Source organism: Artibeus jamaicensis, unplaced genomic scaffold (genome assembly GCF_021234435.1).
Source record: "Artibeus jamaicensis isolate MK-2021 breed Jamaican fruit bat unplaced genomic scaffold, CSHL_Jam_final contig_332, whole genome shotgun sequence".
NCBI lineage: Eukaryota > Metazoa > Chordata > Mammalia > Chiroptera > Phyllostomidae > Artibeus > Artibeus jamaicensis.
The window spans coordinates 20,834,960-20,978,487 of NW_026521788.1; the positions used below are offsets into that span (position 1 = coordinate 20,834,960).

At 41.0% G+C, this 143,528-nt stretch overlaps 3 protein-coding genes, 1 non-coding gene and 3 pseudogenes across 10 annotated transcripts; 6 read left to right on the plus strand and 1 right to left on the minus strand.

The window, feature by feature from the left end:
• The first annotated feature begins 4,025 nt into the window (after window positions 1-4,025).
• On the plus strand, window positions 4,026-68,558 carry STOX1 (storkhead box 1). 2 transcript variants are annotated; one of them, XM_037130474.2, is made up of 4 exons: window positions 4,026-4,418; window positions 60,084-60,236; window positions 61,945-64,306; window positions 68,320-68,558. In XM_037130474.2, the coding sequence occupies exons 1-4, from the start codon at window positions 4,109-4,111 to the stop codon at window positions 68,465-68,467; spliced, it is 2,973 nt and encodes a 990-aa protein (XP_036986369.2). In that variant the 5' UTR covers window positions 4,026-4,108; the 3' UTR covers window positions 68,468-68,558. The 2 variants fall into 2 exon arrangements, with proteins under 2 accessions (XP_036986369.2, XP_036986371.2); XM_037130476.2 differs by having other exon boundaries at window positions 61,945-62,141; window positions 68,320-68,424.
• Window positions 55,049-58,858, minus strand: LOC119038174 (interferon-inducible double-stranded RNA-dependent protein kinase activator A-like; annotated as a pseudogene).
• A 2,856-nt stretch (window positions 68,559-71,414) lies between the features above and the next one.
• Window positions 71,415-73,763, plus strand: LOC128627202 (endogenous Bornavirus-like nucleoprotein 1; annotated as a pseudogene).
• Window positions 73,764-77,246: 3,483 nt separating this feature from the next.
• On the plus strand, window positions 77,247-107,300 carry DDX50 (DExD-box helicase 50). 6 transcript variants are annotated; one of them, XM_037130615.2, is made up of 16 exons: window positions 77,247-77,434; window positions 81,410-81,463; window positions 81,810-82,109; window positions 84,377-84,452; window positions 84,808-84,986; window positions 86,912-87,029; window positions 87,146-87,331; window positions 87,821-87,966; window positions 91,036-91,185; window positions 96,436-96,597; window positions 97,053-97,172; window positions 98,169-98,242; window positions 98,460-98,619; window positions 100,604-100,738; window positions 104,838-104,882; window positions 106,794-107,300. In XM_037130615.2, exons 1-16 carry the CDS (start codon window positions 77,348-77,350, stop codon window positions 107,079-107,081), a joined length of 2,280 nt encoding a protein of 759 aa, XP_036986510.1. In that variant the 5' UTR covers window positions 77,247-77,347; the 3' UTR covers window positions 107,082-107,300. The 6 variants fall into 6 exon arrangements, with proteins under 6 accessions (XP_036986510.1, XP_036986511.1, XP_036986512.1 ...); XM_037130617.2 differs by having other exon boundaries at window positions 77,344-77,434; window positions 81,352-81,463; XM_037130613.2 differs by lacking the exon at window positions 77,247-77,434 and adding an exon at window positions 77,441-77,670.
• Window positions 107,301-108,068: 768 nt separating this feature from the next.
• Window positions 108,069-108,204, plus strand: LOC119038219 (U8 small nucleolar RNA). The gene has a single exon (XR_005080380.2). It is a non-coding gene; the product is annotated as a U8 small nucleolar RNA (small nucleolar RNA).
• Window positions 108,205-116,931: 8,727 nt separating this feature from the next.
• Window positions 116,932-140,081, plus strand: DDX21 (DExD-box helicase 21). Its single transcript, XM_037130569.2, has 15 exons — window positions 116,932-117,105; window positions 119,318-119,767; window positions 121,518-121,593; window positions 122,629-122,807; window positions 124,157-124,274; window positions 125,709-125,894; window positions 126,824-126,969; window positions 127,851-128,000; window positions 129,008-129,169; window positions 130,361-130,480; window positions 131,573-131,646; window positions 133,525-133,684; window positions 134,495-134,629; window positions 136,799-136,843; window positions 137,459-140,081. Exons 1-15 carry the CDS (start codon window positions 117,016-117,018, stop codon window positions 137,747-137,749), a joined length of 2,382 nt encoding a protein of 793 aa, XP_036986464.2. The 5' UTR covers window positions 116,932-117,015; the 3' UTR covers window positions 137,750-140,081.
• On the plus strand, window positions 136,551-136,670 carry LOC119038220 (uncharacterized; annotated as a pseudogene).
• Window positions 140,082-143,528: the final 3,447 nt, after the last annotated feature.

Genomic DNA, 143,528 nt, shown 5'->3' on the forward strand with positions numbered 1-143,528 from the left:
GACCCAGTTTACCTTCTCTAGCAATTATAATGTAGCAAGTGTGAATTTCTTCTTTGTTAGACCCAGTTTTCTAAGCCAAATAAAATCAAACTCCAGGTTCCATTTGCCTCAGTTTGACTCAGTTGACATACTCAAAGATTGACTCCTAAGTATGTTTTGGGGATTCTACTCCTTGGAGTTGTCAAATAACAAAATAAACAAACAAACAAAACACACTGGGACTTACATGCATGCAGAAAATGAGGAAGGGGGCCTTGTCTTTCCCAAGGATGCTCATTATAGTAGCCTTGGTACCTACTGCCACACTATACTGGTGTGAAGGGCTGCTCCTTCCCCTCCACTGTCCACCAAGCTCCGAAGCTCTGTGTTGGCTCAGAGAGCCCCCCATGGTGGTCTTTATGATATTGCCTCAGAGACCCTTTCACTGTTTCCATCCCTTGGTCCAGTCTCCAAAAGTATTAGCAAGTTTTCCTCCATATGGGCCACTGTTGGGAAAGGTACTTCCCAGTGGTATCACTCCTTCAGTTCAATTAAAGGCCCCAGCTTCCCGCTCCCTCCTCTAGGACAGCCATGTTAATCTTGTCAGTGGTGCTGAAGCCCAAAAGTGCTTTACAGATCCTGCGTCCTGTCCCATGAAAGGCTGCTGTACTTTTGAAATAACAGCAAATTGGATGAACTAAAAGAATCTTCACAAAAATGTGATAACGTGTATGTGCCTTAACAGTGACTTTGGAGACACTGTCTTCCTAAGGTGGAATTATATGGGCAGGAATTTCAGGCAGGATAAAGGGAATAAAAGAAGGATCATCTGGGAATAGGAGCGAAGTGAAGTAAATTGTGGGCAATTATTTACTCCTGCGGGAACAAAGTTGACAGTTGTTAAAATTCCCATTTGTCAAAATGACCAGAGATAATCTCTTAATATCCCGACATGTATTTCTGGAAGTATTTGTTGAACAAGTGTCTACACATGGTAATTAACGCACAGTGAAAAAAGGCTTCCTTTCATCCTGTTCCCTGTTCCTTTCTCTAGAGGTAACCATTGTTCTCATCAGCTTCCAATGTACCCTTACCCTTCTATAGATTTTCCAGCTACAGTATGCAAGTATATGTGCCCATTTTTTCTTAAAAAAAAAAGCCCTGGAGACTTCTCTTTTAATTTTTTTTATTGATTGATTTATTCATGATTAGAGAGAGAGAGGAATGGAGGGTGAGGTGCAGTGGAGAGAGGGAGACAGAGAAACATTGATTTGTTGTTCCACTTACTAATGCATTCATTGGTTGATTTTTTATGTGCCCTGACTAGGGATCAAACCCATAACCTTGGTGTATTAGGATGATGCCCTAACCAACTGAGCTACCTGGCCAGGTAACCAATTTTTGCTTTTTTTAAACACAGTAGTTGGTCTAGCATACTAGACCTAGTATTCTATTTGCTTTTTTTTTTTTTTTGCTAAAAATATATTTGAGATATTGTCTTATATAAGTATATAAAGTTCTATCCATTTTCTAAATGACTGTCTAGCATAGTTTGGATTTGTATATTGTGTTAAAATTACTTTGTCCTTTCTCAGGCATAGAGTCCACTGAAAATATCAAAAATTAAAAATCCCTCTATCCTGAGAATTTTTAGTTTAGTTGACTATTCTGTGCTTCTTAAAGTGGAGAATGAATGTTTCTGCATTTGGTCTACAAACTACAAGATGGAATGCCCTTGAGAAGTTCCATTTCTCTACTTCTACTACGTAGTACAGGCTATTCAGAATGGAGGCCTATAGTTTTCCTTTTAACATTTAAAACATGTTCCATTTTGTGGGAGTTTGAGAATTTGGGGGTGGATGGGTAGCTGGTCCTTGGGGAAAATGAGTGGATACATATTTGGCTGTACAGTTTAAATTTTTCTCCTTTCCCCCCCTTCTTTGCTAATTGAACTGGCTTAAATAAAACAAGGGAAATTTCGCAAATCTAAACAAAAGTTTCCACAGTTTAAGACAGTTCTATCTCATAATCTCAGGCCATGAAACTTTATAGCTGGGTCTACCTTGCGGCATCCCTGCAGCGACAGGTTCTGCTAACAAAGGCCTGGTTGTCTCTGTGTATTTCCAATGAAAATTATTGGGCGACAGAATCAAGTTCAGGACAATTTTCACACCAGGGGGGTCCCATGAGCCATGATGATGGTCTTCCAGCCTCCCCCTCTAGCCACGTGAGTGGGCAAGGGGATACTGGGACCTGTGCTTCAACTTTCTAAACTTTTTTTCTTGTGAAAGATGGGGCTTAATAATATTACCCCTTTTAGAGGGTTAATTTTGAGAATAAAATTAGATCACACCTGTAAAACCCTAGGCAGAGAGTAAGCTAGGAGTAAATGGGAATCATCATTGTCATAGTTATTACGGAAAAGACACTGTACTGAATGCTTCTCTATGGAGTTCAAAGTCATAGTTACTAATGATGAGACAGAATTCTGAGGAGGAGCTTTTCGTTCTCCCTGTGGATTTTACAGACATAGGAGTTCAGTTCATCTGGGCTCTGTTCTGTATTCGTCCACCCACCCATCTTAGAGACAGATTCAGATGTGTGTTCTTGCAGGCTTGCACACTTCTTTGAACTGAAATTTTTGTCATACTTTTTTTTTGTCAGAGGGAACCTCGACTTGGTAGCTATCTGACTCCGTTTCTTACTATCTCCATCACTGGGAATGCATCTTAATCTAACCTAGCTGCAGTTTCTTATCTGTAAATCATAGATGCTAATAGAAGTTAATACAGAGTTGTGACATCAATTCCCCAATAGACAATGTTCAGTAAATGTTAGTGATTGTTATTTAACATCATCTATCACGTATTGTGATCATGGGGCCAGGTACAGTTATCTCAGGTTACTGCAGCTGTCAGTGATAATTAGGGAGGGAGCAGTGGGTCTGGAATGAGGCCCGGGTCTTGCCGAGCACCTCTATTTCCTCTTACGCTGCCTGTTTCCGTATTCGTAATGCCCTTCCTCACCTTTTCCTATTCCTCCTGGAGGAGCCCTCACTCGGCTCATCTCAATCGTCCCTCATTGCTCTGAGGCACTGGCTACAGTGCTCTGACAGATTGCAAGTATCCGCAGGTCCAACCCAGGGCACCTCTGGAACACATTATTTCCCTTACCACAAATGTCCCAGGGACGGGATCAGATCCTAGAATCTTAGAAAGCTGGATGAAAAGGTCCCAACTCTAGATTACTTTTTTTTTTAACTTTTTTTACAGATTTTATATTTAGAGAAGGGAAGGGAGGGAGAAAGAGTGGGAGAGAAATATCAATTGATTGGTTGCCTCTCACATGCCCCCAACTGGGGATCTGGACCCCGCAACCCAGGCATGTGCCCTGAGAAGTGAACCAGTTACCTTTCCATTCCCAGGCCGGCACTCAATCCACTGAGCCAACTATGGCCCAACTCCAGATTTTACAGGACAATAAACTGAAGCTCAGAGAGAGAGGGGGCAAGTAAAATACCTAAACAGGTTAGGAGCCGAGGGAAACTCAAACCTGGGTTTCTGACTCCCGGCCTGAGCGAGGTTCATGGCACCTCTAGGCTGTCTGTCCATCGAGACCTCTCTCACTGGGAGCGACTACAAAGCCAGGGAGACAGCGACCACGCTGATCCTTGAGCCTTTGGGGGCCCCTGGCCGTGCAGCTAGCACCGCGGTCGGCTGTCTAGGGGCTGTGGGGCTCCCCTGGGACTTGAAACAGCTCCTAGTGCGGGCCCATGGGAGCAGGGGAGCTCCGGGGCGCCGGGAAGTAAAAGGAGTCGCCCATGGTTCGGCGGGTAGAGCCGTGGCTAGGGTGTGGAGAGTGACCTGGAGACTGGGCACTTGGAAACCGTCACTGGGCTCCTGGCGGATGAGAGAGGCGGCCACCCCTGGGCCGCTCGTCCCGCCCCACCTCCGGCCCAGCGGAGCACAGCTGACCCCGCCCCCTCGAGTCCAGTTTCTCGACCGCCGGCGCCGCGCTCAGTAAGCCGATCCCTCCCGCCCGGCGGGCTGCGAGTCAGCCACCAGTGTTGTGCGCCCGCCGCGCCCGCCCGTGGATGCGGTAGGCTGCCGGCTGCGACGGCCCGCACAGCATGGCCCGGCCCGTGCAGCTGGCGCCGGGCTCGCTGGCTCTGGTGCTCTGCCGGTTGGAGGCGCCGAAGGTGGCGGGGGTCGCGGAGGAGCCGGGCGGGCGCGCGGTGTTCTGCGCCTTTCGCCGCGCCAACGCGCGCTGCTTCTGGAACTCGCGGCTGGCGCGCGCCGCCTCGCGGCTGACCTTCCAGGGCTGGCTGCGCCCGGGGGTGCTGCTGGTGCACGCGCCGCCCGCCTGCCTGCAGGTGCTGCGCGACGCCTGGTGCCGCCGCGCGCTGCGCCCGCCCCGAGGCTTCCGCATCAAGGCGGTGGGTAAGTGCCGGGCCCGGCGGGGAGGGGCGCTCCGCGTAGGGTGCGGAGACCGAGCCCTGGTTACCGGGGCGGGTGTACCTCGCGGCTTAACTCTGGGGTGAGGGGATGAAAAAATCCCCTGGTGGCCGGAGAAGGGGACTGGAGAAGGTGGCTGGAGAAGGGCTGCCCTCCCAGCTTCAGCTGGGACTCTGTTGCTCTGGCCGACGCCCTGGGCCAACTCCAGGAGGCCTCCATTCCCTAAATCTTTCAACCAGTGGAGCTCACAGGTTCCCGGTCGAAGAACTTCTACTTAGGAAAGTGATGCTTTGGGGAGAAAGACTTTGTGCTCGTGGAGCCAGAGGTTCTGTCAGGAGGTAGGGACCTCTGCCAGAATCTACGGGTTGACCAGAATCTACAGATTCTGAACTGGTTGCCGGGTGTTATTTATTTGTTTGTCTCAGACGCGGAGCAAAGTCTTTGGTTTTCATATACTGCTGTTTTGGGTGGTGTGCTGGTCTTGGACCAGGGCCTAGCAGAAGGTTTGCGGTCGTTAACTACTTGGGTGAAATAAATGACAAATGGCTGTCTGGACACATCCCGTCGACTAAATAGAATTCCTCCTTTCTAGTCTTTTCAGAGAGCCCATTTGTTCAAAGACAGACAGCAGCTTTTTACCTGTGTAAAATAGCTTCTCATTTGAGAAACTGAACCACAGCACCTCTGAATGAGTGTTCTCTGGCACCGGCCACTAAACTCGGGCAGGCTGTCGGCTCCCTGTAACAGCCCGGTTCTGTCTGTCTGCGTTTATGTGGGCTTGTGACAACGATTTGATGGTGTGCTGTTGACAAGTCACCAGTTGTTCCAGCCCTGAATTTTGACTCCTACCAAGGAATCCTGCTCTCAGTCCATAAATCCTCCTCCTCAGAGGAGCAGCAGCAAATAAAAAACATTTGTTTTAGCCCCCTGGGGGTCAGAGGCACTTGATGTTGTGCCTCATCTGCTCAGAGATGGTGTCTCTACATCCCAGGTCGGTGAGGTTAAACGTTGGCTTGTCACCTCCTCCATGCATTACCATTCTATCTGATATCTCCTCCCCACCCCACCCCAACACACACACCCTTTTTCTTTCCTTAAGAGCAAAAAAGAGCTCATTTCCAAAGCCACATAACATTTCATCTCCTTTTACTTGCAGGAGTGAGTGAAGAAAATAGGTTTTTGGCTCTGAAAGCCCACATTCTCACAGGGAAAGGGGTCTTTCAGACAGTCTGGATGAAAAACTCTTTTCAGTTCTGTATCCTCGGTTTTTCTGGTTTGAATTAGCAGTTGCATTCTCTAGTTCCCCCACCCCCTTTCAAAGGATAAGCATAGAGTGTATTGCAGAAAGGGGGTAGGTGGAGTTGGGGCCTAGACCTGAGGGTGAAATAGAGAGGGCTTGTGCTAAGTCAGAGTCAGCCGTGATGCCACTACCTGGAGTCCAATGAGCAGTGGCGAATGCTGGTTCCTGGGTTGGCCCTGTTTGCTGCCATCTGAAAGAGGCAGTGGACAGAGTGAACACACTGCCAGATGCTCCCACCCTCCACCCACTAGGTAATGAACCCTCATTGCATAACTAGGGATGCACGGGGCACTGTATTCTGTGGAGTGTGCAGTACAGTGGTCTTTATGCTGGGTCGTTATCCCTGACTTGGGTGTCTTGGCAGAAATGATTTTGAGGATTTTAACAGAGTCCTGATAAGAATTAAAACATGTAGCTGGAATTTTTCAGAACCACCTATTGGGACATGTTGAAGAGCAAAATGGGGAAGAGCTTATTTGGTGCAGGTCAGTTCCTGTGTGGGGGGGTTGTTTCTAATAGAATGGCTAATTACTAATCTAACTTGGGATCCTTGGGTCAGATCAGCGGAGAGAAAGCATCAAGGCAGCTCTTGGGTCCTCTCAGAGCCCCAGAAGGTGGAGAAGGCAGGAGGAGCTGCCTCGCCTGCAAGAATGTGGGAGTTTCGGTCTGCTTGCTTTCCTGAATCTGGCAGCATTGGCTTCCAGAAGCTAAAGTGGGCTTCCAGGGAGGGAAGGGCAGGGCAGCTGTGCAATATTGCAGGTTTTGCACCATTCTTGTCATTTCATGGGAGCCAGCAGAATCCTAGAAAAAGAAACAAAAGATCGGTTGGTTACATCAATTTGGTCTCTTTGCTGTATTTTTTTTAAGGTTTACTTACTCCTTCATAAAAGTACTTGGGCATAGGGAATATTGCCAGTCAATTGAGACAAAATGCTGGCAGGGAAAGAGGTATGGCCATGAGCTTTATAAACCCTGTGCTCCCGTGGGTCCTTCTTGACCTGATGCTCATGGAACTTCATACGATATGGTGCTTGAGTGCCTTGGCCAAACAGACAGAAGTGACCCGAGCCCCCGATGCAGCAGACCTGATTGTGAGGTCTGTAGGAGTTTGGTTCACTCCATGTTTTGTGCCTTTTCTTTCCCTTCTCACTTTCTCTACTTCATCTTTCCTCTGGTGAGACAGTATTTCTCAGGCTGAGAGCATTTCCCCAAACCAAAGGGCATAGGATCTTTTTATTATTATTGTTTTATTTTTCAATTACAGTTGACATTCAATACTACTTTATATTAGTTTCAGGTGTACAGCATAGAATTTTTAGCATGATAACCTGGAGCTAACTGTTTTTCTGTGCTCTAGTCAAGTGTTTTCTTTTTTATTCCTTTCCTCTTTCTTTCTTTTAAATTGGCAAATGACATTAGCAGATGAAAGGGGTGAACTCTGGGAGCTGGAGGGAGACACATCTGTTCACCTAGCTGAGCCCCTGCAGGTGGTAGGGGTGCAGGACACCTGTATTTGTTTGGGTGAATCAGTTGTTACTCTGGGTCCAAACCTACTATGGAAGTGAAAGATTGATGACGGCTTCCTGGGGTAAGGGAGGGACTGCCACTTGGCCAAACAAGTTCGTTCCCTTCTCCTAAAATTTATAGCTGAGGTGGCTACCCTTTCATTCCCATCATGGCCTTCCATCTTTTCTCATTGAATAAGAATGCCTATGGCTCTTTTAAAATATTTGCTTTCTCGATTCTGTGTTTCATTAATTCATTGTTTCTGTGTTTTTACATCTCTTTCATTCAGAGTTGCATGTTCTCAAAGAGAAAATGAAGTCAATTTGTTTCTTCCACATTCATTTCAAGAGGGGATAGCTGGCCCTGGCCTGTGTGGCTCAGTTGGTTGGATTCCCAGTCAGGGCACTTACCTGGGTTGTGGGTCTGGTCCCTGGTTGGGGAGCATGCAAGAGGTAGCCAATTGATATTTCTCTCTCACATTGATGTTTCTCCTCTCTCTCTCTCCCCACCCATCCCTCCCTCCCTCCTTCCCTTTTTCCCTCTTTTCCTCTCTCTCTTAAGGCAATGAAAAAAATGTCCTTGGGTAAGGATCAAAAAAGAAAAAATGGAGGGGATAGCTGAGTAGGAAGCTATGTTCTGGAAGCCGGCTGGTTCACAGTCCTTTCCAGCCCACAGTGACCTTTGTGGGCACTGCAGGCTCTGCCTCTGATTGAGTTAGGCCAGAGTTCCCTGGTGTGTGCCTTTGGGGAGGAGGGGTGGAGTCTACAGATGAGTCAGGTACACCTGGGGAAGAACTAGTGTGAGAATCTTCCCACCTCTCCTCATGAGCCTCCTACTTGCTTCCTGAAAGCAAGTGAGCACAGATATACCAAGGCAAAATTGCGAGTGCCCTTGAAAAGTAGAGACCAGCCACTAATGTATGCTACTTATAAATGACTGATTTCAGAATCTATTTTGGGATCTGGTGTGGGAGAGGATCAGCTCAGGGGTATGGGTGCCTGATGGTACCAAACATCTGAAATGTTCTGTGATTTATGGAAGGGCATAGGGGAGTGCATAGAGATGGTGAGGAGAGTGAGTGGTCCAGCTCCTATTCTGTTTTGTTTCCGAGGTGCTGCCTAGAATGACAAAGGGGCATCTTATAGGTTTTAGTAGCCAATGGAATTTTTAAGGTGCAATTTACATCGAGTGAAATGCACAAATCTTAAGGGGAGCATTTGATGCATTTTTCAAATATATAAATAAATGAGTGTAACACAAACTTCTAAGAGGATTTAGAACACTGTCATTACCCCAGAAAGTTCCCTTTCACCCCTCCCCAATCACCTCTGTTCCAACCCTCATAAGTAAGCACTCTTCTGATTTTCTTTTAACCATAAATTTTGCCTGATCAATAACTTCATGTAAATGGAATCATTAGTATGTGCTCTTTTATGTGAAGGTTCTTTTACTCAGCTTCATGTTCCTGAAAGTCATCTTTCTTGTAATACTAGTTTGTTCCTTTTTATTGATGAGTAGAATTCCATTTCATGAATATACCACAGTTTATCCATTTTTCCTTGGATGAACATCTGGGGTATTTTTCCAGTTTATGACTATTATGAATAAAACTTCTGTTAATACACGTTTTTATGCTTCTGCTTTTCTTTTTTTAAATTTATTTAATCTTTAAAATATTTAATTTATTTATTTTTAGAGAGGTGAAGGGAGGGAGAAAGGAAGGGAGAGAAACATCCATGTGTGGTTGATTCCCACAAACCCACCACAGGGGACCTGGCCTGCGACCCAGGCCTGTGCCCTAGACTAGCAATTCAACCTGCGACCCTTTGGTTCACAGGCCAGCACTCAATCCACTGAGCCAACCAGCCAGGGCAATATGCTTCTATTTTTCTTGGGTTCTTACCTAGCAGAACTCACTGAGTAGGTTATGTTTAATTTTTTAAAATTGAATTTGGAGAGAGAGAGAGAGGGAAACATTGATTTGTTGTTCCATTTATTTATGCATTCATTGGTTGGTTCTTGTATGTGCCCTGACACAGTATTGAACCTGCAACCTTGGCGTATCAGGATGACGCTCTAACCAACTGAGCTATCTGGCCAGGCCTGAACACTTTTTCATGTGCTCATCAATTTCCATTGTGAAATGTCTGTCCAAATCTTTTGCTTTTTTTATTGCATTGTCTTTTTACTAATATTTATTATTATTTGTTATTTTATTATTGTCAAATTGTAGGAGTTCTTTCTATGTCCTAAATACCAGTCCTTTGTTAGAGATATGCTTTGTGACTATACCTTCTAGCCTGTGGCTTGTTTATTTAGTTTCACAATGGTCTCTTTGGGAGACAAGTTCTAAATATTAATTGTCTACTTTATGTATTTTCTCCTTTTTGGATTGTACTTTTTACTTCCCCTATAAAGAAAGTTTGCTTAATCCAATAATTTTCTTCTGTGTTTTATTCTAGAAGTTTTATGGTTTTACATTTGGTCCTGTGATCCATTTTGTGATAATGTTTGTGAAGGATACGTGGTGTAGGTAGAGGTTTATTTGTTTTGTGTATACGTGTCTAATTTATTCAAGGACAATTTGTTGAAAAGACTAGCCTTTCTTACTAACTTGCCTTTGCAAGTCTGTGGAAAATCAGTTGGCTGTGTCAGGGTCTGTCTCCGTCCATCCTGAGTCTGTCCTTTCACCAGTGCCATGCTGCCTTGTTGCACTTCACAGAACGACTTGAAATCAGATATTGTGAGGCTCCTACCTTTGTTCTTCCTAAAAATTGTTTTGGTTACTCTAGCTTCTTTGTTTTTCCATTTATATTTTTTAATCAGTTTGTCAGTTTCTTTAAAAAAAATCTAGCTGGGATTTTTATTTGGATTGTATTGAATAGTAGATCGATAGGAAATTAGATGAGAAATTCATCCTGGTTTGCCTGAGACTGCTCTGGTTTTAGAAATGATGATCTTGCCATCTTGGGACCCCCATAGTCCCAGGCAAACTGGGAGAATTGGTCACCCTAATTTGGGGAGAGTTGACATCTTAACATTTCATGAACATATCTCTCTGTTTGACTGTCCTTAATGTATTTTTTAGTGTACAGGTCTTGAATATCTTTTGTCAAGTTTATATTCCTAAAAACTTTATGTTTTAGATGCTATTATAAATAGTATGATTTTATTTTTCTTAAAGATTTTATTTATTTATTTTTAGACAGAGGGGAAGGGAGGGAGAAAGAGAGGGAGAGAAACATCAGTGCGTGGTTGCCTCTCCTGCACCTTCTTCTACGAACCTGGCCTGCAACCCAGGCATGTGCCCTGGCTGGGAATTGAACCAGCGGCCCTTTGGTCCACTGAGCCACACCACCCAAGGTGTAAATAGTATTATTTTAAAATAAATTGTATTTTGGAAAAAATTTTAAATTTATAGAAAAATTGCAAAGATATTACAGAGTTCTATGTTCATCACCCAGTTTTCCATAATTTTTGTACCTTACCTTTAAAAATTAACATATTATTTACATAGCATAACAGTTATCATTTTAAAGTGCATAATTCAGTGAGTTTTAGGATGTCTGCAGTGTTGTGCAACCATCACCAATATCTTATTCCAGAACTAGGAGCCTCTTTCTCTCCACAACTGCTGTCCACCACTAACCTACCTTCTGTTTTGTCTCTGCCACACATTGAATTGGCCTGTTCCAGGTATTTCATTTACATGGAATCACACTGTGTAGGTTTTTGTGCTTGGTTTCTTTCACTTAGCATAATGTTTTCAATGTTTATCCGTGTTGTGTCATGAATTAGAACTTCATTCATTTTTATGGTTGAATAATAATCCATTGTGTGGGTTACTTTTGCATATCCATTTATCAGTAGATGCTTATATGGGTTGCTTCCACTTTTTGGCCACTATGAATAATGCTGCTGTGAGCATCTCTGTGTCAGTCTTTGTATGGACCTATGTTTTTATTTTTGGGTAGATCCCCTTGGGTTATCTTAAAATAAATATCTTAAAGTCTCTGACGATATTTGTAATTTGTTCATTACCAGCACGCATTTTATCTTATCTTTCAGCATAGTTATATAGTTTCTTTAAAATACTTATCATTCTAGCCCTGGCTGGTGTGGCTCAGTGGATTGAGCGCCAGCCTGTGGATTGAGTGCTGGACTGCAAACCAAAGGGTCACTGGTTCAATTCTCAGTCAGGGCTCATGCCTGGGTTGCAGGCCAGTTCCCCAGTAGGGACATGTGAAAGGCTACCACACATTGATACTTCTTTCCCTCTCTTTCTCCCTCCCCTCCCTTTTCTAAAAAAATGAAAATAAAATCGTTAAAATACTTATAATTCTAACATTTTATTCACCTCAGGGTTAGTCAGTTATTCTTATTGGTTGCCTTTTCTTTGAATAAGTCCCATTTTCCTGTTTCAATATTGTCTGGTACTGTGGATTGTGTCTCTACTGTTATGAGTGATAAATTGTAGAGCTTCTGGATTGTATGTTCCTCTGGTTGACAGTGTTGACATTTTTTGTTTATTTTATGAGGTTCTTCATGTGGCCGGACTCCAAGTTTGAACACTGTCTCCCCTGCAGTAAATGGCAGCTACAATGTCGTATGGTAGGTGGGCTGCTTGTGCCCTTTGCATGTGGAGTTCATATTTCAGCCCTAAAGTCAGGCTGAGTTTTTATGCAAAATTGGGGGTTTCATATCTGTGACTCAGTCTTTTCCAACATCACTTTCCTGCTGTTGTAGCCACCCCAAACCGTGTCCTTAGATTCTTTAAGTTAGTAAGACTGTGGGTTTCTACCAAAGTTTTAGCCTCCTGGCCTGGCTCCTAATTTAGCCTTTAGATGAAAAGCTGTAAGAAATGGGAAACCTCCCCAGTGCCACATCTTTCCAGAAGGACCAACCCCCTAGTTTCTAGCTGGTTTTGGTTGCTTTTTAGTACCTTCGGGTAAAGGTTTTTATATTTTGTCTAGAGTTATAGTTGTTATTGGCAAAAAGGTTGCTCTCATAGGACCTCATTCCTCTAATAGGACCACATTCAGGAATGTTTTTAATTCCTGTCTTTTCTTCTAAAATGTCATTCTTTTGATGAGCAGTGTCTAGGTCATAGAGAAACTCCTGGTCATGACGAGATCATTTAAACAGTCATCAAGAACAAATGCCTATGCTCCATCTCTTCCTTTTCCCAGACATCGTGGTTTCTCCCCCATCTTGTCTAGTTTGATTATTCCTTTTCTTCTATTAGGTGGTAATCTGCAAAACTTCTCCCCATTTTGCAGACAGGGCACAGAATGAAGGCTGTGATTTGACTGGTGTTACTTGGGTTTCTTGCCGTCCCCTCTATTTGCCACCAGTCCTCCCACAGTTCCTGCAAAGGCCCTGGTATTTTTCACCCGCACACACACTCCCGGAGAGGGTATCAGATTCCCAACAGGCCTTCAGTCTACTCCAAGGCCCAGAAAATGGCAGAAACAGCTGCTCTGACCATGCCCCTGCTCTCACCTCCCTCCGTCCTACCCACGATCTTTCCAGCCATATTTTTCTGGCTTTGTTCTGTCAGATGTTGCCTTTTACCTTATTCTGTGCAGGGGCAGTTGAAGGGTTTGATTTTAAAGAGCCGAAGGGCTCACAACAGGGTGTCCGGTAGGCATATTGCCGTTACCAAGCTGGATGATCTGTATGCAGCATCTGGGTAGTCAACGAGAATCTCTAGCTCCATGTTTTGATTAAGCAACCAGTGGGTGAGAAAAGACACCTCTAGTTGCTGCCATGTGCACTTCAGTCCAGTCGGATGAAAAGAGCCATTAACGCGAAAATCAGCTTGGATTACTCCAACCTGTTTCTCCTGCCCCAAGCCTGTAGGTCACCAAGTTCCACCAGGCTCAGTCCTCAGGATCCCTCAGATCCATCCCTTTTCTCCATTGCCGCCGCTGGGCTTTTGTCCACCCAAGATCTCACCATTTATTTCCTTTGCGAATCATGGCTCAAGCTTCCTCCCTTTTTGTGGTGCCATCTTCTGTGTGACACAGAAGTGTACACATCTTCTGTGTGTACACTCCAGTTTACTCTCCATCCCACACGTAGACAGACTCATGGACACTCTAAGAGACAGCTTTAATTCTGCTTTTTATTTGCTCAGATGCCATCTGCTGCTCCCCTTCGTCTTTCAGTTAAAGTCCAGTCTTCAACATGCACTGCAAGGCTCTCTAATCCATTTCCACACAAAGCCTCCTCTTTTTCTCCACCTTCTAAAAGGTGCCTGCCTGCCTGTATCAGGCAAGGTTCGGTAAGAGAAACAGAATGAGTAGGAGACCGATGACCAGGAATGGACTCCGTGTGATTGTGGGGACTGGCGAGGAAAGTCCAAAATCTGTAAGTCTAGCCATCATGAAGGTCTGGTTGGAAATCTCAGGCACAAGCCAAAACTGCTACTCATAGGGGGAATTTCTTCAGTTCTGCTGTTAAGGCCTTTCAATTGATTGAAACATAGATTATGTAGAATAAGGCCCTTTACTAATCCCATCTATAAAATAGTTTCACAGCAATGCCCGGGTTAGCGTTTGACAAACAAGGCTGTAGTTTATCCAGGCTGACGTGTGAGACTGACCATCGCATCTTCCCTTCTGCCAACCTGGGTGCTGTCCTCTCGACAAGCTGTGCACGCTCACAGGTTGTTTCGGCGGGCCATCCCCTCTGCTGGGGGCCTGAGTTGGGTGCTCTTTGGTTTCCCCCATGCCTGCCATGAGTAGAGTCTCTCGTCACTGGGGTACTTACATGTCTGTTGCTCCTCAAGGAAAAACAAATTAATGGGTCATTCTTGAGTTTTATTTAGCAAGATTTTTTTTCAGGGAGAGAAGGAGGAAGGGGGAAAGAGGAACATCAACTTGTTGTTCCACTTATTCATGCATTCTTTGGTTGTTCCCTGCATGTGCCAGGGCTGGGGGTTGAACCTGCAACCATGGCACATTGAGATGATGTTCCAACCAACTTAGATGCTCAGCCAGGGCTCATTCTTGAATTTTAGACATTTTCATCCTTTACTCTGCTGATGACTGAGAGGTGAATGTCCTGGAATGTTTGTTTGTCAGCTCCATGCTTTTGTTTGTCTTTAAACACGGTCATCTTCCCTTTCTTGTTGTACCATGCATTGAACCTTTGAAATATCCTTGTGAATCTCATGTGCATTACTACTGAACACCAATGCAAAATTATTTTTATATATATTTTATTGATTATGCTATTACAGTTGTTCCATATCCCCCCTTTTAAAAAATATATTTTATTAATTATGCCATTATAGTTGTTCTATTTCCCCCCTTCATTCCCCTCCACCCTGCATACCCCTCCCCCACCATTCCCCCCTTTAGTTTATGACCACGTGTCTCAAGTTCTTTAGATTCTGTATTTCCCATACTATTCTTGCCCTCCCCCCTATTTTCTTTTTTCCCCCCTATTTTCTACCTACCATCTATGCTACTTATTTTCTGTACCTTCTCCCCCCTTCTCCTTCTCCCATTCCCCTGTTGCTAACCCTCCATGTGATCTTCATTTCTATGGTTCTGCTACTGATCTAGCCGTCCTCTTAGTTTGCTTTTGTTTTAGGTGTGGTTCTTAATAACTGTGAGTTTGCTGTCCTTTCACTGTTCATATTTTTTTATCTTCTTTTTCTTAGGTAAGTCCCTTTAACCTTTCATATAATAAGGGCTTGGTGATGATGAACTTCTTGAATTTGATTTTTATCTGAGAAGCACTTTATCTGCCCTTCCATTCTAAATGAAAGTTTTGCTGGATAGAGTAATCTTGGATGTAGGTCTTTGGATTTCATGACTTGGAATACCTCTTTCCAGCCCCTTATTGCCTGTAGGGTCTCTTTTGAGAAATCAGCTGACAGTCTGATGGGAACTCCTTTGTAGGTGACTGTCCCCTTATCTCTTGCTGCTTCTAGGATTCTCTCCTTCATTTTAATCTTGGCTAATATAATTATGATGTGCCTTGGTGTGTTTCTTCTTGGGTCCAACTTCTTTGGGACTCTGAGCTTCCTGGATTTCCTGGAAGTCTATTTCCTTTGCCAGATTGGGGAAATTCTCCTTTATTATTTGTTCAAATAAGTTTTCCGCTGGTGGCTGTTCCTTTCCCCCTTCTCGTACCCCTATAATTCGGATGTTGCAGCATTTTAAAGATGTCCTGGAGGTTCCTAAGATTCTCCTCATTTTTTTGAATTCTCGCTTCTTCACTCTTTTCTGTTTGGCCATTATTTGCTTTCTTCTGGTCCACTCCCTTGATTTGAGTCCCAGTTTCCTTTTCATCACTATTGGTTTCCTGTGTAATTCCCTTCATTTCAATTAGTTTAGCCTTCATATGTTCCTCTAATTAGTGACTGTAATCAACCAGTTCTGTTAGCATCCTGATCACCAGTGTTTTGAACTGTGCATCTGAAAGTTTTGCTATTTCTTCATCGATTAGATTTATGGGCTCTGGGGCTAAGAGATCTTCTTGAGCCATTTTTGGTCTGTTTGTGCCTGTTAATTATGAGGAGCGGAGCCTTAGGTGTTCACCAGGGCAGGGCCGCTGAGGTCGCTGAGTTGTGACGCTGTATGTGGGGGTGGGGTCAGAGCGGGGAAATGGCGGCCCCTCTGCTGCCTCCTCGCCGCTGGGGCCTGCTAGGTCCTGTCGTCTTATCACCCACTCCCTCGCTGGTCTATCTGCACACGAATGCAGGACCACAGTCAACCCGACGCCCTGTACCCTCGCTGGGTACCTTGGTCATTCACTGGGTCGCTCACTGGGTCACTCACTGGGTCCGCCCGTTGCAACCCCACGCCTGGGATCTGCATGCCTGAGTCCATCTGACCGAGTTTTCCTGTGCAACGCTGCTTCACCAGCTGCTGGCTTCGCTCCTCTTACCGGTCAGGCTGAAGAATTTGTTTTTTTGTTTGTTTTTTTTTTAAAGATTTTATTTATTTACCTTTAGAGGGGAAGGAAAGGAGAGAGGGACAGAAACATCAATGTATGGTTGCCTTTCATGCATCCCCTGCTGGGAATTGGTCTGCAAGGAACTGGTCTGCAACCCAGGCATGTGCCCTGACTGGGTATCGAACCGCGATTGTCTGGTTCGCAGGCCCGTGCTCAATCCACTGAGCTACACCAGCTGGGGAGAATTTGTTGTTATCAGACTTCTGAAAAGTTCAATTTTCTGTGTTCTGGCTGTGTTTTCTGTTGCTAACATTTTGTTGTCTCTCAACTTGGTTGTGGGAGAAAGCACGGCGTCTCCACCTATGCCTCCATCTTGGCGGAAGTCCTTCCATATCCCCCCTTTATTCCTCTTTGCCATGCACACCTGCTTCTACCTGTATTCCCCCACTTTAGTTCATGTCCATATGTCATACTTATAAGTTCTTTGGCTTCTACATTTCCTATACTATTCTTACCCTCTCCCTGTCTATTTTCTACCTACCATCTATGTTACTTATTCTCTGTACGTTTTCCCCCTCTCTCCCCACCCACTGCCCTGCTGATAACCCTCCATGTGATCCCCATTTCTGTGATTCTGTTCTTGTTGTTCGTTTAGTTTGTTTTTGTTTTAGGTTCAGTTGTTAATAGCCATAAGTTTGCTGTCCTTTCACTATTCATATTTTTATCTTCTGTTTCTTAGATAAGTCCCTTTAACATTTCATATAATAAGGGCTTAGTGATGATGAACTCCTTGAATTTGATCTTATCTGAGAAGCACTTTATCTGCTCTTCCATTCTAAATGAAAGCTTTGCTGGATAGAACAATCTTGGATATAGGTCTTTGGATTTCATGACTTGGAATACTTCTTTCCAGCCCCTTCTTGCCTGCAAGGTTTCTTTTGAGAAATCAGCTGACAGTCTTAGGAGCATTCCTTTGTAGGTAACTGTCTCCTTTTCTCTTGCTATTTTTAAAATTCTCTCCTTCATTTTAATCTTGGGTAATGTAATTATGATGTGCTGTGGTGTGTTCCTCCTTGGATCCAATTTCATTGGGACTCTGAGCTTCCTGGACTTCCTGGAAGTCTATTTCCTTTGCCAGATTGGGGAAGTTCTCCATTATTTGTTCAAATAAGTTTTTGATTTCTTGATCTTCCTCTTTTCCTTCTGGCACCCCTATGATTTGGATGCTGGGACGTTTAAAGATGTCCTGGAGGTTCCTAAGCCTCACTTTATTTTTTTGAATTCTTCTTTCTTTATTCTGTTCTCATTGGATGTTTCTTTCTTCCTTCTGGTCCACACCGTTGATTTGAGTCCCAGTTTCCTTCCCATCACTGTTGGTTCTCTGTACATTTTCCTTTATTTCACTTAGCATAGCCTTCATTTTTTTTCTAATTTGCGACCATATTCAGCTGATTCTGTGAGCATCCTTATTACCAGTGTTTTGAACTGTGCATCTAAACTGTGCATCTTATCTTTTCATCACTTAGTTTTATTTTTTCTGGAGTTTTGATATGTTCTTTCATTTGGGCCTTTTTTTTTTGGTCTTGGTGTGCCTGTTATGTAGTAAGGGGCAGAGCCTTAGGTGTTCACCAGGGTGGGGTAACCCACTTTGCTGCTGTGTTGTGACATCGTATGTGGAGAAGGGTCTGAGAGGGAACAATGCTGCTTGCTCCACTCTCTGCTGGTGTTCAGTCACTTCCCCCACTGCCCACAAGCAAATTGGGTCCTTCTGGTGCTGATTCCCAGTAGTTGGGTTTGTGTACATTCTAGGACCCTTTGGGTCTCTCTAATGAACTCTCCTGTGAGGCTAGGAGTTTCTCCTGCTGCTGCCTCAACCCCCACAGGTGTTTTCAACCAGAGTTTTGAGGCTTTATTTCCCCACATGGGAACTCTGGGTTGCATAGTTTGTCTCTCTCCCTAGTGGTTTCTTCTGGTTTATCTGCACATGAATTTGGGACCCCTGGTCCACAATCCATCACCTAGCTGGGTCCACCAGCTGCTGCCTTGCTGTGAGTCCTGTCCACCCTGCTGCCCGGCTCCGCCCCTCCTACAAGTCTGAATGAATGTGTCTTCTTTAACTCCTTGGTTGTTGGACTTCCATACAGTTCTATTTTCTAGTTCTGGATGTTTTTTGTTTTGAAATTGTTGTTGTCCTTCTTTTGGTTGTGTGAGGAAGCACAGTGTGTCTGCCTCTACCTCCATCTTGTTTGGAAGTACAAAATTATTTTCAATTGCAGAGGGCAAACTGGGACTTGAAGAGTCACTAAAAGCTATAGTTTAAAGTTTTCACATCACCCAGAACCACTTGTGAGGAAACTTGTGTTCAGATGTCTGCCCTGCCACTTATCAGCTGTGTGACTTTGAGGTAGTTACTTAACATTTCTCAGCTCTATTGTCTTCATGGTACAAATGAGGATGTAATAGCACTCTGCAGGTTGTTTTAAAAATGAGCTATCTGAGAATTCTCAGCCTGTGCCTTGTTCAGAGCCAAAGTCAGGAAAGTAAACACGTGGTATCTCCAGCATGGAGGAAGTAGAAAATATGTCTCAGAGTTCTGGTTCTCTAGATAGCCCATCTCCTCTGCAGTCTGTGCTAATTATTGCTAGCCTGGCACATGTTCATGTTCAAGATTTCTGTCCTTTTGTCCTCTCCTTCCTGTTATATCCTAGACTGCTTGGTGCTGGTCAGGCACACAGCCCTCTTTTGTCCTATGTCTTACTTAGCTCAGATCCCAAAAGGTGCCTGGTGCTATGGAATGAGCCCTGAGCACTGGGATTCCAATGCTCAGGTGTGGAAATAACCCTGTTGTTAAGTTGCTGGGAGCCTTCAGGTCAGTTAGCTCCCCTCTCTGGACCTCCGGGTCTTTAGCTGTGAACAGCTTACTGCTCACTTTGGCTCTGTTGACTGGCTGATGCTTCCCTACTCCTGGCCTAGTGGTAACCTGCAGCTGGATCAGCCTCCTAGTTACTGTTTCATGAGGTCGAGGGAAGAATAGACAAAAAGCTCACACTGAAGTTGCTTGAGGTATTTTCCACAAACAGGGAAGGTGTACCTTCCCCTTAGTCCTGCCCAGACACTTTGATTCTCTAGTGCTGTTGCCCCTTTTGAAGCATCCAAAACATTGCATCCTTTGGAGCAATGACACCATCCTGGGCCTCCCTTGCTCTCAATTTGTTGGGTAAGCATTGAGCATTTCCCGTGCGCCTGGTCCTGCACTAGTCAGTACAGAGGGGGAAAGGGCTCATGTCCTGACCTCAGGGAGCTCATAGTCTAGGGGTCAGATGGACACATAAGTGATACAGAGTTACAGGAAGCAGTAGAAGCACAGCTGACCAAGAGTTGTGTGTGTGCATGTGCACACGCACATCTGTTTCCAGGAAAGACTTCCTGGAGGAAGCGATGCCTGAACTAAGGATGAGTAGATGTTCATTTGAAGAGAAGGGCATTTAAATTTTTTGAATTATTTATTTATTTATTAATTTTTAGAAAGAGAAGAAGGGAGAGAGAAAGAAAAACACTGCTCCGTTGTCCCTCTTATCTGTGCATTCATTGGTTGGCTTCTTGTTGTGCCCTGACTGGGGATCCGAAGGGGGATCAAACCCGCATCCTTGATGTGTCAGGACGGTGCTCTAACCAACTGAGCTGCCTAACTAGGGCCAGAAGTACATATTAAACACAGTGGAGATATATGTGTCCCGGGTCATGGTCCCTATGAGGAACCATAGCAGTTGAGCACGGCCGGTGCGTGGGGTGGGAGGTGGACAGTGGCATGTGGGCCTGGAGAGGGACTGGCCTGTGACAGGCCTTGCCTGCTCTTCCGAAGGGTGCAGGTTTGAACCGGAGGCCACTGAAGAATGTTAAGTAGTAGAGTGCACATCTCTGTGTGTGTGATAACATTTATAATAATGTTTAACATGATACGTGGTAAACACAGGGTAGGGCAGAAGTAGGTTTACAGTGGTGAGTGCATGACAGAGTTTATTTTTGCATTATTATTTTTTAATTATGTTTCTCCATGTAAACAACTGTAAACCTACTTTTGCCCCACCCTCTAATTCCCAGCCTTTTGTGTGCATTATCTTCCATCGAGATTGTTGCCGGCAGTGGAGGTGCCTTTGAGGGGGTATATGACCCCTATGGACCTACTGCACTTTATACCATTGGTGCTTATTAAGTGGTGATCTGTCATCTGAGTAAGACCATAGACAGAAACCAAGGGCTGTGCAGATGGAATCCTCTGTCACTGATCAGCTGAGTGATCAGCTTCTCATGCAGACCTGTTGGGGCCTTGGTTTCCTTGTCTTTGGTGAGCATTTATCTATCTTTTCTATTTCACAGAGTTGGCATCAGGCTGGAAGGGATACTGTCTGTGAAAACACTTTGAAAAGTACAAAGTACAAGCACCACTGTCTGTCCATTTCTTTGTTGTCTGTTTTATCTCTCATCAGTGTTCCATAGTTTTCAGTGTACAGTCTTTCATTTCCTTAACTTATTCCAAAGGATTTTATCCTTTTTGATGCTATTGTAAATGGGTTTTTTTTTTCTTAATTTCCCTTTTGGGTAGTTTTTGTTAGTATATAGAAAGAGCCGAAGAAAAATGTCCCTCCCTTCTCCTCCCCCTTCCCCTCTAAAGATAAATAAATTTAAAAATCTTAAAAAAAAAAAAATGCAACTGATTTGGATATGTTGATTTTGTATCCTGCAACTTTACTGAATTTGTTGATTAGTTGTAATAGTTTTTTGTGGGGTTTTTAGTGTTTTCTATATATATGATCATGTCACGTGCAAATAGATAATTTTACTTCTTTTAAAATTTGGATGCCTTTTACTTCTTTTTCTTGCCTAGTTGTTCTGGCCAGGACTTTCAGGTCTGTGTTGAATAGAAGCGGTGAGAGTGGGCATCCTTGTTTTATTCCTGATCTTAGACAAAAAGCTTTCACCATTTCTCCATTGATTACTATGCTAGCTATGGGCTTTTCATATATAGCCTTTTTATGTTAATTTAATTAAGGTTAATTTAAGGTGATTTTATCTTATGTTTATAAATTAAAGGAGTTGATGTTTTTAAAACGCCTATGCTACCCAAAGTGATTTATAAATTTAACGCAATCCCTATCAAAATCTCAAAGGCATTTTTCACAGAAACAGAAAAAAGAACAACATTATCTAGATGGGATCACAAAAGAACCTGAATATCCAAAATAGTCTTGAGCAAGAAGAACAAAGCTGGAGGCATTGTCCTTTCTGATTTTATTTTATTTATTTTTTAATCTTTAATTAATTAATTAATTTCTAAAGATTTTATTTATTTTTAGACAGGGGAAGGGAGGGAGAGTTAGAGAAACATCAATGTGTGGTTGCCTCTCACATGGTCCCCACTGGGGACCTGGCCTGCAACCCAGACATGTGCCCTGACTGGGAATGGAAATGGTGACCCTTTGGTTCGCAGCCCGTGCTCAATCCACTGAGCTACACCAGCCAGGGCGCCCTTTCTGATTTTAATATGGTGCAACACTACAGCGATTAAAGCAGAGTGATACTGGCATGAAGACAAACATACACGGCAGTGCAACAGGGTAGAACGTCCAGAAATAGACCCATACATGTACAGTCAACTGATTTTTGGTAAGGGCGTCAAGAATGCACTATGGGGAAAAGATAATTTCAACAAATGGCGCTAGGAAAATTGGATATATCCATGTGCAAAAGAATGAAATTGAAAAAAAAAAGAATGAAATTGGACCTTTGCCTTTCACCATACACAGAAACAACTCAAAAAGGATTAATGGCTTAATGTAAAACTTGAAACTGCGATGGGATCTCCTAAAAAAAAATAGAAGAAAAACTAATAGCATAGGTCTTGGCAATGATTTCTTGAATATGACACCAAAATCACAGGCAACTGAGGTAAAAATAAACCAGTGCAACTGAAGCACAGCAGCAGATATTAACGGTGGTTATGTTACCTCCGGTGTTGACTGTGGCTGGTGTGTGCACTGTGTGCACATGCACCTGTCAGTGTTTTTATATATATACATATATTTTAAATGCATCTTTTAAAAAAGATTTTATTTATTTAGAGAGAGGGGAAGGGATGGAGAAAGAGAGGGAGAGAAACATCAATGTGCGGTTGCCCCTCACGTGGCCTTCACTGGGGAGCTGGCCTGCGGACCAGGCATGTGCCCTGACTGGGAATCGAACTGTGACCCTTTGCTTCACAGGCCCATGTTCAACCCACTGAGCCACACCAACCAGGGCTGTTTTCATATTTTTTAAAGTATCGCTTTTTTTCGTACCTGTTTTATTTTATTTACTTAATGTTTTTTATTGATTTGAGATAGAGTGGAAGGGAGAAGAGAGACACATCAGGTTGTTGTTCTACTTGTTTATGTATGCACTCATTGGTTGCTTCATGTCCGTGCCCCTGACCTGGGGTCAAACCCCCAACCTTGGTGTATCGGATTGATGCTCTAGCCACACCCACACATGCATAAGGCAGTCTTACTATTTTAATTTAATCTTAATTTAACGGATTGCCAGATAACATAGTCACATGATACAAAAGGGTACCCAATAAGAAGCCCCCCTTTCCTCAGCCCCCGCCACTCATTTCTCTTTTCTAGAAACAGCTACAGTGACCAGTTAGTTCCCCTAGATCACGCCGGAGATAGTTTATACAATCAATATGTATAAAAATATCCTTCCCATTTTTACGTAAGTGCTAGCATATTACATGAATCTTTTTTCTTAGAAACAAAAGGTGTCCAAAAATGTTATTTTAAAAAAGGAAAAATAGCCCTGGTTGGTACAGCTCAGTGGATTGAGTGTGGGCCTGCGAATCAGAGTATCACGGTTCAATTCCCAGTCAGGGCACATGCCTGGGTTGCAGGCCAGTTCCCAGCAGGGGACCCATGAGATGCAACCACACATTGATATTCTCTCCCTTTCTCCTTCCCTTCCCCTCTAAAGATAAATAAATAAAATCTTTTAAAAAAGAAAGGAAAAATATAAATGCAGGGAAGTTAATAGCACTGATTAAGTGTGTGTAGAAACACTAGCTCCATGACATGGAGTTAGGTGTTAACATGAAAGAAAGTTTCCCAGCTAAGGGAGTTTGGAAACCCTTTTTAAACAGGTTTCCTTACTGCAAAGATTTCTGGGAGACCTTGGTGTGCTGATGTGCTTGGTGTGCTATATCCAGGAGGCAGGAAAGAAATCTAGTGCTTCATTTTAATTCTACCATGGAAACCTGTCTTGCCTAACCCCTTCTGGGGCAGATGTTGGAGGCATTCTTGGGAAACTCTGGGTTCCTGTGGAGCATCTTCCTGTGGAAGGAGTTGGCCAGCCCATAGAGTGGACCAAAGGCCTGCCCTAGAGAGGGCCTCAGTCTGAGAGCATCTGTGACGGTGGGATGGAGGGAGGCAAAGTAAAGACTGCCCAAGTGCCTCTCCCCCAGGGTGGTAAGTGTGTTGGAGGATGGAGGGTGGGGCTGGGCTGCAGGGAGCAGTGGACAGAGTCTGGGTTGTTTGAAGAGTGTTAGTCACGTGCCCTGGGCAGAGTTTTCCCAGCACTCTGACCCTGCAGCCCTCCCCATCTAAATGACAGTTGCCATGCTTGTGCTGCGCGCACGCACACACACACACACACACACACACACACACACACACAATGGAGGTGACAGGAAGGGATAGAGTTCGACTTCCTTTGAATTCACAGGTTTCATAGATCAGAGGGTTTTCAGAGGCCCCCTGGAGGCTCAGCTAAATTGTGCTGGGAGGCAAATTAGACTTTAAGCTTTTACAATACAGAGAACTCTTTAGATCAGGTAATTTTTTCAGAAAATGGAAACTGCTTGCCCCTGATCATTTGCAATATTGATAGTTGACTTCAAAAATGTATCTGTTGAGGAAAAATGTGTACAAAAGATCCCCCCTGGTTGATGCAAAATTCTGCACCATTTCTTTAGCAGTTAATTAAAAACCAGGAAGTTCTTTGTAAAATTATTTTTAATCAAAATAGCATTTGTCCCTCCCAAGTCTTAAACCATCAGCTGTAACCATGTTCATTTGGTATAAGGGTTTCCCAACACAAAATTTTCCATGGCTGATTAGTCTCACATAAGTGCAATTACTTATAAATTATATATACATGGCATATATGCTGAAGGCATATATTTATTTTTAGAGAGAGGGGAAGGGAGATTGAAAGAGAGGGAGAGAAACATCAATCGGTCGCTTCTGGTATGTACCACGGATGGACCAGACCAGGAACCAACATGTGCAACCCAAGCATGTGCCCTGGACAGGATCTAATTAGATCGAACTGATGACCTTTTACCTTCAGGATGATGCCCAACCAACTGAGCCACACCAGACAGGGCTATAAATTATATTTTGAAATGAAATATTTAGCTTCTTTTTGGAGGATTCAGTAAAATATAATTTTCTTTTCTTTTTAAAAAAAGATTTTATTTACTTTTTAGAGAGAGGAGAAGGGAAGGAGAAAGAGAGGGAGAGAAATACCAGTGTGTGGTGGCCTCCCACATGCCCCCCACTGGGGACCTGGCCTGCAACCCAGGCATGTGCCCTGACTGGGAATTGAACTGGCAACTCTGTGGTTCACAGGCCAGCACTCAGTCCACTGAGCCACATCAACCAAAGCAGATACAATTTTCATACAGAAAATTTTATCCTTTTTAGTTACATGGGTCTGAGTTTTGACAATTGTGAACAGTAGTGTCAGTACCACCACAGTTAAGATACAGAATATTTTCACCACCCTAAAAACTTCCTAGTGACTCTTCGTAATACATGCCAGCCTTCTACCCCTGACCCCTGCTATTACTGATTTCCATCTCTATAGTTTTGCCTTTTCTGCAATGTCACAAATGACATAGTATGTCATTTTTTATGTCTGGTGTCTTTCACTTCAGATAATACTTTTGAGATTCATCAAGGTATGTATCAGTAATCCCTCCTTTTTGTTGCTGAGTGGTATCCAGTTATGGAGGTAGCCCACATTCACCATGTTCATCCACTCACCTAGTGATGGACGTTAAGGTTGCTCACTGACTTCGGAGATTATGAATAAAGCTGCAATGAACATTTACTAACAGATCTTAGTTTGATATATGTGTTTATTTCTCTTGGGTAAATAGTTAGGTGTGGGGTGAAAGGATTGTTTTCCAAAGGACCGCACCATTCCGCATTCCCACCAGCAATGTATGAGTATTCCAGTTAAGGTTTTGATATTTTATTTTATTTTTTAGCTGTTCTGATAGGTGGATAATAGTATTTCTTTTTTTCTTAAATATTTTATTTATTTATTTTTAGAGAGAGGGGAGGGAGAGAGAAAGAGAGGGTAAGAAACATCATCCATGTGAGAGAGAAACTTCAGAAGGTTGCCTCTTACGTGCAGCCTGACTGGGGAGCAGACCCACAACCCAGGCTTGTGCCCTAACTAGGATTGGAACCTGTGTCCCCTCCCTTTGCAGGGACAGTACCCAGTCAACTGAGCCACACCCATCAGGGCATTGTTGTGGTTTTCATTCCTGTTGCCCTAATGCCTAGGAAATGGAGTCTCTTTTCATGTGCTTATTTACCATTTGTATCTTCTTTGAAGTATATATTAAAATCTTCCTTCCTTCCTTCCTTCCTTCCTTCCTTCCTTCCTTCCTTCCTTCCTTCCTTCCTTCCTTCCTTCCTTCCTTCCTTCCTTCCTTCCTTCCATTGTTAATCCTCACCACAGGATATACTTACTGATTTTAGAGAGAGGGGGAGGGAGGGATGATGGGGAGGGAGAGAAAACACATCGATTGGTTGCCTCCCATAAGCCCCCTGACTGGGGATTGAACCTACAGCCTGGGCATGTGCTCTGAACAGGAGTTGAACCCATGATCTTTCAGTTTGTGGGACACTGCCCAATCAACTGAGCCACACTGGCCAGGGCTTCTTTCTCCATTTTTAAAAGTTGTTTTTCCCTCCTTATTGAATTGTAAGACTTCATATATTTTAGACAGAAGTCCTTTATCAGATATGTGTGTTACAAATGTTTTCTACCAGTGGCTTCTCTTTTCGTTATTATCATTAGTTTTACCAGTGGCTTGCAAATAATAGTCTTTAACTTTTAGTAAAGTCTAATCTATCAGGTTTTTCTTTATCATTTGTGTGTTTATTGTGTACCAAGAATTCTTTGCCTAATTAAGATCACAAAGATTTTTTTCCTATGCTGTCGTTAAATTTTTTTTATGCTTTTAAGTTTATATTTAGATCTATGATGCATTTCGTGTAAATATTTTTATATGGGGTGAGTTTGGGCCTGTATTCATTTTTTTTGAAGGTGTATGTCCAATTTTATAAGAACCATTTGTTAAAGAGACCATCCTTTTCTTCACTGAGTAACCCTGGCCTTGTGTTGAATATCACTTCTGTGTGTGCTGGTCTATTTCTGGACCCCGTTCTGTTCCTTTGATCCTCACACCTGTCTCTTCACTGTCACTGCACTGTCTTGATCACTGTAGCTGTTCAGGAAATCTTCAAATCAGGTATTGTAAGACCTCTAGCTTTGTTTCTTTTTGTTTTGGCAACTGTAGGTCCTTTGCTTTTCCTTATAAACTCTTGAGTCAATTTGTTCATTTACAAAGGGAAATAATTAGGATTTTTATTAGGATTGTGTTAAGCCTATAGATCAGTTTCAGGAGACCCCACATCTTCATATTGAGTCTTCTGATGTAGGGACACAATAGATCCATTAAATCTTTGTTTTTGACTGCATGTTACAAATGTAAATTTTGGCCTTTGACTTCCACAGTCCTTGAAAGCCTTCTGTGAAACCAAATGCCTTCCAGACACCCAGGAGTAAGCTGTGCAGGTGCCTGAGGAAGCAGACAAAAGGGGACCCTCAGAAGACCCGTTCCAATTTCCAGGAGGCAGAGGGACGCAGAGGATCAAAAAGGAGGAATTCCTTTGGGAAGAATTAGAAAATCCATACCAACTGAGGGGGAAAATATTTTGAAAGGCAACAAAAGATGACCCCAGGCTTAAGTTTTAAGAGCATCAGCAGGTACATGTTTGTAGTGGTGTCTTGGGTTGTTGGGGAGTATGTTTTGTCAGGTTGTCAGTGGGCTTGCAGTTTGGAAGTAGAGGTCTTTTCAAGGTTTATCTTCCCCTGCCGGCACCCTGCCTGGAATCCATTACAGCCTTTTTTTGGTTGATCGAGAACCACATTAGGCCAGCTCTGACCTGGATACCAGGCAGGACGCAGCAAGGGATGCTGGGTCTCCTTGCCCCGGGGGCATAGGCCGAGGGGCATTTCCACCACACTGGAAAGCATATCTGAAATAATTCTTTTCATCTCCATCAGGTCGGAGGCAAGGAGCCTGCCTCTAGTCCATGCTATTGACTGTAACTGAAGGCGATAATTCTGGCCAGACCTCAGGCAGGTCTGGCTCAACCCAGTTTCTCTGGGTGCCTTCCATCCAAGCTGCAGTGGTCCACGAGGCCTTTCTCCCAGCCTTCAGTGGGCTGCTGAGGGGACAGTGGCGTTCAGGGCTGACATTTGAGAAGAGGGCAGAGGGATTTTAGAGTGTGGTGCTCACTAAATGTCAGCAGTGAAGAGTGCCAGCGCTGGATCTAGACTGCCTGACTTCACGTCCTGTTAGGGCCACTGACTGAGACAGTAGCCAGTTGACTGAACGCTTTCTGTCCCTGCTTTACAGAGGGGTCTGTAAAACTGAGACAATGAAACTGCATTGGGTTTTTGGAGGATCACATGAAACTTATAGGTAAAGTACTTAAAATAGTACCCAGCAACAGTGAACTCTTAATAAATGTTAACAGTTCATTGTTATTGTTGTTATTTTTTAAAGATTTTATTTACCTATCTTTAGGGAGAGGAGAAGGGAGGGCAATAGGGAGGGAGAGAAACATCTGTGTGTAGTTGTCTCTTTTATGCCCCCCACTGGGGACTTGGCCCACAACCAAAGCATGTGCCCTAACTGGGAATCAAACCGGTGGCCCTTTGGTTTGCAGGCTGGCGCTCAATCCACTGAGCTGCAGCAGTCAGGGCAGCAGTTCATTATTACTGTGGACCTCGTGGGGTGCCAGCCCGGCACAGTGCCCGGTCTGACACCTCAGACTGTCCTGCAGGCCTCATTGTGTCACTCAGAGTGTGTGCTTTGGCTATCTTGATTCCACGTGCTGAGAAATCACTATAGTGTGAAACAGACATGGTCACAACTTTTACCTTTATTAGGACTGTATTAGTGTGGCCCAGGCTTTGCTTTTTCGTATGCAGCCAGGCATCGTTGGCCCGTGAGGCTGTGAGACTTGAATTCCAGTCCTAACTCCTCCCCTACGTGGCCAGTCCCTGCCCGTCTGGGCTTTACCTGCAGTCAGTGGGTATGTTCCGTACAGTAATGTACTATTCTCATCCCATGGAATCATCGGGTGATTCTCATAGGCCAGTAATTCCTGCCTCTTCCTGTTGTTTAATTTATAAATCAGTACTTTCTAAAAATGTGGAATGGTCCAGTCCATATTATTTGTAACTTAGTAAATAAAAATCATATTTTGAAAAATTGAAAATTGTGTCAGCAAGACATGGTATGTGCATTTGACTCTCATATTCTTTTCATGAGTGTTCTTTCATTCCTGTTCCAAATTTTGATTGTTATTGGAATACAGGTAAAAACAATGACATGCAAGGAGCAGTTTTGGCGTTTACTTTGTGTTTTGTTTTTATTCCGGCCTTTGCCAGAATCTGTTTCTCTCCACAACCCTAAGAGAGGAATAAAGGAGTGGTGTGCCCTTTAAATGGTAATTGTGGGTCATAGAAAATGGGCCACCTCTGGAGAGCAATAGCATTAGGGGATGGTGCTTTGCCGAAAGCCCAGGGCTATGTGTGTTTTTAAACTGAGCTTAGTTGTCCAGCCCTGCAGTTGCCCGCAGTTACATTTGCTGGTTGAAAGCCTTGGTAATAAAAATAACTGCTTTTTAGTGTTCTGAATGAATCAAAGCACTGTGGAGGTTAGTGGTTACTTAATGTGCCTTCAAAAAGAAAGAAGTTGAAGACAGTTTTCTCTGAAGGAAGCCTGGTTCTCCAACACAGGGCACTTCCAAGGACAATGCCCTCTATTGCTGTTCTTACCCTTTCATCCCGCACAGCAGAGGAGGGCATTATTTCCCAACGTGTTCTATGCATAGCGTTGGTCATGGTACACAAGTTAATTCAGGAATACATTTAAACATTAAATTAAAAAATTTTTTTATGTATTCATTTTTAGAGAGAGGGGAAGAGAAGGAGAAATATCAATGTGTGGTTGCCTCTCCTGCACCCCGTACTAGGGACCTGGCCCCGCAACCCAGGCATGTGCCCTGACTGGGAACCGAACTGGCCACCCTTTGGTTCGCAGCTCACATTCAGTCCACTGAGCCACACCAACCAGGGCTAAACATTAATTTATAAAAAACAAACTAAGGCCCTGGCTGGTGTGGCTCTGTGGATTGGGTGCCGGCCTATGAACCAAAGGGTTGCTGGCTTGAATCACAGACAGGGCACATGCCTGGGTTGCAGGCCAGGTCCCCAGTGGGGGGCACTCAAGAGGCAACTACACATTGATGTTTCTCTCTCTTTCTCCTTCCCTTCTCCTCTCTCTAAAAGTAAATAAATCAAATATTAAAAAAAAACAAAGGTATACCTTCTGTTATAGCACATAGTACTGATTTTCCACTTAAAGTAGGGACGTAAAGTTGCCTCAGTAATACTTTTTAAACCATTGATTTGAAGATAAAGGTGTATGTGGATAGGCTTTAAATCCCAAAGATGATCCAAATGGTTGATGTTTAGTAAACAGTGGACTAGGGTTTCTAAGACACTTAACTTTTCAACTTCCCTCAACTATAAGGTAACCCCTGGGGGGAGTTTGTGTTGCAAGCTTCCTTGGAATTGAATACTGTTACGCACTAATTTTAAAGTTGACACTTTGTCAGTAACTGAGATTCCATGACATCTTGTTTATTTATACTTAGACTTTTTTTGTGTGGGTTTGCCAGGCTTCATGGAGTATGGGGGTTGTAGCAACAGAAACATTACTGACCTGGACCACCAGCCTTAGCTACACAGGGTGGAGGCATAGAGAATGAAGGGGAAGCAGGAAGGGTGAATTCTCTAGTTTACTAATTCTCTCCTTCTCTGCAGGCGCCAACGAGGTGTCCTACAATTCAGGTCTAACACTAACTACCTGGAGTTAGCATGAGACTCACAGGTCTCAGGTGCAGTCCCACAAGACTGTTCTTACTTCAGAGGCCAGTGGAAAGTATTGGGTCCTCCCTGTACTGAGGGACCCATGCTCTTTCAGGGGGGACTTCTTCCTCTCGACTTCCCCTGCTTTGCTAGGACTCGCCCTGAATACAGCTCCTACCCCTCCATTCTCCTGCCCTTCTGGGGACATCTGGTCCCAGTGAATACACTGCGCTGCTCCCCCCTAGGTCTCTTTCTTCATTTTCCTCTGTGGGATGAAACGCTGCCCTGGCTCTTGATTTCGCTTCCCGCACAGGCGTCTGGGCCCTGGGCAGGGCCGCGAGGCTGCAGCTGCCAACGCGCCTGCCTGCTGGTGGTCCCGGAAGGCTTTCCGGCAACACGCCACTCTTTTTGTGCCGCTTCTCTCACGAAACACGTTTCTGTCACAGATTTTGTAATAAGAATTTCTCTCGTTCTATGGGTCCATAAACCTATTTAGTTTGGAACCAAAGTGATGCTCTGTCTGAAGGAAAGGGGCATGAAGTCCTATCAAAATAATCTTCCCCAGTGGTTTTCTTCGCTTTTAAGGAGGCTGGCTTGGAGCTGTGATTGATACCCTGGAACTGGGAGGGAGAGACTGGGTCTCTTATCTCTTGGTACTCCTCATTTCCTACCACTTGGATTTGAAATTCACTCCTGTGCTTTTTTCCAAAGCTTATCTTCCTTGAAAAACAGGGAGAGACTTTGAGTTTGTTATTAATGTCTTAAACTTAACATTGGCTGGATGTGCCCTGTGACTGGGGAGTGGAGTTACTCTCTGTCCTTCCCAGCTTCCTCCCTGGCCCCAAGGATCAGAAACTCCCCCTTTGGCGGACTCGTCCCACAACTGGGGAGAGAAGCTCCATTCATGGCAGCCATAGGGCAGCAGGGAAGTTTAAACTTTTCTTTTAAATTAAAAATGCTAAGGATAAAGCTGGCTGCTGTGGGGAGGTGCTAGGGAAGTGGAGAACAGGAGTGGACTTTTCCTGATGAATGGACCATGGATATATTACTGGCTTTTTGCCTGTAGCTCTTGTTATTCTGACCTTCTGTGCCCCTGATTTAAAGAGAACTGTGTATTGTACCCACTTCTCAGCTGTCCTTGTATCTTCTACTCTCTCTGGAATTGTATTTTCTAATAAATGACATTTGAGAAAAAAGTACTGGGTCCTCAGGTTACTGACACTTCTGCCCAACTTGTCTGTAAAGTCAGGAGTTCCCACAGCCATTCTCCTCAGGTTCAGTAATTTGCTAAACAGCTTACAGAACTCAGGAAAGCGCTTTGCCTACTGTTACCAGTGTATGATTAAGGATACAACTCAGGAACAGACAAATGGAAGGGATGTGTAGGGCAGGGTAAAGGGGAGAAGGATCTAGAGCTTCCGTGCCCTTTCTAGCACCTTGGTGTATTCACCAACCCAGAAGCTCTCCGAACTTCACTGTAGAGTTTTTTTTTTTAAAGATTCATTTATTTATTTATCTTTAGAGGGGAAGGGAAGGAGGGAGAGAAATCAATGTGTGGTTGCCATTCGCGTGTCCCCTGCTGGGAACTGGCCTGCAACCCAGGCATGTGCCATGACTGGGAATCAAACCATGATCCTTTGGTTCACAGGCCCGAGCTCAATCCACTGAGCTACAACAGCCAGGTCCATTGTACAGTTTTTATGGAGGTTTCACGACAAAGACATGACTTATTAAATTATTGGCCATGGGTGATCGGTGCAATGTCCTGCCCCTCCCCCATGCCTAGAAGTTATGAAGTGGGGCTGAAGGTTCCAAGCTTCTAGTCAAGGCTTGATCTTTCTGGCAATCAACACCCATGGTGAGTCTATCCAGGGGACCACCAATCACCTTGTCACTCAGGAAATTCCAAGGGTTTTAGGAGCTCTGTGCCAGGAACTGGGACGAAGACCAAATATCTTTCCAGGTTTGATAAAGGGAAACAGGTCTCCACACAAAGTCACACACAACTCTATCTTGCAAAAAGAATGGGAGAAAGAAAAGCCTCAACACTGTCTGAATGCTCCATGATTAAAGAACCATGGGGCCCTGGCTGGTGTAGCTCAGTGGATTGAGCACGGGCCTGCGAACCAGAGGATCGCAGTTCAATTCCCAGTCAGGGCACGTGCCTGGGTTGCAGGCCAGTCCCCAGCAGGGGACCCGTGAGAGGCAACCATACATTGATATTTCTCTCCCTCTCTCCTTTCCTTCCCTTCTAAAGATTAAAAAAAAAGATATTTGTGTCTGTGTGTGTCTTTGGCTTTCAGTGTTTTCATTCTCCGATGTGTGTGTAACATTTTTATACTTGGAAGTTCTTTGAGCTTTTTGGATATATAGTCTTTCAGCAACTTTTGAAAGATTTTACTAAGATTTCTTGAAAGATTTGTTTCTGCTCCTTTCCCTGTCCCCTGCCCTTCCGTTATTCCTCCCTACACGTAGACGGGTGCACTTGAAGGAGTCCTGCATTTCTCCGAGGCTCCGTTTTCTTCGTTGTGTTCACCCTTTGTCCTTCGGATTGCTTCTGTGTTCTCTGTCGACCTATCTTCTGGTTCACTGATTCTTCTGACAGTTCAAATCTAATGTTGAACCGCTCTAATGAATTTTTAATTTTTGTTATTATACTTTTTAACTCTAGAATTTTCATTTTGTTTTTATGATCTATCTTTATTGATATTCTGTATTTGGTAAGACACTGTCTTCATACTTTTCTGTGCTTTTTAAAGCATGGTTTTCCTTAGTTCTTAGAACACATAATGGCTACTTTAAGTCTGATATCTAGCCCCCCTCACAGGCAATCTCTGTTTCCTACTTTCCCCCTGCATGTGAGTCCCAGGTTCCTGGTCCTTGGCCTGTCCTGTGATGTTGAAAACTGGACATGTTAGGTAATGGACATGATACCAACTCTGGGTACAGATTCCTCTGTCCCCTCTCCAGGACTTGTATTTGTTTCCTTTCGTAACTTGATGAGGCTACTTTAGTGAAGTCTGTCTGCCCAGCAGCATGAAGCCTATGCTGTTTTTCTTCAGAGAATGCAGCCTAGGTCTTGCACATAGTCACCCTAGGATGAGAGTAGCTTTTAGCAGGGCTGTTCTGACTCTTTGTTAAAATGTGTGCTTCGTTTGGTACTGTGCCACTCCTATGAGGCTCTAATAATTACTTGCTGATTGCGCTCTTGTTTTCAACAGCGCTCTCTCTGGGTCAGACTTGCTCAGCAGTCTGACTGAATTAAATTCTGGCAGGCGTGATTTTTTTAGGTCAGTCTTTGAGGTTTGATCTGACCCCAGCAGTGTTCTTCGTAGCCGTGTCTTCTTCTGGTTCCCTCTGGTGCACGAACTGGCCTGTAGATCAGCTCGTTGTCCTTCAGAGGAGCCATTTTTTCAGGAGCACCCTTAGCCTTGAACTTTCCTGCACAATTTTTAAAACAAAGTCAGCTTCTTTGGAGAGTGTTTTATTTATTTTTAAGATTTTATTTATTTATGTATAAAATATTTATTTATTTACTTTCAGAGAGAGTGGAAGGGAGGGAGAAAGAGAGGGAAACATCAGTTGATTGATTAGTTGTCTCTTGCACACCCCCAAATTGGGATCTGGCCCACAACCCAGTCATGTGCCCTGACTGGGAATTGAACCAGCGACCTTTCAGTGTGCAGGCCAGCATTCACTCCACTGAGCCACACCAATCAGGGCTGAGGAGTGTTTTAGAACTCTTTCTTATGGGTTGCCTCTCCCGCTGGGCAAACTCAGCCACTGCTGTGGTCTTCTCAGCCTGCTGTACCAGGATGGAACCTGTGCTCCATGAGTAAACTGAGGTGAAGGTTGTTGAGATCCAATATTCTTGGCCTGCTGCTCCTGGGGCAGAGCCAGGACTGGGCGGGTAGGTGCTGGGTAGAGGAAGAGGACCCTCAGTTTCTTGGGCACACTCCTGAGGAATTTAAATGTAGCCTCTTCAGCTTGCAGTTGGAAGAGATGGAAAATGCAGCAGCCTGCCTCTCCTGGTGAGACCTGGTCAACCTGGTTCGGGAACCGAGGGAGGCGGGGCCCTGGATTCTCGGCCATATTCACCGGAAGTGGAGACTTCACCAAACTGAGCTGGATTTGGGGGGAAGGGTAGGGATGGAGCGTGTGGTGGCTCAGTTGGCATAGAATCATTGTTCTTGCCAAGTTTTATTAGATTTTCTTTTTCGGGGGGGGGTTCAGTTTTTTGGTCATATTTTAAATTTTTTATTGTTTTTTTCCATTACCATTTGTCCCCCTTCTACCCCCCTCCCCACCACAGTCACCACACTGCTGTCCATGTGTCCTTTTTCCTCAGTCCCCCCGCCACCCCCGTCCCCCATGCCCCAGAGCTGCCAGCCTGCTCACTGTCTGTGAGTCTCTCTATTCTGCTCGTTGGTTCACTTTGTTCATTAGATTCCATACATGAGTGTAACCTTACAGTATTTGTCTTTCTCTGACTGGCTTATTTTACTAGATTTTCTTGAATAAATGTTTCCTCATTTGGTGTGTACCTTTAGAACAATTCCCAGACTTTGAGTGGTGGTTTTTATAGTATCCCCCAGCTTTGTTTTGCCAAGCGGTGGTCCACGGGGTCCCCGCGCACCGACCGGATTAGTTGTTACCTGCGTAAGAGCTGCGCGGGTCCTGAGGCCACGCCACGAGGGGCAGTTGGAAGAGCCTCCCACACAAAATGGCGGAATATGCATAGGCATGTGATTGAGAAAAATTGATTTTCTCTGCTTACATGAGGCAATTACCTCTCCTTCTCCAGAAAGGAGAAAAGCCTCTGCTACTAGGAGTCAAGACAGAAAGCATTCTGGCTTCTGTAGTGTAAACTCATCTCTCCAGAGGTCAGATAACCTTCAGCTTTTGGACCTAGAGATGTACCCAGGGTCCTGGGCCCCCTTTTCCCTTCAAGTACAAACACATACCTCCACAGTTGGATGAATCTATCTGGGGTACTCTATTGATACAGTGGCAAATTAATTTTCCAAGACTTGCTTAGCCCAGGATCCCAAGTTTTCAACAAATTTATTTAGAAAACTCCAATTGTGCTGAAACACAAAACTCTTTTCTCTCTACCCTACAATTCCAGTTCTTATGTTTCTCCTTAGCTGTCTACTGGTAAAATTTTCCGTAATATGCCACTCCATTGGCCATTAAAAAAAATCTGACCAGCAGCAGCTAGAACCAAATCCCTGGTTTTTTTAAGCAGCATTCAGTCCCCCACTATTGCCAGCGGTTCCCGAGGGCAGGACGAGGTCAGTCCTGCTGTGTGGGTCTCAGTCAGCCCACAGGTCTCCTGCTGGTTTTAGTCCATTGAACAAATTTCATTTACCATAAATATCTACCTTAGAATGCCTGGTGGCTCACTCAGGTTTCCGTATTAACCTTGCCTACCTGGCCCAAAGCATATATCCAGGCCCAGCTGGTTATATTAATACTTTGTGCAGACTTTGCCATGGCCTGCAAGAAAGAAGCCTGTGGCAAATACTGTTATGTGCCTCCTCCTAGTTAAGTTGAAGCTAACCCGAACGCCTCTGAGCCTGAGACAGGGTCATGGATCACATCAGCAAAAGTGAGGAATAAACTTATCCTGCCTTTCTCATGGAATAACTGACATTGTAGATAAGCTGCTCACAGAGGTCACGTCTGAGGGCCACTTGGCCTATGTGGGCTGTTTCCTTAAACACCTGAATGTTCCTGCTAACACCTCTAGGTGTAAGTCAGCATTTTCACCATCGTTAAGTTAGTGCCTGCCTTTCATAAATAAACACAGCCCCAAAAGCCACATGTGGACCCTGAAGAACAAAGTTTACAATTGTTGGGGCTCCCAAGTGGGACTATCCATCATTTAGGGAGTACAGGTGGGCAGAATCCCAAGTGTGGCCTCCAGCCTCCCACCAATTAGTAAGTTTTGGGGCTTCCTACTTCAGCGTGAGTAACTCAGGTCAGTTCAGTTTTTGTTTGCAGAGGGACTGCCTGCAGGCACTTTCAGGCTGTCCTGCCTACTTAGGACACCAGTTAATCTGTTCCCGAGGTGTGGATGACACTTGGAGGTGGTCTGCATGGAAAATGCAGGAGCTGGAACTGTCCCTTCCTGTCTGTGGTCAGCTGTCAGGCAGCAAGAGCATGCTCAGAGGTCAGTTTGAATTTGGAGTGCTCACAGCAGCAAGGAAGGCAGTTAGGAACCTGGCACAGGGCAGCAGATGGGGAGAGCAGCAGGGAGCACTCCAGGAGCAGACTCCAATAAGCAGAGGTCATGAACTCCTCCCCCTACCTTCCCCTACATCTCCCCAGTCTAAAGCTTTCCCTTCCCTGGGGCCTCGATTTTTGGTTTCCTTCCATTGTTATACAATCAGTGTGTGTCATTACTATGACTTCTCATGTGTTTTCCATCTTCCTCTCCTCTCACCCAGATCTTTCTTCCAGAAGGGTTGGGTGCAAGGGAGACAAAAAACCTCTTCTCGGAACATTTTTCACACAATTCAAACGGACTGAAATCTAAATCTCCTAATACCCTGTCCAGGCAAGGCAATTATTGTTGGTGGAGAGAGGAAGACACATCATCATGGTTGGAATGGTCAGGGCAGAATTCTGAGGTTCTGCTGACAGAGCAGGGTGTCCACAGCTGTTTTCAGCTTAACAAAGCTGAAAACCCCTAGGGATATGGGGGAGCCTGGCCCCCAGGCAACTGAGGGAAACTTTGTGAAGCTAGGACTCCCTCTGATTTCTCCCAAACTCTAGCAACTTTTCCCTGCTTGGGGCGCCTCAAGGGGATAGCTACCCATTTCTCAGGTAAACCTAACTGTTGCCTGGCTAGCACAGCCTTTCTTGCAAGGATTTTTTTTTTAAAGCTCCTTTCCAAATCAATTTCTATTTGTGAGTCATGGAGTTGAGTTGACCCATTCCACAAATGGGCACATCTGATTTCCACAAGAGCTCATGAAAAAGCTTAAATGGTTGCTTTTCCAAAAGGCACATACTTAGTAACCATGCCTGGAAACTGCCTCCCTTCTGTTCTCGAGGCATACTGCTTTCCAAAGGCAGACAGCACAGCAAGAATTCTGCACTTGTTCTGTCTCCCACACCTTGAGGCCAAGAAGATTTGGGGCTTCCAATTTGCTTCCGAGAAGTCAACAGTTTCTCCTCTTTGCCAGAACCTCAGGGTTAAAGATGTATCTGTTTTGCCCACAGATGGCAAAAAGAAAGGGAGTCCCGTGAACACTTTTTTTGTAGCTTTTCCTGACCAAGACAGTCATATCTAGCACTTGTGATAAGTGTGTAACATTCAAATCAGTTTCTGTCATACATTCTGATGTAGTAACACAGAAAACAGTGCAAAGACATTTAAAAACTTTTTTCCCCACTGCAAAGTTTTGCACAAACTCCTAGTAGTTCAAGTTAGCATTTGTAGGAATAAAAATCACAGCCCCAAGGAGAAGCTGTTTCCTTGCATAAGTGAGCCAAAATGCAGGCTTCAGGGTGACATTTGTGAACCACCCTCTTTTCCCTCCTCCACCCTTGGCCTCTGGGAGAAGGCTCCAGAATTCTCTGCTCGCTCACAGAGGTTTCACTTTATCTTTCTCAGCATTTCTACCTATACCATGTCCCCTCTCTAGTATCCAACAGGGTGATCAACATTCAAAATCTCCCACCTAGTCCCTTCTTTCCACCTATGTGAAGAGACTAGTGGAGTGTCTCCTGAAACAGGAAGACCAGCTGGGGTACAAAGGGAACTAAGGGTCAGAGGGGAGCAGAGAAGTGTCCCCAGCCTAGCAATCTAGACACTGCCCTGTGGCAGTGAGCAGTTTAGTTCTGCAGTCCTCATGGACTTGCTCTGGCTGTGGGGACTTGTTAACGCTCTCTCTTCCTACCTGTAGGAGAGAGCAGCATGAGCTTCTCTTGCCCCACCTACATCCCAACTATGAGAATTCCTAGGCCACCTGGAGGAGAAAACAAAGTCCAAAAGTGCCATATGGGTTGTATTTTCCAAGCTTCTCTGCTGATATCTAGCTAACAAACTTCCCAACCCTTTCAACGTATCTGCTGCTCATTCCCTTGGATGTGCTTCAAATCCTGCTACCAGCCTCAGGGCTGTCGTCTGGCCCTCCCAGTAAAGGATGTGACAATCAGGATCCCATCATCCTTGCTGCCATAACTGTTGGGCTCCATTATATTATTTTTTAAAATATTTTATTTATTTATTTTCAGAGGGGAAAGGGAAGGAGAAAGAGTGGGAGAGAAACATCAATGTGTGGTTGCCTCTCATGTGTCCCCCACTGGGGACCTGGCCTGCAACCCAGGCATGTGTCCTGACTGGGAATTGAACCAGCGACCCTTTGCTTCACAGGCCCGTGCTCAATCCATTGAGCTATACCAGCCAGGGCTCCATTATATTATTTTTCATGTAGTACAGTTGTAAATTAACTTAGCTGAGGATCCCAAGATTTCATCCTCATCCAAGGATAGGTTCATTGATTTTTAGAGAGAAAGAAAGAGAAAGAGAGAGAAAGACATTGATTGGTTGTCTCCTGTATGCACCCTGACTGAACTCAAACCCGCAACCTGTCGGTATATGGATGCTCCAACCAGCTGAGCCACACTGGCCGGGCTAAGATTTCAGCAACATTTATCAGAAAGCCCCAACTCTTCAAAGTCAAGCATTCTGTTTCTCTTGCTAACAGTTTGCTCCATTGGGCCACATTGGAAGCAGAGCGGATGTGTGATTTCCTTGACCCCCGCAGTCTGTGTTGCTCCAGGCAATTCCGCTGTTTAGCTTTGCTCTCCTGTCTCTGAATATAGGCATCATGGCTGGGCTGCCAGGCATAAAGCTGAGGTGGCAGTGGGAAGGGGGGCGGCTTGGGCAGGAGGGTCGGCGAGGTCAGCGGGAGTACTGGCTGTGCAACACTTGGGAGAGGGGGTATTTCATGGGAAGTGGAGAATGTCAGTCTTAGACGACAAAAAGAGGGTGTTAGAGAAGCAATAAGCCAGGAAGCAAGTGTACTTAGAAGGTATGTTGGAGCCCCTTCTCTGGGTTGAAACCCGAGAGAGTGAGGACCGGAGCATGTGCATTGGTTTTGGGTGGGGTTGGGGAGCCATGTCTGTGTGGAAGCCGAACGGAGAGGTCAGATGACCTCTGCAGGTGGACCCTTGCAGTTTCTGCCTGGGCTCGCAACGTGGTGTGCACAGACCCACACCCTTTCTACCACGATGTAATCCGAGAAGCCGTCGGCTGCCTTGGGTCAAGGTTACAGTAATGAATGGCTCAGTGTGAAGTAAGTAGGTGGTCACCTCTTAGAAGCAGTGATCAGATGATCCTCACATGTAAAACCAGAGCCATTGATATTAAGCAAGACCTGCAGCTTCTTTTAAGGTTTCTCGGGTGGAGAAGTTTTCATTTCATTTCTAAGGCAGTGACCTTGTGAAAATATGCTGAGGTTCTGCCGAGGCACAGTCATGTCTCCTCAGATTTTACCTGAAGCCTTCCGTGCTGAAGAAAAGGAAATTCACCATCTTAAAATTGAAAACTTTGTCTTTTAAGTGTGTAACAGGCTAGAAGTGCTTCTCAGTAAAACTATACTTATGTGAATTGTATCCCCAGAGTGGCTTTTATCTTTTAAAAGTTAATATTTCAGGAGGCCCATACAGTCTGTAATCAACTTGAAAGCAGCTGGAGCATAGCAGACCGTCTGGGAGACGTGAAAGGGACCATTGACACAGAAACCCAGTGATGCTTTCCAGATTGGTGCAGGAGTGGTTCGGGCGGGAGACAAGGGCGGCTGACTGGGCCCTGCAGCGCTGCTGAGGGGGCGCCTCTGGGTTTGGATTCTGGGGAAGACCCTGTTCGTTGCTCTGAGTTACCAGCCGCCACCTTCATCAGTAGGAGAGGAGCAGGCAAGGCTGCAGTTTTGGTGATGCTTTTGCTCAAGCATGTGTGTGTGTGTGTGTGTGTGTGTGTGTGTGTGTGTAGTCTGGGGTAAAGGGCAGCATTAAGTATGTTGATCTCATGATGTAATAAAGCAGAGCTTTCTCCCAGCTTCTGTTGCCATGGAGCCCTGCTGTTGTTGGTGCAGGAGGCCCCTGCTGCCCACCACACTGACCCAGGCCCGGAGGGACCCAGGCTCTTTCAGGACCAAATGCCCCTTTCTTCAGCAAATGGCAGGAGGGATTCCCTACCCCTGAAATATAAGTGGGGTTATTCATTATTTGTCTGTTTAAATCCCGAGTTAATCTTACATTGATGTTAACGGAGATACTGACTTTTGGCTCCATTTCACAAGACTTCCTTTCTGGAGAGATTGAAAGGCACCCCGTTCCCAGGGCTGTAACTGTAGATCCCCATTTGGAGATTTGGAGAGCGGGCTGTACAGCTGTGACACCTCTTGTCTTCCCCTCTGATTTCTGCATGCAGTGAGGAGAGCCTTCCTCGTCAGATGCCTGCTGGAACCTTTTCAGTGCAAATTTCCCTGAGCAGTTAAAAATTGGCAATACTGGCTAAAGCTTCTGCAGCTTATTCTTCTCAAGGCATGTCTCAGACTTGACGTGAAAAGCAGCAGGAGCTCCGACATCTTTTCTGTAAATACTCGTCAGGATGTCATTCTAGCTTCTCAGCAGTTAAGGGGCTGAACTAAAAGCATTGGCTGGTATAAAATCCAGAAGTAATCAGGGCTTTATTAAGACAAAGATTTTGCCCACAGCAGGAAATATGAGGAGGAAGTAAATGTCAGATATCTATCTTTACCTAAGAATTTTGGTTAGAGATTTGTTTTATTGTGGCATGAACAAACGAGGGATAGATTTGTCTCATAACAAGAAGTTGGAGTCAGGTAGCCTGGGGCCAGCTCAGTGGCTCAGCAAGGCTTTCAGACACCTGTGCCCTTTCTTTCCAAGTTGCCTGCCTTACTGGGTGGTTTTTTGACGTCATGCTTGACAACTCACAGTCACAAGGCGGTTGCATCCTCTTCAAGGTCTGGGCTGGAAGGAAGACTCCAGAGCGTAAGGGTGAAAGATGAAGGAAGGGCCTTTTCTTTGAGAGACCTGTCCTGGCAGTGCCAGCCAGCTGCTTTTACCTCATTGGCCATGGTGATTCACTGGTTTAAAGTGAGGCTGCGTCCTGGCTGGGGTGGCTCAGTGGTTTGAGCGCCAGCCTGCAAACCAAAAGGTTGCCAGTTCAATGATCCTGGTCGAGGGCTTTTGAGAGGCAACCAATTGATTTTTCTTTCTCTCTCTTTCTCCCTCCCTTCCTTTCTCTAAAAATAAATAAAATCTTAAAAAAAAATGTTTAGAAAAAGAAAGTTGTAGGGTTTGTTTTTTTTTTAAGTGAGTCTGGGAAGCCGGTTACATGCTCTCCTGCCTCCACACTAGAAGAAGGCAAAGAAAAAGGTGATTGGGAACGTGTGTTGAATGTGCCAGTCCTACACCATCTGCCACAAGGGTCACAACAAAACATTGCTGATAGAACGAAGCAGGACAAGCAGAGGCTTGACCAACATAAATTGCCCTTTTCCAGGTTTTCTCCAGGTCGTGGTCAGGACTGGTGTCTGGTCGGTCAGGTGGCAGGAGTTGGGAAAAGTCAGAATTGGCTAAGACCTGTCCACGTGCAGAGCCATGGCCTTACAAGAGAAACCTGAAGTACTAATAAGGACATGGAACAAGGGGTGGTCAAGTGTAATATCCCAATTTTGAGAAGAAAAGCTACAGAGTGCCAATATTGATAGAAAAACTGTGTGTCAAATCTTATTCCAGTTACTTCTAGATGTTTTCCCACGATAACCTTTGAGCCAGATACTGTTGTTCATATTGGACAGTTATGGCCACTAATGACTGCTCGAAGGGCACCAGTCTGGAAGGACAAGTGGAGGATTTGGGTCCAGGTCTGCTGACCAGTTCCAGGGCTCCCTCTATTCTATGCTTAGGTACCCCAAGACCCCGCAGGGACAAATCTGATGCTTATCCCTTATGACAGGCCTCCCCAGACATCTGCACTCTTCTGAAAATGGCATTCAGGAGGGGGACCGAGGAGTACTGAGTCCCAGTCTTCCCGATTATAAGCCTCATGTTGCGTTATGATCGCCCCAAACCACTGCTCTTCTGCTAGAATTGGAGCCTCTCAAAGGCAAGGGCTGTGTCCTGTTTGCTGTTGCAGCCCCAGTAGGTGGTGTGAGGTTGGAGCTCAATAAATATTTGCTGGGTGAGGAATGAAGGATTGTGCTCTATCAGTATTTTTTAAATTAATTTTTAAAAATATTTTATTTATTTTTAGAGAGGGGGGAAGGGAAGGAGAAAGAGTGGGAGAGAAACACCAATGTGTGGTTGCCTCTCATGTGTCCCCTACTGGGGACCTGGTCTGCAACCCATGCATGCGCCCCAACTGGGAATCGAACCTGTGGCCCTTTGCTTCAGAGGCCCATGCTCAATCCACTCCCCCCCCCCACTCAATCTACACCAGCCAGGACATAAATTTTTTACTTACTGATTTTAAAGAGAGGTGGGGGTGGGGAGAGAGAGAGAGCAAGAGAAACAGATTTGTTGTTCCATTTATTTATGTATTCATTTTGATCTTTGTACCCTAACTGGGAATCAAACCCACAACTTCACAACCTTGAAGTATCAGGATGATGCTCGAATCAATTTATCAGTGTTTTTTGAGTACTTAATGCTACACTATAGTAGCCACTTATTTACTATTTCTTAATTGATTCATGTAGGAAGGAGAATATATCTATATTTGGGGGGATCAGAGAATAATTCATACAAGAGCCAATTAGCATTTAAGCAAGTCTTCATGAGAGAATTTCTAAACACTTTGGTGTGGGGAAGAGTGCTTTAGGTGGAGGAAATAAGGACAAGGCTGCCGAGATGAGAAAGTACAGATTGTTCAGGGGGAGGCCAGTTGAAATGGAGAGAAGTCACAGCAGTAATAGGTATTGCAGAAAAGGGGTTGTTGCCACATATGCCTGGGGAACGGTGGGTTAAACTAGGTTGTCCATTACGGTTCTCAGAGCCTTTAGCAGTGACTCCAAGCAGTATTTCTCAAACACTCAACCTTGGGACCCTTTTCTCGCAGAGCATTTCATAAACAAATTTCCACAGAACACACTTTGGGAAATGCTGATCTAGCTCAGCCCCACGTTTGTAGATGGGGAAAGTGGGACCCAGAGAGGTGACACTCAGAGCCACATAGCTCTGGATCAGAACCCCAATCAGATTACTTGACCTAATACATTACCTTAGATAGCAAAGGGGACTTTGCAGATGTAATTAGGTTATAGATTCTAGGGAGATTATTTTAGATTACCTGGGTAGCCCCAATCTCATCACATGAGCCCTTAAAAGCAGAGAACTTTCTCTGGCTGAAAGCAGAAATGAGGCAACTGAAGAATGGGAAGAGTTAATCTGAGCATGAGGAAGATGCTGTCTTTGAAGAGTAAGGGGACATGACAAGAAATGCAGGTGGCTTTAAGTTTCTGAGAAGAGGCTCCCCTCAGACAGCCCTCAAGTGGATAGGGACCCCAGTCCTCTGTCCTTTGACCACCAGGAACTGAATTCTGCCAGAAATCTGAGTGAGTGTGGGAGCAGAGTCTTCCCCAGAGCCCCCAGTTAGAGCCCAGGCCCCGAGACCCAGATTTCTCACCTAGGGACAGTGAGATAATACATTTGTGTTCTTTTAAGCCACTAGCTGTGTTTATGTTAATTTGTTTTGACATCCTTAGAAAACTAACACACTTGGGTAAGTCATTAACATATCCAAAGTCGAAGACATGAAGGGAAGAGAGGTTAGGAAAGGGCACCCTGGGCGGGAAGGGCTTTGGGGATGAATGTGAATGAGTTTTAGTGTTTTTTAAAAAACCAAAGGGGTTGAGTTATTCACATCCTTCCCTCCCAGTCTGTAGTCCCTGTATCTCCACCCAAAGTGAGGGTGGTGGTCGTGGGGGAAGGCTGTGAGAGGCTCAAAGGGCTCCCTGAAGTGGGGCTACCTCTTTGTCTCTCCTGACAACCAAATCGTGGTGTGTCCGAGTCACAAGTGGTCCAGGGCCTCTGCAGTTCAACTGATAGTGGATATTAATGGATGTATCACTTGATGGCCATTGAAGAAGATAGCACTGGGGACTCCTGCTGTCGAACAGCCCAGCTTCTGGGGGAAGCCTTCAGCTTTTCAATAGAGGGTATTTCCCAGAAGGGGAACCATTTGTCTAGGAGTCCAAAATAAACATCGTCGTGCTTGAGAAAGGATTTCAGCTGCCATGGTAGATAAACCTGCTACCCTCAGACCACAGCCAGTTTCTGAGTCTTGGAACTCTTTTGTTCTAAATGCGGAGGAAAGTGTTTGCATTCTTTATTTTACTAAAATAAAAGGGCGACACGGAGAGGGGCTTGGATTTGCTGGCCTGAAACCTTTCCTTTTGTTCCCGTTTTGTTTGCTTTTCTGAACCTATTTAAAGTTATAACACAATAGATCTAATTATTTAAAGCTGTAGAAATTTTGGCACAGCATCTTATCTCTGATGAGATGCATGTTGTTACAAAATAGTTCCATTTTTTTTGAAGGTTAGGATTAACTTTAATGTTAAAGAAATTTGGAAATTCTGTACTGGATAAAAGTACAGTTTAAAATCAGGGAAGCTTCTTGGATTACTTAGAACAAAACATCCCTTTTTATTAAACTTGAGTGTGTCTGCAGGCTGTTTTATTCATGCTCTATTGTCATCTCTAATGCACGCAGAAGATACCTTTCCCACAGCGTGATTCAATACAGGCGCCCAAAACAGATGGTCTCAGGTTTCACGTGTCCGGGTAATTAGCAGAGTTGAGTAGCTCAGTTTAACCGTTTGAAGGTCAATATTGCATGAATTTTTGGCAGACTGCCTAGCCCAGAGTTCACAAACACATTTGTATAGGGACCGAATATTTTTGTACTAGAGAAAAGTTTGTGTTTTGAATATGAAACAAGTAAAGGATTAGTTTTGCCTAAAATTTAATTTTATGGCAAATTCACATTACAGCATGACATAAAAAAAAGTTCTGATGTGACTGGTTTCCACGTTTCCAAAGAACCCTCCTTTGTTTTGCATATTTGGTAGCACAGTCTCTTATGGATCTTAAAATCAAATGCAAACACCCCAAATTAAAATGTCAGAATTTAGCTTCTATGAGGAGGCCCTTTTGGAATTTGTTTAGGTGCTTTAAAATATAAGATAAATGTAAATAAGATAAAATGGAAACACTGCCTTTCCACTAAAGGTAAAGTTTTTGTGTGAAACTAATTTTGTCCCTGAAATTTAACTGTAGGATCAGGTATCAAAAGAAACACACTCAAAGAAAGATGGCGGCTGCAGCGTGGCAAGAACTCCGCTCAGGGATCCTGGCAGTGGTCCCTCAGCTCTCTTCCCAGAGCCACAAACCCCAGTCTCTCCTCCCTTTTCGACAGCCCAGTAGCCAGAATGTGGTGTGGCTCCCAGGACAAATAGCAGTCCAAGAAGGCCTTGCCCTTCTAAGGTAGTGGATGAGGGCGAGAAATTCTAAAGTGCCAAAGGAACTAAATGATAAAAGGAGAATCTTTCAACAAATGATGCTACAATGAATGGGCACTATTTGCAAAACAAAAACAAAAACAAATAAAAAACTTCACCTTTTACCATTCAGTTGTTACAAAATTTAAATAAAGTTTAATCACAGACTGAAATGTAAAATATAAACCTGACTTCTTTACTGGTCATATAAAAATTATTTGTGATAAGCCCTGGCTGGTATAGCCCAGTGGATTGAGTGCCAGCCTGAGAACCAAAAGGTCACTGGTTCGATTCCCACTCAGGGCACATGCCTGGGTTTTGGGCCAGATCCCTGGTAGGGGCATGCAAGAGGCAACCTTTCCCTCACACATCAATGTTTCTCTCCCTCTCTTTCTTCCTCCCTTGCCCTCTCTCTAAAAATAAATAAATAGGATCTAAAAAAATAAAAAATATATTGTCATTATTTGGGAGTACTAGAGGGTGACCAACATTGGCCAGATATTGGATATCATACACAGATCTTTCTCATTATTTTTTAAAAGATTTTATTTATTTATTTTTAGACAGGGGAAGGGAGGGGAAAGAGAGGGAAGCATCCACGTGAGAGAGAAACCGATCGGCCACCTGTCATATGTGCCCAACTGGGGACCAGACCCTCACCCAGGCGTGTACCCTGACTGGGAATCGAACCACTGGCCTTTCACTTTGGGGAACAATGCCCAGCCCACTGAGCCACACCAGTCAGGGCTCTCGTTATTTTTTTTACGCCTCCACAACGCACCACGGTGTTTGCCATTGCTCATTTCACCAGTGTCCTCTTTATAAACAAATATTTCATTTTTCCTTTAGTCTTTTGCTATAATGACAACAACCATATAGCAGTAAATAGCTTTGTGTATGACGTTTGAAAAAAAAAGAAACACAATTGTGATAAAAATATTTCAAGGGTTTTCTCAGTGGACAAAGCAAACACAGGATGGGCCAGGCTGACTGTAAATTGATGTGGGTTCTGCCTTTCTCACTTGGAGACCTGAGGTCACATGTCTGTTTTGCATCTGGCTGTTGCCTCTAAAATGGTCACGATACAAAACCTTGCCATAAACTAATTGATAATCAATCACCTCTAAGGCGTGGAGAGAAAGCGTTTGAACCCTGGCATTGCCTTACTCTTCTGTTGGCGTGTACTGCTCCGTCCCCACCCCAACCCTGAGGAAAATAACCCTGCCAGACAAGCCCTCTGCTGACACCAGTGCTTCCCATTTATGAGCGTGAAGAGCTTAGGCTTGCTTTAGTTATACTAACGCTTCCAACCGATGCTCTGTAACTGGCAGATGCAGGAGTCCAGTATCCCTGGTTGAAGCTTCCCCCAGTACCACAGCTCGGGGAGGGTTTGCTTGGTACACTTCAGCTCTTTTCTCTGGGTCTGGTGAACGGCCTTGCTGTGTCTGTATTTGTCCTGAATGTACCTCTTGCTGTTTCACCTTGGGGCATGAGTATTCACACCTCATGAACCAGCCAGGAAATGACTCTTTCAGCCACTTTTCTTTGCTGCTAGAAAACAGCCAGGAACGGGCATTCATTGTGCTCTAACATAAAGAAACCACCCCCTTTCCTCAGAATTCTCATGAGATCTTTGACTGCACCAGATTATTATGGAATTATTGTCACCAACTCCAAGATCAAGCTACACTTTTCTAGGGTTCTGCTCCTATTGGCCAAAGGCTGTTTAGGCCACTGTCATTAGGCTCCAGGGGGCAGAGATTAATTGCCTAGGGTTACGTGAATTTATGTCCCTCATGCAAGAGGCTGACTCTACTCACTGTTTTAGAATCCCAAGCTAAAAGGGCCTGCCCTGGACTTTACTTTCTCAGTTTTGATAGTTAAGAATTCTATATTTTCATTTGCTGGTTGGGCATCTACATGTTGCATACATTTAATTTACACTATTTTTTTCTCCCGAAAAGTAGACTTATAAAAATTAACTGTTTTAAAACTCATAACTTGCCTTATCACAATTTAGAAATTTAAACAAATTTTATATACCAACTAAATCCTTTGGAAATGCAGCAAGATATCAGTAAGTTAATAAAAATCTTCTTTGCAGAAAAGGTGTCATTAAATGCAGCAAGCACAAATCTGTGTGGTTCTGCTTTGTTGATATTTTTCGTGAAACCAGTCTTTCAGCCTAAACACTTTTCCAATTTCCGCAGAACCCAAGAGTACCAGGCTGTGTAAACAGAGAGCATTGCTGTGAACTGTTTACTCTGCCCGCCAGCCTCTCCTAGCCTTCTGATCCCTGCTCCTTCTCAAGGGTCAGAGGTCCGTAGCAGGCCTGAACATAAGGGTGCTCTTCACTTACATTAGTAGTTGAGGCTAAAACCACAGGGCCGGCCTTCTCTGATTGTGAAATCTGTAAGTGGGCTTTTGGACACAAAATGTTAATTTTTATATTTTAGTTGTTGTATTCCAAAACCCCAAGAAAAGCAGAAGTAACCAAAACAAACTGTGGCTGTAGCTTGAAAATAATTCCTGCATCTGTCACAGATGCTCCCATGTCCGGATTCACTCTGCTTTCCTGCATAAGAAACTCTTGATTTATGCACCTGCAGACATAACTTAGCAAAGGCTGTGAAGGAAATGTACTGAGAAACTACTAAGCTTTGTCTAGAAGGGAGCTCCAAAGCAGAGGTTAAATGCGATTTGGCATGTTCTCTAAAATGCAGCTGACTTACCGTTGTATTAATTTTAAGGAGAAGAAAAAAATAAGTTGTCTTCCTAGTTTGTAGTCAATGTGTTTACTCTTACGGTGATCACTTCCTAAGGTATATAAATGTTCAATCCCTATTATGACACCTGAAACTAATAATGAATGTTACCTATAATTTAAAATACATTTAAAAATAAAAAATACATAAAATAAAAAAAATGAAATACGCATTCCCCGCACTAGTAGGAATTATGAACACAATTTCTAAGAGTGTCTTTGGATTTGGCAAGCAGCGTTAGGATTCTTTTTAAGAAGTTGTCTGGGATTTTTTAAATGGAAGAAAAAAGTTCTATTTCTCGTGCATTTCTTCTTGCCAACCAAACAGAGTGCATTCTGAAAAATCTATTTTTTTAACTTTTAGTTTGAAATAATTATGGATATTACAAGAGGTTGCAAAGAAACATATAGGAACATCCCATGCACCCCTACCCCTGGCCCCATGGAAAATCTATTTTGATTGTAAGTTTTCCTACAAAAAGAGGACCGGGTTTAAGGATTGAACTAGAAAATGGGCTGCTTCAGGTCTAGCCCAAAGGCATAGTAGAGCCCCAAATAATGGACCTCAGTAACAACTCCTGTGTTTGGTTTGCAGAGAAAAGAGCTGCCACTGGTATGTCCTGCCCCTCCCCCTCCCCCCATTTCAAAGTTCAAAGTGACTAGGGTTAGAGTAGTGGCGAGGTGAGGCTTGAACGTGTATTGTGTGATTCAGCAAGGCCTTCTTAGGTTTTGCCCTCTACTCCAGTACTTTTTAGGCCATATCTTTCTAAGAGAGGGGAGCTTCCCCCCCTCCTGTTTGAATTATGGACTTCTAGTCTACATGAAGTGGGGAAAAGCAACCAACTTAAGATAACATACAAGAAAAAAGTCACAGTTTTGGGAGATGAAGAAGAAAGATATATAAAAGTTTAGAGTCACTTATTTTAAGTAGGCACATAGAGTTATGTTAAAGAAGTATACAAATATCTGAAAGTGCACTTTAATTTTATGTTTTGTCTGGTTGAGGAGGGAGCTGAAAGAGAAGAAAGTAAATCTCATGTGGAGGAGAAGAAGAAAAGCAAAGAGGAGATGAGGTTAAGGAGAGAGCCTTGTTACCGTTAGCTTAGAGGTAGTGTTCTAGGAGGATTTTGAGTTTAAGGCAGTTACCATCCCACTTGGACAGCTTCAGGGCACCATCTCTCATCACTGCCCTTCGAAATGTTAATTAATTGATTAGCCATTCATCCCGGCCTCTCAGAATCCAATAGGATGGCCACAAGCACACCAAGAGATCCTTCCCTGGGACGTCACAGCACAGTTCTGCCCTGTGTTCTGCCCTTCCAAGGCTAAGACTGAGAAGCTTAAGTAAACAAGAAAACAGACCAGTGAGGTATAACAGCACACTGCTTATCCGTTTCCTGAGGGAAGTCTTTTATCTTTGTGCAGATACAATGGGTATTATGGGCTGCTCACCAGCGTGGGCTGCAACCCTTCTCACCCACCAGTCCTCACCACCTTCCTTCCCCCTCAGCTACCAGTGCAGTGTACCAGCTTCTGAACTGTCTCTGCAGTATATGTATGGCCAAAGTTTTCTCAGTTCTTTGGCTTCCCTCTGGCTACACTTCACTCCCCCTGTAGTCCCAGGGCCATGTTTATTTGTTGAATGGTCAGCTACTTTAACATTGCAGTCATTAACACCCTCACTCCTGCCGCTCCAAAGAATGGACATCACCCGGGAGCTTGTTAGAAAGGCAGAATCACAGGTTCCGCTTCAGACCTTCTGAATCAAAATCTGTGCATTATTAGCACAATCCCACAATGATTCTCGTATGCGCGTTAAACTTACAGAAGCACTGTGGCCCTCACCACACTTAAACCACCTTGAAACTCAGGGCTTCTTCATAATCTTCATGTTTTTTTTTTTTAATTTCCTAATATACTCCAAGAACAGCTCCTCAAACTTTCTTTCCATCCTTCATGTTGTCATTCCTATTTTTCCTCTTCCTGTCTAACTTTATAGAGATCAAATAACCTTGCTGTGCAATTTTTCTCATCTATGCCTCAATATATTTCCAGTCTTCTTCCACCTTCATTTTTCCCCCTCAAGTCTCAGATGAAGTAATATTTTGCCCAATGCTAAGCTAGTCCTTCTACCTGCACCTTTAATCCCCTGGACATTTGCCAATACAGACATTTTAGGTTGCTGCAAATGTGGGAGATACTACTGGTACCTAGCAGGTAGAGTCCAAGGGCAATACTAAACACTACAATGCACAAGACCGAACAACAAAATAATTATCCAGCTAGGGTGACTAGGGCGTTTTGGGATAGTTGGTCACCCTATATCTGGCCCAAAACATTGAGAAACCCTGGCCTGGAAGGAAATTCATTGACTTCACTTTTTCCTCACCAACTCCCTTCCCTTCAACCTGAATTTAATTTGTGTTCATTTCTATGGAAATGGATCTTTTGAAAGTCCCCATTGTCATCTTTTGATCGAGAAATCCCATAGCCCCTTTTCCCCCTCAACCACTTTGATTTCTTTTCAACATTTGACACTGTTGTTTTGCTATTCATTGTGATGTATTTTTTCCCCTCATATTTTTGGTTTGCTCTCTTCTTCCCTTATTACCGTGGTTTCCTTAGTTTGTTTTTTATTAATTAAAAAAATTTTTTTAAACATTCAAGCTTAAGCAAGCAAACTCTTTTTTAAAGAATTTTATTTATCTTTAGAAGGGAAGGGAAGGAAAGAGGGAGAGAAATATCAATGTATGGTTACCTCTCATGCATCCCTTGCTGGGAACTGGCCCCTGTTGGGCACTGGCCTGCAACCCAGGCATATGCCCTGACTGGGAATTGAACCACGATCTTTGGTTCACATGCCCGTGCTCAATCCACTGAGCTACACCTGCCAGGGCTTTTTAAAAAATATATATATTATTGATTATGCCATTACAGTGGTTCTATTTCCTCCCTTCATTCCCCTTCACCCTGCACACCCCCTCCCCCACCATTCCTCCCCTTTAGTTTATGTCCACATGTCTCAAGTTCTTTAGATTCTATATTTCCCCTATTATTCTTGCCCTCCCCAGTATCTATTTTCTACCTACCGTCTATGCTGATTTTCTGTACCTTCTTTCCCCTTCTCCTTCTCCCACTCCCCTGTTGCTAACCCTCCATGTGATCTTCATTTCTATGGTTCTCCTGATCTAGCTGTCCTTTTAGTTTGCTTTTGTTTTAGGTGTGGTTCTTAATAACTATGAGTTTGCTTTCCTTTCACTGTTCATATTGTTCATACTTTTTATCTTCTTTTTCTTAGGTAAGTTTCTTTAACATTTCATATAATAAGGGCTTGGTGATGATGAACTCCTTGAATTTGATCCTATCTGAGAAGCACTTTATCTGTCCTCCCATTCTAAATGAAAGTTTTGCTGGATAGAGCAATCTTGGTTGTAGGTCTTTGGATTTCATGACTTGGAATACTTCTTTCCAGCCCCTTCTTGCCTGGAAGGTCTCTTTTGAGAAATCAGCTGACAGTCTGATGGGGACTCCTTTGTAGGTGACTGTCCCCTTATCTCTTGCTGCTTCTAGAATTCTCTCCTTCATTTTAATCTTGGATCAGGTAATTATGATGTGTCTTGGTGTGTTCCTTCTTGGGTCCAACTTCTTTGGGACTCTCTGAGCTTCCTGGATTTCCTGGAAGTCTATTTCCTTTGCCAGATTGGGGAAATTCTCCTTTATTATTTGTTCAAATAAGTTTTCTACTGGTGGCTGTTCCTCTTCCCCTTCTGGCACCCCTATAATTCGAATGTTGGAACGTTTAAAGATGTCCTGGAGGTTCCTGAACCTCTCCTCATTTTTTTGAATTCTTGTTTCTTCATCCTTTTCTGTTTGGTAATTTTTTTTCCTCCTTCTGGTCCACTCCTTTGATTTGAGTCCCAGTTTCCTTTCCATTACTATTGGTTTCCTGCACGTTTCCCTTCATTTCAATTAGTTTAGCCTTCATTTGTTCCTCTAATTTGTGACTAAAACCAACCAGTTCTGTGAGCATCCTGATCACTAGTGTTTTGAACTGTGCATCTGAGAGTTTGGCTATTTCTTCATCGTTTAGAATTATCGGCTCTGGGGCTTTGAGTTGTTCTTGAGCCATGTTTTGGTCTGTTGGCGCCTGTTAAGTATGAGGAGCGGAGCCCTAGGTGTTCACGAGGGTGTGGCAACTCAGTTGCTAGGTTGTGACGCTGTATGTGGGGGTGGGGTCAAAGAGGGAAAATAGCGGTCCCTCTGCCTCTTCCCGCTGCTGGGGGCTGCGCTGTTTGTCTCACTGCTCGATCCTTCGCCTGGTTTATCTGCGCGTGAATGTGTGACCACAGTCAGCCTGCCGCCTTGCGCCCTCACTGGGTCTGCCTGTTGCTACCCCAAACCTGGGACTCGCCAATGGCTGTCTGAGTGCCTGGGTCGGTCCAGGGGATCCTTCAGGCCCGACCCCACTCCACTGCTGGCTCCACCCCTCTTACCGGACTGGCTGAACAGTTTGTTGTTGTTGAACTTCTGTATAGTTCAATTTTCTATGTTTTGGCTGCATTTCTGTTACTAAAACTTTGTTGTCTTTAAACTTGGTTGTGCAAAAAGGCACAATGTTTCCACCTACTCCTCCATCTTGGTGGAAGTCCACCTGGTTTCCCTCTTTTGTGGGTTACTATTTTTACTCTCTCTTAAATGTAGATTAGTTCCTTATTAAGTGCTCCTCGGTACTTACTCTTTACTCTTCTATTAAAGAACTGATTCTACTCCTTAGCTTCAAATCTCATCTCTATTAGTTGACCCCCAAATTTCTTTCCTGAGTCCAGTCTTTTATTTCCAATTAATTGAGGGGTTCCCTTAGATGTCCAATAGAATCTAAAACTCAACCCAAGTAATGGCAAGTTAAGAAGAACATAAATAAGTTGGTAAGGAGGAAAGGCAATTTGGTCCAGCTTACATTCCCAGCCTTATCTTCCATTTTGTTCAGACATAAGGCTAAACTGTGTCTAACCGAGGGTAACTCTACCCATGCTCTTACATACCTTTTATTTTCCTTCTTTCATGGTTTTACTCCATGTCTTCTTGCTAATTGGAAAACACTTCTGTCCTTTTCTTTTTAAAGTCTTCTTTTTTCCTTTACCCCAACACATAGCTTTTATTGCATTTTAAGAATATCACAGATATTTCTGAGGAGTCACCTGGTGTGTTGCTGTTTCAATAGCTGGACGGACAACTTAGATGTTATTTGTCAGCCTGCTGAACTGTTCCTTTTTCAGAAACATACCATCCAAAAATTTCCTGATATCCTTGTTTTCAACTGTTGTAGCTTGCTGAATTTGGTACAAATTCAATGTCATGTCCTTGAACAATCAACTCATCTTTCTGGGCTTCAGATACCTACCAAGCAGTGCTTGACTGCACCCAAACCCTGCACATGTATCTTCTGCCCAAGAAATTTCTTATTTCAACACAAGAACCATTGTCCTGAATAGTGACTCTGTGAGAATACACAGACCTCATCTTGTAACTGAAGCCCAGGGTAACTGACACCCTTGGTCTTATTCTGTACGTGACTGCAGATGGTGTGAACATTGGCCAGCAACTTTCTATCTCCCCACCATCTGTCAACATGCAGCCTCTTCCTTTTCTTTCCAGGGAGTCTGAGTTCTACACACTGATGTGTTTGAAGTCCCTTCACAGGGTGCCTCTGGGGCCCTTCATAGTAACTCTGTGTCCCTTCACAGTGATCGCGACATTTTCTAGAATGTCAATAGTCTGACTGCTGAGAATGGTCTTCATCCTCACAGTAGATATGGCAAAGAGAGTTCAAGTCTTCATCGTTCCAATCAGGAAAAGTGTGGAATGATGAAATACTGGGATTAGGTGTCAGAAGACCTATTTCTGTTATTTTACCTGCTTTTAGACCTTGGGACAATTATTTGAGCTTTCTATGGTTTTATATATTTTATTTTTTGACTGCTGTTAGCAGTTTTATTTCATCATTGCCATCATCATCATCATTAATAAACATGCAGTTTCTTTCTTCCTTGCACATGGCATTTTCAAATGGGTACTACACTCTATGGTACAAAATTTTTAAGTACAATATACCAGTACAAAGTTGAAGCCATTTAAAAAGAGTTAAATAACTAAGACATAATTAAATGTGTAGTATCGATGGAATCTATGAAAGAGATTTATAAACAACACACAACCTCAAATATTACAGTAAATGTTTTACTTGGGAAGGGGTGAAAGAGGAACTGTGTATGTGCTGCTGAAGGGTGTTTTCTAAGTTGCTCCAAGTTTACTTTCTTTCGGTTATTATCTTTTTTAAGTGCTGCAAAGCATTGTGAATGGCATCACTCTGAGCGTCACTCTGGAGATCCCAGAGCCCTGATAGCGATGGGACTGCTGGACAGTTCAGCAAGACACTGATACTGTCATTGGCACCCAGTTCTTCTATAGCCAAATATGTTGTATTTTCTAAACTTTTTTTTAATCGATTATGCCATTACATTTGTTTTGTTTCTCCTCCTCCATTCCCCTCCACCCTGCACACCCCTCCCCCACCATCCTCCCCCCTTTAGTTCATGAACAAGTGTCTCAAGTTCTTTAGATTCTATGTTTTCCCTACTATTCTTACCCTCCCCCTATCTATTTTCTATCTACTGCCTATGCTACTTATTTTCTGTACCTTCTCCCCCCTTCTCCTTCTCCCACTCCCCTGTTGCTAACCCTCCATGTGATCTTCATTTCTATGGTTCACTCCTGATCTAGCTTCATCCTCTTAATTTGCTTTCGTTTTAGGTGTGGTTCTTAATAACTGTGAGTGTGCTGTCCTTTCACTGTTCATGTTATACTTTTTATCTTCTTTTTCTTAGGTAAGTTTCTTTAACATTTCATATAATAAGGGATTGGTGATGATGAACTCCTTGAATTTGATCCTATCTGAGAAGCACTTTATCTGCCCTTCCATTCTAAATGAAAGCTTTGCTGGATAGAGCAATCTTGGTTGTAGGTCCTTGGCTTTCATGACTTGGAATACTTCTTTCCAGCCCCTTCTTGCCTGTAAGGTCTCTTTTGAGAAATCAGCTGACAGTCTGATGGGGACTCCTTTGTAGGTGACTGTCCCCTTATCTCTTGCTGCTTCTAGAATTCTCTCCTTCATTTTAATCTTGGCTAATGTAATTATGATATGCCTTGGTGTGTTCCTTCTTGGGTCCAACTTCTTTGGGACTCTCTGAGCTTCCTGGATTTCCTGGAAGTCTATTTCCTTTGCCAGATTGGGGAAATTCTCCTTTATTATTTGTTCAAATAAGTTTTCCACTGGTGGCTGTTCCTCTTCCCCTTCTGGCACCCCTATAATTCGAATGTTGGAACGTTTAAAGATGTCCTGGAGGTTCCTAAGCTTCTCCTCATTTTTTTGAATTCTTGTTTCTTCATCCTTTTCTGTTTGGTAATTTTTTTCCTCTTTCTGGTCCACTCCCTTGATTTGAGTCCCAGTTTCCTTTCCATTACTATTGGTTTCCTGTTCATTTCCATTCATTTCGATTAGTTTAGCCTTCATATATTCCTCTAATTTGTGACTAAAACCAACCAGTTCTGTGAGCATCCTGATCACCAGCGTTTTGAACTGTACATCTGAAAGTTTGGCTATTTCTTCATCTCTTAGATGTATTGGCTCTGGGGCTCTGAGTTGTTCTTGAGCCATGTTTTGATCTGTTCATGCCTGTAACCTACGAGGAGATGCGCCTTGGTGTTTACTGGGGCGGGGCCACCCAGGTCACAGGTTTGTGACCCTGTATGTGGGGGCGGGGTCAGAGAGGGAGCAATGGTGGTCCCCTCCGCTCGCCTAGTCTGCCTACGCTCCTCCCCGCCCTTTGCCTGCTTATCCAAGCGCAAATGTGCGAGTCTGCTGACCTGCACCAGTCGCTGGGGCCTGCGAGATCTGTCTCAACACTCGCCTCTTCACTGGTTTATCTGCCTGCAAATGCGCGACCGCCTGCAGACAGCCAGCAGTGCCTCTTCCCTGGGTTCTGCCCCTAGCTAGCCCGCACCTAGGATCCGCGCCCCCAGCTGCCTGTGCACAGACTGGCTCCACTGCTGGTTTCACCCCTCTCACCGGTTTAGCTGAGTGGTCCGTTATTTCCGGACTCCGTATTCAATTTTCTGTGTGGTTTGGTTGTTTATTGTTGTTAAAACTTTGTTGTTTTTAGATTTGGTTGTGCGAGGATGAAAAGTGTTCTCACCTACGCCTCCATCTTGGAGGAAGTCCCAAATATGTTGTATTAAAACCTTGTTCCTTGGTGATTTCCCGAAGCAGATGGATGTAGTCTCTATTTTGAATACTGAGGAGGCTTCTTTTGAGTAGGCTGGTCTTTTCACTAGGAGAATTTCTCAACAAGCGCCAAGTGCATCCTAAAGGATATTGTACTGCCCTTATTGATGTGGCTCCATTGGTTGGATATTATTCTGAGAAACGAAGTGTTGCCAGTTTATTCCCAGTTGAGGCACATGTCTCAGTTGCAGGTTCAGTCCCCAGTCAGGGTACCTGCTGGGGTCACTGATCGATGTTTTTCTCTCACATCAGTGTTGCTCTCCCTCCCTTCCTTTCTCTCTCTCTAAAGATAAAATAAATAAATTCTTTTTTTTAGATTTTATTTATTTATCTTTAAAGGGGAAGGGAAGAAGAGGCGAGAAATATCAATGTATGGTTGCCTCTCACGTGTCCCCTGCTGGGAACTGGCCTGCGACCCAGGCATGTGCCCTGACTGGGAATCGAACCACGATAGTCTGGTTCGCAGGTCCATGCTCAATCCACTGAGCTACACCAGCCAGGGCAGTAAATTCTTAAAAAAATAATATTCTACTACATTTATTAAAGAAATGTGGTTTTCACTTCTGTCTAGTGTGGCTCAGTGGATTGACTGCAAGCCTGCAAACCAAAAGGTGGCCAGTTTTATTCCCAGTCAGGGTGCTTGCCTGGGCTTCGGGCCAGGTCCCCAGTAGGGGGGACAAGGGAGATAACCACACATTGATGTTTCTCTCTCTCTCTTTCTCTCTCTCTTGCTCTCTTCCCTTCTCTTTAAAAATAAATAAATAAATAAATAAAATCTATTTAAAAAAAAACAAATGTGTTTCTCTAGAGAAATATTACCGACTTTGGGAAAAAACTTCTCAGCAGCATTTCTCCTGGCTTGTTTTTTTTTGATGTCGCCTTTCCAGTTTCCATAAAGGACTGTATCCTGCACCTTGTGGTATATTCTCTCTGATGAGCAGGGCCTCCCTCCTGGGAAGAGGCATATTCAGGAAGTCTCCAACTTTGATGAACAGTCAGGTCCTGTAAGGAATGAGAGAGCCAGGTTCTCTGATTGCTTGGAAAGATAAGGCATTAAAGGGTCATGCAAATACCTTCATTAACTTTCAAAATGCTTATGGCAGCCTCTGCAGCTCTGTGTTTTCCCAGCTTCTTTCTTGTACCTTCACCTGTGCAGGTTATGTCACCAACAGTTACTCTGAAAGTGAAGGTGGGCACGTGTATTTGTACATAAGATCTTTCACATTCATAATCCAGGGTGTTCTTGGTCTTCCTTTGGTGTTCGTTGGTATTTGTGTAATACCTGAATTGGTGTTTTTCCTGCTTTAGCTGTAATGATTTTTCCCAGACAAAGTCTCACAGCCCTTGCCACTGCCCCAGAGATGTGGGCTCTGGGACTTGGAGGGAAGGGAGGGCTCAGTCCCCTGAACTGAGGTCCCTGGAGGAGTGCTCCAGCGCTGCTGCCACCCCTCCTGCCCTTTTCCTACTGCCCCCTGCCTCTGCCTGTATATATTTTAAAGAAATAATGCCATCCCTGCTTGTCTCAGAGAGCTAATAAAAATGCTTTTTAAATAATTTTTTATCCTCACCTGAGGACTTTTTTTTTCATTGCTTTTAGAGAGAGGGGAGTGGTGTGGGAGAGAGGGGGGAGGGAAAGAGAAACATCGAATGGTTGCCTTCTCCTACTCTCCCCTACAGGGGATTGAACCTGCAACTTAGGTATGTGCCCTGACCCATAGGATAATCACACCCGTGACCCTTCGGTCTACCAGATGCTGCTGCAAGCAACTGAGCCATACCAACCAGGGCTGAAGAATGCTCTTTTTCCATTTTCCTCTCACCCAAGGACCTGCTTATTGATTTTAGAGACAGGGGAAGGGAGGGAGAGAAAGAAGGAAAGAAACATAGACGGGAGAGGGAAATATTGAGCAGCTGTGTCTTGTACTTGCTCCAGCCAGGGATAAGACCCACAACCCAGGCATATGTCCTGATGGGGAATCGAATCTGTGATTTTTCAGTTTACAGGATGACACTCCAAATAAGTGAGCCACACCAGCTGGGACTGAAAAATGATTAAAAAACATTATTGCCCTGGCTGGTGTGGGTCAGTGGATTCAGCGATGGCCTGTGAAGCAGATGCTGGTTCAGTTCCCAATCAGGGTACATGCCTGGGTTGGGGGCCAGGTCCCCAGTTGGGGGTGTGGGAGAGGCAACCAATCAATGTATCTCTAGCACATTGATATATTCCCTCCCTCTGTTTCTCTTTCCCTTCTGCACTCTCAAAAAAAATAAATAACTAAAACCTATTTTAAAATGCTAGCTGAATTCTAGAGATAGAATAGAAAGGAGAGAGAAACATCAACTTGTTGTTCCACTTATTTATGCATTATCAGTTGGTTCTTGTATGTTCCCTGACTTGGCTCAAACCCACAACTGTGGTGTATCAGGATAGTGCTCTAACGAACTGAGCTACCTGGCCAGGGCAAAAAGTGCTTCGAAATATGTGAATTGTCATATAGGTATTGTCTGACCTGAACTATGATAGCACTTTGTGCCTTTCAAACTTAAAAATTTTTAAAATAATTTTATTTATTTAATTTTAGAGACAAGAGAAGGGAGGAAGAAGGAGGGAGAGAAACATCAATGTGTGGTTGCCTCTTGCAAGCCCTTACTGGGGACCTGGCCTATAGCCCAGGCATGTGCCCTGACTGGGAATTGAACCAGTAACCCTTTGGTTCACAGGCCAGCGGTGAATCCACTGAGCCACATCAGCCAATGCTAGAAACTTTTTCTTGTACTGACAAATACTACATACTTCTTAAAAGTAGGGACTTTAATGTAAGCTTTTTTCTTTTACAGTTTCTATTCTTATGCATGTCATGTTAACAGATTCTGAGTACCGCGGAAAGAATAGCAATTCCACCTGCTATTCAGTCTTTATAAAGATTCTTGATTCACTAATTCCAGATATTTTAAATTTTATCAAATTTATCACCTTTTTCTTTTTTAATCTCAAATTTAGGTGATGTCTTTCCAGTGCAAATGAATCCAATAGTCCAATCACAGTTTATACCTTTGGCTGAAGTTCTTTGCTGTGCTATATCTGACATGAATGCTGCTCAGATTGTAGTAACCCAGGACTCACTGTTGGAGCATTTGATGAAACATTACCCAGGTAGAGTAACACGTTTTTCTCTATTAGTTCATTGTATGTGTTTGGTGGTTTCTATTATGAACCATCTTCAACACAAATTGGGTGATATCCACTTTTTAAAAGAGTTTATTTCTTTCTTTTAGAGAGAGGGGCAAGAGAAAGAGAGGGAGAGAAACATCAGTGTGTGATAGATGCATGGATCTATTGCCTCTTGCTTGTCCCTAACTGGGGACCTGGCCCACAACCCAGGCATGTGCCCTGACTGGTGATCAAACCGCTGACCTCTTGGTTCACAGGCTGGCGCTCAATCCACTGAGCCACACCAGCCAGGGCCAGAAGCAATAATTTCTATTGTCTATAGTTTCTCATGTGTACTTTCATAAATTATATTCTAGTATATGTATTCTTTTTTGTATAACATAAATTGGATCATTCTGTACATTCTCTTGGTACCTTTCTTTTTTTACCTTACAAACATATTTTGGAGATCTTTCTGTATCAGTATATATTAATCTCATTTTTTAAAAGATCTTATTATTTATTTATTTCTTTTTAGGGAGAGGAAAAGGGAGGGAGAGAAACACCAAATGGGGATCAGTTGCTTCTCCCTCAGTGCTATCCCATCCCTCCAACTGGGGACTCGGCCCCAAATCCAGACATATGCCCTAGCTGGGTATTGAACCAGCAGCCTTTCAGTTTCCAGGCCAGCACTCAATCCACTGGGCCACACCAGCCAGGGCTGATCCCATTTTTTTCATAGCTGCATGATATCCCAATGTGTGGAGAGAAAAATGAAAAAAATTATTTTTTATTTTTTGCATTATAAAATGAATATGCTTATTATTAAAAAATATGGAAAAATAACCACTTACAGTATCACCGCCCAAAAGAAACCAAGGTTAACATACTGATGTATTTCCTTCCAGTGTTATACTTACACAAACATCTTGAACATTGTTCTCACAATATAAATACAATTTTGAACCCTGCTATTTGGAAATGGAAATTTATTTTTAAATTATTAGCTACTTTCCCAGTTTGAAAAAACACCATGACTAGATAGTTTGCCCTTGCCCAAGCAAGAACTGGTTTTCATTTTTTCTCTTTGGATTCCTAAGATTTAAGCTATGAGGCTATTTTTTCCTTTCCTTCTTTTTTGAAGAATTTATGTATTTCTTTTTAGAGAGAGGAGAAGGGAGGGAAAAAGAAGAGGAGACAAACACTGATGTATGAGAGAAGCATCCATTGATTTGCGTCTCTCACACCCCCAAGTGGTGAACTGGCCTGTGTACAGGCGTGTGCCCTGACCAGGAACTGAACCAGTGACCTTTTGGTTTGTGGGACGATGCCCAACCCACTGAGCCACACCAGTCAGGGCTGAGACTGGTTTTCAAAAACTCCCACATTCCCTCCTACAAATACTTTCCTCAGGCACAATTTAAATTTAAAACGGGTTGTATAACTTAGTGTTTTGTTTGAGTGAACTCAGATTATTTTTGTCCACTTAACTGTTACCCTAGCCATATGTCTTTGTGTGGAGCAAATTATATTCATATTACTCAATTAAATGGTGATTGTTAATGCTTCTTTGGCATTTTAATTATGTATATTAATTATGTTATAATTAGCTCTAGATTCATGAAGCAATGTGTGGTCATTTCTGTGTTACTGATTTTACTCATCAAAGTGTCTCTTCAAAATCTAATAGTGTAAAATGCTTTTGTTTTAGGCATTGCAATTCCATCTCAAGATATTCTCTATACCACTCTGGGAACTCTGATTAAAGAAAGGAAGATTTATCACACTGGAGAAGGATACTTCATAGTTACTCCTCAGACTTACTTCATCACAAACACAACCCCCCAAGAAAATAAGAGAGTCCGATCAGATGAAAGGCATGTGACGCCAGCTTGCATCACATACCTGGTGAGCATGGAGAGCTGTGCAGAGTTTGCAGAGTTAGCCAAAGAAAATGCTGCGCCCATTTCCCATTGTCAGTCTTGCCAGTGTTTCCCTGATACGCGCACTCAGCATCCACAGGAACCACCAGCTGCTCCAGAAGCGACTAGAAAAGGCCAGAAAAGTCCTGGGGAATCCAAATCTTTGGCACAGAATCGAGCAGTTTCTGTGTGTGAGGAGAATCACGTTTCTGAGAGTACCAAACCTTTACCGTGCACAAAAGATAGAGACAAAGGCAAGAAGTTTGGCTTCAACCTCTTCTGGCGCAGTATCTCCAGAAAGGAGAAATCCAGAACCGAGCACAGGAGTTTCTGTGCCCAGTTCCCACCGGAAGAATGGCCTGTCCGAGATGAAGATAACTTGGACAATATCCCTCGAGACGTTGAACATGAGATAATCAAACGAATTAATCCCATTCTGACTGTTGACAACTTAATCAAACATACTGTTCTAATGCAAAAATATGAAGAACAGAAAAAATATAATAGCCAGGGCACTTCCACTGATATGCTAACAGCTGGGCAGAAATATCCTTCAAGAGAGGGAGTAAAGAAAAGGCAGAGCCGATCTGCAAAGCCTCGAAGGCGGGGCCATGCTCATAGAGACAGACACAAAGTCAGGAGTCAGGGAAGTGAGCCTCAGCCAGCAAGCATTAGACAGGAGAAGCGCCCCAAGCTCCCTGCCACAGAACCCACCCCCAGAATTAAAAGCCCAAATGAAGCAGTAGTTCAGAAACCACTTTGCGAGGACCCATCAGACCTAGGTTCCCATTTGATTTACAAAAAACGAATCACTAATCCTTTCCAGGGTTTGTCTCACCGAAGGAGCCCAATAACCAGGAGGCACAATCTCCAGAAGACCAGTGATCTGAAATCCAGTCACATTAGACCAAAAGGAAAGCCTTTCCAAAGGTCAAGATCTTTAGATTCCTCACGAATCTTTGAGAAGGAGGCCAGACAGCCATGTGCCGAACAGTGCAAAGATAAACTGAGGGCAGAACCCACTTACATGAATAACTCTACCGTCAAAGCTGTCAATGATGACTTCAGAGATCACCTTCTAAGTTACTCTCAGTGCAGTGTTTTGCATAATGATAGTCCGTGCTGTTCCTTTAGGGAAAGCTTGTTGACATGCGATGTATATGGTGGAGAAAACAAGGTAATGCCTGAAGTCTTGAGGAAAAGTTATTCTCATTTTGACACTTTAGGGGAGACAAAAGAAGCACAGAGTGTCCTTCCGTCACCAGATCCCCTCTCTTTGGACCAAGCGTCCTCTGCTTGTAGATTAGTTGATAAAGCAACACACCAGTTCCAAAATCTTGGTCTTTTGGATTATCCACTTGGTGTGAACTGTTCAAGACAACCTGAGAGAAAAGACAGAGCCTCAGAGGAAACCCTAATGAGAAAGGCATGTGTGCAGGAAGCAGAGACTGGGAGTCTAGAAAATGAAGTGCTTTCTGACGATGACCAAGCCTTGTACCAGAATGCAGTGGAAGACGATGATGGCGCCTGCAGTTCATTGTACCTAGAGGAGGAAGACTTTTCTGAGAATGATGACTTGTGCCAGGTGCTGCCTGGCCACATTCAGTGTTCCTTTACCGGGGAAAGTGAATGGAATCATTTAGGAAAACAAAAGGTGACTGAAAGATCTCTGACTGAGTACAACAGCAAAGTACAGAGTTTTGAGCCTCAGGCGCTTAAAGGAAATGAATGTTACAAACCCTGTGGGCTGCTCACTAAGCTGGGTGAAGACCAAAAACCTAATCTCTCTGCTGAAAGCTGTGGCCTCAAGTCAGTGACCCAGTCTGGTTTTAACTATGAAGAGGAGCCCAGTGTTGCTAAATGTACACAGGCCTCAGCGTCCGCTGATGGAAGTGTGTTTGATTACTACAGCATGAGGAAAGCCAACTCTGAGGCTGCAAGCCCACAAGACTCTGTTGGCAACACAGGAAAGCAACCAGCTAGCTGGACTCAGAGTACTCAGGAAATGAGAACACAGTTCACGCAAAAGTTAGAACTTTTCAGCACTTCCCATGTGCCAGTGATGGCTGAGGATATGCAACATGAACACAGTCACTTGGAAGGAACAGAAAGTCATAGCATGACAGGGGATAGTGGAATAGATTCTCCACGGTAAGTGCACATCAAAGTGATTAGCCACTATCCCACGGGAATTATTAAAATCAAGGGAATATTGAGTTACTTAGTCGGATACTCCTGAGTAAATGTTTTATAATGATACGATTCTGCCAGTCTTTATTTTATGGAAAAAAATTATATAAAGTTACAATGAAACCTCACATAGTAAGATATAGTTCATTATTAAAAAAAATCTCACCCGAGGACATGCTTATTGATTTCACAGAGAGGCAAAGGGAGGGAAGGAGTGAGAGAAAGAGAGAAACATTAACTGGTTGCCTCCTGTACATTCCTTGATCGTGTTACCAAACCCGCAAACTAGGCATGTGCCCCGACCAGGGATAAAACCTGTGAACTGTCACTTTACAGGATGACACTTCATGCAACTGAGCCACACCAGCCAGGGTGGTGTAGTTCATTTTTAATGCCAGCCAAAATACGACTGTGCCACTACTACTAAATCTTGAATTATTTCTAAAAATAGGAAGGAACTGCTATAAACCAAGCACTACCTGACCTGAGGGCTGGAAGCTTTCACTTATATTCCTGGTTCTACACAGGTTGAGAAAGAGATGTAGCTACTTTCCACTAATATTTTCCTGGCCAATTTGTTCGAATAACACTGTTCAGATTATAAAATGGAATATTTGAGAAGAACTGAAAAGTATTTTAACACCTATAATCACCCTATCATCTAGATACTTTAAAAAGCTCTTTTAGCCCTGGAAGGTATGACTCAGTGGATTGAGTGCTGGCCTGTGAACCAAGAGGTCAGCGTCACTAGTTTGTTTCCCAGTCAGGACACATGCCTGGGTTGTGGGCCAGGTCCCCAGTAGGGGTCATGTGAGAGGCAACCACACATTGATATTTCTCTCCCTTTCTTTTTCCCTCCCTTCCCCTCTGTCTAAAAATAAATTTAAAAAATTTAAAAAAGTTATTTTATATTTAGTATATTTATAATGCTTCAGTCTGAATATATCAATCTCTCTATATTTTTCTTTTGGACTCATAGTTACTATTTTGTATGTTGCTTTTTTCAGTTAATAGTATATCTTGAACATTCATCCCATGTTAAATAGTTTTATAAAAGATCATATTAAAATTTAGCATATATCTTTACAGTTTTTTCATTATATAAACTTATTGTGTACCTCTTGTCCTGATTGGTGTGGCTCACTTGGTTGGGTATCCTTCTGCAAAGCGAAGGGTTGCCAGTTCAATTCCAAGTCAGGGTACATGCCTTGTTTGCAGTTTCAGTCCCTGGTTGAGGTGTGTATGAGAGGCAGCGAATCAATGGTTGCTCTCCCACAGTGATGTTTCTCTCCTTCTCTTTCTCCCTCCCTTCCTTTCTCTCTAAAAATAAATACAATCTTTAAAATATTGTTTACCTTTTAAAAAAATGTAGACTGATGCAGAAATGTACACATAAAACTGGAAGTCTCCATTCAATAGTGTGGTATCAACCTTTTCTATTCCCATTCCATAGAGGTGATCTAAACTATTGTTAATAGTTTAATATATAGATATATTTTTAGACATTTTTCTCTGCAATTGTAAATGTAATTATTTTTAACAAAAAATCATATAGAGCTGTGGCTTTCTTTTTTTCACCTAACTTATCATGGCTATTATCCTTCAATCAATACATATAGACCCAACTCATTCTTTTTAATGACTGCTTAGTATTCCATTATGCAGACCTCATTATGTACATAACCATTCTTTTCCTTCCTTTGACATTCTGATAATTCCCATTTTTTGCTATATCTGCAGTTAATGTTTTTACATAAAAATATTTGCAGACATATCTGATTATTTATAACAGGCTAAATATCTAGAAGTCTGCATTTTTAAAAACATTAAAAATGTTTAATGGGGAGGGAAGGTGAAAGAGAGGGAGAGAAACATCAATGTGCGGTTGCCTCTCACATGGCCCCTACTGGGCATCTGGCCTGCAACCCAGGCATATGCCCTGACTGGGAATTGAACCGTGACCCTTTGGTTCACAGCCCATGCTCAATCCACTGAGTTACAGCAGCCCGGGCAACATTTTTACTTTTTTAAAAAAGATTTTATTTATTTATTATTTGAGAGAAGGGAAGGGAGGGAGAAAGAGTGGGCAAGAAACATCAATGTGTGGTTGCCTCTCATGCGCCCCCTAATGGAGATCTGGCCTGCCACCCAGGAATGTATGTTAGACTGGGAATCAAACCAGCAACCCTTTGGCTCACAGGCCGACACCCAATCCATTGAGCCACATCAGCCAGGGCCATTTTTACTTCTTTACTGGGGAACAGATCTTTTCTGCTTGAAATAGTAATTTGTTTGATTCATAATAAGTCTATAAATTATCAAAACATACTGTCTCCGAAGTAGACAATGCTAGTTTTAATGAATAAGCCATGGGTTCCCTGATTTTCTCTCTGTCAAAAGCTAAGCAAAATAAAAAAACAAACCAAAAATAGACAAGGGAAATTACTTCTTGATATGCAATTGAGAATTTAAATTTGTGAAATCTTGAGAAATTTAATTTCTTAAAAGTTGCTAATGGGATTTTTTTTAAAACAAACTTAAAACTATAGTCCTTAAAGACATGTATAGGAAAGGGAGGGAAGATAGCATTTGAACATCGATTATGTGCTATACTGTCATAAGGATTTGGGGGACAGAGATGAACAAGATATTGTGGCTACCTGCAGGAAGCTTACAATTTAATTTAGGTGAGGAGAACAATAAACAGAAAAATTGAACACGAGAAGTAAGCATAAATTCTTCATAACTGCCAAAGAGATGTGGAATTAAGAGTGATAGGTTGTATGGGAGACTTATTGGAGGGTATTTTTTTTTAAGATTTTATTTATTTATTTTCAGAGAGAGGGGGAGGGAGGGAGAAAGAGAGGGAAAGAAACACCCTTCAGTTGCTTCTCACATGCCGTAACTGGAATTCAACTGGCAACCTTTTGGTTTGCAGGATGCTGCCCAGCCAACTGAGCCACACCAGTCAGGTGTGGAGGACACACTGTTGAGACATATCTTAATGTAGTGGACATGGAATCAAAAGGAGGGAAAGTGGGAAAAGGGGAATGTCAAAAGCAAAATGCCCAGTGTGGTTGAAGCAAGGCAGATGTGTTAGATAAGGTACTAACATAGCTTATAGCTCCAAGGAAGGGAACATTTTCAATATGAAAAATACTGTAGTTAGCCCTTCCCTTCCATATGACTTATCAAAAATAAATAATAAAGAATTATATTGGTTACTTTAGTTGTACAGAGAGTTTTTCAGGAACTTATTTCTGTTTCTTTTATTGGTTGATTTCTAGAGAGAGAGGAAGGGAGAGAGAGATAAGAACATAGATTTGTTGTTCCATTTATTTATGTATTCATTGGTTGATTCTTATATGTGCCCTGACCAGGGATTGAACCCACAGTCTTGGTGTATTGGGACGTTGTTTTAACCAGCTGAGCTACTCAGCCAGGGCAGGAACTTATTTCTGACTAGAATGTAGTTGATAATGGCTCTGAGAACAGATGTTGTTGAGAAAATATGAACTTCTTGGAAAGCAGCTGTCAAATAATTGAGGTGCTCTTGAGAAGCATTTAAAATGTAAAGAGTACCCTGGCTGGTATGGCTCAGTGGACTGAGTGCCAGCCTGTGAACTGAAAGGTCACTTGTTAAACTTCTCGTCAGGGCACATGCCTGGGTTGCAGGCCAGGTCCCCAATTGGGGGTGTGCATAGGCAACTGACTCATATATCTCTTGTACATTGATGTTTCTCTCCCTCTCTTTCTCCCTCCCTTCCCCCTCTCTAAAAATAAATAAGTTTAAAAAAATTAAAAATAGATAAATTAAACTCTATTCAAATTAAGAAAATAAAATGTAAAGAGTACTTTATTAGATTTTTAAAGGTTCTTATTTGATAGATGCACTTTAGTGTTAGTAAATGTGATACAGCTACAGGGAAATTCACTTCTTTTGATGGTAATAATTGTGTTTTTAATATTTTTAGGACACAGAGTCTGGCATCTAATAATTCAGTCATTGTGGATGGACTGAAAAGAAGACAGAATTTTCTGCAGAACTTGGAAGGCACAAAGAGCGGCCAAACACTCACACCCAGTTCCTTATTACAACTAACTCCAGTTATAAATGTTTAATTCTTATTTTTCTTTTGGCAACTTGTTTTCTGTGAAAATATTTAGCATCATATAGAATGTTTTAATCAAGAATATATAAGAATTTTCTAAAGCCAAGGGTGTTATTTTATTAATCTTCTTACATATTTTGTTCTAGCTAATGGCTTTTTTTCTTTTTTGACGTTTTAAAGCTCTTTTAAAGCTTATTCTACTATGAATTTGTTTGTTTGCAATAAAAAATGGACTTCTTTATCCTCTTCCATTGAAATGTATTACCTTGAATTTTCATTAGTTTCTCAAGTACATATGATGCTAACTTACTACCCAGTGTGAATTTCCCTGCTGACAATAATACTGGGTTCTTATGTTAAGTGAATCTCACCAGATTTCAACAGAAAAATCCAGAAGATAGTGTTATAGGTTGCGAAGATACTTGTTTACAACTAAAGTCTTTTATTGTTATCAGAAAGAATTCACATAGATTTGTTAGGTACTTTGCAACAAGAATTCCTTCTATCATTGCTGCCAAGGTCTTCTCTGTGACCAGCTTGAACATGAACAGTGGCTCCCCATGGTGACTGACTAGCAATGTCCAAAATATCTGTGGCAGTAAACATCTGGCTCTACCATTTCTCTGTTCCTCCCCACATTTGAGGCTCTGTCTATAGGATGGCAGTGGGAAGTCAGTAAGTATGTTCTCAGATGGTGGGAGATAGAAGGGAAGCAGAATGGTTGCAGATGTTTGTGAGTAAAAGGAAGGTTCTGAATTAGAGATTTAGAGAGAAGAGACCATTTGATCCATTTCCGCTCAGGGTAAGACCTACATAGCTTTGCCAGAATTTTTTCTGGCAGGCCTTTTCAGATCAAACTGTGGAATGGTCAGTTCTCTTGGGTTTGGGGAAGGTGGAACAGTTAAGACAGGTTTTATGTAGATGCTAATGTTGACTTATGGTTGAGGGATGTTTCTTTTAAGAGGTTTCTAAAGGTTGTCAAGGCCTTAGATCTCAAGGATAATTGAATAATTGGAGAGTGGCTCTCCAACCCTCACTACCCTGGGAACAGTGAAGGCCAGATGAAGGACAGCACGGTGGAGCGCTGCCTCCCAGCCAGGTGGGAATGCTGAGGAGGGGAAATCAGACACACTCCTCCGTTTTGCAGTGGTTGGACCACTCAGGACTGACTGTTGGTTTTCAGTGGCCCTGACCAACCTATCCAAGAAGATTAGCTGTGGTCACAAAGGCATTCGAAACCCTGGACAAAGTAGCAAGAAGGGTAATCTGGGTAGAAAAACTTTGTGGGCGAGGCATTTTTAGGGGGTCTTGTAGCTTGGAATTAGCATCAGTTAATGGAAATTAGGAGATTTTAGCTCAGTCAGAAGAATATCCCATTAGTCAAAACTACCTATGGATGAAATAAGCAGTTTTGTAAATGAATGAATTTCCCATTACTTAGGGCACTTAAGTAGAGGTTTGGTGATCCATGGGCTGACATTGCAGAGGTATTTTCAGTACTTAGTTTAGTGGGATGGCTGAACTAGATGATTTTAAAGGTTCCTTTCAACGGTATGGTTTGGCGCTTCAGTGAAGGTTATATGTCAAATATATCTCAATTAGGAAAAAAAGAAAAAGAGCCCTGCCTGGTATGGCTCAGTGGATTGAGTGCCGGCCTATGAACCAAAGGGTTGCCAGTTTGATTCCCAGTCAGGGCACGTGCCTGGGTTGTGGACCTGGTCCCCAGTATGGGGTATGTGAGAGGCAACCACACATTGATGTTTCTCTCCCTGTCTTTCTCCCTTCCAGGTTTTCTAAAAAGAAATAAATAAAATCTTAAAAAAAAGATTCAGTGAAATACTGAACTCACGTAAGATTCCTGAGTATTGATTTCAGTTCTCCATTCCTGCACCAATCCTTGGAAAAAGGAGCATCAACAAATCTGTTCTATCTTTGATTTTTGGATTTGGACAAGTTGCTTTGTAGAATGAGAAATCCAATTTTTTGTGGCTTTAGCCACATCAAAGGATCAATGAAAGTTATCTAATTTTACCACTGGACCCATTGTGACACTAAATGTGCTAAATGGAGCCTCTTATGAAACCAATAAACTTCCCTTGTGTATTAAACACAACATATGACTATAGATATTAAAGATGGGTATATGTGTTACTAAACTGTTATTTAGGAGGTTATTTTCTAAAATAGGTGACTTTCATTTTTCCACAATGTTAATTTTTTTAAAGATTTTATCTAGTTATTCTTAGAGGGGGAGGATGGGAGAAAGAGAGGGAGAGAAACATCATTGTGTGGCTGCCTTCTCGAACACCCCCTACTGGGGACCTGGCCTGCAACCCAGGTATGTGCCCTGACTAGGAATTTAACCTGCGACCCTTTGGTTTGCAGACCCACATTCTATCCCCTGAGCTACACCAGCCAGGGCCTAATATTAATTTTTGTATGTGGAATTTGTTCTTGACTTCTTTTCCTCATCTGTTTATTCTCTGATGAGAAATCTGGCCGCTTGAGGCAGCACGATGATGACCTGCACTTAGGAGAAAGACAAGTTTGAATCTCAATTCCAATACTTGGTAAATGTGATGGAGAAAGTTACCAAACTTCCCTGATTCAGTTTTCTTATTTGTAAAAGAAAGATAGTAATGATATCTGTGTCACACATTGTTGTAAGATTTTAAGATAATCTGTTGAAAGTGCGTGATGCAGCAGGCACCTAATATTGTTATAAATATATGTGTGTATAATTCACAAAACTTGTATGATAGGTAAATACATGGACTGTTTTTGCCAGGTTGTCTGGAGTTCCTCCATTTAGAGATTTGATTTAGTTAAAGATTATAGAACATATTTTCAATCAAAATCTGGATATGAAATATAACCAGTTACATATTTTTATATCAGTTGACCACCATGGATGATACTCTGGATGTGTCAATTGATCTTCTTCATCAACTGCATAAAGGCAAGCAGCCTGCACTGACTCAGATGAACCACACCTTAGCATAGGAGAGGTTGAAGACATTGAGAGAGCAGCCAAATCAGAAGCATCTCACAGATCCCAATTTCACCCTTCAATGAGCAGTCTTATATTCCTCTGTTTCCCATTTGATGGATTACACAAGAATTTTACAGCTTCAGCGGCATCAAAAGAACCATACTTTGTGGCTCTGCTCAAAGGTAGACTTAAAACAAAGGCTCTTTATGGATCCAACCTCAAAGGAAAAACTGAAAGGGAAAGTTCTTATCCCTCAAAATATCTTCCATCATGAGGCATTGCTGTGATCTCTTAATAGGTGTTGTCGTCAGATCCAGTGACAAGCTTGGAGCCACTAATTTTCAGGTTCAGAAGCCGTTCAAGACATTAATGGTAATGTTGCAAGGCCCAGGCCATGGGGAGCATGCTAACCTGCTTAACTACAACACTGGTCCAGCTATCGATTGGCTCAATGGTCAGCAAAGAGCTGGGTCATTTGTTTTTGTAATGTTAGATGGTGAATTTGAATCTCCAGGCAAGTCTACTAGACCAGAGTAGACTTGATGCAAGTCCAGCACAAATGAGAATTTACGACACGATCAAAATGTTCTTGGGTCAATGCATGGATTGATCACTAGGTCTCCCTCCATTGCTCAATGAAATCTAGATCTTTGGGGAGAAAAACCAAGATTGTGAGGAAGACCCTTGGCCAATACTTTGACTACAGAGGGGCAATATGTTCTCCCATTACAATGGAGATCACTCCACAAATGTTCCAGAGCCTGGCAACTGTAGTAAACTGTTGGACAAGGAGATTCAATCCAACCTACTCCAGCTTCAAGGCCCCAGACATCATACTAGGAGCACCTGTCACCATGCCACTTGTTCAGATGGCTGCAAGCAGGAAGATAACCACAGGATCAAGAACATTATGGACGTATGGATAGATATGGACCTATGCACTCTCAGTATTCTTGGCCACTACTAGTGGGATACCAAAGATATTGACCCTACCTACAAAAAGAAATCTAGACATGCCTGGGGAGTTATGCTTTTGGCTAACACATTTTCAGTTACTATTTTATGCTATCAATAGGAATAAAATATACAAAGCAGGAGCTTACTGTAGATGTCCACACAATGTGAGATCCCGTTTGTCCTCTCCGTCTTGGAACTCACACCCCTAGGAATCCTCAGGAGTAACTGGCTTCTGTAACGGTTTTTATTTTAAAAATATATTTTATTTATTTTTAGAGAGGGGAAGGGAGGGAGGAAGAGAGGAAGAGAATCACCAATGTGTGGTTGCCTCTTGCACGGCCCCTACTGAGGACCTGGCCTGCAACCCAGGCACGTGCCCTGCCTGGGAATCAAACTGTTGATGCTTTGGTTCACAGGCCAGTGCTCAATCCACTGAGCCACATCAGCCAGGGCTGTAAGCTATTTTTTAAATTTATTTTTCAATTACAGCTTACATTCAATATTATTTTGTATTAGTTTCAGGTATACAGCATAGTGTGGTTAGACAATCATCTATTTTACAAAGTGTCTCCCTGATATTTTCAGTAGCCACCTGGCACCATACATAGTTATTACAATATTATTGATATTTTCTATGCTGTATACTTTATACCGCTGTGACTATTTTATAACTACTATTTTTTAGTGTAAGCTATTTTAAATATTTCAACAATCCTAATAAAAAGTGTACATTTTCCTGTGCCTAACTCCTTTCTTACTAAAATGTTAACTTTGTCAGTGCTCAAATGATACCAGCTCAATAACGCCACTATCAATCACATGCTGGTGTGACATTGTAAAATTGCATTTTTACCTTATTTATAGATTAGAAGAATGATTATGAATTATTACTAAATGAAATTTAGCATACAAAACATTTCAAAATGTCAGATCCATGAGATCAAAACAATGGAAGGAGCTATAGTACTGAAAAGATTGGAAACTGCTACTTTTTGAAAACCCATCTTCAGAGGGCTTTTGAGAAACGGGGAAGATAGAGTAGTGCCTAAAGGGGCAGGGAAGAGGGACATGAGAATCACGAAACCATAATTGGGGTACCAAAAAGAAGCTAATGACCATTTTGTTGGCTTCTACAAATCCGCCCATTTGAAACCTTGGAAGCGTGTTCCCTCTTTAACTGTAGCAGTTTCCATTTCTTGGGTAATGGCGCCCTCTTCTGGGGTAAATGATGTGTCTACGCCCACCACTTGATTCAAAACTTGTATAAAGTACCATGTTTTGCCGTGTATAGTGCACACTTTTGCCCAAATTTTTGAGGGAAAAATAAGGATGCACGTTATACATGAGTAGTACCCGAAATGCCTTGCATCTGTTCTTGTGTTTTGTAATTACTTGTTACATAAAATTTCTTGTACCATGGGGAAAGGGAAGGGAATTTAAGGGGGAAAAAGGGGAGGGATTTTGAGGAACAAGTATGAAAGACACAGGGATGAGGACTAGGGGGAGGAAATGGGAGGGAGGTGGGGAGACGGGGCAGAGGGGGCTGGGATGGGAGAAATAGACAAGAAACTGTACTTGAAAAATAACTAAAATTTAAAAAATTTTCTTGTACCGTAATGTTCAAAAATAAATGCTAAAATTCCTTTATAGCTAAATGTAGAAATGTAAGCATCATCTATGTGGTACTGTTATATCACCTGATTCTTCTCAATTCTTTGCACTAAACAGAGAAGGTTTTATTTTTGTCCCCACATTTGTAACAAAGAGCAGATTTTCGAGTTGAGTTGGCCAAAGTCATATGGCTAGCAATGGCAGAAAATCCCTCCTACTCCCTTTTTCATTTTCTCCTTACGTCTTAGTACTCTTTACACTCTCTGACTCCAGTGCCTCTCGACCAATTTTTAACTACCCCTTAAACTATTTTCAATATCATAACATTTAAAAATGATAATTCCATTCTTTTTGTCACATAAAATGACATTCGGGTCCAAAATGATGACTCTTTTTACCTTCTGCTTTCTAAATATGGAGTAAAAATCTAGTCCTGTAGGTTTGAGAATGACCAGAGAGAGACAAATTTATAGTCATCTTGTTCTGTCTTAAGGTCATAAAGTTTAATGCGTTGAAGCCAAAAGCAAGGGAAATCTTTATAGAATCTGGAACAGAACAACAGATGAGGCTCCCCAACTCTTACATTTTTAAAAAAGATTTTATTTTTAGAAAAAGGGGAAGGGAGGGAGTAAGACAGGGAGAGAAACATCAGTGTGAGGGAGAAACGGATCAGTTGCCTCTCACCTGCCACCTGGGCATGAGCCTTGACCAGGAATCAAACCCATGACCTTTTAGTCTGCAGGATAGTGCTCAACGTACTGACCCATACCAGTCAGTGCCCAACTCTTAAATTTTAAGAAAGAAATATCAGTGACTGGTAAGATATTTGGGAAATAGAGATGTTCTAGTAATACTATATTTTTAATTACTTGTGCATTTTAATTATGCTACCTCTTCATGCTACCCCCCCCCCTTCAACTTTAACCAGATTCAAATCTCTTGAGATTTATACAGGGAACAAACATGAAAAAATAATTCTCTATTTCCCCACCCTCAGTCCCAAGTTTTCTAGTTGATACTCATTGAGAACACACAGGTAGTAGTATCCAATTTTTTTTTTTCAGCTAAGCCACAGCTTGGTCAAATTACTTATAACTTGGTTTAATTTGCACACATTTGCCCTTTCCACCTGATAAAATCAGCAGCCAGAGATTTGATTAAATAAATTAGGGGTTTAGAAAGTCAGGGTTTGTAAAGTGTCTTAAATCATAGAAGGTCATTCTGAAAAACACTAATATAACTCTCTTGCATAGAGAGAATAGAAGTCTAGTCCTTTTCTTTTACAAACCTGCTGTATGATCTTTGACATAAAAATGAGTGCCAAAAATAGTCTTGAAGAACTGAAGTCTACTTCATCTGTATTTGCTCTTCAACCGCAACATATTAACATCTGTTCCTTCTATCCCAATTTTGACATCCTTAACTGTATGACATCCTTAACATGTATGACATCCTTAACTGCATCCACTCTGTATTCCTTTGCACACTATTCCCTGTTGCAGGTCTATGAACTTCACCATGGTAGAACTGGCGGTGAGTGTGAGGGGGTGGGACAAAAGGATTTAGAAAAAAAAGCACAGATTTAGAAATGCATAGCTATTCTCATAATCTAGGTTTGCAGAGGTGTTCAACCTGCCTCCCACAGGCCACATGCAGCCCAAGATGGCTGTGAATGCAGCCTAACACAAAATAGTAAATTAGCTTAAAACATTGAGATTTTTTTTTTTGTGATTACATGCTGCACTGTCTTTAATGTGTGGCCCAAGACAACTCTTCTCTAGTGTAACCCAGAGACACCAAAAGGCTGGACACCCCTGATAGGGAGAGATGCATTTTTCCACAGTCATTAGCTGAACACTGGTTTGGTTCACAGTATTGAATCCATAAGGTGGGAGCCCTTGACTTAGGCCCATTCATAATTGAGCAGATGGCCCATGGCAATCAGATTTAACTTTTGTGGTTTCAGCTACTCAGGACCAACCCTTAAATTCCATGACATGTAGCAATTTGTAATTTTGCTAAAACAGAGGTTTGGTGCTCAGGGTACAAGGCTGGACATTGTCAAGTGGTTTGTGAAGTGCTCCTGCACCTACATCTCAATTTGGTTTCTTGTCCTCCATTCAAGAGCAGCCGGACTGAAGAGATTAAGAGATCAAAGAAATGGCTCTGAAAAGAAAGCCAAGCGGTTAGTAAGGTGATGTAAGAAAATGCAGGTGCTAAGGAATTAGCATTTGACACCCTTTGTGGTGTCAAGTTTTCCAATTTTGTATAAGATTGCATGTAATCCAGGGACAGTTAATCCCCATTAGAAAAATAAAATGTTTTTATTCACTGCAAATACATAATGTGTTGAAGACATTTAGGCTTGTTTTTTTTCTCCAAGTTTCTCCAGGTTTTTCCCACTTATTCTATGTTGCATGAGAGCAATCTTCCCTGAAACGCTTTGCTAAGAAACTCAAAGCTTTCAGGTAGGTGTGGCAGGAAAGGCACTGATTTCGAATTCAGATGAGCTCTTCCAGTCTTGACTGCCACTAACTGATTGTGTTACTTCAGATGAGTAAATCCCATTCTAGGGGTTTAATTTCCTCAATTTCAAATGGGAATGTGGGAAGGACCTAAAATGAACCAAGGACCAACTTTGTGACAAAATATCTAGGACTTGAGGGACCGTTGCCCAGACCTGGCTTTCACTTCAGGAACCTCTAGCCCCTTGCCACCCACGCAAGACTGCAGGCCCCGCGCCAAGCCGTTGGAAGTTATCGCTCCACATTCAACAGGCGGGGCGGAGGTCTTTAGCTTCCGGGAGCGAAAGGCGGGCGGCACGCCATTGGCCCTGCTGTAGGCTGTTCCCGCTCCAGTCCGCGGCTCGTGATTTTTTTTTTGGGGGGGGGGTGTTATTCGCCGCCCTGGAGGAGCTTTCTAATCCCCGCACTGCATGCTGTGAAGCCCCGAAGAGTATCCGCGGTGCCGAGAAGAAATATTGGGGTGGGGGTGGGAGGTGAAGAACGGAACCCCCATCCCCACAACCACTTTATGCTAATCAGCTCTTGTGTCCTTTATGGAGATTGGCCAGGTTTTTACTGTTAGAAACCAATCACTTTAGAACAAGGATAGGCCAATCGAACTTTCTTACACTCATTGGTTGGAGATTGTGACTCAAGGAAAGAATTTAAACCTAGATTACTTCCTCCCCACCCCCATCCGGCGGTGCGTGTCCCGGAAGTGACGCCTGGCTTTGACCGGGCGGCCGCCCTGCCCCCGCTTCCTTTCGCGCTGCCGCTAGCCTAGGTGGTTGTGGCCACCGTGCCCTGAGGGAGGCGGCGACTACCAATGATGCCTGGGAAACTCCTCTGGGGAGACATTATGGAGCTGGAGGCACCCTTGGAGGAGACCGAGAGCCAAAAGGAGAGGCAAAAGGTGCGCTGAGGATGGGCCGCGCCTCCTTTTGGACTGCGCCGGCTAGGGCGGGGAGGGGAGTTGTCCCTGGTAGACTGTCACCACCCGCCGTAGCATCCGAGGGCCTCCCGTCGCGCATCCGTCGTTCCTGGGCCATTCCTCCGTCCATCTGGAGAAGGGCGACATTGGGCTTTGGTTCTTCAGCCTTTTACCCGTCTGTACCTGCGAGATGGGCAGACTCAAGCTCCCATCGACACGTAATTTGTTCTTTTCTTTTTTCTTAAGCAGCGAACCCTGTTATTTGGTTCGTGTTGGCCGTCTTAGAAAATGTTTAAGAAAACTGATTGCTTTAAATGTGTGTTACTTCATCACCCTGACCTGTGTGCGAGAATCTTGGGGGAGAGCGGCCTTAGGTTTACAAACCTCGGTAACTAGTCTTTAGAGGCTTAAGCAGGAGTATCACAGGCAACAGTGCCAGGATTTGGTTGTGATGGAGATCATGTGAGTTGTATTAATAGACTTTACTGTTAGTATTTCCATTCATTCCACAAGTATTTATTGAGCCTAATTTGTGCCAGACTGTGCATCAAGAGATTTAAGTCCCTGCTCTCAACAAACCTGTGGAGTTGTAGAGTCTTCCCCCTTCATCCAGCCCCTCCAAAGAATGACACCTGGAGAAAAAAAAGCCGAGGAGAGTAAGGAAGTGGTGGTGTTTGAGGGCTGACATTTGACAAAAGAATGAAAATATTCTGTATAGGCCCGGAGAGCAGAACCTTATTACAAGGTAATAATTACAAGGTTGCCAATCCAGCCACGCAGTTTTTATTTATTTATTTTTTATTTTTAAAAAAGATTTTATTTGCCATGGCTGGTGCTGCTCAGTGGATTGAGCGCTGGCTTGCGAACCAAGGGGTCGCTAGTTCGTTTCCCAGTCAGGGTGCAGGCCTGGGTTATGGGCCAGGTCCCCAGTGTGGGTTGCTGGAGAGGCAACCACACATTGATGTTTCTCTCCCTTCCCTTTCTCCCTCTCTTCCCCTGTGTCTAAAAATAAATAAATATAAAATCAACTCCTATTCTGTCTAAAAATAAAGTCCTTTTAAAAAAGATTTTATTTTTATTTATTTTTAGACAGGGGAAGGGAGGGAGAAAGAGAGAGAAACATCAATGTGTGGTTGCCTCTCACATGCCCCCAATTGGGGACCCAGCTGGCAACCCAGGCATGTGCCCTGACTGGGAATCAAACCTGTGACCCTTTGATTTGCAGACCAGCGCTCAATACACTGAGCCATACCAGCCAGGGCATTTTTTTAAAACATATTTTTATTTACTGATTTGCAAGAAAAAGAGAAACATCAGTTTGTCATTCCACTAATTTATATATTCATTGGTTCATTTTTGTATTGTATATGGCATGACTTGGGACCAGCCTGGAACTTTGTTTTACTAGGATCACACTCTCTAAGCAAGTAAGCTACCACAACAGACCAGTTGGTATTTTTTTATTTTGTTTTTGTTTTGGTACTAAAATATATACAACATAACATTTACTATATTAACCATTTTTAACTGCAGATTTGCCCTGACTGGGTGGTTCAGTTGGTTGGAGCATCACCCAGTACACCAAAGGTTTATGGTTCCATCCCTGGTGGGGACATATCTAGGTTGAGTTTTGATCCTGGTGGTGGCATGTACTTGAGGCAGCCTATCCATGTTTCTTTCTCTCTCGCCCCCTCTTCCCCCAGTTTTTCTCTCAAATCAATATACATATCCTCAGGTAAGTATTAAAAGTAATAATAATAAAGCAGACTGTACAGTTTTGCAGCATTAAGTATATTCATATTGTTCAACAGCCCCTGATGCCATTTATCTCCAGGACTTTTTCATTCTCCCAAACTGAAACTCTGCCCATTAGACAAGACACCAACTCCCCTTTGCCTCCTTTCCTCAGCCCCTGGCAACCACCCTTCTACTTTCTGTCTCTGTGAATTTGATTACTCTAGATGCCTCATATGTAAGTGGAATCATCTAGCAGTTATTTTAATTTTGTCTCCTCCTGAAATACTTGTTTTTCTTCTTGCTTTAAAATCCTATTCATCTGTTATGGTTTAGTGTATGTGCTAACCACTGTAATGTGTGTACATAATCTCATTCCCCTTTGAAGTCTTGTTCCAGTGCTCTCTTTACCATTTGATTAACCTTTATTATGCACTTTCTTGTAAAGTTAGCTCATTTTTCCTGTATATATCTTTCCTAAATATTTCCTGAAGATTCCTGAGGGAAATAGCCATGTATTTGACCATTGTTACATTTCACTATAATCTTCTAAACTGATGGCTTTCAGATTGTACATTCTCTAGAAGTCCTTGCTGCAAAATTGTACGGTTTAAAATGGTTAAAATGGTAAATTTTATGTTGTGTATATTTTAGTACAGTTAAACTGCTTGGATGGAATGTTAGCTTTACCTTTGTGGTAAGGTGGGAAGGTGATAAGGTTCTGCTCTCTGGGACTATGTGAGTTAGAAACAGATTGGAGTACTCATAGAAATAAGTTGAAGATAATTTTGGCTTTGGGTATGTTGAGCTATGGAGCTGGGCCTTAGGTTTTCAGAATTTGAGTGCGACCGAGGAAGGTAGCCTGGCAGTGTATGTTGAAGCTATGAAAATGGTACGAAAGTGTAAGTAGAGAGCAGACTTACGGAACATCCACAGAAAGAGGAGGAAGAGGAAGCACTAAAGGTAGAGGTAAGAAGATAAGGAGGGAATAGAAGGTCATGGAAGCCAAGGAAGTGGAGCATGTCAAGCAGTGTGGATCAGATGTGGAACAACGTATTTCATCACCTTGCCATATTGATGGGCTTGGACCTAGAGGTCTCACTTTACCTTGCTTCATTTCCCTGAAGTGCATGGCCCAGGAACAATTCAAACTCCAAGGCTGGCTCTCTAAATCACCTTGTATTTCTATAGAAGCTGTTGATTTGGGGAGATGTGGGCTAGTTCAGTTAACTAAAGATCGAGTGCTGCAATATATAAATGTATAACTTAGGTTAATTTAAAGCTCTACCATTTACAAAGCATTTTCACATGTTACTCAGTTTTCACTGAAACTCCTGTTTTATGGATGAAAAAATTGTATGTGAAAATATTCTGTAAAAAAATGTGTAAATCATGGTGAAATTTTTGGTGGTAATAGCTTTTACCAACACTAATCAATACTTTCTAATTTATTTTGAACATTTGACCAAGTAATTCTGAATGCTAAATTTTCAGATCACTTCTTGCTGTCTGCAGATATTAAAGTACTGGCCACTCGTCTGATGTTTTAAAACTAAATTTGCAGAATAGTCTTGTAAAAAAGAAAAGTTAACTAAATTTGTAAAACTTTGAAAAACTTTCCAGGATTTCTAATATAGTTGTTCTTTCATGGGAGTGTAACAGTTAATTTGAACTATATAATTGCATTTCATTTATTTTTTCATGAACCTGTTATTATCATTGTTCAGAGGGGAAGCATGTTGTAAAAAGATCATGGACTTTCAAGTCAAATGGGCCTTGATTTCTAGCACTTCCACTTGCAGGAAACTTAACACGTGGGTTTTTGGCAAGTTGCTTAACCTCTAAGAACTTCTGTTTCCTCATCTGTAGAATGACAAAGGCAATACAGGTTCGCTATCCCTTATCCAAAATCCCTGGGGCTAGATGTGTTTTGGAATTCAGAATTCTGGGGATTTTTTAGAAGGTTAACACCCCAGTAGGGTTTTTGGTCCCGCAACCTTTAATCAAACATCTTAGTATTAAATGTGAATATTTATACTAAGTATAATAAATAAGGGCTGTAGATAACCTCATATTAATTCAAGTCAAATTTTGCCACCAAATGAGTTCAGGTCAGGTAAGGTTTTGTCTCCAAATAAGTTACAAAAAAAACTTTCGGTTTTCAGAGCTTTATGGATATCGGAATTTCGGATAAGGGATTATGGACCTGTACTTCCCTTATAGGGTTGTTATGAAGATTTAAACAAGATAAGCCGAAAACACATTACACAATGCTGGGTAGGTACTCAATAAGTATTAATATTTTTTCTGTTGGAGATATTTGAAGTTTTTGTTTGTTTTTTAATTTATAAGTCTTGGGTTCTCATTCTTTTTCTGAAAAGGAGGAATTTTACTTTCCTTTAAATCTAATGATGGGATTAGATGGGCTAGAAGCCAAATCTTGAGGATGTAAGAGATGAGAGAAAGCAATACCTGAGGCTAAAGCTTGGCATTAGAAACCAGCTTCGATTTCTATCAGGTTACTTTTAAGATAACTGTACAGTGAGCTTTGCTGTTGGGGGAGTCATGCTCTACTCTTAGAGGAGGGCTGTGACTCTATTGTCACTGCTTTGTTTTTTTACAGAGTGATAGAAGGAAGTCAAGGCACCATTATGACTCAGATGAGAAATCAGAAACAAGAGAAAATGGTGTTTCAGATGACCTGGATGCTCCCAAGTCCAAAAAAGCTAAAATGAAAGAGAAGCTAAATGGAGACACTGAAGAAGGATATAATAGACTTTCAAATGAAGTTTCTAAATCTCATAAGTCAAGAAGAAAAGATCTGCCAAATGGAGATATTGATGAATATGAAAAAAAGTCAAAGCGAATGTCTCCCTTACATAGTTCTTCTCATAAATCAAGTGATAATAATAAGCTAGAGGAGGTATGGATACTTTTTGTTTTGCATTTGACATTATCCTTGAAATAGAGGTTAATTTGATTGTTTAAACTAATTAGAGTTGATTTTATAATATTTCCTTCTTAGTATCCAGTATTTTCTCTCATTTGGACCCTGGAATCTCTACAGCCGAAACCTCATGAGTCTTTTTTCCTTTGTCCCTTGTTTCTTTTAAGGTATTGCCTTTTCTTTGGGGAGGAAGTGGGGGATGATCAGATTAAAACCTTTTCTATACATTTGAGTTCTTAAAACTTTCTTCTAAATTGCTTATTGATGGTCACCTACTTTCATTTCTTGTAGTTCTTTTGCACCCTGCCAGTACTCATGAATTGACTTCTGATTTCCTAAAACAATGTACCATAAGCCCACTTGACTTTGTGTATTTTGCCTTTTGCTTTTTCTGCTTTTATAACAGTAGAAACTTTAAATGATCTTTGCCTTTGTAACTCAATTTTAAAGCTGCATTTTAAAAACAGAAATGAAAGAAAAGTGATCTGAAGAAATCTGTTCCCCTGGGTATTTTGGAAGAATCTTTGTTGCGTTTGCCCAGTACCTGTTAGTGTAGATATTTTCTTGCACAGACTTTGTTTGGTTTGTTTCTGCAAAGTTCATAGATTTCTCAGTAAATTATTTACGTCCTCGGAAAGAAACAACTTTGCTATTCTTAATAATTCTTGGTAGTTAATAATTCTTTATATTTTTAAAATCTGATAGCTATTGATAATTTAAATATATTTGAGCTTAATTTAATGTGTATCTTTGGGGAGTTTTGGGAAAAGATATTGAATTCTTGCCTTACAGTATGGTGTTTTTATATTTGATTTGCTGTTGGTCAGGAAGCACTTATGTTACAGAGTTGATCTAAATAAGGCCCTACAAATCTGTATTGCTGATAGAGGACCGCACAGGTTGCTGTTGCTCTTTTGGGATTTTGCCTGATACACTGCTTTGTATTATAATAAGCTTACCTGTTTGTAATTTTATTTAGATCATGTTAGGATTCAGGAATTTTACTTCTAGAAATTTGTCTTCCTAAGGAGGTAAAAATGAGGTGTGCAGAAATTATGAATAAGTTCTCTTATTACAGTGACACTGTTGATAATAGCCCAAAATTATAACATCCTAAGTGTCTGGTAGTAGGCAGTTGGCTTAATAAAATACACTATATGCAATAGCATGCATCTATCCTAAATGTCATAGGAGAATGTTAGAATGGCATTCAGTGTCTCTTACTAAATGAAAAAAAGCAGATTACAGAACACTATATACAGTATTTCTTATTTTTATTTTAAAAATTTCTGTGTGCATAGAGTGAGGATTGGGAGAGTGTTTCAAATGTGACTTTAGCTGACTGGATTACAGGTAATTTTCCTTCCTTTTGTTATATAGTTTCTAAAATTTCTGCTGTGAAAATGTACTACTTTTGTAATATTTTTTTTCTTTTAGTCTTAAAAAGTTGACAGCATTGAAGTTTCCTTAATGGCTTACAATTTGATTTTGCTATTGATGTCTTTTATTTAATTCCCTATTTGAAAATTGCTATTGTGTGTGGTTCTGGAAATACTTTCTTTAAACACACCAATAATAAAGTTTGTGGGTAGATATATTGTCTTTGTTCTATACACACACTGAGTGGAACACAGAATTTTTAGTAACTGTTAAATGATAATGTCATGCTAACCTGTACATATGTTAAAGATATTTTCAAGCTTATGGGAACTTTTCCTTGTATTTGTCACCTAAAAAATGCTTTTTAGAGCTATAGAACAACTTTTTAAAAAATAGAACAACTTTTTAACTTATTTTTTGGTAGCAATTTACATTCCTCATTGTGTGATTTCTTCTAGGATTTTTATTGGCTGGTGTTAATCCTCATAATTAGCACTGTTTGTATCTGAATGTGATTTAGATTATTAAATAGTTCTTTTGTAATATCTTAGTTAAAAGGAACTATATTTTGATTTATGTAATAGGTGTATTTCTAAAGGGAGTTTTATGTGTGAATTATTTTTAAATGTATTATGGGAAAATATATTAAGTAAGGTTGCTACAGTATTTAAAGGGATTCTTTTGAAATTGAAAGAATTTCTCACTAATTTACCTTATAAATTAATCTATACAGTTTTTGCAAGTATTAAGCTAAAGCTGATTTGTTAGCTTATTTAGTAAAACTGAAAACAGTAAATGAGGAAAAGATTCTTAGTACTTAGTCAAATGTGAACTATGTTAGAACTTTGATTTCATTTTGACAGACCCTAACACGTGAACAGAAGGAAGGAGCTTTCTCCAATTTCCCTATTTCTGAAGAGACTATAAAGCTTCTGAAAGGTACAATGAATTTTAATGGATATGCAATGGATAATGTAAATCTAAAAACTAGATTTTCTGGCCAAAAGGAGAAAGAATATAGAAAGCATAAGTAGCTCATCTTTAATTGCAGTTATTTCTACATCATTCTTTTGGTATCCTGATCTGTTTTTAAATCTAAAGAATCATATATTTGTCAAAAGTTTAGATCTTTTAAAAAAGATAATTCCTCTTTGGAGTAGGAATAACTGTAAATGTCGCTAGGTGGTATATCTTTAGGCAGACATTGAGGAATCAGGATTATCATTTTCAAAGAAATATATTTTTTTCTAATTCTAGTCTTAAATAAATATTTCAATGAAATCTCATTTTACAGGTCGAGGGGTAACATATCTCTTTCCTATTCAAGTTAAGACCTTTGGTCCTGTATATGAAGGAAAAGATTTAATTGCTCAAGCACGGACAGGAACAGGAAAGACATTCTCTTTTGCCATTCCCTTGATTGAAAGACTCCAAAGAAATCAAGAGACAATTAAAAAAAGCCGCTCACCAAAGGTAACCATTATAGGGAGTAAAAAGTTTAAACATTAATGAAAAGGGAAAGAAAGAGTATATTGGTTTTGAGTTCAAGTACCCCCAGGACAGAAAAGTTAGTCCCATGGCATAAAGTAAAAATTTGGGACCTGCAGCAAAAATTGGTTGATTTTTCTTTTTTTTTTAAACAAAAGAAATCTTACTCTGACCAGTGTGGCTCATTTGGTTGGGCGAAGTCCTTCAAGGCAAAAGGTTGCCAGTTCCATTCTTGTTGGGTCACATGCCTGGGGTTGTGGGTTTGCCCCCCCACTCAGTTGGGGCATGTGCAAGGTGCAGCCAACCTTTTCAGGGTCTCTCTCACATCAGTGTTTCTTTCCTCTTTCTCCCTCTCTTCCCCTCTCTCTAAACATAAGTAAATAAAATCTTTAAAAGTAAAATCTCAAGTGGTTATTGCATATAAATGTAATGTTTATGGACCCTTAGATATCTTTGATAACTGTAATTATTATAAAGCCAGCATATCTAATTTTAGGAGTATTTAATTTATAGTTAGTATATTTAGTGACCTTTCTCTTCTCTTTTTTAGTCATATCCTTTGCTTTTAAATAATGAATTTGCTAAAGAGATATTCATTTATTTGGTCATTTTGCAAATTATCAACATTTTTTTCATTGGTTGACTTTAAGAAGAGATTATGGAATGATATTGCTGATCCCTATGTTATTGGGGTACTGGAGATCAGTCCTAATGTATAAGTAGTGATGAACAGAGAGGCCCTAGTGAAATTTTAGCTTAAAGGTAGACTTTTTTAGAATCCATGTTTATTTTAAGATGCATAGAAGTTAAGAAGAGCCCTGGCTGGTGTGGCTCAGTGGGTTGAGCGCCTGACTGCACACTGAAAGGTCACCAATTAGATTCCCAGCTGGGGCACATGCCTGGGTTGCCGGTGAGGACCCTGGTTGGGACTGAGTGAGAGGCATCCAGCCGATGTATTTCTTATACATCATGTTTCCCTCCCTCTCTTTCTCCTTTCCTTATCCTCTCTCTAAAAATTAAATGTTTTTTAAAATGTGAAGAAGAAAAATTAGCATTATAATTTGAAAAGATGTGACTAAAAGTAATTTGCTCTTTTAGACTATTAAATGGTATTGCAGTATGAAAATATGACATATGTGAATGTAATTAAGTCTTAATGGTCTTGGGTCAGGTTGGCCAACAGGGCAAATCTTTTTCAGAGAATTCTACTTCTTAGGTAAAATTAGGAAACATTGCAAGTAATAGAAGTAGGACACAGTCCGAGCACTGCCTTAGAAACTTTTATGCCGAAAGGTCCTTACTGGAAATTCCAGCTCTGCCACTTTAGCTGTTTGGTCTTGGGCAAGATTCTTAATTTCTCTAAGACTCAGATTCCTCGTTTGTAAAATTGGAATAATCCACCTCACAGGATTTTTGTGAGGGTCAAACTAGGTAATTCATGTAAAGCACTAGTGCCCGGCACATTGTGAGCATTTATTCATTCAACAAATGTTTTTTGAGTATCTGTTCTGTGCCAGGTACTGTTTGAAGAACAAGGTATACAATAATTCAAATGGACATAAATCCTTGCCTCCGTGGAGCTTACATTTTAATAAGTGAGAAACAGTAAGGAACTAAGTAAAATATAAATATCATATGGTATAAATGCTAAGGAGAAACTGGGGCATGAGGATATGAAAAGAGGGTTAGGAAGCTCATTGAGAAAAGTGAGTTTTGAAAAGAGATCTGAAGGAAGTAAGGGAGGATAAAATAAATACAAGCTGTTGTTCTTGTTTTTTGTGGTGTCCTTAAGTACCAGGACATTAATGTTGAGATTCCTAGTTTTAAATGTACCTTTAAAAAAGTCTTCTCAATTTAAATTTAGACATCTTTAGAAAAGTATCTTTTTGTTTTTTAAACCTCTTGCTCAGGTACTTGTTTTGGCTCCTACAAGGGAACTGGCAAATCAAGTAGCCAAAGACTTCAAAGATATAACTAGGAAACTCAGCGTAGCGTGTTTTTATGGTGGAACATCATATCAAAGCCAGAGTGAGTAAATATGTATGATAGTAGCACAAAGATCTATTTACTACTTTAAAAATCTAAAGAAATAATAGGAAATATATATTGATTTACATATGGTTGATATTTCTTTCCTCTCACAGTTAATCATATTCGAAATGGTATTGACATCTTGGTTGGGACCCCTGGTCGGATCAAAGACCACCTGCAGAGCGGCCGATTAGATCTTTCTAAACTGCGCCATGTTGTGCTTGATGAAGTGGATCAAATGTTAGATTTAGGTTTTGCTGACCAAGTTGAAGATATCATCCATGAGTCCTACAAAACTGGTATATCCTAATTCAAAATAAGCATATTAGCAGTTATTCTCTTATATAAAAACTTGAGAAATGTTTGCTTTGTAATTTTTACCGCATTGCCCCATTGTTCTAACAGAACTGAAATTATTTGGAGTCTGTTCTTTTCATGAACAAGAAAATACAATAGCATATTTTAAGTAACTATTTTCTTAGTTTTCTTTACTTTCTTCCATCCTTTTTTATAGTCAGTAGTTAGATTTACTAATTCATGTTATTGAAAGTTTCATTTCATTTTCTTTGCCCATTGTTCCTTCTTCAATTCTCACCTTCCTTCTGGGTTCTGTCTTGTTTATATTTTCCCCTGATTTTGAAAGTTGAAAGTTTTAATAAGTGTAATGAAGTTTGTGTTCAAAATTCACGTTTTGAAATTTTCACTATTTTCTCAAAGTTTGGGGGGATTTTTAAGAGCTGACTACATCATGGGATATTAAAAAAGCATTTGAATTCTTTTTGTTTAAGATTCTGAAGACAATCCTCAAACTTTACTTTTTTCTGCAACTTGCCCACAGTGGGTATACAAAGTTGCAAAAAAATACATGAAATCCAGATATGAACAGGTTGACCTTGTTGGAAAAATGACTCAAAAGGCTGCAACTACTGTGGAAGTAAGTAGCTTTCCAGCATGACAGATTTTAACATTTAGTTGGTATTTTGAAATTTGTTGAAGCTAAACTTGAGTTTTGGGTACCACTTCGGTCCAAATCTTTTTTGCCCTTAGTCAGTGAGATACTTATGTAATTCTGTAGTATGAGACTGAAGAGCAGAACAGAATAAATAGGGAGAAAAGGCATGAATAGACAAACTCCAAGAGAGAAACAAGCAGCCAAGACAGAATCATGAAGTGTGTAGAATGAGACACAGGAGGCGCTTCATATCAGTTCAGAAAGAATGGTGCTGGGATAATTTGTTAAAGCTTCAGTGAAAAAAGTTACATCCTCATTCATATTTTATATCAAAAAATTTTTCAAGCGATTTTTGAAAATTAAGCATAAAATCATTTAAAGCACATATAAGTGAATAGTCATTTGATTTCTGGAAAGGGGAGGCTTTTATGAATGGAAAAGCCCGACTTTCCCATTTTTATAAATGGAAAGTCAGAAGAATGTAGTATAAAGAAAAAGGTTGGTAATTTCGACTCTATGAAAATTTAAATCAATAATATTTTTTAAAAATAATATTAAAGGTAATATTTGCATGGTTTATGATAGGTATGTACCATATATGTAACTTTTCCATTTAATAGAGGTACATATCTATATGTGGATATAGATAAAAATAGGCTTAACAATCGATAGTATGATCTGTAAATACAACATAGTGGTCACAAAGAATGCATTTGAGCAATACAAACCAAATTATAAAACGATCTGTACACAATTGTACTATTTATAAAAAGACAAAAATGCTAGATTCTTTAGGTTTTTATATAAATGAACAAAGATAGGTTGGAAGGATAAACATCAACTTAATAATAATTCTAGGAAAGAAAACTTTTTATTGATAGGATGGCCAGATGAAGCTTTGTGTATTTTGCAACGGCTGGAAGTTTTACAATAAGAAATTAAAATGTATCAGTGAAAATTTTTATTAAGAATGTTTTCAAACATATACAAAAATTGAAGGGATTCGATATACCTATCACCAGGCTTTAAGAATGATCTTTCTTATACACCCATACAGTCTTTCTTCATCCCTACATTTAAAGCAATCTACTGTCTTGGCTGGTGTGGCCCAGTGGATTGAGCACCAGTCTGTAAACGGAAAGGTTGTTGCCAGTCAGGGCATGTGGGCCAGGTCCCCAGCTGGGGATGTGGGAGAGGCCGCCAATCTGTGCTTCTCTCCCCCTCTTTCTCCCTCCCTTCCCCTCTCTTGAAAAATAAGTTAAAATCTTTAAAAATAAATAAATAAAGCAATCTACTTACCATATCACCTTCAGGTAATTTAGTATATTTTTAAAAAGGATAAGGACTCTTTAAAAAAACAAACAGTAAACCACAAAGTTATCACAGTAGAAGAAAACAGTTTTTCTTTAATGTCACTAAATATCCAGTGTCCACATTACCCTTTTTTTTTTTTAAGTAGTTTGTTTGACTCTAGATCCACATAAGATCCTTGCTTTATACTGGTTTGTATGTCTTAAATCTTTATAATCTGTAGATTTTTCTGTCCATTTTTTTCCTTGCAATACTTTGTTGAGAAGAATCGGTCAGTTAGTTGTCTTACAAGTTTTCCACAGTCTCAACTTTACTGATTTGCAACTCAGTGGTGTTCTTTAACATGCTCCTCTGCCTTCATTTTCCTGTGAGTTAATGGTTAGATTATTAATGGTTAGGCTTGATCAGATACAGGGTTTTTTTTGTTATTTTTTTGAGAGTGGGGGAAGCAAGACTTTGTTGTAGAGAGTAAAAAAGATTCTTCGTGTTCTTTTGCATGCTTTCCTGTTTTCCAGGTGTTCAGTAATTTATGTTACATTTCTAAGATAATTTTGAGATATATTTTAAAATGCACAGATTTAAAGTGTACAGACAGTTTAAGTTTTTTAGCATGAGCATTTTCAAACATCAAAAAGTTGAATTTCGCAGTGAACACCCATATACCCTACAGTTGGAATCTGTCATTAACATTTTACTATGTTTGCTTTATCACGTATCTACCCATCCCTGTATCCATTTTATTTCTTGATGCATTTCAAATTGTAGAAATCAGTGTACTGCCCCATAAGTATTTTAACATGCCTGTCTTTAGCACTCTTACTGTCTTTACTAAGGGAAGTAAATATTAGTAATATTTACTAATTTTTTATTGAGGTAAAATTCTAATAACTAAATTTAAATTTGTAAAGTGTACAATTTAATATCATTTAGTACATTAACAGTACCACCATCTTCTATTCCCAAAACACTTCATCATCCCAAAAGGAAACCTGGAACCATTTGGTACTTGCTTTCTCCTTTCCTGGCAAGTGCCAGTCTGCTTTTTGTCTCTGGATTTACCCAGTTGGGTATCTCGTAGAAATGTAATCATATAATATGTGACTTTTTTGTGTTTCGGCTTCTGTCACTTAGCATGATGCTTTCAAGGTTTGTTCATATAATATTACAGTTGTTAAAGATAAGATTTACGTACAAAAATGCAAATTTTTAAATGTACACTTAGTTTTGACTAGTGCATACATGTGTGTAACCAAAACCAAATATAGAATATTATCATCATCACAGAAAGTCCCCTTATGCTTCTGCCCCCTGAATCCCAGTTACATAGGCAATCACTGTTCTGATTTTTTGCTACCATAGATTAGTTTTGCCTGTTTTAGAACTTCATGTAAATGCAGTCATACAATGTATACTCGTTATTCATGGCTTCATTCACCCAATATATGTTTTAAGATTCATCCATGATGTTGCACATGTCAATAGTTGGTTTCTCCATCTCTCTTTTAGTTGGTTCCTTTTACGTACTCAGTAGTATTCCATTGTATATATATATTGCCATTTGTTTATCCTTTCACCTATTGGTAGCCATTTGTACATTGTTTTTAAATGGGATTGGGCAGAGTCTTTGTTTTACTGTCTTCCAGCAAGGTCAATTCTAGAACAGATAGAAAAAAATGTATAAGAGAAATCATTTTTACTAATTTTAATGAAATAGATATCTGGCATTTTGTTTCCTCAAAGCATTTGGCCATCCAGTGTCATTGGTCTCAGAGACCAGCAGTTATTGGAGATGTCCTTCAAGTCTACAGTGGTTCTGAAGGGAGGGCTATTATTTTCTGTGAGACCAAAAAGAATGTAACTGAAATGGCCATGAATCCACACATAAAACAGGTAAGTCTTTTTTCATGGTTTCTTTAATTGAGATTATAGGGATGAATCACTCAACAGAAAACTATATTGTCCTTTGTGGCTCGGGTTCAATAGTCATTTGTAGAGTCGAGTCTAATTCAGAAAGAAGTTGTAGCTAGCCTCTTGTGATCTGTTAAATCAGGATAGAATTCTCCCTGTTTTCCTGAGGTTTGTTAAGATTTTGCAAATGTGAACTTGAAAATACAGAGATTGAAGCATAGTGAGTGTGTGCAGGTGGGAGTGGGTAATATTTCAGAGTTGTGTTACAAAACAAATCACAAATATTTAGTGAATGAATCAGAATATTAAGTCCATGTGTTTTTTTGTTTTAACTTTTTATTGGAGAAAATTTGAAACATAAAAGTTAGCAGTATAATGAACCTCTATGTATTCATTCTCTAGCTGCAATAATTATTTCATCCAAATTCTCACTTCATACTCCTAACTCATTTTGATGCAAACCCTAGATAACATATGTTCCTAAATATGGGTATGTGTCTGTAAAAGGAAAGGATGATTTTTTAAAACTCACCATGCTGTTATTTAAAAAATTAACAGTAATTAATGCCTTGAAATAGCATTTAGTGTTAGGATTCTCAGTTGCCTCATTAATGTTTTGCTTTGCCTTTTTTTTTTTATCTTTAGAGGGGAAGGGAAGGAGAGAAGGAGAGAACTATCAATGTGTGGTTGCCTCTCATGGGTCCCCTGCTGGGAACTGGCCTGCAACCCAGGCATGTCCCCTGACTGGGAATCGAACCACAATCCTTTGCTTCACAGGCCCATGCTCAATCCACTGAGCTACCCCAGCCAGGGCTTGTTCATATTTTTTATCTTCTTAGATAAGTCCCTTTAACATTTCATATAATAAGGGCTTGGTGATGATGAACTCCTTGAACTTGACCTTATCTGAGAAGCACTTTATCTGCCCTTCCATTCTAAATGAAAGCTTCACTGGATAGAACAATCTTGGATGTAGGTCCTTGCCTTTCATGACTTGGAATGCTTCTTTCCAGCCCCTTCTTGTAAGGTCTCTTTTGAGAAATCAGCTGATAGTCTGATGGGAACTCCTTTGTAGGTGACTGTCCCCTTATCTCTTGCTGCTTCTAGGATTCTCTCCTTCATTTTAATCTTGGCTAATGTAATGATGATGTGCCTTGGTGTGTGCTTTCTTGGGTCTACCTTCTTTGGGACTCTCTGAGCTTCCTGGATTTCCTGGAAGTCTATTTCTGTTGCCAGATTGGGGAAGTTCTCCTTTATTATTTGTTCAAATAAGTTTTCCACATGTGGCTGTTCCTCTTCCCCTTCTGGTACCCCTATAATTCGGATGTTGCAGCATTTAAAGATGTCCTGGAGGTTCCTAAGCTTCTCCTCATTTTTTTAAATTCTTGTTTCTTCATCCTTTTCTGTTTGGTCATTTTTTTCTTCCTTCTGGTCCACTCCCTTGATTTGAACCCCAGTTTTCTTTCCATCACTATTGGTTTCCTGTGCATTTTTCTTCATTTCAATTAGTTTAGCCTTCATCTGTTCCTCTAATTTGTTATTAAAATTGACCACTTCTGTGAGCATCCTGATCACCAGTGTTTTGAACTGTGCATCTGATAGGTTGGCTATTTCTTGGTCGCTTAGAGTTATGGGCTCTGGGGCTTTTAGTTGTTCTTGACCCATGTTTTGGTCTGTTTGAGCCTGTTACGTGTGAGGAGCGGAGCCCTAGGTGTTCACGAGGGCGTGGCAACTCAGTTGCTGGGTTGTGAGGCTGTATGTGGGGGCAGGGTCAGAGAGGAGCAATGGTGGGTTTTTTTTTTTTTTTTCCTCTCTCAGATTTTGGTCCCCTCTGGGGCTTCCCACAAGTAAATTGGGCCCTTCTAGTGCTGGTTCCCAGGTGAGTGGGCTTGTGTATGTTCAAGGACCCTGTGGGTCTCTCCAGTGAACTCTCCTGTGAGGCTGGGAGCCTCTCCCGGCACCTCAACCTCTGAAAATTTTTCCAATTGGTGCTTTTAAGTTTTATTTCCCCACGCTGGGGCCCTAGGTTGTGTGGTCTGTCTCACTGCCCCCCCCCCTTTTTTTTTTTGCCTGGTTTATCTACTCGTGAATGTGTGTCCTCCTCAGTCAGCCAACTGCCTTGCACGCCTTGTTTTCTCCCCACACCTGGTTCTACTAACCACTGCCTCTTCCTGCCAGGACCCCTCTCCACCGGCAGCCGACTCCTCCCCTCTTACTGGTCTGGATGGATGGTTCATTGTTGTCAGACTTCGGTACAGTTCAATTTTCTGTTTGTTCTGGTTGTGTTTTTGTTTCTAAATCTTTGTTGTCCTTAAATTTGGTTGTACAAGGAGGTACAGTGTTTCCACCTACGCCTCCATCTTCCCATGTTTCGGTTTTTAAAAGTGGTATTAAAATAATTTTTTACACTTTAAGATTTAAATAGAATCATTTAAGTATTGTTTAGCACAATACTTACAGCAAACAGTATAGAAATACAGAAGTGTAGCTATGTGTAGAGATGCATATATCTCATTACTCCTGTAATACTATTTTTATGCTGATGATGTCCAAATCTTCTTTCTGGTTAGCCCTGTCTCCAGTATCTAGACTTGGGTTTACTGGCTACAGATAATCACAATCTATTATGTACCTAAAATTGAATTCATCCTCTCCTATACTCCTACCTACTCTTTCACTAGCACTCTCTATTGTTGAATATATCTATCTATTGCTGAATATATTGGTATATCTATCTGTAAGCAAGAAATCTATCACCTTTGACTTTTCTTTCTTAGCATTTGCCATGTAGTTAACTACAAAGTGTTTTTTAGATTCTCTCTTACTGTTGTTCAAAATATGGGAGTCATGTATAATGCTGTTCCTTTCCCTTCTACTCATTTCCATTGTCTTCATGAAGTCCTCCCAGTTTCATCTACTAATAGTTCTTGAGTTCATGTATTGCTTAGTCTCTACTTACCTTTCCACCCTTACCTTCTTACTACATTTTCCCCCCATTTACTACATTCTCTCCTTACCTGCCATTCTTTCTGTAACCACAGAGCTCTTGCCTAGCAACTCCTGCTCAACCTTCAGACGTCAGTCCAGAGAACCACTTTTCAGGGACCTTTTCCTTGCACCACACTAGGTCAGTTTGTCCTGTTATAAATGGTCTTTGGCTCTAAAACCTATGAATCATCCATTAGACTTGGTAGCTAAATTTATTTTTGTGTGCCAAATTATTTGATTAATGTTTCCTACCAGAGTATAAAGACCACAATGACCGTAGTGGTCTTAAATTTTTGTTTGCCATTTCAGTCCTAGTGCCCAAAATGTCGTGTATGACTAAATATTTGCTGAATGAATAGATGGTCATTGTCACTGCCTTGGTGAAGCTAGGGATGCCATATTTTGCCATACATAATGCGCACCCACATTTTTGGCCCAAACTCTCAGGAAAAAAAAACTTTTAATTTTTACTGAAATAAATACTTCAATTATTTATTTATTTATTTATATTTAGGGGGGATGATTACCATATCCCAGGGTATTATTTTGCATATGGATATCGTTACTGCTTTCTAGAGTTACACTCTTAACACGTAAGCATAAATAAAAGAATTAAAAACATTTACATAGATACAGAATTAGTACTACCCATGTATAGTGAGCATCCTTATTTTTCCCTGAAAAACTTGAGCAAAAGGCACATTATACACGGCAAAATGTCATACCTCTTCTGAATTTCCACAACAGCCTGCTACCTAGGTCTCCCTAGCTTTTGCTTTCTAATGCATTCTATACATTCTAATACATTCTATTACATTCTACATGTTGTAGCCAGTGTGTTCCTTCTACACTAATACATTCTGTATGTTGTGATCAGCATGTTCCTTCTGCAATGCAAATATGTTCATGATAATCTGGTTATAAACATCCAATTGTTCTATATTGTCCTCAGGATAAAATTCATATGCCTTTTAGCCTCCTCTCTTACCACCTCTCCTTTTCACTCTGTGATTTAGCAATATTTAGCTCAAATATTTGTAGTTCCCCAGACACTCTCTGTGTATTTTTTCTGCCTGAAACTCTAGCCTCCTGTTCACCCTTTTCCCTGATTACTAGTTCCTTATTATGTGTCAGGTCTCAGCTTCAATGCTACCCTCTTCTCAAGTAAGATTGAATTAGGTTTCCCTGTTAGATATCTCTGTAGTGCCCTGCACCTGGTTATATAGCACATGTCACACTGTGTTGAAAACGCATATGAACTTGCCTTTTCCCGGACTGTTACTTTATGACTGTTTCAGAACCCAGCTTAGTGCCTTGTGCATAGTAAGTACTCAGCGAATTAACTCATGAATGCATCAGGCTTAAATACCAAGGTTTAGACATGGTTGGGGTTTAATCATTATTATAAACTTTTGAGTTTTAATAGTGGCTCCAATACTATTAGTGGCTCCAAATAGTTTATAATGCTGGGAAAATTATTTGCAACCAAGTGGTAGAAAAAATATGAATAGTATAAATAGGTTCAACTTCAGTAAAAATTATAGACATGTACATTGAAATAACATTGAGAAATCTTTTTTGCCTATTAGAGTCACAAGAATTATGACTCATAATATACAGGGTAAGCAGGCTATGAGAAAATAAATATCAGAGAATGTTGAAGAGTAAACGGGTATAACCTCTTTTGTTAAATGCTTTGAATTTTTGACCCAGAAATGCAGCTTCTAGATATGTGTCCTGTTGAAACTCACACATACTGAGGTGTCCTGAAGTACAGGTACACTGTTGTTCACTCCAGTATTGATTCTGCAAGTGGAGATTTGGATATAACCCAAATATTCACCACTAGGGTATTGCTAAAAGAAATGATACTGCATCCATATGAAGGAATCATATGTATATAGTTCTAAAAAATTAAGTAGTCATATATTGTATATGTGTAAATGGCTATGATGATTTAAATAAAGTTAGAGTATACGCTAGTATACGTGAGAAGTGTGTGTATTTAAAAATATATATATATCTGGAGGAACATTCACCAAACTGCTAGCAATGAATTACTAGAAGGTTGATTTTAAAAGATCTTTTCTGTAATGTTCACTTTTTTTTTTTAGCAATAAGTATGCGTTATAGTGATCAGAAAATCATATTTTAAAAAACAAAAAAGAGCTCATAATGTATGGTGTTAGGGTGCTATCACTTATAACTTTGAGCTGTACACTTCCTATTCCCCTTTTCCAATAGAATGCCCAGTGTTTACATGGGGACATTGCACAGTCACAACGAGAAATTACACTGAAAGGCTTCAGAGAAGGTAGTTTTAAAGTTTTGGTTGCAACCAATGTGGCTGCCCGTGGTTTGGACATTCCTGAGGTTGACCTGGTGATTCAGAGTTCTCCTCCACAGGTAGGAAATGAGATTTGATTTGGGGGAAATAGGAACAACTGTATAATTTACATTTTATTTACAAGATATTGCTTTGATTGTGAAGAATGTTATATGTTCTTGCTCTTTGACATTTTTTTTTGTCACCGTGGTCCTTAAATTGATCAGACTGTGATGCCTTTGTAAGTTGTTAACTTCAGTATTTGTGTTTGAAATATGCACTCATGCAAAGGAATTATAGAAAGTTGCCATATATATAAAGAGTCCTGGGATAAGGTGCATACTAAGGTTTTAAATCATAACCTCTTTGTCCCAAACTTGTACATAAGAATTCTTTGGAATGTCAAAAAAAGCAACAGGATTGAAATAAAAATATTATTGGTAGCAGTAGTTTTGTTATTAGTGTTATTATTTGGAGGCTGGAATAACTGTAACTTGCTAGTTTTTTTTTCAAGTATTACCTCTTTTATTTTTAGGATGTTGAGTCCTATATTCATCGCTCTGGACGCACAGGTAGAGCTGGCCGGACAGGGATTTGCATATGCTTTTATCAACCAAGAGAAAGAGGTCAACTGAGATATGTGGAACAAAAAGCAGTAAGTAGAGAGTTAAATTATTTCAGGCTTATTATCTAAATGGTGCCTTTAAAAAGAATTCTTTCTGTTACTTGTTCTCACAGATAAATCTTTATTCTCAGTTTAAGCCGCATTCGGATGTGAGAGGCATGTGGAAATCTAAATTTGTACTAGCTGCAAGACTTTGTTTTAATATAGCTTTTAATGTGGAGAGAGAAGAGCTGACTTTCTCATTTTTCTATTGAATTTCTCCCTCAATACTAAAATCAGAGGTGCATTGTGATTTTAGCAGTTCTTAGTGTTCAGCATTGTAATGGTGACTGTGACATTGTCCTGGTGTAACAGTGAAGCTTATATTGAGTAATGGTGCATAAGCCAGTTTCTATAAGAAAATATACTTTTTTTGTGGTATGGATTTTTTGTAATAGTTCACATTTCTAATTTTTATTTTTATTTATTTTATTATTTTTTAAAAGATTTTATTTATTTATCTTTAGAGGGAAAGGGAAGGAGAGAGGGAGAGAAACATCAATGTATGGTTGCCTTTCATGAGTCCCCTACTGGGAATTGGCCTGCAACCCAGGAATGTGCCCTGACCGGGAATCGAACCGCGATTGTCTGGTTCGCAAGCCCCTGCTCAATCCACTGAGCTATACCAGCCAGGGCACATTTTTTATTTTTATGGTGTGTTTTTATATACGCTTTTGTGTAGTTAGTAAAATGAGATAGGGTAATAAAAAAAAATTGATAGTGGTAAACAGCATTATTTTCTTTTTTGGGGATCAGCTTTATTTTGCAAGTGAAATTCCATGTTTGTAACTAAGGGGCAATTCAAAAAAATCTTTTTTCTTTCTAGATTTTGTGATTGGTGATTTATTAGAAAAAAAGCGTATCTTTTCATCTGCTAGGGCTTGGAAATCTCTTAAGTCCAAGAAATGGAAATTCAACAAACTATATTAATTTAGGATTAATTGTAAAGATTTCCATTTTTCTTTAATGTAATTCTTTCATTTTCAGGGAATTACTTTTAAACGTGTAGGTGTTCCTTCTACAATGGATTTAGTTAAATCTAAAAGCATGGATGCCATCAGGTATGCTTTCTGACCTTGCTGAATAATTTTTTCTTTTGTATTAGGCTATTCATCTTTAAGCTCTTCTAGTTCAAATATCAGAAAATTTAATCACCAGTTTTACCAGCAGATACTTAGTTATATTGAAATATAAAAACATTGCTCTTTCTTTTCCCATTTATTCCCTAAATATTTCCCTTCTCATTGACCAAGAAAATTTGCTATTTTTAAACCATAGGTCTCTGGCTTCCGTTTCTTATGCTGCTGTTGATTTTTTCCGACCATCAGCTCAGAGACTGATAGAAGAGAAAGGGGCAGTTGATGCACTGGCTGCAGCATTAGCCCATATCTCTGGAGCATCGAATTTTGAACCACGATCTTTGATTACCTCTGATAAGGTAGAAATTTGTGAAAAAAATTCCATGGGCTTGAAATAAACATTGAAGTTGAATCATAGCTATCTGTCTATCTAGAGAGAAATACAGGAAATCTTCACTTTGTACCACACTGTGTTATCTGAAACATGCATACCAAAACCTATTCTTTATTTTTTAAGTTGCTTTGGAACCATGCCAATTAAGAAATAAACTGTTAACATAGCACCATGCAAAGTAAGGATTGCCGGTATATGTCGAGGCCGTGTGTGTGTGTATGTGTGCGCGTAACATCATCTGACCTGGCCCCCTGCCATGTCAGTGTCAGATGTCAAACCACACCACAACTATTGCTTTCAAGTAGTTCAAAGATGTATTGTTACTCACTGTGGTGTAGGTGAGGGGAGTCACTGGGTGAGGGGCCCCATCAGAAAAAGAGCTCTCTGGTGTCTGGATGGAGAGAGAGTCAGAGAGAGAGTAGGTGGGAGAGGAGAGCAAAAGGAGCAGGAGAGGAAACTACATGTGACTCATGTGGTGTAGCATAAATGAGTACAGCTGGATCATCTGGTATTTTCCACTTGGCAGGTCTTAATGGTCTAGACAAATGTCATTTTGCTGAGAGTGACTTTTTTTAATAGGAATTTTTACTTAATGAGATAACTTAGTTTTAATTTTTTTAATTAAAAATATTTTTAATTGGTTTTAGAGCAAGAAAGAGGTGGGGAGAGAGAGTGAGAAACATCTCTGTTGTTCCACTTATTTATGCATTCATTGGTTCTCTCATTAAAGGAGAAAGAGACAGAAAGGGGGAGGGAGAGCCTCCCCCTTTCTGTCTCTTTCTCCTTTAATTGGTTGATTCTTGTACGTGCCGTGACTGGCGATCACACGTACAGCCTTGGTGTATTGGGCGTACTCTAACCAGTTGAGCTACCCAGCCATGACTAAGAGTGACTTAATGGCCAACTCTATCCCTCCCTTCCCTTCTGTTCCTCTCCTTCCCCTTCTTTCCCCTGTATGCATCTACTCCACTCTACCACTCCCCCCCTCCCCCATACACTAGAATGTAACCTCTATGAGAGGAAGGACTATTTACAACGGAAACTCTAGCACGTAGTAGAGTCTCTGGAACGTACATAGAGGGCACTCTGAAATACTTGTTAAATGAATGCCTCCATATGTCTTCTTCATGTTGATCCTTTTCCTGTAAAGCAATTTTTGCTCTTATAATAATAGTCCCTAAAATGTTTGAAGAGATTTATGTCCTCTTGTTTTTCTACTCTAAGTTAACTTAGATTATTTCAGAATTGACTTCCTTAATTCCTTACTACCTATCTTTTCTCTGATGCTCTAATGTCTTAAAGCATGAAGGTTAGAAATAAATATAGTCTTTACAGCAATGCATAAAAGAATGGTACTTTTACCCTGGCTGGGTAACTCAGTTACAGCGACGTCCCATAGCACCAAGGTTGCAAGTTCAGTCCCTGGTCAGGGCACATTTAAGAATCAACTGATGGCCCTGGCTGATGTAGCTCAGTGAATTGAGCGCGGACCTGCGAACCAGAGGATCGTGGTTCGATTCTCAGTCAGGGCACATGCCTGGGTTGCAGGCCAGTTCCCAACAGGGGTGCATGAGAGGCAACCATACATTGATGTTTCTCTCCCTCTCTCTTTCCCTTTCCTTCTAAAGATAAATAAATTAATAAATTTTAAAAAAAAGAATCAACTGATGAATGTATAAATAAGTGGAAAAATAAAGTCCACATTTCTCTTTCTCTCTCTTCATCTCTCTCTCTGAGTACATAAAGTTTTTTTTTAATGGTACCTTCAGTGATCTATAAATAATCATCTTCTATTGATATAGTTTCAAAGAAGTTATTTTTTTAGCAGTCATGTTATACTGTTGGCTGATAAGTTGGCATGTTTGTAAGGATTATAGAATTAGAACTTCATTGCAGCTGCTGCTGCTGCTGCTTTTTTCCCAAACACAATGTGACTTTTATTCCTCAAGGGGTTTGTGACCATAACTCTGGAAAGCCCAGAAGAAATACAGGATGTCAGCTGTGCTTGGAAAGAACTTAACAGAAAGCTGAGTAGTAATGCCGTGTCCCAAATTACCAGAATGTGCCTCCTGAAAGGAAATATGGTAGGCGTTTCTAGACAAGTAAAAAGCTTTTTAATAAACTACTGTAAATGTTTATGTAGACTAACAGGTTTTGTTTTTCTTTTCTTTTTTTGAAGTCTAAAATGGGATAAGTAATATTGTTTTCTCCATATGTTTGTTTCCAGTTGTAAATTTTGGGGAATTTATTTAAATAACCCATTGCCATATAAAACTAAGTTATTCTTCTTAGTTTGACTATCTAATTTCCAAGTTACTTATGTTTCTGCCCTTATATATTTATTGTGTGGCGTATGTGTTTATTCTGTAACACTAAGTATTTGGTTGGCCAAAAAGTCCATTAGGTTATTTCCGTAAAATAAAAGACACACTTTTCATTTTCACCAATAACTATTGATTTGGATATTTTGAGCATGTCGGCTATCTCCCGCTATTGGCATCTAGTAAGTAGGGGCCAAGGATGCTGCTAAGCATCTTTCGATGCATAAGATGGCTATGGATTGAGATGGCTATGGCTGTTCTTTGGCCACAGCAAAGAATTATTTGGCCGAAGTGTCAGTAGTACCAGAAACTTCACAAACCACTTTTGACATGTTCTGTCAGACACAGCACCTTCTCCATACACTGCACAGATGTTTTTTTGCTTTTCAATTGTTTTTTTTTTAGTGTATTTTATTGATTCTGTTATTACAGTTGTTCCTATTTTTCCCCCTCAGCAAGTTCTTTGGCTTCTCCATTTCCTATGCTATTCTAACTTCCCCATCTATTTTGTTCCTATCAGTTATGCTTCTTAATTCCTGCTACATTTCCCCATTCTCCCCCTTACCCCTCCCAGCTGATAACCTGCAAAATGATCTTCGCACCTATGATTCTGTTCCTGTTCTGGTTGTTTGCTTAGTTTTGTTTTGGTTTGGTTTTTTAAGATTTCTTTGTTGATAGTTGTAAATTTGTTGCCTTTTTAATGTTCATGGTTTTCATCTTCTTTTTCTTAAATAAATCTAACCTTTCCTGTAATAATGGTTTGGTGGTGATGAACTCCTTTAGCTTTACTTTGTGTGGGAAGCACTTTATCTACCCTTCCATTGTAAATGATAGCTTTGCTGGATAGAGTAATCTAAGTTAGGTTCTTGTTTTTCAGCATTTTGAATACTTCTTGCTAGTCCCTTCTTGCCTGCAGGTTCTTTTGAGAGATCCACTGATAGTCATATGGGAACTCCTTTGTAGGTAACTTTCTGTTTTTCTCTTGCTGCTTTTAAGATTCTTTCTTTAGCCCTGGCTGGTGTGGCTCAGTGGATTGAGCTCCAGCCTGCGAACTAAAGGGTCACAGGTTCAATTCCTAATCAGGGCACATGCCTAGGTTGCGGGCCAGGTACCCAGTAGCGGGTGTAATAGGCAACCACACGCTGATGTTTCTCTCCCTCTCTTTCTCCTTCCCTCCCCTCTCTCTAAAAATAAAAAAAAAAGATTCTCTCTTTATCTTTAACCTTTGGCATTTTAATTATGATGTGTCTTGGTGTGTTCCTTTTTAGATCCAACGTGTCTGGGAGTCTTTGCTTCCTAAACTTGTATGTCTATTTCCTTTGCCAAATTAGGAAAGTTTTCTTTCATTATTTTTTCAAATAAGTGTTCAATTTCTTGCTTTTCCTTTTCTCCTTCTGGTATCCCTATGATTCAGATGTTGGCACCTTTGGAGATGTTCCAGAAGTTCCTCAGCTTATCCTCGGTTTTTTTGGATTCTTGTTTCTACTTTTTGTTCTGGTTGAATATTTCTCTCTTCCTTCTGTTCCACATTGTTGTTTTGAATCCCAGTTTACTTCCCTTCTCTGTTGGTTTCCTGTGGATTATTCTTTATTTTACTTAGTGTGACCATTTCTTCCTTTATGTTGTTGCTATACACAAGGAGTTCTCTGAGCATCCTGATAACCATTGTTTTGAGATCTGCATCTGATAGATTGGCTATCTCCATTTCGCTTAATTCTTTTTCTGGGGTTTTGTTAAATTTTCTCTGTCTCAATTTAGCTGCGTCCCTGTGTTTGTTTCTGTATGTTAGGTAGAGCTGCTTTTACTCTCTGTCTTAGTAGCATGGCCTATATAGAAAAGGCACCTGTAAATTGTGTAGGTGGAGCCTCAAGTGATCACCAGAGCAGGGCAACCCTCTTCATTGCTTTGTGGCTGTGTGTTGGAGGATTCTGAGAGGGAACAATGCCACCTGGCTCCTGGCAGCATTTGCCCTGTTTCTGGTCACTTCACCCCCCCCTCCATATGTATGACTGGTGCCCTTCCAGCTGCTGCACCAGTGGTGAATCCTGGAGAGAGTGGGTCTGTGTACCTTCTAAGACTGTGCTGGTCCTTTAAGTGGCAAAAATCTGACAGTTTCTTCTGTTGCTCCAACTCTCCCACCCTAGTTTGTACACCCAGAGGTAATGGGGATCTGTCTTCCCCATGCTGGAACCCTGAGCTTTGTTGTTTGGCCTGGGTCTGGGATTACTCACTCCAAGATATCCTCCTGTTCATTCTGCCGCTACCACAGCCTTACCGCTCTACACCGCCTCTCTGCCCATCTCTGCGACTCTGTCCCTCCTACCGGTCTGAATGAATGTGTCTTCTTAAAATCCTTGTTTGTTGGACTTCCATACAGCTTGATTTTCTGACAGTTCTGGGTGTTAATAATTTTGAGATCTGGTTGTAATTCTTTCTATGGTTGCACAAGGAGGCAAAGTGTGTCTACCTACACCTCCATCTTGACCAGAAGTCTGAGTTGCATTTTTATCTTTCTTGACATAAAGAAGCATAATATGCCGAAAATATTACATATCTTCTTCCATTTTCCATATTAAAATGGCTGCACAAAAATTTATCAGTTTTGTATGTTTTTTTAAAAAGGCATGCTGATGTAATAGTTCTCACAATACAATCTAACAACATTGTCTCAAATAATGTTAAAGACAAGTAAGCATGACTAGAGCCATCCTATGAAAAAAACATAACAGACTTTTTGGTCAACCTAGTAACTTATGATTGCAACAGCTAAACATCTCTGTTATTTAGGGAATATGCAATATTGATTTTTTTAAAGATTTTATTTATCTTTTTAGAGGGGAAGGGTAGGAAAAAGAGGGAAAAAGAAACATCAGTGTGTGGTTGCCTCTCATGCGCTCCCACAGAGGACTTGGCCCACAACCCAGCCATGTGCCCTGAATGGGAATTGAACCAGCAACCCTTTGGTTCATAGGCTGGTGCTCAGTCCACTGAGCCACACCAACCAGGGCATAATATTGATTTTTGAGTAGCTTGCTATTGGTTGTTAAAGGGGATAATGAAGTGAACTAAGTATTTTAATACATTTATGAAATAGCAAAGTTAAACTCTCTATAATCTTAGTGACTGATATCTTCTAATGGTTTTGAGAAAAGATGTTATATTTATTCATCTAACTTTACTACAGAAGTTCCTTTTAACTTAGAATTTAATTACTTGATTGGGTATTGGAAATAATTATGTCAGAGTTTAATATTATTTACATTCAAAAAGATTTGTGGCAAGAATGAGACAAATATACATATTCAGGAAAATGTGGAGGGGAGGGAAAATATAATGAGATCATTCAGGCTAAGCTAGTTGCTGTACTTGAGTTTAAGTTAGCCTTCAACTTAACTGGCAATTAAGACCAAATAGGAAACTTGCATTACATCTGCTAAACACTTACATCTTGGATAATTTTTTATCTCCTAAACACTGCAGCTCTTTGGGAGTGAAACGTTCTGGCACTTAATTCTAAATGAATTTATTAGATAATTTTATCAAGGACATGGAACAACATTATTGTTGTGCTCTGGATTCTGGAGTACAAAAACTCTTCTTGAATATGCTCTGGATTCTTAGTAGTGGGAGATTCTGGTTAGATATTGTGTTTAGTTACTTTTCAGATTTAGAAAATACAATAAGCAGCCAGTCTGTCATTCATTATTGTGTATTAGCTGTTTTAATCCTGTAAGCCATCATGGAACACACCTGATCTTTTTTTTTTGTAGCGAATATAAAGATTACCATCAAGTATTAGCATATTAGTTGTAAAAAAAATCAACTCATGCATCTAAACAAAACTTTTTATTTTTGCCTTTAGGGTGTTTGCTTTGATGTTCCCACAGCTGAGTCGGAAAGGTTACAGGTATTTAATTTTTTTTTTATCTGTTAAAGAGTTGAGTATGTATCTCCGTAAGATAGGAATTAAGAACATAGTCACAACGTCATTGTCTATGGCCATACCACCCTGAACGTGCCTGATCTCGTCTGATCTCAGAAGCTAAGCAGGGTCGGGCCTGGTTAGTAGTTGGATGGGAGTCACAACGTCATTATCATGCCTAAATCATTTAACAGTTCCTTAGCATAAAAAAATCCATTCTGTATTATAATTTTAAATATTTTTATAACTAATTTCAAACTTAGAAAAAATAGAAATGTATAAAAATTCTCATGTACCCATCACTCAGCTTTAGCAATTATCAGCTCCTGACGTCTACTTCTATCCACTTTCCCACTCTTCTGTATTATACTTTTGAATCAAATTCTAGGTATTCTGTCATTTCAACCATAAATATTACCATATACTTATAATGCTAAGGACACTTTATTTCCCCTGTTGTCACCTAAGTATTTTTTAATATGTCTATGAGGCTCATACATTATATTTTGATGTTTCTTAAGTCTCTTTTAATCTATAGATTCTCCCTTTTTTCCCTCTCTTTTTAAAAAACTTTCTTATATGTTATCTGTTGAAGAAAGATTGTCCACTGGGTTCCTACAGTGTAGAATTTGTCTGTTGCACCCCTGTGCATATTTATCTACATAATTTGAAACAAGAGGGGAGTGTTCTTTTTGAGTCTTTCAGAAATTCAGAACATACTGTCAATACATTTCTGTGTCAACTGTACAGTTACTTACTTTGAATGGCCCCCTGACATTTGACCTTACGGGTGTCAAACTTTTCTTAATGTCATATTTTCTGACATTTAGATTATTTCCACTAACATACTATTATAAACAGGTCAATCCTGAAATTTATTGTAGCTAACTATACATTGCCATGTTTATCTCTTTAAGATGAATTTAAAAATTTTTTTACTTAATTGTTTTTGGAGAGAGGAGAAGGGAGGGAGATAGAGAGAAACGTCAGTGTGAGAGCAATATTTTGGCTGCTTCTCCCATGTGCCCCATCTGGGGACTGAATCCACAACCTAGGCATGTCTCCTGACCAGAAATTGAACCTGCGACCTTTTACTTTGTGGAATGACACCCAACCAACTGAGCCACACTGGTCAGGGCTCTAAAAGATTAATTTTTAAAGATGACTGCTTGGCCAAATGGTTTGTATATTTTGAAGGTTTTGGTCATATACTGCCGTCAGTGGTGTATATGGGTGTTTGTCTCTGCTCACTCTTAACAACAAGTTATTTTAGTATTAACTTCGCTTGGCAACTTATGATCACAATGAAGAACAGTTAATGTAGCAGGATATAACACAGTGATGCTCATATGAGCTGCTGATTTGTCTATGTTGAATTATCCTGATACCAAATCATTTTCAATGGCTATATTTTTTTAGTCCCAAGCTGGTGTTTATAGGTTTTAAGCTCCATTATCAGCTCTCACTCCTTGTGTCTGTTGATGTATCTACTGATAGCCATGCACTACTTATTAATGACTTGTTTTATGTGCAGAAATCAGTATCCTCTTTTCGAACGTATATTTAATAGTTTATATTTTGTTGTGTTTTTCTTTCATTATCATTTATCACCCTTATACCCTCATCCACTCCACCCCAGAATATATACATTGAATATGAATTGAGAGTCTCAAAATGGGCCTGAGAGTTTCGCCTAAGACTAAAACTTAGGAACTTTAGTGAATGTGCTTTCAATGGGTTTTTTCTTGGTTTTAAATTTGGTTTCACATATTTTGAATTTAATGGCCTTTAGCTACTATTAGCCAATAGGTATGAAAAAAACTATCTTGTACTCATGTGCTTGCTTTTATAGTTTTTATTTTGCGTTTATATTAATCCTATAAATTCCCCCAACAGGCAGAGTGGCATGATTCAGACTGGATACTGTCAGTGCCATCCAAGTTACCCGAAATCGAAGAATATTATGATGGAAACATGTCTTCTAATTCCAGACAGAGGAGTGGTTGGTCAGGTGGCCGGTCAGGTCGGTCAGGTCGGTCAGGTCGGTCAGGTGGTCGATCTGGTGGCCGGGCAGGCAGACAGAGTCGACAGGGAAGTCGGTCAGCAAGTCGACAAGATGGTAGAAGACGAAGTGGGAATAGAAATCGACCAAGAAGTGGGGGCCACAAACGGAGTTTTGACTGAGAATTTGATAGTTAATCTACCAGTGTGAGCGTACCTATTTCTGCCTAATCATGTACATTATCCACCAAAAATTAGATCATCATAGTTGAGGTATGTGTCTGCTACAAAGAAGTTGGTTGTATTTTTTTAAAAAGTATTTCACAAGAATGGATGTAAACAAATCTACTTATCCAGTTACACCTTTGAATAAAAAAACCTCCTTTTATTACATCTTTTTCACTATGTGTTAGAATTTTCCTGAATATAATCTTTAAAATTTTTTATAAAACATGGCAGTCTAATTAATCTTACTTAAGTTCATTTGCATTTTACAAAATGTGTATCTGTATTTAGATTAGTCCTTCCATAGGATATAACAAGAAATCCCTTCCACATTAAAGGGTCTTATAAACTGGTGATATGATTAGTTAGGTATAGCATTTTAAATTCTAGGTGTAAAAAGAAATTCTAGGTGTAGTTAATTAAAAGGGTGTGCAAGGAATGCACATTCAATAATTTATACAACAGATATTGTTGGACTGTATAGTAATCACTAGTGATATAGAGGTGAACAAGGCATGGTCACTGTCCTTAGTGAACTTCAATTCTAAATACAAGCCACTATGAATGAGATTAACACCTAGCTCCTAAAATGAAGGTAATACCTAACAGCTAAGGTGAAGGTAGGTATGAAAGCCAAGGACCTGGTTTGGGGACACCTAAGCAGTCTAAGGGTTAGGAAGGCTTTCAGAAGTGATGCTCAAGAGGAGAAGTAAAGTAAGTAGAAGTACCAGTTGATCTAGCCAGGTGTTATATGTATGATGAGGAAGAGGTCAGAGGACTTTGTAGACAGAGAAAACAGCATATGCAGAATCCCAAAGGCAAGAAATAATGTGGTAAGTCTAAGGATCTATAATTAGTTCAGTAAGGTTTGCATGTGACAAGCAGAGTAGAGGAAAAGGAGAAATAAGGAATTAATACAGAAGCCAGAGTTTAAAAACTGTACAGTAGTTTGGTAGGATAATCTTTACCTGTTCTTCCTTTTGGAGGGCAGATTATAACATGATGATTGGAGTTCACATTATTTGTGATTAGCCTTTCTGCTTAAGTAGAACTTGCAACACCCTGATTGCTCCTATCTGATTCTTCCTGGGAGGAAAAAAAAAGCTTGTGTGCATTTTGCATTGCAAAGGATTTCAAACATTCCCTGGAATGGAATAGTGGGAACCTTTAAGAAGATTTAAGTAAGGATTAACATGATGAGATTGGTGTTTTAGGAAGATTACTGGCTGCAATGAGGAGATTGGGTTGCAGACGGGCCAGACTGGAAGACAGGAGGTTTTTGGTTTGTTTGTTTGTTTTTTAATTGATTTTAAAGAGAGGAAGGGTGTTTGAGGGAGAGAGAAACAATTATTTGTTCTATGCATTTATTGGTTGGTTCTGGTATGTGCCCTGACCAGGGATTGAACCCGCAACCTTGGCATATTAGGATGACGCTCTAACCAACTGATCTACCTGGCCAGGGCCCAGAAGACTTCTTAAGATATTGTTAGAGCAGCCCTGGCTAGTGTGGCTCAGTGAATTGAGTGCTGGCCTGTGAACCAAAAGGTCACTGGTTTGATTCCCAGTTAGGGCACATGCCTGGGTTATAGGCCAGGTCCCCAGTGGGTGGGGGGCACAGGGTGACAGGTAACCGCACATTGATATTTCTCTCCCTTTCTTTCTCTCTCCCTTTCTCTCTATCTAAAAATAAATAAAATCTTTTAAAAAATTAAAGCTATTGTTAGAGCAGTGATTTTCAACCTGTGTGTTGCAAGAATTTTTAAATATATGTTATACCTGAGTATTTAGTCAGTGGCACTAATCTCTTTTTCCCTAATATTGTCAAATTAAAAAAATGACAACAGCCATCACAATAGCCATTTGGTGTGAATGCCACCTTGAAATATAAATATTAAATCATAAAACAAATTGCATCTTACTGGTCACATGGCATAATAAGGTTGCATCTGATTGGTTGATACCAGAAATCCTTATATACAGATATAGGCACCTGATTTTTTAAAAAGTCACTTTGGAGCAAAAAAAGGGTAGGTAATTACTATTGTTATTTTTTGTAAATCAATCAAATGATACCTGTTTTTGTTAAATTGGCAAAAAAGATATTTTTTGGTGTGCCGCAGAATTTTAGTAAGTAGTTTATGAGTGCCACAAAATGAAAAAGGTTGAAAATCATGTATTAGAATAATCCAAAATAGAGGTAATGGTGGTCTTCACTAATAATGATAGGTAATGCATTTTTAGCCATGAGAACCGAGGTGCTTGAAGAGGCTGTTGATGGCCCAGAACCACTCAGCTGGATGACACAGTGGAGTGAGGATTTGAACCAAGGGAAGTTAACACTCTAACCCACCGCACTAAGTTGTCACAGTGGACATTGAAAAACAGATTTCAGAGGTTTTTAAGAAGTAAAATTGTTAGGACTTAAGTGCTTTGAATTGGAAAATTAGAGGCAGAATGAAAACCTAGGTTTTTGTCACTGAGATAAGCTACTAGGACAAAGCAAGAAAAGCTGTGTAGGGAGAGGGAACATGATTAGTTCCGGAATAGATATATTTTAACATTGAGTATCTCGTGAAATATGTAAGAGGAGATAAACGGTAGGCAGTTGGATTTATAGATCTGAAGCAGGAGAGATCTGTCCTAAAGATTTAGTTATAATAAACAATAGTAATGTCATTAAGGTACTATGTGTGATTGTCCAGGGAAAGTATAGGACTGAGAAGGGAGAGGCTTTGTAAGCAAAAATTGAAAAATCAATGTTTCTCTCTCTCTCTCTAAAAATCCAATTAAAAAGTTCTTTTTAATGTTAAGGACTCAGCAAAAGTGATCAGAGTAATGGTCCATAGAGTCTGGACTTGCCTAGGAATTGAAGGGAAAATGGGGTTGATACTGGAGAGTGTAGAAGGACCAAGGGACTGAAGGTCAGTGAGGGATTCTGAATTTAGGTGCAGAGAACTAAGAGACACACCAATATGATTACTGAATAGCAGAGAAAAGGGGATCCCATTAAGGGTTAAGTAGAAGAGGATAGAAAGCCCAGAAATGTGAGTCTTTCAGAGGAATCAGTAGATGAGCCTGAATTCATTGGACCTGGCAAAAAAGACGTTTGGTGTGAAGAACAACCATATGAATCTACTGATGAGAGGAGAAGCCATTTAGCAGTGAGGTCAGCAGGAAGTGGGAAATGAAGTAGGGACAAAAAAATGAACACGTCTTGCAGAAATTTGACTGAATAGGGAAGAATATAGCCGAACATAGAAGACAGGATATGAGATCACAGTAAGAATTGTGTCTTGGGAGGGGTTGTTGGGCATGAGGAAATTTGGGCATAGTAAAATATTAATATGGAAAGGAGGGAGGAAGAGAAAATATATGATGGAGGAAAATCCCTATGAAGATCCAGTGGGATGGGATCAAGCACACATGAGATTTTAGCCTTAGATGGTAGAAGCACATCTGTAACATTTTAAGTACATCAGGAAGAAAGTGATTGTCATGCAGGTGAGTTTTAAGGTTTTAGGGGAAAAAAACAGGGAGTGCCTGCTTCCTGTCTTCTTTTTTTTCCTTGCATCATCTAAAGGTGGAGAGGGAAGTACTAGGTTTGAGGAAAGTGGAGAAACGCTGAAGTATGAAATACAGAACAAGATGGAGAACTCACTAGGCAAACTGAGGGTTACAGTTAGCTTTGAGGGTCGCGTTGAGAGACAGTATGTAGTGGCAGCAGTCAGAGTGATCCAACGGTTGCCTATAGCAACACTTGGCATTCTGTTGTAGAGAGGGAGACGGGAGGAGGCAGTTGACTGATCTAGGATTGGGGTTTTGCTCTGTGCACTAAAAGGATGACAAACTGAAAAGGTTAAGAACTCTCCCTGGCTGGGTAGCTCAATTGGTGAGGGCATCATCTTGATATCCCAAGGTTGCAGGTTTGAGACCCCATTAGGGCACGTACAACCAATGAATATATAAATAAGGAACAACAAGTTGATGGATTTTTTTCTCCCTCTCTCTCTAAAAATTAATTTTTTTAATGTTAAGGACTCATGAAAAGTGACCAGAGTAATGGTCCACAGAGTCTAGACTGCCTAGGGATTGAAGTGAAGACGGGGTTGATAATGGAGTTTAGAAGGGCCAAGGGACTGAAGGTCAGTGAATGATTCTGAATTTGAAATTTCACAAGTATAGCAGTTGGGAAGACAGGTGCAGGGTGTGATAGTGGGCCTGCTGGGGGCAAAGGATATTTCAGTTGAGGTGGTCAAAGAACTGAAGCCACAGCTTATGTGGATAGTTTTCATGGGCAATGAAGCCTCAGAATGAAAACAAACCAGAAGTGAGGAAGGGAGAAGCCAGGTAGCCAAATACAATGAATAGTGGGGCTTGTTAAATTACCTGAATTAGGAGGGGTATGGGGTGATAATACAACGTACCTTCAAAGAGAAAGTGTTTATATGAGAGTGAAGGAGTAATAGTTTGCAGAAGAGGACACTGACACAGGCAGGGCGCATGGAATGTGAGGGAATGAGCAGCATACTCGTGTACATGAGGAAGCTGCCAAGGGAGCACTTTTCAGGAAGAGCCAGGTTTCATTTAAGTCCAGATGTAGGGAAGTACTCTCGGTGCTGGACTGAGAAAGGAGGAAATTCAGATGAACAGGCTCTTGATAACTATGACAGGGCAAAAATCTCAGCTGGATCTGATTTGAATAACTGTGAGCTCTGGATTTATACCCAAGATGAAATAGGATCTCTGTTTCTAGGTGCATGAGCACCAGTACTTGAGTCAGAATGTGTTGTGTGTGTATAATGTCCCAGGTACTATGCTTGGGGTACAAAGGCGAATTAGGGGTGCTGAGTCTCTGCCTGCAGGAGCTCAGAATCTATTGACACAATTGGACACAGAAACTCCATGGCAGTGACTAAATGGAATGATTTGAGAGCTCTGCACAAGGGCACCTAGCCCCACAAAAAGATTTTGAATATGATGAGTGCACATGAATTTAGTCAGGTGAAAGGGATGGGAAAATGGATAGAGACACAATAAGCTAGTAAAACAGCTTTTTAGTAAAACAGCAAGGTTTAAATATGGCAAATGATAAATAGCTTTTATTGATGGGATCTTCACTAAGGGGAAAGCAGTAATGAGAGCACAGCAACTGTCATATCTTGGAATGTTTCATAGGCTTTGTTTTGGCCACTGAAGTGTTCAGGAAAGAAAGTGAAAAAAGATAAGCATGTAGGTAAATGTCAGCAGGGTGGAGATGCATTTAAGGGGTCTTCTTGCTAAAGGTTGGCTTCCCTATAAATAAGGAAAGTGAGGTAGGTCCTTAAAAGATTAAATCATAGCTTTCCATGTCTTCTGGAACAAGGGAGAGGCAGGGCAAATTCCTCACCAAAATCTCAGCTTTAGGCTGCATTCGGCCCCTTACCTTTATTCTGCTCCTTCCTCAGAGCCCAGCACTTCATGGTACCACTTTTTGGTCATTGAGAACCTCCAGTTTGATACTCTCTGGCCAGCTATTGGAACTTGAATCAGTTGCTTCGTTCTTCAGTTTTTGAATTAGTAAATAATGTTTTATTACCTTCAGCATTAGTATTTGAATAATGAATTCACATTTATTCATTTATTTTTTTTAATTGATAGATTGACTTTTAGAAAGAGAGGGAAACATGAATTTGTTGTTCTATTTATTTATTCACTGGTTGCTTCTTCTATGTGCCCTGACTGGGGATGGAACCTGCAACCTTGGTGTATTAGGACAACACTCTAACTCAGCAATCCCCAACCTTTTTGGCACCAGGGACTGGTTTTGTGGGAGACAGTTTTTCCCCAGATGGGGGTGGGGGGATGGCTTTATAGCCTGCCAACAGATGCCACTTAATTGTCACTTGCCACTCACTGATAGGGTTTTGATATGAGTCCACAAGCAGTTGATTTATTGTGGTCTCTGTGCAGTCAAACCTCTCTGCTGCTGATGATCTGTATTTGCAGCCGCTGCGCCCCAGCACTAGCCTCACCGCCTCAGCTCCACCTCAGATCACCAGGCATTAGATCCTCAGAAGGAGCGTGCAACCTAGATCCCTCACATGCTCAGTTCACAGTAGGGTTCACACTCCTATGAGAATCGAGTGCTGCTGCTGCCCTAATAGAAGATGGAGCTCAGGCAGTAATGCAGATGAAGCTTGGATAGCTTGCTCACCCGCCTGCCCACCTGCTGCTTACCTCCTGCTCTGTGACCCAGTTCCTAACAGGCCACAGGTGGTACCAGTCTGTGGCCCTGGGGTTGGGGACCCCTGCTCTAACTGACTCAACTACCTGTCCAGGGCTTTTTAAATTTTTTATTGCATTTATTGGGGTGATATTGGTTAATAAAATTACATAGCTTTCAGATGTACAATTCTTTTTTTTTTTTTGTTAGATATTATTCTTTTTTTTAATTCATCTTTAGAGGGGGGAGGGAAGGAAAGGAGAGAGGGAGAGAAACATAAATGTATGGTTGCCTCTCGTGCATCCTCTGCTGGGAACTGGCCTGCATTCCAGGCATGTGCCCTGGCTGGGAATCGAACTGCGATTGTGTGGTTCGCAGGTTCGTGCTCAATCCACTGAGCTACACCAGTCAGGGCTATTATTTATTTTTAGAGGGAGGGGAAGGGAAGGAAAAAGAAAGGGAAAGAAACATCGATGTGTGAGATACATCAACTGGTTCCCTCTTGCACACCCCCAACTGGAGACCTGGCCCACAACCCAGGCACAGGCCCTGACCCGGATTAAAACCAGCAACCTTTAGGTTTGCAGGCTGGTGCTCAATCCCCTGAGCCACACCAGCCAGGGCTCAGGTGTACAATTCTATAATACATCACCTGTATATTGTATTGTGTGTTCACCACCAAAATCAAATCTTCTGTCACCGTTACCCCACCTATAATGAGTTCACGTTTAGATGTGAATGCTGAGAGCCTCCTCTCACAGTGTTTTTGTTTTGTATATTTTGGAGTTATGCTTAATAAGTTTTTTTAAGATTTTAAAATTATTATTATTATTTATTTATCTTTAGAGGGGAAGGGAAGGAGAGAGGGAGAGAAATACCAATGTATGGTTGCCTCTCATGTATCCTCTGCCGGGAACTGGCCTGCAACCCAGGCACGTGCCCTGACTGGGAATCGAACCATGATCCTTTGGTTCGCAGGCCCACACTCAATCCACTGAGCTACACCAGCCAGGGCGCTCATTAAGTTTTTAAAGCCACATTTTTTTTTATATTAGTAATATATGTCCATTGTTGAAAAATTAAAAAAAATAGAAAATGAATGGAATAAAAGCTACCCATAATCAACACATCACTCAGAGATAATTACTGCAAATATTTTGTTGTGTAGATGTGAATTCATTGTGTGTGTACAAGTATGTATACATATTTTTTGCAATAAATTATCCCCTTAGTTTTATGAAAATATTATAGATCATCTACATCAAAGGAAACTAGTCTGGTGTAGTTTATGTAGTTTAATATCCAAGAACTTCACATTTCCTATCAAATGTATATAAAATTCATCTTCTACTTGTTACTAAATTTTATACTGATGACTAGATTCAATACAGTAGTTTGGTCGCCTTTGAACCAAAAAGGGCCCTTGGCACGTTTCCTCTTAAAATTTTGGCCTTGTGCCTGTGTGCAGGTATGTTACAAAGGAGCTTACATATTTTATAAGCCTTGACAACATTTTTCCTTTAGTAGTGTTGGGAGCTCACACACTTGTTGAACATGTTAATAAAAATGTCCTTATACTATCTTTTTAAAAGATTTTATTTATTTTTAGAGAGATGAGAAGGAAGGGACAAAGAGAGAAAGGAACACTGATGTGCGAGTACATTGATTGGTTTCCTCTCACAAGCTCCCAACCAGGGACCTGGCCTGCAACCCAGGCGTGTGCTTGGACTGGGAATCAAACCAGTGACCTTTTGGTTCATAGGCCAGCACTCAATCCATTCAGCCACACCAGCCAGGGCTCCTTATACTATTTATAACAGTATCACACACAGCAGTATCACGTTTTGTGGTTTATCAACCAGACTGTGGTTTATCAACTTGAGGCAGGGAATGGTCCCTTCCTTATGTCTCTAAAGTCTGCAGTACAATCCCAAAGTCCCAGATGCAGCAATCTTTTGGTTTGCAGGACAAGACTCAATCTACTGAACCACACCAGTCATGGTGACACAATGCCATTTTAATGATCAATCAGCATTTCTATGACAGGCTTCTATGTACCAGGCACTGTCTGAAATCTTAAGGATACAAAGATGGATAAATCAAGGCTCCTGGCTCAAGCACATCCCAGAGAATATGTTACACAAATTTATCTGTTAAAATTTGAGGCTGAAAAGTCAAATAATAGTTTATGTGAAACATGGCATTTTTCCTCTTTAAACTGTCATTTTAAAGATTTTATTTAGAAGTGAAGATGAAAGAGGGAGAGATTGGAAAATATAAAGATTAAATTTAAAAAGTAATTTAAAAATTAAAACGGGAGAGCAACATTCATGTATGAGAGACACATTGATCAGTTGCCTCTCACACTCTTACACCTACCCCCCAACCAGAGACATGGCCCACAACCCAGGCATGTGCCCTGACTGGGAATTGAACTAGTGACCTTGTGGTTTGCAGGCTGGCACTTGGTCCACTGAGCCACACCAGCCACAACTAAACTGTCATGTTAAACATGTGTCATTAAATTAGTCTTGTGAAATACAGAAATAAAACTTGCAGCATTTTCTTTTGTCAGAAAATGATTGCATTTGAATTTTCTAGACACCTTAACACTGCTGAGCTTTCACTTATTCTGCTCTTTGTGCCAGGCACTGCTGACCCCTTTTCATTCATTATCTTAATTTTCTTAAAGGATGAGTTAGGTTTTGTTATACCCATTTCATGCCGGAGAAATTCGGGTAATATGTACAAATCACAGCAAATAGTGTAGGTTTTCAAAGGCAAGTTTTCAAAGCCAGCCATGATTTCAACCCATTTTAAAAAAACGTATTTATTGATTTTATAAAGAGAAAAAAATCAATTTGCTGTTCCACTCACTGATGCATTCATTAGTTAATTCTTTTGTGTGCCCTAATCCAGGATTGAACCCCCAACTTCGGTGTATTGGGAGGATGCTCTTACCAAATGAGCTACCTTGCCAGGGCCTTAACCCATCTTTGAAAATGATTTTATGAATTGGCTCCCAATTCTTTGGATTACTGCTTCAGAGGAAGTTTAGGAAATTCCTTGAGTGCATGAATAAATGACCAGACCCTGCTGAATTCTAGTTCTACACCAAGCTTGTGAGTCTGGGTACTTCCTTTCAGAGTAGACAAAATTATCAAGAATACACGTATCGCGAACCTGTTCATGATAATCTAAAGCAGGGGTCCCCAACCCTGCGGCTGTGGACCGGTCCCTGGCCTATTAGGAACCGGGCCACACAGCAGGAAGTGAGCGGCGGGCAAGTGAGCGAACCAGTTCCTGGTGCCAAAAAGGTTGGGAACTGCTGATCTAAAGCATAGAAAAGGCGCCACTAAATAGCAACTACAAGTCTGTATTTATCAGGCCAGGCAGAGGAAGAATCTGGCCAGTGTTTGAATACAAAGCCAACCTTTGTGGTTCCTTCCAGTTCTAGCCTACTGTACAAACGCGCTACTTCAGGGGCTGAGGTAGCCAAACACTGGTACAGTGAACCACTCGTGCTTACGAATTACCACGTGCGGCTCCACCTCCCTACTACTTCCTTTTTCCGGGGGGGAAATGCTTTGCTACCGGAAGTGACGAAGCTGGGTGGACTGAAGGGTTAGGGCTCTCTCTTTCTGTCCACGAGGTGGTTGAGATCGGCAGGCCTGCGCAGCTTGTGCTTGAATGATGCCAGGGAAACTCCTTAGTGACACGGATTTGGAATCAGACGCAGCCATGGGAAAAATGGAGACACCGCGGAAACAAAATCAGAAGGTATCCTCTAGGGCGGAGGGTCTTGGGGGCAAGACAAGACAGGGAAGCCGGGAGCTGAGAGGCGCAGGGCCCTGTCGGGGGATTCGTGGAGCGCGGCGCGGGCCTGGCTTGTCCAGAGATTCGCGTGGGTCTCAGCCAAAAGGGCGTCTGGGAGTAGTGTCCTCCGTGGACCGTGGGCGCCCCGCCGCGCTCCGGGAGCCCCCAGCCGGGGCTGGGAGAGATCGGAACTCAAGGGAGCGCCAGGTGTTCCACGTGGTCCCGGAGTCTGGATGTCCCGCAGCAGGTGCAGAGAGTTGGATGTTCACGGTTAGGCCCCACGTTCTGGCTCAAGCTCAGACCTAACTCCCGGCGAGTCGCGTGCGAGGAGGAGAATTTTAAGTCAAGGTAGGTAGGGACTGACGCTTTAGACTAGACTGCACACGTGCGCGGCGTAAGCAGTGACATTTTGATCCTAGTGAGGGAGGTATCGTTTTCCGGTAGGCAGCACTTAAGAAAATGAAGTAATTCAGTTCCTCGTAATGTTTATTGACCAGATTACCCATGGAAATGTAAAGCTCTGTTGCAGCGCTAACTGGACACCAGTTTTTGAGATAGCCCAGCAGAGTGCAGTAGTCTCTTCACCTTGTCAGCTGTCTGCCTCCTTGCTGTTGCTTCTTTAAATAGTGGTTTCACTGTGACTGAGTCCGTTCTGAGATAAGGTCGGTGGGAACAAAAATTGCCCCTGAACTTGTGTTGTATATGACTTTTTTTGCTGTTTCTGGGTCTTTTTGATGGTAAGTTTTACAACTGTAGTATTTTGGCCTTGTAGGAAGTGGAGGGACCACAGACTTGCTTCACGGATGGGAGGACATTTCACTGGCTTTACCTGCTCTGCATCAGTGAACTTGTCCAGTTGTGAGGTGCTCAAATTAGGAGGGACATGACTAAACTCCATTATATTACAAAGGAGACCACCAGAATGGGAAATGCACTCTTATTTGGCGGAACCACGTGACTAAAGCTGAAGTCCTGCGGTGGGGGGAAAGGGAGAGCAGGTTACTTTTCAGGTGTCTGAAGGTCGGTCACGTGGGAGAGATTACCCTCATCCATGAGTTGAGAGCAGAGGCCAGGCTTGAAGTTTTTAGGGAGGCAGATATAGCTGAATGTAATAGTCTCTGTACTTCTGGGATTGTGTTGGGGCTCTCCCAGGAGGTTTTAACAAGTGTGCCACCTAATTGTTTTCAGTGATATTAAGTAATTAAGCTTTCAGTAATATGAAAAGTTGGAAGTCAGACATTTCTGGTAGGAGCCATAGTCCGCTTTGGTTTTGAGGTTTCACTTATTCCATGTCCTTGTAACTCGTGCTTCCTTTTTCCCCCTTCTTCTTTAAATTAGATTCATCTTTTTAAAACATTTTATTTATTTATTTTCAGAGAGGGGGAAGGGAGGGAGAAAGAGGAGGAGAGCAACACTGATGTGCCAGCGATACGATGATGTGCCAGCAATACATTGATCAGTTGCCTCTTGCACACCCCGAACTGGGGACCTGGCCAGCAACCCAGGCATGTGCCTGACTGGGAATTGAACTGGTGGCCTTTTGGTTCTCAGGCCCGTGCTCATTCCACTGGGCCACACCAACCAGTGCAGATTCATCTTTTTTATATGTGCATTGATAGATTGTGAGTTTTTACAGCTTTTTGGTACAGGAAGTGTCTCTGTAAATTCATTTGCACTTGTGAGATGGTCAAGACAGATACTGTGAATCCTTGTTTTACCTGTACAGGAATTCTAGGGAAGAAAAGTCTGCCTAACATCTTCCATCTGTGGACATACATGGCCTTATTTCTCTTGCCAGAATTAAACTGTACTTGATCACTTGCTACATTGTATTTAGTTTAGAGCCTGTTGGAGCATCATCCCATGAGCCACCTCAAATTCTTTGTGAAAATTTAATTTTACTTGTTTGACCAGCATGAATTGAGTGGTTACTAAGGCATTCTCTTCTAAGCGAATGGAATTATTGATCTATCGATACTATCTCCATATAGCTAAGAAATAGTACTAAAAAGCATATTGTTTGATTTTTGCCTTATTAATGCTGAGCGAAAGTACAAATGTTGAAAAATGCCCCATAATTGTGTGATTTGGAAGTAATCTAGAATTGATGCGTTACACAAATTTATCAGATGCTTTGTTCAGTGTTTGTTTTCTTCATTGATTTTTTTCTTTTTAGAAAGGTAGAAAAGAGAAGCCAAAATCTAATAAGACTGAAAAGGCAACAGAAGAAATGGAAGAAGCTATTTCCCCCAAAGTTAAAAAAGTTAAAAAGAAAGTAGGGCCCTCTGAGGTTGACATGAATTCTCCTAAATCCAAAAAGGAAAAAATTAAAGAGGAGCCGTCTGAAGATGATGTGATTTCTCCTAAAATCAAAAGTGTAAAAAAACCCAAAGAACCCATGGAAAAGAAAGATATTTCTTCTAAAACCAAAAAAGTTAAAAAAAGTGAGGAGCCTTCTGAAGAAGAATTAGGTGCTCCTAAACCCAAAAAGATGAAGAAAGAAAAAGAAATGAATGGAGAAATTGGGGAGAAAATCTCCAAAGTAAAGAATGGATTCTCTTTTTCTGGACCTGACTCTAACACCAGTGAAGCTGCCAGTGAAGAAAGTAACAGTGAGTTGGAGCAGGTAAGGTTTAGCTATGTAGAATGTATCTCTCATCATAGTCAAGATCAGGAGGAGGGTTTTCAGTGTTGAGGGAGAGGGGAAGAATGGGGGAGAGGTGTAGAGAATAAGAAGCATAATTGGTTGGCACGAATAGACAGGGGGAGGTTAGGAATAGTATAGGAAACAGAAGCCAAAGAACTGATATGCACAGCCCGTGGACATGAACTAAGGTGGGGGTGATGCTTGAGGGTAGGGGTGTTGTGGGTGGAGAGGGGATAAAAGGGAGGAAAAAATTGGGAAAACTGTAATAGCATAATCAATAAAATATACTTTAAAAAAGATAAATAAGTAGGTAATTGCTACATATTATTTAGTCAAGGGAGGAAATTTGATTTGTGGGCTTGTAATAGAGTCCTTTTGTCTGCCTCCGTTTGGCGTAAACAGATCTGTTTAAGTTTGGGAAAAATCTCTCCTGACAAGGTTAGCTTATTTGCAAGTCAGAAATCAACAGGAAGGATATAGTCATGCAAATGGGCCCTAGCTTCCCTCTGAGGGGTTTCACCAATAAATCACAGTTAAGTAGGACCACTAAGTCTCTTCGTTTAGGCCATTTACTAACTTGAACGGGATGATTAAATAAATGTGCCCACTTGGAAGCCAATTCTGGCAGCTTTCAAAAAGACAGCAAAGAAAAATCCTGATTCTAATAAACAGTTTTCTGTTTGATGTAGATCTTGATCAACATTTAAGAATTTTTCCATTATAAAAAATAATATGTGATTCAGAGAATTTAGGAAATTTGGAAATTTATTTTTAAAAAGTTCCCCTCCAAAAAATTAAAATTAAAGAAGGCTCCCTAAAATTTCTGCACTCAGTAATTTGGTGAATATTAAACATTTTCAGGTACAGAGGTAACCTATTGAATTTCAATACTTCCTTGCTGTACTTTTTATATGTGGAATTTTTTTTTTGTCAGATTAGGATTGTACTGTATACAATCTTGTATACTGACTTTTCCATTTTTATATAAGCATTTCCCACACTTTAATTTTTTTCTTTTAATCCTCACCTGAGGGCGTGTTTGTTATTCATTTTAGAGAGAGGAAGGAGAGGAGAGAGAGAGAAATAATCAATGTGAGAGAGAAACATCAGTTGGTTGCGCCCGTAGGTGCCCTACCAGGGATCGAACCCACAGTCTTTGGTGCGTGGCACGACACTCCAACCTGTTGAGCAACCAAGCCAGGGCTCCCCCACTTTCATAAAATATTTAATTTATTTTAATTATTTTATTTATTATTGTTAAATAAAAATATTACATCTTAATGGTTACATGATGCATTATATACATGTCTAGAGATTGACATGATTATTTCTTTGTTGGGCATTCAGGTTTTTTACTAACAAGTGATGTCACTTTTTGCTCCGTGTTTGCTGTGGATGTGCAGGAGCGAAAAGGGCTAATGACCTTGCAACAACAGTGCATCCGTTTGGAATGGCAGTGGGTGGTTCTTAGTTGAGACTGTGTCTGCCTTCACTAGCCATATATTGTACATGTGTAGTATATACTTGCTACAGATTTTTCTTTTGGGGTCTTGTAGATTATTTCCTGTTTTAGAGCTTGATTTACCTACAAAGAATTTTATGTCTTTTTGGTTGATTGAGAAGAGGTGTTTTAGAATACACTCTTTACTTTCCTTTTTCACAAGTCTTCTATATATTAATCAGTTGGGGTAAACTTACTGATTTCTTCCTGTGGCCCTTTACTTGACAGGAAATACCTGTGGAACAAAAAGAAGGTGCTTTCTCTAATTTCCCCATATCTGAAGAGACCATTAAACTTCTCAAAGGTAATAGTCTTAGAAATATTGTATAAATTTGGACATGTTATTTGGAAGCACTCTGCTGGGGTTTTTTGTTTTGTTTTTGTTTTTAAGATTTTATTTATTTACTTTTAGAGAGGGGAAGGGAGGGAAACATCAATGTACAGTTGCCTTTCACAAGCCCCCCACTGGGGACCTGGCCTGCAACCCAGGCATATATGCCCTGACTGGGAATTGAACCAGCCACCCTTTGGTTCCCAGATGGGCATTAAATCCACTGAGCCACACCAACCAGGGCTCTGCTGTATTTTTTGAGATGAACTAGGATATGTGTTTCTTTTTTAAGATTAAAAAAAACTTTATTATATTTTTCATTACCATTTAGTCCTCTTATAACCCCTCCCCTCTTTTAAGATTTTATTTATTTTAGAGAGGGGAAGGGAAGGAGAGAGGGAGAGAAACATCAGTGTGTGGTTGCCTCTTGTGCACCCCCTAATGGGGACCTGGCCACAACCCAGGCACATTCCCTGACTGGGAATCAAACCAGTGACCCTTTGGTGCTCAGCCCCATGCTAAATCCACTGAGCTACACCAGCCGGGGCCATTAGTTGATTGATTCGTGTATGTGCTCTGATAGGGGATCAAACCCACAGTCCTGGTGTATCAGGACAACACTAACCAATTAGCTACCTGGCCAGGGCTCTTCCACTTCTTAAGGTATCTCTAGGTTAATCATACCAGCCTGGCTTAGAATTCATCTCAGCGGTGTGCCTGTGAATGAGCTAGGTGGTCACAGATGCTCAGCTCGGTGTTTTCTGAAACAGGTGTGGCACAGTTTGGACTTTGCCTGAAAGTACCTGGTATTCAGGCTTATACTGACCTGTGAGTGAGATTTCATGGCAAGTGACTTAATCTCTTAAGATAGTAGATACTTACTGCAATTTGTGCTCTAAATTTTGTTGATATTTTTTAGTCAAGTGGATTCTTCACTACCAGAAGATATTCGAACCTGACTTTGTAATGTTGATCAGAAGGCTGATAACATGGTTAATTTGTTTGCAGCCCGTGGGGTGACCTTCCTGTTTCCTATACAAGCAAAGACATTTTACCACGTGTATAGTGGAAAAGATTTAATTGCACAAGCACGGACAGGAACTGGGAAGACATTCTCCTTTGCCATCCCTTTGATTGAGAAGCTTCTGGGAGAATTGCAAGACCGGAAGAGAGGCCGTGCACCTCAGGTAACTCTTCGCTTTAACGCAGACCTCAGGGGCTCCAAATCCACACAGGAAAAAACATTTCTTGGGTATTGTTTACAAACCCTACTGTTCTTTATTGGGTTCTCCTTAAAGCCTTTTTGAGTATTGAAAGCGTTGGCCACTAATCCTATGTATTTAAACATTGTAATCCACTTCCTGGTTGTGGTCACCTGTATTATTTATTAATGTTCATCAAGTTCCTTTCAAACTATTAAGTGTCTCTAGGGCTCACAGGTTTGATCAAGTGTCTTTTTTGCCTTTTTGCCATTTTTGCTTTTAGTAGAGATGCATGAATAGGAGGAGAGGCCGAGCCTCCTTCCCTCACCGAAATGCATGTCAATCACTGGAATGCATGTTGGCTGGGGGTTCTTGTACCCGAATTCCTGGCTCCATCTCACTTGTTCACCACTTTGTGTGCCTGTGTCCTGCCTCATTAGTTTATTTGTGTACCGTCCTGTTAACAACTACAGCAGTAAATGAACTATTCTGGCACCTAGTGGGTAATCGGTCGATACTTGTTGGATGAACGTATTAGGTTGTTCCCCTTAAATCATATTGGTGTCACGTTGTTACTCTACCAGAGGATCTACAGTGGTTTTGTGTTGTGTGCACTGTCCGTCGAACTCAGGCCTTTCCAGGGTTCGAAGCCCCTCGTCATGCTGGCCCTGTCTTCCTTGTTTGACTCCCATTCTACTTCAGATGCTCTGTGGCACAGAGGTTCAGACCATGGGGTTGGGGCCTGACTCTGAATTTAAATCCAGGCTTGGCCTCTTCTTAGCCTTTGGTTTTAGAAATCTCTGTGTATTTTGTTATAGGTGTCATAGTGCAATTATATAATTGTAAGTATTATAGACAAATAACTTGTGAGGATTAAATGAGAATAATGCATATTAAACATTTAGTAGGACCTGAGACACAGTAAAAGCACAAGTATTAGCTAACGGTATCGGCAGTATTACCCCTTGCTCCAGTTGTTCCTTCCCTGGCATGCTGTTCTTTAAGCGCTAGCAGTGCCCTGACACTTTCCGCAGCTCCTTCAGCCTGCTCTGTGCAGCCCTCCTGGAGCTCCGTGCTTTGCATACCTACTCTTCTTCTGAGTGGGAAGGTCATAATCTTTTCTTCTGTGTAGGTTTGTTGGGAACTGCATTTTATGATCCTTCCACTTACCCAGCATATTACAAAGCACATAATAAGATGTTTTGAAACTACTTGTTAGGATGAGGGAGGCCTTCTGGTGAATTCCAGATGTGTTAAGAAACAAATACTGCATAATGCTATGAATTCAGTTTAGTTTTAGTTTTTTGTGTTATTGTTTGTTTGTTTGTTTTCAGGTACTGGTTCTCGCACCCACAAGGGAATTGGCAAATCAAGTAAGCAAAGACTTCACTGACATCACAAAAAAGTTGGCAGTGGCTTGTTTTTATGGCGGAACTCCCTACGGAGGTCAAAGTAAGTAAATCTGAAAGTGAGGGAAGGAAGGTGCCATTTGTCGTTGGATGCCCTGGCTGGCTCTAACCTTGACATCCGGGGCTTTTCCTGGTCTAGTCATTCTGGTGGTTTTCTTTGTTATTTTGTTTAAAGATGGTCAGTAACATGGTACTGCATGATGCTGTTGTCAAGTCCATTTATTCCTGGGAGTTTTGTGGTATCTGTGTTTATCTAGAGGTTACAGAGATATCTCACTGGACTCAAGGGCCTTTGAAACTAGAAAGTCAGAACTCAAGGTTACTCTTTTTAATTTGTCCAGGACCTTGGGTCTCTGCCTCTTCTCGCCTCATTCATTCATTCATTCATTTCATAAAAATTTTTTTTTGTAGGCTTTTTTTCCTCTCAGCCCAAGGGCCAAATGTTGTAACCTTGGCTGTGGTATTGAATTACTTCTCAGTTCAAGACCTTAAAGCTTTATATGCAGAGCAGATATATAATTTAGGAAGTGATTCAGGGAATTTTTTAAAAAATCGTAGCATTGGCACACAATTCTTAGTTCTTTTCAGCTTTGGTGGAATGAATATAGGCTTTGGCATCAGAAAGACCTGAGTTTGAATCCAGGCTGCTTACAAAGTAGCTATGTGATTTCAAGTTCTTCAAGTTGCTTGATTTTTCTGTTCTTTGGTTTGTTCATGTCTAAAATAGCGTTGCTAAACTCACCCTGCCGTGCTGCAGTGAGGACTGAATTGGGCGATGTGTGTGGAGTGCCTCGTATCCCTATGCTGCTGCTGCAGCTCCATAAAAAGCTGCGTTATTGCCATCTCATCCCAGTTATATTGAACCCTTTTTCCCCCAGATGTCTCTATATTTTCCTAAAATACTTGCCCTTCCAGCTTGTCTCATCCTCCCTAAATTTCAAAAGTTTCTTTTGCTTTAAGATTCTTAACTTGGCTGGTGTGACTCAGTGGATTGAGCACCCACCTGTGAACTGAGAGGTCACCGGTTCGATTCCCAGTCAGGGCACATGCCTGGGTTGCGGGCCCAGTCCCCAATTGGGGACGTGCAAAAAGCAACTAATCAATATATCACACATGGATGTTTCTCTCCCTCTCTCAGTACCTCCCTTCCCCTCTCTCTAAAATTAAATAAATAAAATCTTAACAACAACAAAAAAAGATTCTTACTTCGTGAGACCTTGGTATTTCCATGAGCTAAGCAAGTCGTTTCATTCCCGCTAATACCATCCCCACTGGTACCTTTTTCTGTTATGTCACGTAATATACTGGACTGTCACTTAGATGTTTTTCCCACTAGTATGGAGTATCTTGGTATCTTTCTCTTCAGTGCATAGTATATTGTGGTTAGTAAATATTTTAGAATAAAAATTATTAATTGGTACCCCAGCCTATCAAGGACTTACCAACCCCACGTATCTTGTCATTATGCTCTTTATAGTTGAACGTATGCGGAATGGGATTGACATCCTGGTTGGCACACCAGGTCGTATCAAAGACCACTTGCAGAATGGCAAGCTAGATCTCACCAAACTCAAGCATGTTGTCTTGGATGAAGTTGACCAGATGTTGGATATGGGGTTTGCTGATCAAGTGGAAGAGATTTTAAGTGTGGCATATAAGAAAGGTAAACTCCCAAGTTCCAGGAATTGATGAAAGGGATCAGAAGGGTTGATGATTAAGTAGCTATTTTAAGAGTTAAATGAAGCTTTCAGAAATTGGGAGGTGACTTATTTTATACTCAGGAAAACTTGAATTAAAACTAAATCATGATTTCCCAAATGTGGGAAATGTGAGAGAGTAAAGAGGCGAATTTCATGTCTACCAGTTTGGTGTACTCGACTTTCATATATTTCTTCCTGACTTTGTGCTACTCTGTGTGTGTGTGTGTGTGTGTGTGTGTGTGTGTGTGTGTGTGTACATTAACATAGCCTTATTGAATGTATTAAAACTTGACATAATAGTCCATGAAGTAGTTGTGCCATGATTTAATTCCACCTATGTATTTTAATTTTTAGGTAATATAAATAATTGTTTACAGGCAGAGGCATTTTTGTGCAGATAACTTCCTTTCATACCACAGTTAATTTGGAATTAGTTCTTTAGGCTAGATTTCCAGAAGTGAAATTCCTGAGTTGAAAGATAGGAATAGTTCACGCTCCTCAATATACACACATTGTCAAGTTGCTCTCTAAAAGGGTTCTACCAGCTTATACTGCCATTGGAAATACATGAAAGTGCAATGAATTGGTGTTTTACAGTTGGTAGGATTTGTTATAATGGACAGATTCCCCTTGTGGTTTGTAGAGGCCACTGGTCAGAAAGCAAAGTAAGTTTAGAGTGCTTTTGCTATTTTAAGGGTCCTTTACATAAATTACTTAGGCAGTATTTTTTTTTGCCTCTTGGGAACCTCTGTTGTTCATTTTTGCGTTTTCAGTACCTGGCTTGGCCTAGTGGTTGCTGTAGAGTATTAATGGACCCAGGAAGAATCGGGTGAAGTGGAATAATCTGTAGGTTTGTTTGGGTTATTCATACTAACTTTTTTTCCCCCAAAAGATTCAGAAGACAATCCCCAAACACTGCTCTTTTCTGCAACTTGCCCTCATTGGGTATTTAATGTTGCTAAGAAATATATGAAATCTACATATGAACAGGTGGACCTGATTGGTAAAAAGACTCAGAAAGCCGCAATAACTGTGGAGGTAAATGATTTATTTGGTTGCTGGAATTAGTAATAAGTTGTGTATCTTTTTTTTTTTCTCTTGATAGTTCTAAGATTAGCAGATTTCTATGTAAGTACTAGATCCATGTGAAAAGCCAAGTAAAGATATATTTGTTTGATTTCCATATGATATCTGTGTTTTCTAAATTTTATCATCTTTTACCCTGATTTCAGAATCCTTTGAGACCTAAATCTGTCTGAATTATCTAAATAGAAATTACCCCCCCAGACATGAAACACTAGGGAGTGGTGGAAAAAATCTGGTGCTTTGTGTTGAAGCTGTTTTTCATCCTAGAGTCTGGTGTCTACACAGATTCATTGTACCCACGGAACAGACATGTACAGTAACCGACTGCTGATTGCATTTCTAAACAAATCCTCACCTGAGGATATGCTTACTGATTTGAGAGAGAGAGCAAGAAAGCATCAATACAAGAGAGAAACATTGATCAGTTGCCTCCTGTGTGCACCCGGGCAGGCATTGAACCCGCAGCCTTTTTGGTGCACAGGATGGTGTTCCAACCAACTGAGCCACCCAGGCAGGGCCAGATTGCGTTTTTAAAGGATGGAAGGACAAAACATAGAAAAACTTTTCTCTTGTCAGCTATTTGGTTTCCTGTAGGACTCTGAATGATATTTCTTTTCCTACATTTTCATGATTAGGTCAGAAAATAAAGTCACCTGCTCTTTGGAGAAAAGGGAAAGGCTCTCTGCTTTCATGGTTTAGTTTTTTCCCCTAAACAGTGAGTCTGCTCTAGGCCAAGTTAAACAGCTGCTTCCAGTACCATTAGTGATGAGCAAGTAATTCCAGGCTCCAGCTGAGCTTCGTGAAATTGATCTTTTTCTCGCCTCTCCTTTAAGCATCTGGCTGTCAAGTGCCACTGGACTCAGAGAGCAGCAGTTATTGGGGACGTGATCCGAGTGTACAGTGGTTTTCACGGGCGCACCATTGTCTTCTGTGAGACCAAGAAAGAAGCCCAGGAGTTGTCTCAGAATGTCTCCATAAGGCAGGTGGGTCCTTCCTCTCCCTTTCCTTTAGGGAGGGAGAATCATTCATTCATTCATTTAAGTTTTATTTTTTTGTTGTTGTTTTGAGAGAGAGGAACATCCATTTGTTCCACTTATTTAAGCATTTATTGTTTACTCTTGTATGTGCCCTGACTAGGTGTTGAACCTGAAACCTTGGCGTATTGGGACAACACTAACCAACCGAGCTGCCTGGCCAGGGAAGGGAAGAAGCATCTTTTAAATGATAGGGTACACATGTCACCTAACCTGTCAGTCTCATTTCAGAGATGAGGAAAAGGTGGCTCAAACCCAAGGTTACACCAGCAATATAGATTTATCTTTTTTTTCCCCCAGAAAATTAATTTTACCATTGTAACCATTAAAATAACTTTTAGAAAATTTTTTCTAGTGATTTTTAGAAAGAGAGAAGAAGAGGGAAAAAGAGAAACATTGATTTGCTGTTTCACTTATTTATCTATTTATTGGTTGATTCTCGCATGTGCCCTGACTAGGGATTGAACTTGCAACCTTGGCATATTGGGATGATGCTCTAACCAACTGAGAGATTTGCCCAGGGCAACTTTTTTTAAGAGTATTGCTGATTGATTGATTGATTGATTGATTGATTGATTTGAGGGCGAGAGAGACATTGATTTGTTGTTCCATTTACTTATACATTTATTGGTTGCTTTTTGTACGTGCCCTGACCAGGGATTGAATCCTCAGCCTTGGCATATCTGGGCGATGCTCCAACCAACTGAGCTATTCAGCCAGGGCCAGATTTGATCGTTCTTATCTGGTGTTCTATGTCTTGTTAGTATAGCTGATTTAATGACCAAGGCTTGGAAATAGTTTTGAGGCTTGTCCATGAAAGGCACATGTTTTCTTTCCCCTTTGTGTTATTTTCAGTAGAAGTATCGCCAAAATATGAATGTCTTCTACAGGCCTCATTGGTGAAGTACCCTTATTGCTGGACCTGGTATTCTTAAGCTAGTTTATTTCTTTGGCAGGATGCCCAGTCATTACATGGGGACATTCCACAGAAGCAAAGGGAAATCACCCTGAAAGGTTTTAGAAATGGTGATTTTGGAGTTTTGGTTGCAACCAATGTTGCTGCGCGAGGGTTAGACATCCCTGAGGTTGACCTGGTTATACAAAGTTCTCCACCAAAGGTAAGTGTTTTATGTTTTGTGGTTTCTTTTGGGTATTAAACCAAAATGGAAGTTGTATTGTTTACTTTCATGTGATTAATAATAGTTATTTCTTGAGTGCTAGGGGTGGTTTTAAAATTGACTTTGAGGCCATCCCCTCAGAACTGGCAGTTGAGTGCAAGTGTGGTCACTGGTCAGAGGCTGGAGCAATAATTTCTGGCTAAAGGGTGAGTCCTGGAAGGCTTCGTGGAAGTAGTGCAATTTTGAACATGGGTATGACTTAGGTGGGGTAGAGGTGGGGGGGATAAACTTAGGAGCTAGAGGATAGAGAAGGGAGAAAGGCCTGTAGTTAACAGCCTTCGTAGTTGAAACTGCTAGGGTTTGTGGGGGGTGGGAAGGGAACCTCTCAGGGAGGGCCCTCACACATAGTTCATGTGGTGTGCACAGTGCTTGTCACATGAGATCTGGTCTGCAAGAGCCTGTCTATATCTCTTTAGTGTGAATACCCTATAACCTCGCCGTAATTGGCAAATCTGGCAGGATTAAATGTTGTGTACAATGATGGAAAAATGCCTGATATCTGTGAAATCATCAGTTCTTATAAAGGAAGTCCCATGTGTGGCATAGACATTGTTTAAATGAGCCTGCACACCTGTCTGTCCAATACGATAGCCACAGCCAGGTGTAGCTGCTGAATACTTGAAATGCAACAGCTCATCTGAGTTGATATGTGCTATAAATGCAGAACACATGTTGGAGTGTCTTTTATTTTAAACTTTCTATTCTGCACACTGGATTTTGAAAACATGAAAAAAGAATGCAAAATACCTCGTTTGATAACTTGTTTGAAATAGGTAACATCCAAGTGACAAAACTGCTAGCTATGTTGAGTTAAATAAAGCAATAAAATTAATTTAACCTTTACTTTCGTTTTATTTTACTTTTTAGTGTGGTTATAGAAAATTGCATATTGAAATGACGTGTGATGGTTCTGTTGGACAGCACTGTTAAGATGATGCTTGTGTAATTTGCCCACAGGCTAGGGACCACTGATTGCGAGGTTTTGAAAAATGTCACACTACCTTAATATAAATTGAAATGCTAGAGAAGTATCACCTCACACCCCCGCATGTTACCACCACTCTTGCCTCTGTGCGGACTACTCAGGTCTTTGCCTCTTTCTGTTCATGTCACTTATATTTTACTTAATAGGATGTGGAGTCCTACATTCATCGTTCTGGGCGAACGGGCAGAGCTGGAAGGACTGGGGTTTGCATCTGCTTCTATCAGCACAAGGAAGAGTATCAGTTAGCACAAGTGGAGCAAAAAGCGGTAAAACTGTTTTCTTAGCCTCATTCAGCAAACGTTGAGCTCTAAGTCAGCCTTTGGTTTCTTCATTCAGTTTTTTTGTTTTTGTTTTTTTTTTACTTGAAATTAGTTTCATTTCCAGGATGTGACTGTGACTGAAAGCTTGTTCTTAGACACATGTTTTATATATTGTCTTGTAATGTAAAGCCCATTTTGAAATAATTTTGCATTTGAAAGCAGTGCTTTCATTTTCATATCTGCAATTATAAGAGCTGTTTTATGTTAGAAAGATAGTTTTCAGATGATGATAACGTGAACACATCAGATATACTTATGCATAGATGAGAGAGTTACAGGAATTCTGTAAGGAAATTTGTATGGTAGGTACTGCCTCCAGGAGCAGGGTGGTTTGTCTCCCTCCTTCTCCTTGAGGGACTGCATACAAAGTGTGTGCAAGTGTGGTGGTGACCACGTACAGAGACTAGACTAGGAGTGGCGGGAGGGGGAGACTAGGCGTTGCAGGAAGTGGACAGATGCTGCCTGGCCAGGGGATCATCAGTGAGAAGCATGTACCCCATTAGGAAGTGATGTGGTGGCTCCCACATCGGGCTGTCGTCCCCAAAACCCATGGCCCCAGTCTGAGCATGTGAAAAATATCAGAGAGCCAAATGGAGGGACGGTCTACAAAGTACCTGGTCAGGGCTCCTTAAAAGTGCCCAGGTCATAAAAAAGCAAGGAAAGACCGACTGCTGCAGGTCAGAGGAGACTAAGAAGACATGACTAATTGAAGGAATGCAGTACCCTGGATTGGATATTGGAACAGAGGAGCGATATTAGTAGAAAAACTAGTAAAATTCAAACGAAATCAGTTAATAGTACAGTACAACTGGGTTTCTTAGGTGTGACAAACGTCCCACAGTCCTAACAGTAAGAAAACTTGGTGCATGGTATATAGGAACTCTCTGTAAATCTAAAACCGTTGTCAATAAAAAGTTTATCTTATAAATAAATGTATGACAACTATGATTTGAAAATATAAAAATTTACCAATCTCAGTGGAAACAGTTAATTAAACTATGTACATTGTACATTAAACTATGGTTCATTTTCTTGTAGGGAATTAAATTTAAACGAATTGGCGTTCCTTCTGCAACAGAGATAATAAAAGCTTCCAGTAAAGATGCCATCAGGTATGTTCCTGCCACTGCTGCGGTCTGTTTTAGCACTTGCTCTCATTACTGCATGTTTTTGCGCAGTAATGAGGTTGAGCCTTTTCAAACAAATTTTCTTTATTCATTAAAAAAAATTATTCATTTTTAGAAGGAGGGAGAAAGTGGGAGAAATATTGATTAGTTGTCTCTCACATGCCCCCAACTGCAGACATGGCTAGCAACCCATGATTCCTGACCTGGAATTAACCAGCAACCTTTAGGCCTGCAGGTCGGCACTCAGTCCACTGAGCCACACTAGCCAGGGCATTTATTCATTATTTTTAACAATTTATAACCCTCTTGTTATTAAAACTCTCCAGTGGTGCTGAAACAAAATTATGCAAAGCAGAAACCCTTGTTTCTACTCATCCCTGCCTAATCCTATTATTCACTAGAAGAAATTACTATTTAATAGTTTGGTTTGCCCTGGTGGGTGTGGCTCAAATGGTTGGAGCATTGTCCTGTACCAGAAGGGCAAGGGCACATTACCTGGGTTATAGGTTAAATCCCTGATCTGATCGAAGGCTTGTGCAAACCTTAGTCAGCATTCTTCATTTTGATGTTTCTCTATCTCCCTTCCTCTCCCTTCTTCTCTCTCTAAAAAGCAGTGAGAAAAATGTACTCTGGTAAGGAAGTTTGGTTTGTCTTAGGCAGTTTAAGGAACTGTATCTTATATATGGTATAGGTGCTTCCCACCTGGAGACTAATTAGATTGGAACAGATTATATTCTAAATCTTCATTAATCTAGTCTCTCACCTGGGAGGAATGAGAGTTATTTTAGTTATAGTAAATATCTAGATAGGATTAGATTAACAGTGTTTGTCATTGGAGGTGCTATTGTCATTGGGGACAAGGAAAGTTATTGTGTGGGACTGTGCTATGAACTGAAGGATATTTAACTGTTTGTTTAGCATCCTGGCTGTTCAGTGTATATCCCTTGGGGTGAGTGGGATTGGCATGAAAGCCAAAGCGGTCTTGTTTTCCGGATGTCTCCTGCTTGGGACCAGAGTCCGAGCGTCATTTTTAGAGTATTTTCCATAATCACTTACAAATGTGTGACATACTTATTTTAAAAATCAACAGGGGGAGTTCATGTTCAAAAGAAATGCTGGATAACTTGGAAAAAGTTATAATTGGGTAGACTAAATGAAAAGACTTATAACTCAGCATTTTTCAAGTTTTTTAGCATGATTTTCTTTAAGCATCCTGCAAACAGGGTTTCCTGTGACACCTCATAAGGAAATTTGGGTTTAGATGGCTGGGAAGGAGAAAAAAGATAGGGTGCTGGTGGTGCTATGTGAAAAGTGGCCTCGGAAGGGGCAGGCCTGATAATAGTGAGTCCTAAATAAGTATATAGTCTCATAGAGGCCTGTATCATTTTTAACATAGTTTGGGAGTCTTTTTTTCTTTTATTTCAGAATGTAAATACCTGTAGTATCTTCTGACTCTAAAAGTAACATATGCTTATTATAAAATATATCATTTATTAACGTCAGGTTTAATAGTATGGCATTTCATTGTATCTCTTTCATGGTTTCTTTAGTTTGTATTGATACACGTTTTAAAATTGTTCATACTTTTTTCTGTAACACTGTGATTAACATTTTAATATCTTATTGCCTTAGGATAAAACTTTTGGGGGTTGGTAGTTAGATATTATTTAGATATACTCAAAGAAATAGATTTATTACTATAGAAATGTGATGCTTGTGTAACTGCATTGAAAAGATGTTTAAACAATACAGAACATTTGGTTCGAAAGTTACTGATTTATCTTGAGATGTCGTTGTCTTGAAAATGAAATGTCTACTTCTCCTACCCTTCCGCTAACAAACATATTCTCGATCAAACCATAGGCTTTTGGATTCTGTGCCTCCCACTGCCATTAGTCACTTCAAGCAGTCAGCTGAGAAACTGATAGAGGAGAAGGGAGCAGTGGAAGCCCTGGCGGCGGCGCTGGCTCATATCTCAGGTGCCACGTCAGTAGACCAGCGCTCCTTGATCAACTCAGAAGCGGTAAGAGTCCCTATCAAATTTTGATACTTGGCCCTGGCCAGGTAGCTCAGTTGGTTACAGTATCGTCCCAAAACACCAAGATTGTAGGTCCAGTTCCTGGTCAGGGCACAGATGAGAATCAGCCAATGAAAGCATAAATAAGGAGAACAGCAAATCAATGTTTCCCTCTTAAAGCCATGCATAAACAAATCCATAGAGACATAGAGTAGATGAGTGGTCGCCAGTGTACCAGAAATGGTGCGGGGAGTGGCAGCGGCTGCTGAAGGGCGTAGGGATTCTATTGAGGGTGATGAAATGTCCTGGAATTTTAGGTGGTATTGATGGTTGCACATTTTGTGAACATACTGAAAACCCCTGAATGGTACACTTTAAAGTGGTGAATTCTGTGGTTATGTGAATTATGTCTCGATTTTTAAAATTTTAAAATATATGCACACATACAAATATATATAATTCATTCAGCCAGCATACCTAGAAAGTTTAAAAGGTGTGTGCTTTTTAAAAATTTTTGAGATGATGGGTTCACATGTTGTTGTTAGGGATGATGTAGTGTGATCGCCGTACACTTTGCCCAGTTTCCCCCCATGGTAACAGTTTACACAACTGGAATTCACGGCAGGATTATGGGTATTGGCACAATCCACTGGTCTCGTTCGGAGTTCTTCAGTTTTACTTGTACTTATTTGTGTGGGTGTGTGCAAGTGGTATATCCTTTTAGGGAGAACTTTTCCAGAGATATTTTAGAAACATGAGGGAAGGTGTTAATCATTTGTTTTTGAGACTTCAATTTTGTTGCCCTTTCTTCCATAGGGCTTTGTGACCATGATCTTGAAGTGCTCAATTGAAATGCCAAACATTAGTTATGCTTGGAAAGAACTGAAAGAGCAACTGGGTGAGGAGATTGATTCCAAAGTGAAGGGGATGGTCTTTCTCAAAGGAAAGCAGGTAAGGGAGGCTGGGACCTATTTTGTGACCTTGCTTTGTGGTTCTTTAGGTTTATGCGGGTAATACAACGCTGTACAGTAGTTTCTCCCTGTTCTGGGGGGATGCTGCACTTTTTGTTTTCTCTGTAGTTTTCTCTGGGTAGTGTCATCCATGACTCAATTCCACTTAGTCATTGACAAGTACCCCATCCGAGTCTCCAGCCTGAACCATCTGCATCCAGTGCTCGACTTGAAGATGTAGCTGCTTCCCTGACATCTCCACTAAGATGGGGTTTATTAAGCAACTTAAAACAGGCATTCAATATTGAGTTCATAATCTTTCATTCAAATTCACGTTTTAAAATCTTGCCTTCCAAAACTGGTGTTCTTTCTTCTGAGTCCTTTTCTCAGTTAATGGCCTGACCAGCACGGTAATGCCAAGTACGCCATGCTTTGTCTCATCCCAAGTGCTTGCTGCACCCACTGTGTATGAAACCTCTTCCCTGGCCGTACAGCAGAGTTGGGGGCATCTTTATCTGTACTGCAGGGTTCTTAGGGCATACCTTCATTCAGGTGAATTGTACTGGCTGTGCTTGCTGGCCGAGAGCCTCAAGAACATGATAACCTACTCAAAGCCAAAGACTGGGTATCTCTACACCCCAGTGAGTTCTGGCATTGACTACTTAGTAAGTAAACAGGAAAATTAAGATTCCTACAGATGACAAAATGTATCAGTACCTGGTACTCCCTGTGGTTATAATTGGGTAAACTGGTGGGTGGAAGGGGTGTTCTTCGTAAAATATTGCAATTACAGACAACCTGCGGAGAGAGGGGTGCCTGTGGCAGTTGCAGGGGTAGTTTGAATATAGTGTTTATAGAGACCAAAAGGCAGAAGGACCTCTTTAGTTGGGAATGAAGTCTTTGCTTATTATCAAAGAAAGTGTCCTGTATTTAATTTTTTAGAAAACTTTTTCATAGGAGGATGAATTATGAAAAACTAGAAAATTAACCATAGAAGCCTTTTTTTTGCAGGGGGGGAGGGGTGGTAGTGTTGGGTTTTTTTGCCTTTAGTGTGACCAGTTGTCACTCTTTTTGATGAAAGGCAGTGTATTTTAATGGTTAAAGACCATAGGTTTTGGAGCCATACTGTCCAGAATTGTAAAACCTACTCTATCAGCTTTGGGGCCTTAGACAAGTCAGTTGGCCTCTCCAGTCTTCTGCTTCCTCAGCCATAAATGCAGCTAATAGGTACTTCAAGATGAGCGCAGTGTGATAGCCGAGAATGATCTCTAGTCAGTTCTAAATAATTTTTGAGTTCTTTTGTTTTATATCTTTAGCTTTTTGTTATTATCCTTTGGGGAGGTACAACATGATGGCCTTGGTCTAAACTTTACCTAAAATTAGCCATGGCTGGTGTAGCTCAGTGGATTGAGTGCAGCCTGCTAATCAAAGGGTCACCAGTTCGATTCCCAGTCAGGGCACATACCTGGGTTACGGGCCAGGTCCCCAGTACTGGGTGTGCAAGAGGCAACCACACATCGATGTTTCTCTCCCCCTCTTTCTCCTCTTTTTCCCCCCTCTCTCTAAAAATGAATAAATAAAATCTTTTAAAAAATAATAAAGTTTACCTAAAATTAATGGGGTTTTTTTTGACTCAATGACAAATTTATTACTTTCCATGGGTTCATTTCTAGAATGGACACTTACAAGACAAAAGTCTAGTGTACTTCTAATCCTATACATTTAATTTTTTTAGTACATTTAAAATTTCTTAGCTACATAATATTTGTTCCTTTCACAGTTTTCGTTTCCATTACTATCTTAGTAATAAGAAATATGAAAAGTTAATGAAAGACACAAGCATTTGAGTAAATTGTCAATGACAAAACAACAGAGACTATTTACAAGCAGCATTTGATGGATATTAAAATATCAGTGTGAACCCTCCTCTTCTTGGTGGGGGTTGGGCGCGCGGCCCGGATCCCCGTATGTGCGGAGGGAGAGGGCTCCGCCCCCTCGGCGTTTCCAGCCCGCCGGTTCTATCCTCAAGCACCGGGACACAGGTCAAAAAAAATATCAATGTGAAATGTATTTTTTAAACATACTATTTGGTCATTTAGAGTGTCATTTAACATGCATTTTATAATTCTAGTCAAAGGCAGGGTTAACTTGTATTTGTTTTGATTTTTAGGGCGTTTGCTTTGATGTCCGTACTGCTGCAGTGACAGAAATACAGGTATTCTTTCTCTTGGATTTGGAAGTTAACACGTCTAAATTGTAGAATGTTCATTATTGAAAATACAGAATACTAGAAAGGGAAACAGCAGCTCTAGTTCTTTTATTAAGAGACGGTTACAAATTTTAGTGTTTTTTTTTCTCCTAGTGTTTTACTCCTATGTTTTTTCTGTTTTTCTTTCTGCAGAGTAGTGAACCATATCCAGCCTTTCCCTCACTCCCATATATATAGGTTATATGGGGTTTACATAAACAGTTTTAATTTCTGTGTTTTTAATTCAGTACTGCTATGAGAAACGTGTTTGTACATGGTATATGTATGTTTCACCAGCTGGCAGCTTTGGATACCCTCTAGTAATAGAATTGAGTAAATGATGATGTGATGATGATACAGTATAAGGGTACTTTTTACAGTGAAACCCATTTTTCCACACTTCAGTGACTCTGGCTTTTGGGCCATGAGGGTAACTATTTTTGACCAGTGACTTTTTAAGCACTGAGGATATCAGTCTGGTTTTTCTCTTTGAGAAAGGGCAAAAATGTCTTTCTTCTGCCTTTTTAAACCAAATTCAATTTAAAAAATCAAAGTGGTAAAAATAAAATCATCTCTCAACAGGAAAAATGGCATGATTCACGACGCTGGCAGCTCTCTGTAGCCACGGAGCAACCGGAGCTGGAAGGACCACGGGAAGGGTACCAAAACTTCAGGGGGCAGCGGGAAGGCAATCGAGGTCACAGGGGGCAGCGGGAAGGCAACCGAAACTTCAGGGGACAGCGGGAAGGCAGTAGAAACTTCCGAGGACAGCGATCAGGAGGTGGCAGACAGCGATCAGGAGGCGGTGGCAGGAATAACAGATTCCAAAACAAAGGCCAGAAACGGAGCTTCAATAAAGCATTTGGTCAGTAATTGAAGTAGGAAATTTATATGGCAAAATAGAACTGTGTTTGGCTCCATGGACCCAAACCTTTTTTGCACACAAAGTTAAAAGCACACTGTGTTTCCTTTCTGACCAAGCATCCAGGTCCATCTCTTCCAGAAACAAGCTTCCAAGTTATTTCATCTGATGGTTGTCATAACCTTATTGCTACCTTTGTATCAGGTTTTCCTTTTCAAAAGGTATATGAATTCATTAAGCTTTTATTCTAGTGCATCTTACAGATTATAAAGTAAAGTTAAGCTTGTATCTGCCTATACTTTTAAGTTGACCTATCTTGATACTTAAAAGTATCTCTTAATAGTGTTCTCCCCTGCATACCTATGGGAAATGCCACAATCTCTGGAGAAGCGCTCTGTTCTGTAATTGGCGTTCCTCAGCCACCTGCCTAACAATTCCTCACATGGGCCTATAACATGTCTTCTGAGAATTAATACTGAGCAATGTTTTGAAGCAAGATCTTAAACTTAGCTTGGATGTAATAAAGCTTATGCCAGCATGTGCTGTAGGTTTGGAGGATGGTGATGCATTTGATAGGACACATTATGTGGATTAGCCATTGTTATGTGTGTGCATTTTGATACATTTTTAGCTTCTGAATATACGGTGATTTGTGCTTCAGTGAATTGACAGGTTTTATACATCTGCATATCTCTTTATATATATAACAAAATATTTTAATAGAAAGCAAGTATATTTAAGGGATTCCAAATGTATAGGATGCCCCCATAACTTTCTTTGTACTAAGGAGGCTGGGTAAATGGGGCTTGATGATAACATATTCCACTTCCAATTGGGAGAAACTTTATCTGCCAGGAAGGAATTAAGGGAGTTAGAGGGCAGAGATTTGCATTGCTGAAGAGTGTCCCCCCCCCAAAAAAAAAAAAAAACCCTGAAAATACTTTCCATATGTGAGAAAAAACTGAAAATACTCTCCATATGTGAGAAGGAAGTATCTGTTGGGAGCAAAGGGAAGAACAGGTGAAAGGTGCATGATAAAGGACTCTTAATGGTGAAAACTTACTGGTCATTAATGTTTCCGGAGGTTAACATGTAACAGGCAAGCTAAAATTTAGGTAAAATGATCTCATTTGATTTCTCAAAGGCTTAGTTCCTGTAGCCACAGTATAGGAATTTCTATTAGACTGCTATTCTATTGGGAGGTTTTGGCTACTTAGGGAACTTTTATTTAAAAATAAAAAATTAAAAAAAAAAAGCTATGTGGTTATTTTAAGCTGTTGTTTTGAGGGAACTGAAGAGCTTGATACAGCCTCTGGCCAGATAAGTCACTTGAGTTCTCAGATACTTCTCTGGAAACTTTCTGCATGGTCTAGGAGCTTAAGAGTGCCATTGTCTTCTCACCTTAATTTTAGAAATTCTGTACTGGGAATCTCAGGGAATAAACTATGTTGGGGGAAGTTAAACTACATGGCCGGTCTTGTTTTTATTTAATTAACCAAAATCTCCCTGGAACCTGGTTTCTCTCACTTGGTCGAGTCTTTATCTCTAACTGCCTTTTTCTTAATCATCTGGCAGTAAGGTGCTCAGATAACCAACTCCACTGTCTTTCCTGTCTTTGAATCCTGACTGGTGTTTCTCTGTTCTCAGAAATTCTCTTGGTTTTCATTCCTTGATCCACTTGTCAATGTTACCACTTTTCTTCCTGTTCCCCAGGCCTTCCTATCAAGCTACAGGCATTTAGGGGAAGGTGTTGGATGCCAGAGAACTAACTCATTGGATTACAACTTGTGGATTACAATTTGTTAGATTCCGGTTTTGCTCAAGTACTGAGCATACTTTCATAACCACCGAAACATTTCAGTTTGGATACAAATGGGTACCTTATCAAGCACGTACAAGGACACAATACCTATCCTTCATTAAAACCTTTATGTAGATCAGCCTAAAGAAACAATCAGGCCTAAATCAAAAGTAAGGGGAAGATTATTGGAATTAAGTTGCCTTCATGCAACTTAATTTTAAGGAAAGCATATTTATGGCTATTTCAATAAATGAACCTAAAGTTTCTCAGATCCCAGAATTCAAAGCATATTTATAAATGTATAATTCACCTACTGCTTGGTTGAAATGGGCTAGTTGGGCTAGCCTGGGGAATGCTATCATTTTTACTATATTCTGTAGAGAAAATATTTTCAAATTGATGATCTTTTAAAATACCCATTTTTACATTGAATTTATCTATACAGTTGTTTCTTTAAAATTGTACATAAAATGTTGTTACTATAAAATTGACTTAATGTATAAAATACTGCTTTCTGCCATAATAAAAGTATTAGTACTTGTTATGTTTTTGGTGACTTTTTCCCTAAAATTGAAAATAGCTTGAAATTTTTATTTTAAGTAATGGGTGGTTCTGGCTGGGTAGCTCAGTTGGTTTAGAGCATTATCCCAACATGCCAAGGTTGTGGATTTGATTACTGGAACAGGGTACATACAAGAATGAACCAACAATGCATAAATAGATGGATCAACAAATCAATGTTTCTCTATCTACAATCAATAAAAATTTAAAAAGTAACATAATGGGTGTGAAAGTCCAAATACTGGAGAAAAACAATAGTCACCACATAGTTAACATTTTTTGTGAGCATCTCTTCAGGAGTTCATTTACAAAATTGGAATCATTCATTCAGTTTCGGGAATTGCTTTTTCCCTCACCATGTGCACCCTTTTCTGTAAGTATTGGTACAGCACTTTGATGACTATATGGTATTGTTATGAAACAGACCCAAGATGGGTATACAATATACTATTACCTAAAGGACCCCCAACTAGGTTCGCTGTGCCTGCCACTAGAGGAAAGACATCTCTCAGTGCCAGAGATTTGTGACAAAGGAAAGGAATTATTTAAAAACTATGCAGACTTGGAGTAGTGGCTTAATGTCTTCGTTAAAATACTAAAGTTCTTTAGAATACCCACAGATGCACACAGTCAGTCCTTCCTTCTCCCTTTGCCCTAGTCCAGGGTATGGTATTTCAGGAGAAGAAGTAGAAGTCCGTGATTCAGGCTGGTGGCACCTTCTCATGGCCCACCAGCAAGAGTCCTTTCACCCCTTCCAGGCAAAGTCTCTCCTGCTTCCTAAGCCACGTGGCAAAAGGGAGAACCCCAAAGCCGTGGGATCTCTACTCTGCCAAAGCCCCATGGTTTTCTCATCTGGCTGCCAAACCTATATTTAAATCCCCACACCACTCATTCTCTGCAACCCCATTTCCGACTCCTACAATCAGTTAAACTTGCCAGCATTCCTGTGTTCCAGCTTTTCTGGGCTGCCATAATAAGTCTGGGCAGGTGTGGCCTTATGGCTTGGAGCCAATCATCTCCAAGCTCTCACAAAGGTGCTGTAACCAGGGGGAGCTGCCTCCCAGTAACATTCTGGGTGGCAAATCACTTCCATTTCCCTGGGTCAAAGCATGGCCACAGCTATTTAACGTATTCATGAAACCAGTTAAAGGTTATAGATAGGTTAAATGACCATGCCAGAGGCTAGCTGCAAAGCTATTGCTGTACAAAACAGTTCTCAATGGCCCTGTTCCATGTATCCCATCCCCCACCTCAGCCTTGGTGTCGGGGGTGGGGGTGTGAGGACATTCTATATATTTTTCTAATATTTTCTAGACACATTGAGTTCTAGACCCCATTACAAATCCCCATTTGGGTCCCCCCTCTAGGCTGTACCCTGTTATAGTATCTCACTGTATATTTAACCAGGATTCTAGATTTCCATGTGAGTTTTCACTTACAAACAACCCTAAAATGAATGTCCTTATGTAAATCTTTGCCTACTTGTGTGATTGTCAATCTAGGATAAATTTTCTAAAAGAATTTCAGGGTCAAAGTGAACGTGCGTTAAATTTTGGTGCAAGTTGCTCTCCAATGCAGTACTAGTTTACATTCCCACCTTAAAGTGAATGAGAAACTATTTCCTCACAGCAGTGAAACCCTGGGTTTTAGTTTTCTGTTTGTTTGCTAGGTGCAGAATAATATTGTATCTATTATTTGCATCTTTTAATTCAGTGAGGGTTAACATCTTCCATTTATAGACCATTTGCATAAAAAAAATTACCCTAGGCCCTGGCTCAGTTGATTAGAGCTTGGTCCTGTGATACACTCAGGGCACATAAAAGAATCAACCAATGAGTGTATGAATTAGCGGAACAACAAATTCGATGTTTCTTTCTCTCAAAACTAAAGAAATAAAAATTACCCTGTATATCTTTTTTTTTCTACTGGGGTCTGCCTCTTGATAAGTTCTTTGTTTATTAGTAGTAAATGTATCATGTAGCAAATACTTGAAAATTTTTTTGTCTTTTTAACTGTATGGGATGTTTTGATACAAAGTTTTAGTTTTTATGCAGTTGTAACTATCAATCTTTCATTATTTATGGCTGTCTAATGCTTAGAAAAGTATTCCCTACCTACAAGATTATAAAAACTTTACTCAGCACTTGCTGGTGTAGCTTAGTGGATTGATCATCAACCTATAAACCAAAAGGTCACCGGTTTGATTCCCAGTTAGGGCACATGCCTGGGTTGGTTGCTGGTCAATGTTTCTCTCCCTCTCTTTCTCTCTTCCTTCCCCTCTCTCTAAAAATAAATAAAATCTTTCATATTAAAAATGTCACTCATTTTCTTCTGGAACTCTTGATTCCATTTCAATTATTAATTCATCTGGGGTTTAGTGTAAGGATCAAGTAGGGATCTAGCTTTATTTCTTCCTCCCTGACAGGTGACTAGTAATTTCACATTATTTACTGCAAATTCATCTTTTTATCACTGATTTTTAAAGATTGTCTTCACTATATACTTTCACTGGAGACGTCTTCTTTTTCCCTTAAAAAATTTTCAATTACAGTTGACAGTCAATATTTTATATACAGTTTCAGGTGTACTGTGCAGTGGTTAGACATTTATGTAATTTACAGTTTACCCGGATAAGCCTAGTACTCACCTAGCACCGTACATAGTTCTTACAATATTATTAACTATGTTCCCTATGCTCTGCTTTATGAGACAAGTCTCTTTAAAAGTAACTTTAAAAACATTTTTATGGTTATGTTTCCATTAGAACTGCATAGAATTGGGAGTCTTCTCCAAGAGCTTGTTACAGCTTGTATTTTTTTAAAAGATTTTTTAATTTTCATTTTGAAATAATTTTAGAGCTATGGAAACGTTCAGTAGTACAGAGAGTTTTGTATGCTCTCCACCCAGTCCACCAATGTTAATATTTTATATATCCACAGTACAATGATCAAAACCGGGATATTGAAATGGAGGGTGTCATTCTATAGATACTGCTCTGCGTTTGTTTTTTTTTTTGCATTTTGCTTTTTCACCTTAACAGGATATCCTGGAAATCAGTCTGTATTCACTCATAGAAAATTTATTCTTTTTTTATTTAACATCTGCACCATACTCCATTGTGTGGGTATACCATAGTTTATTCAACTGTTTTCTTACTACTTATGTAAGATCACATAGTCTTCATATATATAAAATAAAGGTTTATTCTCATTTGAGAAAAAGAGGGAGAAAGAGAGAAACATCAGTGTGAGGGAAACACCCATCTGCTGCCTCCTGTGTGCGCTCCAAGTGGGGGATGGAGCCTGCAACTTGGCCATGTGCCGTGACTGGGAATTGAACCAGTGACTTGGGCTACTGGATAAATGATGCTGCCACCCACTGAGCCAAGCTGGCCAGGGTGGTTTCCTGTGTTTTGCAGTCACAAACAG

Bases quoted from the DNA above. Each gene is read 5' to 3' on its own strand.
- STOX1 (XM_037130474.2), top strand. From the start codon at position 4,109: ATGGCCCGGCCCGTGCAGCTGGCGCCGGGCTCGCTGGCTCTGGTGCTC. The intron at 4,419-60,083 runs GTAAGTGCCGGG...TCTCAAATTTAG, and splicing joins CTTCCGCATCAAGGCGGTGG to GTGATGTCTTTCCAGTGCAA. The intron at 60,237-61,944 runs GTAGAGTAACAC...CTTTTGTTTTAG, and splicing joins TTTGATGAAACATTACCCAG to GCATTGCAATTCCATCTCAA.
- DDX50 (XM_037130613.2), top strand. From the start codon at position 77,446: ATGGGCCGCGCCTCCTTTTGGACTGCGCCGGCTAGGGCGGGGAGGGGA. The intron at 96,598-97,052 runs GTAGGAAATGAG...TTTTATTTTTAG, and splicing joins TTCAGAGTTCTCCTCCACAG to GATGTTGAGTCCTATATTCA. The intron at 104,883-106,793 runs GTATTTAATTTT...TTCCCCCAACAG, and splicing joins CTGAGTCGGAAAGGTTACAG to GCAGAGTGGCATGATTCAGA.
- DDX21 (XM_037130569.2), top strand. From the start codon at position 117,016: ATGATGCCAGGGAAACTCCTTAGTGACACGGATTTGGAATCAGACGCA. The intron at 119,768-121,517 runs GTAAGGTTTAGC...TTTACTTGACAG, and splicing joins GTAACAGTGAGTTGGAGCAG to GAAATACCTGTGGAACAAAA. The intron at 133,685-134,494 runs GTAAGAGTCCCT...TTTCTTCCATAG, and splicing joins CCTTGATCAACTCAGAAGCG to GGCTTTGTGACCATGATCTT.